Source organism: Bactrocera neohumeralis, chromosome 4 (genome assembly GCF_024586455.1).
Source record: "Bactrocera neohumeralis isolate Rockhampton chromosome 4, APGP_CSIRO_Bneo_wtdbg2-racon-allhic-juicebox.fasta_v2, whole genome shotgun sequence".
NCBI classification, from domain to species: domain Eukaryota; kingdom Metazoa; phylum Arthropoda; class Insecta; order Diptera; family Tephritidae; genus Bactrocera; species Bactrocera neohumeralis.
The window spans coordinates 71,005,703-71,149,881 of NC_065921.1; the positions used below are offsets into that span (position 1 = coordinate 71,005,703).

Below are 144,179 nucleotides of genomic sequence, written 5' to 3' on the forward strand. Positions count from 1 at the left end.
CACCTTTTGCAGCAATTGAGTCTACAATAACGCACCGAATCCACAGGTACAATTGTCTCGGACTTTTCTGCGTAGACAAACGACTTCAAATAACATCACAAGTCCAGAGATGTTAAATCGCACGATCGTGAAGATCACGGCGGGAAATAATGCATTCGCCAAAAATTTTCTTCAGTGAATTGATTGTTTTGTTGGCGGTATGGCTTGTTGTGCTGTCTTGTTGGAACTAAAAGTGGTCCACATCAACTTTTGTCCAATTCAAGCATGAAAAAGTCATTAATCATGAGTCTACAGCGTTCCCCGTTGACTGTAACATTTTAGCCGTCTTCATTTCTGCAAAAATATTGACCAATGATTCCGTCTGCCTACCAAAAATGTGACTTTTTTAAAGATGTAGCGGCGTCTCCATAATTGCTTGTGGAATATAATTCACTCCAAATGCGCCGACTTTACTTCTTAACTTATCGCATCAACCGATCGTTATCGGTGGCCATCTCGTTTTGGACCCATTTACTAAAAGTGCGACGCGCTTGATCGTCGTTGGGCTTAATTTCAAGTACGAGTTGGATTTTGTTAGCCAGCATCCTTTTGCTAAATCTTCCATATAGAGAATGGGAATAGCGTCAGCTGCTTCGCGCGATGGCGGTTGAACTTCTTTGATACCCGCCTTCGCAGCAGCAGTAACGTCTGCGGTGCCGCAGCGCTGTGGATACGTATTTCCATTAGAGTAAACGGGGTGCGAAACCGATCCATGGTTGCTTGAATTACCGACTCTGCTGTGTAATTATATCGACCGAACCGAATCATTATTTTCGTACTAAATTAGCACGATTTGCGACAACTCTTCCGGAGTAAGCCTGTTAATTATGAAATGTCAAAGCAAACTGAGTATAAGTTAAGTAACCGAAAATTCCAACTCTAAAAAGACACCCTTTATATACAATATATAGTAAATGCCGAAAATAAATTTATTGCGTGCTTAATGCAATTACTTTATGTGTGTACGAGTATGTGTGTGTGCGAGCGTGCGTGAATGAGATTGTGTGAAATTAAATTCACTAGCAGCAACAATTTCATTAGCCTGCCTAGTTGGCCTTAGGAGAGAATGAAGAATTCAGTAGATTGCAACAATGGCCGCAGTGATGCGATGCATGCATGAGCGAGCAATTGTTGCCATACCTTTGAGAATTTTGGCATTTTCCGTTGTTGCCACACTCCCGTACCATATAAAAGAGTTCAATACAAGTTAAAAAAATGTTACTCGCAGCAGTTTTTGAAGTGATTTTCTTTTAAACTACAGTCGTTAATATTAACCATGTCAGAAAACCTTCATGCAGGCTGAATGTTGAGGAGAGATATAGCCGAAACTGACATTACCTACCTGAACCAATATATGGTAGGCTCAAAGCGCTTTGTCGATTTGTGAGGGTGCTATGAGCTATACTGCACCGGCGTTCCACGCTGTCCAAATGAGATCTCTGTTTTGAGCTCTTAACCAATCACAATTTGCATTTCAATAGCTCTTGGGAATCTTCCTGTTGAACTTTGGTGAACAAATATGACAAAAATAACGACAAGTAAGTATAAACTTCGATTCTATGCGGAACCGGAAATAAAATGCTCTCGAAACATGGAAAATGTGAGTCGTATAAAACATATCAAGATTTCCCCGAATATTTCTTCAAATTTATAGTGTCTCGTTGGAATGATTTTCTTAAATATCTTCCTCATCGCATCAGTATTCACTATAATCGAAGTTTTAAGTTTGGTTAAGCAGATAGTCTTACAGCTTACTAATGTGAAAACTAGAGGATTTTCTCAACATTCGAAGACGGTTCAATATACTTATATTCAACTTCACTGTTCGGTGGCGCCACTAACGCAAGAGATATTTAAGGTCAGTCAACTCGTAGTTTTCCCTTAACGGAAAAATAACTATAGCGGTCGGTGATACGATTATCGTTTTTGGAAAAGAAATCACGCAGTGAAATTAAAGAGCTCTTGGATACCGTATAACGGGACTCTGTATTTTTTTGTCGATAGTCAAAAGTTGTTCTAACGAGTTCATAGTGATCGCAAGTCGGTTTTTGTTGAGCTACGTTCTAGTGACCTACAGTAGAATTAGAGTAATCCTTCACAGCATTGCTTGAAGTTGCTGCAGTTCGAAGCAATTTATGGATTCACTGGAACACATTAGAGTTTAAGAAGCGCTCAAAATAGTGTACTTTCCGTCGAAGAGGTAGAAAACTGTCCTATTAGCTATAAAAGTAACGGCTACCGTTTTCTGATATTCTTGAGCCGTGATTTACACCAAATTCCCAGACCAAATGGTCGCTGGGCTTTCATATCTTGAATTATACGACGCGGATTTGAAAAAGAAAAACGTCTTTATATTTCCCTCAAAATAAGCTTCAAATTTGGCGATTATCTCATATTGGTCGTTAAATATCTTCAACTTCAACCACATTCTGGAACTCTCAGTAAAAGATGCCGAACCAAGTCAAAGATATATTGTCTTATCCTTAAATATGGTGCATTCTTAAGATAGTGAGCTGATGCGGAATCTGGAATTATTCATGAACGCTTTGTATAACACATCCATTTGATCCTTTTGAAGTATCAGCTCTCATTCACTTTTATTTAGATATCCAAAATAACGTATCAAAAATAATTTTGTGTCCGGAACTCTCTTAACCCTGGACATTTCATATCACGAAGAGCTCGCATGACTCTCACCAGGCTCCTTTTGATAACAGCAGTAGTTGAAAAACACTTCAGACGTCTTTCTTGCACCACTTAAAGTCGAGAACGCGTTGCCGACGAATCAGGATGTCCATCAACATTAACTAATGATAAAAAAAAAAACAAGAAAAAACATTAACTTCGGTTGCACCGAAGCTAAATACCCTTCACAGGTGCATTTCTGTTAGTAACTATGTGTTCAGTTTGTATGGAAGCTATATGCTATAGTCAACCGATCTGATCAATTTCTTCGGAGATTACATTGTTGCTTTAGGAAATAATATATACCAAATTTCGTGAATATATGTATCTTGTCAAATGTGAAAGTTTTCCATACAAGCATTTGATTCCGACCGTTCAGTTTGTATGGCAGCTATATGTTATAGTGGTCCGATATCGGCTGTTCCGACAAATAAGCAGCTTCTTGAAGAGAAAATGACCTTTGCAAAATTTCAAAACGATATCTTAAAAACTGAGGGACTAGTTCGTATATATACAGACAGACAGACGGACGGACAGACAGACGGACGGACAGACAGACGGACATCGCTAAATCGAAGACTCTGAACACGTGTTCTTTTATTGCCATTGGTTTTCAAGTAATAGGGAAAAGTTGAAAACCACCCTGCGGAGTAGTTTCACGGTGGAAAATTTAACTGCACTTATGTGCGAGTCCTCAGTAAAGTGGAAAGCTGTTAGCGGAGCGGCAAATCTAATTATGACAAAATTGAGACATTAAGAACAGATTAGGCGTCAGTCAGTCCGTGCAATAGAGGAGACTTAAACGTCTTCTTCTCTCCCATGAAGTAATACTTTGTCCAGTGGTCCCGTGGGAGAGACATAAGGTGGGAGTAGGTAGGTTTAGCGGATTGAAGTTCCGCACTCCGGCTGTCGATGCTTCCTCCTACTATAAAAAAAAAAAAAAAAACAAAAAAAAAAACATCGTAAAAAACATAGGGTCTCCGACGATTCCTTCTGGGTGTTACAAACTTCGTGACAAACCTAATATACCCTGTTCAGGGTATAATAATTGGTGCTTCGGAATCGATGATTAACAGTCAAAGATCTTACTAACATCTTTGGATTATTGGAAGGAGCAGTGATAAAACATTTTGAAAGCAAAAAGTGAAATTACGATTGGTTGCAAAACCACTAAATTTTTGGAAAAAACACTCGCGTTAACGTCTGTGAAACAATGCTTTCCGACCACTGGCGATGAGTGCTGGATCTATGCTTACGACCCGGAGACAGGCGATCAATTGGCTGAATATTGTGTGAGTCCAAGCCGAAAAAACCACATCAAGGTTATGTTGACAGTTTTCTTCAATTATCGAGGTATGTGTACTTCCGCCTGGGCAAACTGTCAACAACTACATCAGTGTTATGCGTCGTTAATGCATCGTCGCATAATCCATATATTCTTCGTTAGTATTTCCAAAATTTTCAACTAATATTGTGCCACTACCACAGTATTCGCCTAATTTAACTCCATGTAACTTCTGGCTATTCAGCAAACTCAAACCACTGCTACGGGGAAACCGTTTTGAGTCAATTGAAGTCATTAAATGTGAATCGCTACGTGCATTGAAGGCTATTCCGTAAAATTGACTTTAACAACTGTTTCGAAGAATGGAAAAAACGTTGGCCCAAAGGTATTGGAGCCAAGGGGGATTACTTGAAGATGGACGACATAGAATTAATTTAAAATTATGAAGAAAGTCTTTTTTGCTCATGACCAGAGTGACGGGCTGAGTCGACTTAGACATGTCCGGCTATATAAACAGAACGATCAAGCTCATGGCCTTGCATGTATAACTTTTTAATTTGACAACATATCTATGTACACAATATTTGACAATTTTCCGCGATAGTATACGGAAACATTGTTCAGATCGGACAACTATAGCATTAGTTCCCATACAAACCGTATTTTCTTGTTTTATATGCATTTTGGTTGATTGTATACTCTGATCAATGTGTAGTAACCATATGTGCAAGTAAGGCTTACTCAAATTTGTTAAGGGCGCTCTTAAAACAATAAAAATGCAGAGCTAAATAAACACAAATAATAAGCATCCACTTGGAGAGAGCCTCAAATGTCCTGCTTATTACGTGCTCAACATATTTCTGCTGCATTATTTTATTTTATCAAGAATTTGTTGTTGCACTAACATATTTACATTTCGTTACTTTTGTAGTTTTCGCTCTCTGCTCAGTTAGCCAACATATTTTATTTGATATTTGTAAGCTGTATTGTAGTTTGTAATGTCTGCGTCCTTAGCTGCAACGTGCTGTGCGTTGTTATCCTCTACAAATAACTCGCTGCGACCATTTCTGTGGCTTTTGTTGTTTTTTTTTACGGGTCCCAAGTGCCGCACAAGCAGTTACAACTATCGTTTATGTTTCTTGTTGCAACTGTTGTTGCATAGTTTCTGGTATGTATTGTATCTTGAATTTGCATAACCAAAAAACGGGATCTCACAGCACAAGTGTGGAGACAACAGCAGCTTGTTAACCGCTTAAGAAACTACAAAGTCTAAGACACCAAAAATGTTTGACTTTAAAGTGTTTATTCTCAACAATTTAATAAAATATTAACTCAAGTGTTCAACGTGACAAAGAATTACGGGATTGATCTTGTTGAAATATCAAAAAAAAATGGCATTAAACGACATTTACCGAAAATTAAGTCAATAAAATGAAATGAATGTAGAGTAATAATTCTTCTTCTTCTTTACTGGCGGAGACACCGCTTACGCGATTAATGCCGAGTTAACAACAGCGCGCCAGTCGTTTCTTCTTTTCGCTATTTGGCGCCATTTGGGAGAATCCAAGAGTCCTTCTCCACCTGACATTTCGACTATAGAGTGGAAGCTTACCAACATTTGGCGCATGGTGAATATCTGGTCCAGGCCTGAAGCCACACCGATAAGGTCCAATCAGTTTGTTGACGATGGGCTTTAATCTTTCACATAATACCCCCCTTAGAACCTTATATGCGATCTTAAGGAAGCTCGTCCCACGGTAGTTGGCGCAGATGTGGCGACTTCCTTTTGAGGATGCCAATCGTTGGGCGGGCTTTTGTCCGACCATATTCTACAAAGAAGCTGATGCATGCTGCTAATTTGTTCTTCGCCGCTTTATTTGAATAACTTAGACCCGCCGCTTTGTTGTTCTTCAGACGAGTAATTACTATTCGAACTTTTTCATCAGGAAAAACTGGCTGGCACTCTTTACCAAACCAGTATAACAGAAACGAAATGGAATCACTTTGTAACCTTGCCCTTTATTACCTAGCTTTTGCCAGACTCAGATAGAAATATCTCGCTAGACATACCTTTGAAGAACCTAGCGAAGTGGCTGAGATTGTTAATAACCGCCTTAATAAATTTGTGATTGCACAAAACCCTTCCTCGATCTATGAGTTGGTACATTTGAAGTAATTTTTGGATAACACAAACGACGAATATTTGTCCAAGTGAGATTCACCGATTTTGGATCAACCCTACGGCCCAATCTAACATAACTTATCGCTGTAGTAAGGAGCAAGTTCTTCTAGCGCTGTAACAATATAGAAATTTAGAGGGAATATTTTAGTGCGCCCTTGGGTCTAAACAGGATGAAATAGCGTCAATACTTGTACTCATGTGCCTAATATAAAGATTTTCTAACTTATGGTTGACTTTACAGCATATATGTATAATGGTCATCATATGAGATTTCTTTAGAAAATTTAAAGTGGGGCTCTCCCTAACAACATTGTAACCTTGTACCAACCCAGGCTTGGACCGCAGCTTCGCAGATGATGAAATTTTTTGCGATGTGTCCAGCCCGAGTGGGGCGCAACTTTGACATCAAAATTACCGCAACGGAATCGACCATATTAAAATTTCTCGTATTTGACTATGAACAGCATAATGAGCTTAGTCGATTAAGCTAGAGCTCACACCGCTTCATCTAGTGATCAGTCAAGTAGCTAAGCACACACTGCTACAAATAACAGCAGAATGGTGTAGCAGAGATAAGGTAATCTCGTCACAGCGGATGAAAGTGTTAAGTGGTACTCTACCACTGGCTCTGCACCAAGGGACAGCGTTACCAAAAGGGTTTGCTTCACCAAGAAGTTCAAGGTTATCTTTGGCAGCAAGGCTGAATAGAATGATTCCACTAACGGGCTATTGCTTAGAAATAGTAAGATCAAGTGTACACTGACGGCTCGAAAACGTCGCAGAGAATCGGTGCAAGTCGGGTCGCTGTACCACACTCCATACCTATGGGAAGTTTTCCAAGCATTTTACAGATGGCAGAAGTCTTTGCCATAAGTCGGTACATAAAGATAAATTTCCAATCAATCGTATAAGCATATGAGATCAAATTGCTACTGGAGCATGGTGTGGAGAACGGCTGAAAACGGAACGTAACCAAGTGCAACTCATTTGAGTACCCGGTCACAAAGGTATAGCCGGGAACAAACTGGCAGATGAACCCTTCACTGGAGTGGGTACCTATACCATAAAGGAGATGCTTCGCAGGTTAAAGGCCCATAGAACCATGCTTCCAAAAAGGGATCACATCGCTTCGCTAGCACCCAGCAGAATATTGGACTTTATCAATCCCCAGCATATTGGAGGGAATAAAGTCTTTGTATGGAAACTTTTATATTTGACGATGTATCTCCACGAAATCTGGCGTACATTATTACCGCAGGCAATGCTACAGATCGGTTCACTATAGCATATAGCAGCCATATAAATTAATCGATCAAAGTTGCTGTAAAGATTATTTTGCATTTATGATGAATATTGTGGCTTCGGCGTAGCCAACCTTAACGTTTTTTCTTATTATAACCTAAAATCAAAAAAAATTGCAGCTGTGAAAAAATCCTATGCATAAAATTGAATTGCAATACAAAAACGATGTCGCACGCAAAAAACTCAACAGCAAGAGATAAATGTCATGCAGGCAAAATATGCAAGTAAAAACAGCAAAATTTTTTGAAGAACTTATTCCCCGAAATGAAGAGCTCTAGTTGTCCTTTTATATACGCTACATTCATATATACATACATTAATATTCGCGAAAGCTGACAGTTGGTGGCCCTCTAGCGGTTGCATAGGCAAATTCCCACGCGTGCGGATATGCGCTTTCTTTTCGTCACCAAATTGCCTGCCATGCCGCCGCCGCAATGCTGTGACCAAAGTTGTGCTGGCCCACTTGCCGCTGGGTAATTTCCCCAAGCGCGTACTGTGCGTGTGTGTGTGTGTGTGTCTGTGTGTGGGCGTAGTAGTTCGTCAAATGCTTCGCCTCCATCTTTTCTTGCTTGTTTGCACATTTTGGTGCGCCAGTTGGCGAGTTGCAAGCTGCAAGCTGCAAGGGTTAAGTTGCAATTTGTGTGCGCGTTGCAACACTTTGGCAGCAGCAACGCGGAATAACCGTCGGCGCTTTTGCAATTAAGGTTAACATTCCCGCTGTAAACCCTATTGCGACGCTGTGTCGCACTGTGGCTCTCTGGCATGCAACCTAAACACCAACAAAAGCGCGAGAGCAATGGCAAAAAATATGAATATGCTCGCTGCAATGGCAACTTTTGGCAGAGACAGCACATTTTGCCCGCTTTTCTTTAGCATATTTTTTGTTGCACGCGCGGCACACGGGGCACTCAGGCGCGATACGTATCGGTGGCCGGCTGCAAACACTAAATGCATTTTAATTAGTTTAGCAACAATTTTCCACTTTTTAGTGGACTTTTGTATGCGCTTTTTGCCCAAAAAAAACTATTGCAATTTTTATTGTAATCAACATTTACACCACCGGCGTACACCATTTGAAATTTTAATCGTTTTCGAGTGTTCTTTGATGGACTGCTCGGGGCGTCACAATATTTTACACACCGCCACACACAGGCGCACACATTGCATATAGAAAGTTCTTGTTTTGCCACGAATCGAGTTGGGATTTTATTGAACTGGATGTGCCCTTAATTGATTTCGTTAACAGAGAGCTTTTCACGTAGTCGCTTTGGTAGTCATAGAAATATGTATATGAAATGTGGTACTCTTTCCACATTCCTGCAACATGTTGCTACAGAGTAAGTTATTTTTGTTCAACTAACGGATGCTTGTAAAATATTAGCTAAAACGCTTAAAGTTAGATATAGCATTATGTGGGCAAAAAATAGTAAGACTTTTTAATTTGAATTTCGCGCGAAAACCAATTCATTGAAATATTTATTTTCTAGGTTGCTATGACTGTCAGTGATATATGTGTCAAATGTCACTTCAAAATACTCACTATTGTTAGTATACGTTTGTCTCTCTTTAGTACATAAAGTGGCTTCGGCGATTTTTACGATGAATGATATTATTCAAACAGAAGTTCCATTAAATTTGTGGGTGTGCAAATCAAATTTCTGGTGCCGAAACATTCAGCATGTTGCAAAAGACATTCGGTGATAATTGTTCGCAGCAAGCAAGTGTTTTTGATTGGAACAAATTATGCAAAGAGAGTCAAGAACGCGTTGACGACGAAACACGTACAGGACAATCATCAACATCAACCGATGATCAACACGTCCATAACATAAAGGAATTGGTGCTTGAGAATAGACGATTAGCAGTTGGAGATCTTAATGACATCGTTAAAATTTCGAAGGGATCAGTGAAAACTATTCTTAAGATCATTTGTGCCTAAGAAACGTGAGGGCAAGATTGCTTCCAAAATCACTCAATTTTTTTTGATTTTACTTTTTAGATAAATATCGTCGCGTTAACGTTCGTGAAACAATGCTTTCCGACTACTAGAATGTCATGAAACGTATTATTATGCGTTGAGTCTTGGATCTGTGCGAACGACCCGGAAACAGACGATCAATCGGCCGAATATCGTGGCAAAGGTGAGCCAAAATCAAACTCAAATCATCACCTTGCCTTGCTTATGTGTTCATGGTGTATAATTTACGCAGATGGCTATCGCTTGGACTTTGGAGTGCAATGTTACAGCTATGTTACATCAGCAGCCACATATCGATGCAAAAAAACTTGAGATTATTACGCCTTAACATCTCCAAAGCACGCTCCGAATCATTAACTCGTCGTTGTTTTTGGTCAAAAATAACACTCGCGCGGCACCCACTTTGCACAGTGTATTTTCATATCCACATATTCGTGAATGATATAATCTATACGTTCAGTTAATATCTTTACAGTATCTGCAATCTCGAATAACTTCACTTCTGGTCATTCAAAATTATTTTGTGGACTTTCTTGATGTGTTCTTTGGAGACGACCTCTTTTGGACGTCCAGGTTCACCGTCTTCGGTGCCCATTTCACCACGTCTAACTTAGCATACCAATCCTTGATGGCTGATTTTCCGGGGACTGTGTCTGGAAACTCGTCATCAAGCCAAGCTTTTGGTTCAACTGTATTTTTCCCCTTCAATCATCTCTATTTTATCAACATGCGAAACTCCTTTTTATCCACTTTTTTCACAATAACAAAAGTTGCTAGACTCAAAATGATATAATTCACATATTAATGATCCGACAGCTGTCAAATTTATGCACGTTGCTTTTGAGTTAACCTTTAAAAAACACATGGATTTAATTGTAGTAAAGCCATCTATAATCATCATTGACCTGTTAGTACAGTAAAGCCATCTATAATCATCATTGACCTGTTAGTAAGTTCAGTGCCAAAAATATGTAAAATTTATCTACCAAGCAGTCCTCGAAACACTTTTTTCACACAATTTTTGGGATAACCTTCAGCTCCTTTAGCGAATTTTGTTTTATCTCTTCAATTAACTGAAAACGCGTTCCATTCCGCTGATTTTTGACACGTTTGCATGTCAAACTCTTAAAAAAATCTCTCATCGGCATCTCCATGAATGTAGGATTGGGACTCGCTGATCAAGCATATCCAAAGAGACCTGTTCATGGTACTGTTTTTGAAAAAAATTCAGCTTTATTGGCACGAGTCGAGCCAGAACGCGTTTCATACTCAAAATATCCACCAAAATCATTCGAACGGACTAGCGAGAGCTGTCAAGCTCTCTTTACATCTCTAAATAATAAAAAGAGCACTAAAAGCGACCACCTATTACAAATACCGAACGCGAGATCTCCCAGCTTGTCCTGGAACAACATATGTACATATGTATTTATGTATTAGAAAACACATATACATTTGTAGGTATTATACCAGCAGGTGAATTACATGAAATCACCACATTGTGCAATGACTAGCCGTTTACATTCCACGTCAACATGATCCATGTAGTCCACTGCTCATTAGCGCTTACAAAAGTTACGCATAGTGGAATAGGATTAGTGCAACGACCGAAAGGACGATGACCAAAGCTGTGCAAACGTTTCTATGTACCCGATTATATACTGTTAACTGACTGACTAACCAAAAAGTTTGTCTGCTGACCGAATATCTTCTGAAACTCCACAACGTCCGACTATCGGACCAATTGACATTGAGGCCAAAAGAGCTACTCACACAACAGCATTAGCACAGCTTTGTATTGAAAAGCAACAAACAAAAGTAGACGCAAACGAATGAAAACACAAACAGACGAATAACTAAACAAACGTGCAGACAGATAAAAAAAAGCAAAGCAAAAAGCCGATGAGATAAGAGGAAAGTTGTTGCGTGTATACAAATCTAAATGGCGAATCCACGTGTGTAGTGATAATAGTTCAAAATCTACTTTTCAAATTTACGATTATGTTTCAGGTTTGAATGAGACACAGCTCAGATTTAATAACAACTAAAAAACTGCTCGACTCCAACCTCCAAACTTGGCTCTTCTACTTCTTCCTACTTCCAATAAAGTACCACTTTAAATCCTGAAAACTTCTTTTGATTTGCAAAACATAACTGAATTACCTGTAACGATCCCCAGGATTGAGGTAACTCGCTAATAATGTTCGAGATTGCTCCATGCTCTTCTAACTACCATAAACCGGAATAATGAAATTCCACGAATTAGATAAATAACGGTCAATATATGAGATAACAGTGATATTATTTTTGATAATGCATTTTGGAACTAAATCACGAAGTGCGATTTAATGCGGAAAATAGATGGAATCGGTCCACTGCCTACCTTAGATCTATATTTCGTATGTTATGATCTAACCTTCCGGATTCTCACAAGACACACTATATTTGATGCCAAAATAAGTTCATACGTTCCCCTGGATCCGATATAACCAAAGTAATATCTAAATGAATTTCCACATAAATGACCAATATGAAACATATTTTGAAAGAATCGAGTCGATACTACGCCTTATTCTTCTGCTCTAGCTCAAAGTCATGGACCGTTCAAGAACTTGTGCGGCTGCAAGATTCTTCTGGCTCAAAGTGAAACGAAAGAGATGCTCTGAACTAGTTGCTCTTAGCAAAAGTTCATCTCGTCGCAGGTTAGATGTTCTGACTGAACAAAAATCTTATACATGCAAATTGTACTCGCTGGAGAGCTGAAGTCATCTAAGTATTTTCATGCCAACGGTCCAGATTTTGCCAGACTGAGGTTGAAACACTTCGGTAGACACACTTTCGACGTACCTGGCGAAGTGGCTGGTATTAATATTAACCAGCTTTCGCCACGTAGCGAAAAGAAGAAACGACTGGCGCGCTGTTGTTAACTCGGCTATAATCGCGTAAGCGGTGTGTACGCCAATTAAGAAGAAGAAGCTTTAAAATTTTCTGACTGTAAAGAAATCTTATGCCTGAAAATTATTTCAACTAGAAAGCTCGAAACACTTTTTTGATCTATTAGGGTCTGTTTATCCATATCTAAGAATTTTGGGTATCACAAAGGACCAGCGTTGTACTCTGAAATGCTGAAGTACTCTACCTATAAGCCATATAACCTCACCTAACATAATTTTTCTTAGACACATTAAGATAACTTAGCATGTTTCTTAGATAGTTTTACGTTCATTTTCTAGTAGTCCCAAACTAGATACCCTGTTTATGTTACGTTTCTGTGCTATCCACGCGTAATAAAAATTTGGAATAGCAACAATTTGCAGGCAACACTAACGATTAAGCTCACTGCAATCGTAAGCCAACATAGAAGTCCGCAAATAAACAAGCTAACAAGTGGAGATGCAGTCAAAAAGTCCGACAAAAAGAGTGGAGATTTACAAATATTGTTGTGTAAATGATGACGGAAGAGTATTAAACAAACCGGTGAGCACAGTGAAGCTTTCAGAAGAGCTGGAAAAAGTAATATTTAAGCTGACATATTCATGTGAACGTCTCTTAAGTCCACGACTTTTAAGGTCAAGATAAATTCTCTATATTGCAATGGGTTTCCAAACTTACGGTTACGATTCATTAGTGTGAAGCTTAAAAGCTTTAAGCCAATATTTGCTTCCTGTTATAACTGCTTTGTTATACTACAATTTGTTATTGATTTCTATTTGCGCTGAGCTCTTTATTCGAAATGCATATAACGCTCTCTTTTAATCGCGGCGGGCAAGATATTAACTCCGCCCCGGATTCGTTCAAAGAGGCTCCTAGCTTTGCCAACTCGTATGTCTTTTCGTTTGCGTTTCTGTTCCTGTGGTCTGGAACCGAAATTATGGATAAGAGTACTTGGCCAGCCAGTGAGCTTAAGGTCTTCCTGCAATTGTTGACTATGCTGGGACTGCTTTCTGTATTGTCCCGCAGTTATTTAATAGAACATCAGAGACCTTCTATTCCTAGCACTTCTGCTTGAGAGCTGCTGGTTGCGTTTAGTAGTCTGATAGAAAGAGAGATTTCGAGATCATTAGAGCCCGTCCCTAATGCGCATTCCATTTTGAATGCGTCGGTATTGATAGAGGTAGTATCCTCCTTCTCCATTACACATTTTCTCCATTCACGTGTAAAGAGTCTGCTCACACGAGAGGGACTATTGAAATCTGACCTTGGAAGGATATAGCCTGATTTACTTAAGTATAATTGGTTCAGGATGGTGCTACGTTCATAATCTCTCCAGTTCCAACCTCCTAATTCAGTTGTTCTTAACAACTACCTGTATATTTGCTATATTACATAAGTGTATCAGTCGGTCATAACTTAATAGCCTCGATAACTCCTACACAGGCTGCTCTCTGTATTTCGTTTAATTTTCTGATATTATAGTGTTTCTCTAATGATGGCCGAACATAGTACATCCACATAACTACATTCATATATTTGGTTTAAGCTCCAGTGCCTGCTAAGTATTCGTTAATAAATCGATCCATTTATAAAGCCGATGATTTCTTATGATGAACAGTGTATCCATCACGACTATGTCAAGCAAAAACGTTCCTGATAGAGTCTTGGTAAACCGCCTCAAAGTATGGTCAAGTCAGAATTGACGGTAAAGAGGGTGTTTACTGGAATTGCTTGCAAGAGAGAACTTGTGCTCCTGAGGAAAACCTGAGGAAAACGCCAAATATCCGTAGTCACTCGGCAGAAGTTCCAAGAACTTAATTGGGAGGTGATTACTATCTGTTTCTGTTTATGGCGTATGCTTTCACTGCTGAAAACTTCGCCTCAAGAGAAAGCTTAAAATATATAATATTATATAGGTCCACAAAAAAATATCGTTGAGGGTTCCTTTTACCAAAGGTATTGTATTACATGTTTTTGGGATCGCTGAACACAAATCCGAAGTCCGTTTTGCCGCATCACCTCATTATTTTTTCTAACTTTGTGGTGAATTTTGAGTGGCCAACTTAACTTTTTAAATATTAACGAACTTGCTTGAAACTTGTTACTGTGGGGTTTTCAGGGTCGATGATGAGGAATCGGAGGGCAACGGAGTTGATCCGAGTTCCGTGATCTGATCCTCTAGGTAAGTCTTCAATGGACTCAGTGGCCCCAAAACCTGTAATAAAACACCTTTGGTTAAGTTAAAGTTACAGTTTTTCAGATCTTCTTCTTCTTTTTATCCGAGTTTACAACAGCGCCTCAGTGGTTCTTCCTTTTCGTTGTTTTGCGCCAATTGGAGTTTCCAAGTGTAGCCAGGTTCTTCTCCAACAAGTCTTTCCAACGAAGTCAAGGTCTTCCTCTTCCTTTCAGATCCGCAAACTCAAATTTAATTTCTGTCACCGACAAAAGTGCTATAAAGAGTAACCTTTCCACACTTATTGGCTGTTTGTCAGACAAGACAACTCAATTATTTGCGCTTTGGGCTTACGACAACAAACACTTATACGAACAAATGCACACCCATACACATACGCACTGCTCCACTCACATTTGCCTAATCTCGGAAGGGTACTTTTGTTTGTACACATTCATTTTCTAAGTTTTTATATCAAAAGTTTTATTATTCGAAACTATGTCGGCGCATGTCCCGGCATGATTGGCACTTATCATAGCCAACGAGCCGCACATACACTCAAATATACTCACTTGGAAAAGAGTATGCAATAAAACAATAAATTACTTTATAATCCGGCACAGAGATCTAAGCATTGGGCTTTTAAAACAAACCAAATCCGGCACTAAATGGTCGCCAGATACCCGAGCAAACAAATAGAGCAAACACCCCCAAGCGAAGAGCTGCACCCCCGAACCACAGCCGAAGAGGGCAATGAACAGTAAAACTGACCAAAGTGGCGGAGAAGAGAGCGCACAAAACACAAACCGGCCGATAGACAAACAGTCACGCACATAGCAGCGCCAGCACTTCGCCACCCCGAAACTCACATGGCGTACGTCTCACGTTTTCGCCGTGGGTCGCATAACGGACGCACAGCGGTGAACGGACGAGACCCAGACACTTAATGCGCCTCATGTGGCACGCAATCACCAGAATATCCGGCGTACACGCACATTCACAGCTGCTAAAAGAGCAGCACACCAACTGGGCAATAAATGAAAAGCATTCAATGTCAACTGTAACCCACCCCCCCCCGAGACGCATACATATATACATATAAATGCGAATATATATAGTATAGGCAGCGGGATAATCAAATCAAAAGTTATAGCAAACAATGCCGAAGTGGCGGTATTCGCAAAGATGTGTGTGTTGTCATATATACCTAGTATGTATGAAAAAGCACGCTAGATGCAGACACATATACCAAAAAACTGTATATGTACATATGTATCTACGAATATATACATATACATATGTATATATATACATATATACATCTGCCGAATTATTAAGATTTTCAGCAGCACTTTCATCATGCTCATAAAAAGCTAACGAAGCATCTAGTAATGTGAGGCCGAAATTCTCATCTACTCGTACTCACACACATACCGGCAGTCCACAAGCAGTAACGGCAGTTTTTTATTGCTAAACTAGCAAAACGGTATATGTGATAGTGGGTGCCAAAGCGTCTTTATCAGTTAAGCCAAATGATATCATCACACAGGTTGAACAAATCTAGCCGGACTATCAAATGTGGCACAACTTCATATCTGTAAGAACATTAAGTAATCCTCAGGGATTTTGTAGCCATTCTAACGGTATTTAATGTTTAGATACCATAAAATACATTTCTAGCTATACACATGCATATATGTATATCTAAATACACAAATATTTATCTTACATGTACGCTCCTAGATACCCAGCACAAAATTCTGCTAGACCAGGATGAGTTCATAATCGGAACATGTATACTTTTACGTCGGGTGCCTTTTATATTTCGTAAATTGTATGGCAATCCTTTCTCTGTAGCGGCAAAATTCTGCTGAGTTGACAGTCCTTAACCGGATAAAAAATTCTGATCCATTCCGATAACGTAGACTCCGCTATGATGGGAGTGGCAATCCTTTTCACTGGCAGTGATTTCTCCGTAGCGGGTCACAAACCCAACGCACAACCTCGCTCGTCGAGTAGTATAAAGCGTTATACACATTTATATATAGCGAGCCGCTTGCTTCAAGACAAATGCTACGAATCAGACTTCAGCGAACCATTAAACCGAATATATCGTAGGTTCCACAAGTGTTGGCTACCGCCTCTTACACAAAAGTTATTCAAGTTTTTAGGGTGCACGGAGAGGACGCAAGAGTAGGTATTGGGTATAGTCCTACTACTGTAACTGCTTATCCAGAAGCCTAACTATACATCAGTACACCCTGTCAGCCTTGAAATTCAACAACTCAAATTGTTATCAAGTGCTTTGGACTGAGTGAAAAGTAAAGTCTTCTCCCGATAAGCAAAGAACAAACTCTACAAGTCCCTCATCATTCCCGTCCTACTCTATGGTGCTAAGGCATGGACAATGACTTCATCTGATGAGTTGGCATTACGAGTATTCTAGAGAAGAGTTTTGCGGAAGATTTTTGACCCTTTGCGCGTTGGCAACGGCGAGTACTACAATCGATGGAACGATGAGTTGTACGAGATATGCCGCGAGATTGACATAGCTCAGCGAATCAAGAGGCAGCGGCTGCGCTGGCTAGGTCATGTTGTCCGGATAGAAGAAAACCGCCGGTGCAAACAGAGGAAGAGGAAGACCTCCTCTCCGTGGGAGAGAACAGGCGAGAAGGATCAGCAACGTGGCAACACAGCGAAAGCAGAAGAATGAACGAGGTATAGGCCAAAATGGTTAAGCTTGAACTCACAATGTATAGTAATGCTTAACAGCCTTTCCGCGGGAGAAAAACAAGCAATTGCGATGGAGTTAAATGTTAAGGCTTTAGTACGTAGACTTATAGGTTTCCGCAATGTCTCCGGTGACAAACTAAATGTAATTTTTGCTGCTTGTACGAATCCTCAGCCAGGGGAAAAATTATGGTATCTTTTGAAGAATCTTCCTCCAAAATAAAAAGAGCGTACGGAATGGCGTAAATAACTGTCATCCTGATATCTAAATTTAATCAGAGGAGATATTTACCTGACATATTGTGTTCGTAAAAATGTACAAAACTATGTCAATAGTGTCTCTTTCCCATACGTAAGTTAGTAAATATAAGGAATTTCATACTTCTGGTTGACTTTATATCGTATATGGTAGATCGGTCAATCTGTAAGATATCTTAGAAATATTAAGTCCACGTTTAAACTTGTATAATACAGTTTGGTGTCGTAATTATGTGAAATCGTTTCACGAATTACCTCACCCTCACACGAAGAGTGTTTTTTAAGACATGTGGCAATAGCGTCTTCGGTGCACACAGTACGGCGTCTCTAAAGATACGCATTATCCACTAGAGTAAACGTGCTGCGAAACCTATTCATGGTTGCTGGAACTAGCGACTCTGCTGGGCGATAATATTGATCTAATATTGGATTATTTGAAAAGTACAGGTCTAAAAAGCATTCTTTACTAAAGAGAGATCCATTTCGAAGTTCCCTAAGGTCTGAATCGAAGCGGAATTGTCACCCAGACTTTAGACTTTACATATCTCTACAGGAAAAAGTTTAACGTGTGATATTACACGATCTTGGTGGCCAAAACGTGAAATTACCTGCTCACCCAAGTGTTATCTCAATAAATCCATTGACTGATGCGATGTATGGGAAGTAGCACCGTCTTGTTGAAACCAAATATCGCCAAGATCACGAGCTTCAATTTCAGGTATCAAATGGTCGGTTATCAAGGCGCAATAAGGGTCGCCATTGACGGTTAAATTCTCACCGGTATTATTTTTGAAGATATGTGAACCGATTATTCCACCAGCCCACAAACCACACCAACGTTGTTTTTTAAGGAAGAAATGACAGCCTTTGAACTTTTTACATACCCATTGAGCCAGAAATGGGCCTCATCGCCGAACAAAATTTGGCTCGATAACGTCGGATCTTCTTTGAACTTGAAACTGAAGGAGCCCATAGAGCGATGTCGCTTGAGAATATCGAGCGGCTTCAGTACTTGAATTTTTGTAATAAAATTGAACGATTTGTAAACGTCGTTCATGTGTAAGTCTTTCCATGATGAAATGATAAACAATACTGAACAAAAATAACATGATAGCTTGACACGACTCACGCGTGATCAGTCAAAAAAGGCTGTTGGAAAAGTACAACTACTTGGATCGCCCTTATACTTTTGTAGAATAAATCACACCTAACACCATTTTTTCTTTCTATGCCCAAAATATTTAATTTTCGTCTCCCTTGGTTGTGAATACTTCCCGGCTTTTAGTTTTGCAAATTGCGAATTTCGAACGTTTACAAGGAATTAAAATAAATTTGATTTTCTGTTATTTATTTTAAATCAAAATCGTCGTTTTCCTATACTACTCGCCACTTTAACCCAACCTATCAATTGTTATTTGCGAAGTTAAAGGTGCTCGAGCGAAAGGTTATTAATGTCATTTTGGGTGAATAAAATTTATTGCGGCATTCACAAAAACAAAACAAGAAGCAAAAATAAAGCAATATCTACAACAAACAAACAGCCGAGCTAAATGCTGTCAGCCGAAGGGAACCACCACCCACCGCATTACTACACATACTACATATTACTATCGACTGCTTTGGCGTACAAATTGCGACACTCCAGCGTCGGCACTTAGTATAACCGTAGTAGTATACACCAACCTCTTTGCGGTTCATTCATAAAAATCATCGCAAACGCATACTTTTCACAAGCACTGTCCGCGGCGTCGGCGCACTTCCACTTGTGCGCTCGTCGGTCGCGCTCTCCAGCCGACTTGTAAGGCACGAGTAAAAAACAGAGCTTTTCCACGCAATCCTTTGCACTTCGTGTCGTTTCGGCACGCCAACAAGGCTATTACTGCTTAATGGCTGAGCGTAGCGTGGTGCTGCCGTTAGTTGGTCGACAAATGCGCTCGCTAACGGTATAAACCACACGTACAGTTGGACATTTTACGCTGTCGCGGTCGGGTGCGTCTTTTGCTGCGGTCGGCGGTGCTTTTTGCAGTCGCTTTATATGGTGTGCGCGCGAAAACGGCGGGAAAATCGTAAATTATTCAAAAAATAGCATTTCTACAGTCGCGGAAAGTGCGATTGAATAAGTGCGCGAAGGAATTGTGTTGCCGAATTGAAGTTTGTTAAGCAACAATATATAATAACATGCTTGAAAAGGTTAACTAAACGCGTGTGTGCTTTATTTTTTTTTAAGAGTTTTTGGCAATTCTTCCAATTTCCTCTCTCAGCTTGAAAAAATATAAAAAATTATTCGCTGGCGCCAGCGACACTTGCTTTGAAGATATATATACATATTTTAAATTGAAACCGATATTCGTCTACATTACTCGGTGTTTATTTAGGTACATACATATATACATTTACTTGTAGATATGTAAATATTTTCGAGGTTATATGTATCTATTAGCTTCCGGAGCGGAAGCCACGCTGCGCATCTTCTAGCTTTTCATATACCTCTCCATATATGTATATATGTATGTATACCATGTACATATATAAACAAACTGATACTAAGTATGTTGTTGCTTTCGGTTGTATTTGTAGTTATGGCAACAAGGCCAACATTGAAGAAGTAAATGTATGGAGTTCATGTACACATTCGCCTATATAAATGGGCTTGTACTTGAAGTATGTTTGGAACTTTTGGGAATGTGCCTGGCCAACGCAACAATTTTGACTTCAAGCAGTTTTTAATTAATATATAAATATACTACTATAAACAAAAATATTAATACTTTGTTCATACTTTTAAAATTCTTAATTTATTCTTCAAAAATTATGTCGTCACCACTGAAAGAAAACCTCCCTGGGCCAACGTTTTTTCCAATCCAGAAAACAGTTGTTAAAGTCAATTTCCGGAAGAGCCTTCAATCCGCGTAACGATTCACGTTTAATGTCTTCAATTGACTTAAACGGTTTCCCCGGACGGAATATCTTCATATCTTCGCGTAAATGATTCATAACACTCAAATAGCTGTTCCTTTTTGACAGCTTGGCCGGTCCAAAGGAGTTCGGAGTGCACCACACCCCGATTAGCGAAGAAAACTGTAAACATAACCTTGACCTGTTTTGACGTGGGTTTTTCGGCTTCGGCTTACCTTTGCGACGATATTCGGCGAATTGATCGTCTAAGTCCAAGACTCATAGCCAGTAATAATACGTTTCATTACATTCCGGTAATCGGAAAGCATATAGCACAGACGTTAAGGCAAAGCTCTTTTTTGAGGGCCAAATGATCTTTCAAAATGGTTTCCACTGATCCTTCCAATAGTTCAACGAAGCCAGTAAGATCTCTGTTTGATAATCGTCGAGTCTTAAGCACGAATTCTTTTATTTTATTAACGTGTTGATGAACAGTTGATGATGTTGATGGCCGTCCTGTACGTGATTCGTCGTCAACGTGTTCTCGACCCTCTTTGAATGATTTGTACCAATCAAGAACACTTGCTCGCGACAAATAATTATCACTGAAGGGCTTTTCCAATATCTGAAAGATACGACACCGTTAATTTGATTCCGCACACAAAATTTAAAGGATTTCATTTCAAATCGGTCTTCTTCCGATTGTCATCCATTTCTATCTTTGTGCCCATAATCATTTCCTCAATCAGCCAGTGGAGCATAAGGCCTCAATAAAGCATTTTCATCTGGTCCTGATTTTTTCTAGCATCTTTAGTTCATTCCACGAAATGCCGCATTCAACGTTTTCTATTTGTAGGAATCTCCTCCTTATGGTTGTAGGACGGCCTTTCCCACGTCTCCCTTAAAGATTCAAATCCAAAGCTTGACGGCAGTGTGTAACCTACTCACCTTGACTTCCGCAAATTTATATTCTGGGATCCAGTTTACATTTTATATGGGTCGTCGTTGCTGATAACGTTAGGCCATAACACATTGAGGCTACGCCGTAGGCTTCTGTTAGCAAAGCTCTGTATCTTGCCAGTAAGGTGGTTGGTTACAAGCAGAGTTTCATATCCGTAAAACAGTACCGAGACAACGTCTGCACCTATTGCTAAATTTATAATAGCCAAAATATTTGTTCCGGCACTAGTTTGGCGGATATTATACTGCTTAGGTAGGTAAAGTCTACAACAATATCAGTTTCTTTGTCTTGTAGTATAAAATTATCGTTGTTAATAGTTCTCGCGAATTAATGGCAAAGCACTACGTCAGCTGGCAGTAGAACTTTTGTTTTGAAACGGAGCCTCCTTCAGAGAGTGATTATCCACTCTAATAGCAGGGCGACAATATTAGAACTCAGGTCACTAACCCTGTGTTCAAGAAGGTTAGGAAAGCCTAACGTCGCTATCACCGGCATCTCGTCACTTTGTGATAACGTTAGTTCCATGAAACCGCTGCGGAAGCGTAGATAATTGTAGAGCCAACGATCTAACAAGAAAAGGCAGCTTGGCATCAATATCAATCGTGCGGCGCTCTCCTCGTGCGTTTTTCTACTGGATAGTTAAGCTTCGCAGGTAATTTGCCAGCGCTGAGCTATCATTAGTTCTTTTGCCGTCGCAAGATCATTTTGTCCCAAAGTGGATCGCAAGAGGTCCAGTACGATACCCCATTTTAAGCATTAGCCACAGAACATAACCAAACTAATTATGTCGACTTCTCGGTTACAAACTATAAATTTTGCCAAATTCTAGTAACCTAGGCGCAAAACAAATTTTGAACTTTCATAGAATCACGACCTCATCTTTCATTTTTCAAGCCGTATGAGTAAACGGATAAATAAAAACAAAAAGAAAATGGAATTAGTGTTTGTTATAATAACTCCAGAGAAAGCAAACAACTCCAACTCTTTCCAACAGAATGGAGGTCTTCTTCTGCTTCTACCGGTAGGTACTTAATTCGCTGAGCTATGTCAACGTCGTCGTATATCTCGAATAGCTCATTGTTCCGTCGACTGCGGTATTCGCCGTTGCCAATGCGCAAAGAACCATAAATCTTCCGCAGAACCTTTGTCTCGAAAACTGCGTTTCCTATTGTTGTGGTGTATGAAGAGTACTCAAGATTAATCTCTCCAATGAAATTAAAGATTGAGATGGCTGGTTGGTTTCATAGAGATCTATAAAGGTAGAACGGAAATGTTCGATCTTTTCATATAATTAGGTTTAAAAAATCTATTATTTCTGCATTAATTTAAAGATTTTAGTTAGAATGATTTAATTTAGGTCCAACATCCGGCATTTTATTCGATAGCTTATTGCCATTTTGTAGGTATTTTCATAATGGTCTTCTCATTGAAAGTCTATCGGCATAAAGCTGTAACAGTCGATTTCGCAATCAAGGAGAGTTTTTTGCGAGATCGAGGCTTACACAGCCCGGAGCCCAAAAATAAAACTTTTGATACCAATTTTTCACGAGCAAAATCATTTGCTATTGACAGGAGCAGGCAATAATCCTTTGTTACCAAGCCCGGACTATAAGTTGGAGGCATAGAAACCTCCGAACAAAGCTTCCGAAGCTCATGGTGAGTCACTATCGATGTATGTAGTCTGGCGTTGTCCAGATGAAATATAAATTCTCTCCTATAAGACAAAGCTGTCAGCTTTTGGGCGGCTGCTTTCTTCAGATGGACTACTTGTTGACGATACAGATCCGCATTAGAAGTTTGGCCGTAGAGGGACAGCTTATAGTATACGATTCCTTTCCTACGCCAACGAAAATACAAAAAAACTTGGCTTTTTAACTTTATCGAAGAAAATCTGTAACACGAGACATTTTCTCTTTGTTGGTATCCATCTTATCGAGTGCTCAAACAATACTTCTCTTAGAACTTATATTACCTACCAAAAAAAAAGTCCCAAAAAATAGGGAAGCAGCTCTTTTTTCTTATATATTTGTGTCCCTTGAACTAGCTTGAGACTTTTAGAGTTAATACTCCGTTTAGTGTTATGTCAAAGCTACCACTTCGTCTCATAATTATCCTCAACATTTTGTCTTAGGACTACATTACCATTTATTGCTGCTTTTATACAGATAAATCACAAGTCCATCTTAATAATACAACCACTTTAATATATCATAAGGACACTTGAATTATGGACTTCCAGTATTCGTCACTAATTAAAAAATACTTAATACTAACTGACAATTGACGACAAAAGCTTGGCACGTACATTGCAGCAACCCTTATCAGCGCCGACACATTTCCATTATAAATGACTCCCCAAAGAACTGGACCATAAAATTAAGCTTCTCTTGTTTTGCGGAAATGTCATTAAGCAAAATTTGTTAATGTCTTTTGAAGTGATTAAATTGTGGCGCAAACTGTAAACAGCTAAGAGAAAAGCCAAGGAAACACTAACAAAACAGGAAGCTGCGCAATTAAGAACTTTAGCAAAAAATAACAAAAACACACAAGAATGTCAACAAATATTTCATAATTAAGAAACTCACTGGAATGCATAATAATATTCAAATTCCGCTAACAAAAAAGTTGACAAGCTGCAAATTGAGTGATAAGTAAGCGTGAGAGCCGATGGTGGCAACCCGCAAACAAACAGGATACACACGCGCCATATAGATCAGAGTATGTTGGGCGTCTACAAAAACAACTATTTGCTCGGCAGCAAGTAGCTGCAAGGAAAACAAGTTAGACGTACGTAAATTCGGGAAGCGAGTATTAGGGGAGAGACCGACACACACCACAGCTCGGGACTTGCCACAAGTTGCTATACTTTGGCAACGACGTAGCCACCAGAATTTCAACGAAATGTGTATGTAACTGATAACAGTGTATTCCCGTTATAAACTTACGCACGTATGCTCTGACGGGTAGTGCGGCTGCAACCCGCTACGTTCGACCTCAACGCACTTGAAAGTAAGCAGCAAACAAATTCTCACTGAATTTTGGCTCCCAGAATTTAATGAACATTTAGAGACTGTGGCAAACCGGGCGACTTGCAACAACAGCAACAACCAAGTGGGGTTACAAAATCAGCAGCCACTGGGCTGTGTGTGTTTGACTGGTAGCCGCAAAGCACATATTTTTTAAAATTAAACAGCAACTTGAACGGAAAAGCAGCGCGCTCACTTAGACACTTTGTTGCAACCAGACACAGTAGAAATTCCCGTCAGCTTACCAACTGCAACCACACACACGATCGCCTTGTTCCGGGCCATGGAAATGGATGTTAATCTGCGCAAAGCCAGCGCCATTGAACTAATGACCATATCGGCGGGCTCGTACAGCAACAACAATAAATTCAACAATAACAACACCGCACCATCATTTGCCTTGCGTCCGGTCGCTCCAGGCACTCCGCCACCTCATCGCATCGGCTGTTGTGGCATACTCGGCCGGCTGCTTTGCACCGGCACAGCCAAAACAGCCAGCAGCAGCAGCGACTATAACAACTTGAATAGCCTGCTACCATCCAACGGCGGCAATCATCAAGCGTTGCATGTGAATGTGCCGGCCACGCCGAGTGCCGCGGCTGTCGTGTCGGCCGTATGCAACTCGGGTCATACGCGCCGTCCGCAGTCGCGGCGTACGCCGCAGGAAATCTACTTCGAGAGCCGTGGCAAGTCGTGCAAGAAGCTACTAAAGTTTAACGGCTACTCAAACAAGGTGAGTACCAAAACGAAAAACTGTTGTTTTTTCTATTCAGTTGCAATGATGCTTGATATTTACCGTTCAATGGCAGCAACGGCTACTCTTTTACATGTTTCTAAAATTTTAGCAAATCTTTGTCTACTTTGGTTTCCCTATTTTCGAAGTGGATTTTTAAAAGGCTTTATCCCTAAAAGTTCTTAATTACGTGGCAACACTCATCAATAATTATTTTAATTTTAAATTTATTCAATAAAACTTGTTATCTAAATGGCAACATTTATCAATAATTATTTTACTTTTTATTTTATTTACAAAAATTAAAAATTAGGTGGCAACGCTTTTAAAGAAAAATTTTCATTTTATTCAATAAAAATTGGTATCTAGGTCGCAACATTTATCAATAATTATTTTACTTTTGAATTTATTTATTAAAATTTGCTAATTAGGTGGCAACGCTTTTAAAGAAAAATTTTCATTTTCATTTTATTCAATAAAAATGATTGTAAAAGTGGCAATATTTATTAATAATTATTTTACTCTTGATTTTATTCATTAATAGTTGTTAATTAGGTGGCAACATTCATCAATATTTTTTTTAGTTTTCAATTTTTTCAATAAAAATTGTTATCTAAGTGACAATATTTATTAATATTTATTTTACTCTTGATTTTATTCATTAAAAGTTGTTAATTAGGTGACAAAGCTTATGAATAAATATTTTTATTTCATTCATTAAAAGTTGTTAATTAGGTAACATCATTTATCAATAAATATTTTTTTTTCTCATTTTAGTCAATAAAATTTATTAATTAGGTGGCAACACTCACCAATAATTATTTTACTTTTGATTTTATTCAAAAAAAAGTTGATAATTATGTGGCAACGCTCATCAATAAATATTTTATTTGTAAACTAAAAGAGTCAGATATAGGGTTATATATACCAAAGTGATCAGGGTGACGAGTAGAGTTGAAATCCGGATGTCTGTCTGTCCGTCCGTCCGTCTGTCCGTCCGTCCGTCCGTCCGTGCAAGCTGTAACTTGAGTAAAAATTGAGATATCATGATGAAACTTGGTACACGTATTCCTTGGCTCCATAAGAAGGTTAAGTTCGAAGATGGGCAAAATCGGCCAATTGCCACGCCCACAAAATGGCGGAAACCGAAAACCTATAAAGTGTCATAACTAAGCCATAAATAAAGGTATTAAAGTTAAATTTGGCGCAAAGGATCGCATCAGGGAGGGGCATATTTGGACGTAATTTTTTTGGAAAAATGGGCGTGGCCCCGCCCTCTACTAAGTTTTTTGTACATATCTCGGAAACTACTATAGCTATGTCAACCAAATTCTATAGAGTCGTTTCCTTCAGGTATTTCCATATACAGTTCAAAAATGGAAGAAATCGGATAATAACCTCGCCCACCTCCCATACAAAGGTTATGTTGAAAATCACTAAAAGTGCGTTAACCGTTAAAATTGAAAATGGGCGTGGCGTGGCGTCGCTCACTTATGGACCAAAAACCATGTCTCAGGAACTACTAGACCGATTTCAATAAAATTCGGTATATAATATTTTCTTAACACCCTGATGATATGTACAAAATATGGGTGAAATCGGTTCACAACCACGCCTTCTTCCAATATAACGCTATTTTGAATTCCATCTGATGCCTTCTCTGTATAATATATACATTAGGAACCATTGATGATAGCGGAATAAAACTTTACACAAACACGGTATTTGAAAAATATGTAAATGACTGATAATGAAATCTCGATTATCACTTTATCGTGCGAGAGTATAAAATGTTCGGTGACACCCGAACTTAGCCCTTCCTTACTTGTTTTTATCGGGATTTGGGAAGCCGAATACAAATTCTTTCAGTTCAAAGGCGGCCTTGATTTTCAAAAGGAAATGTTGAGATGATTTTATATTATCTTTTCCAAGCAGCTCATATCATCCGGTAAAATTTTCAATCTTACCGCACATAATCGCGATCCAACAGTTACCACTTAAAACTTCTAGAACTACTGAAAAGTGAACTGCGTTCGAAGAGGTCACTAGTCCCTTACGATTTACCTCGTTCCAGATGGACCTTGGGACTGCAAAATTACTATTAGCTGACCAGCATTTACCGAGCTTAGCTGAGGTTAAGCCATCCAATATAAATCCGCAAAAACTTATATTCATTTCCATTCTGCAGCTCGTAAGGCAGAAGTACCTGACCTCGCAAGCTTATCACCCTTACAGTTTCCTGAAATTTTTCTTTGGTTAGGTATCCAAATCAGTCTAATCATTAAGAAATGTTGTGAAAGCATAAAACTGTAGTTGAAAATTAGTGCCTTACAGTATACTCCTCTATCAATCCTTTCCGTAAGCCTTTAGTCCTGGAAAATTTAAAATTGAATGTATTTTCCTTGTTTTTTGCTTTAAAAAGTGCCGCTGTCTTCAAATATTTTCCCAGCAAACACTCTTTTGAGAACTGGGAACGAGAAAAGACACTGCGGTCCAATTCCAAAAAAAAACGTTGATGTGTAAGCTGTTTGAAGAGTGATTCAAGCAATTTTAACGTCGCTTTCATTCCCTTGTGACACAAAGCAATGTCTTAATGAAATTGCATTATCTTCCTAGTTCAATAGAGTAATTTTTCGTGATTCTGTTATTCCAGCGATAAAAGAGTCGCTGCTGATGCCCTTCCACTTTATTCCATGTCCATTGCGTCTTTTCACTTTTTGGATACGTTAAATGAATGTCGCTTGGACTCGGACTGCAGTTAGGTTGGGCCGGGACTGAGGTTATGAAGACAAGTTTTATTTGTTAACAAACATCTATAGTATAATGTTATCGGTCTTATGATTAAACGGAATTAAATGGCTAAAAATGCTGTTCCTATCATCAGTTCGTTGGTAGCTTAGATCCTACTTAGCAAAGAAAACACATTTCCTTGTATATCTTTAAAATGTCAGATACCTCGATTCACTTCAATTCTCGGAGATTCACTATCATTTTTTAGGGTGAACAGTGTATATTAGGTTTGCGGTTTAGTATGTAACTCCTCCCAGCAGGAAACGTCTAGGAACCGTGACGAGCTTAGTCGAGTTAGCTAAGCTCTTTTGTCAATATATACGCGAGATAATCCCTCAGTTTTTGAGATATCGTTATGAAATTTTTAACACGTTCTTTTCTTTTCAAGAAGCTGCTAATTCACCGGCTGATATCGGATCACTATAAGATATAGCTGTCATATAAACTGATCGATCGAAATCAAGTCCTTGTAAGAACAACTTTTTTATTTTATGAGATATCTTCACCAAATTTGGCCTGGGTTATTAGCTAAGACAATCGTGCAACCTCCTAAGAAATTGTGTATATCGGATAGCTATAGCATATAGCTGCCATACAAACTGAACGATCGGAATCAAGTGCTTGTATGGAAGACTTTTTCATTTCGTAAGCTATCTTCCCCAAATTTGGCATGGAAGATAACATAAGAGAATGGTGCAATCTCTTAAAATTTTTTTTAGATCGAATCACTATAGCATACAGCTCCCATACAAACTGAGCGATCAGAATGAAGTCTTTGTATGGAGAACTTTTTTATTTGACGAAATATCTTCATGAAATTCGGCACAGATTATTATTTTAACCAATGCTATAATCTTCGAACATATTGTTCAGATCGGTCTACTATAGCATATAGCTGACATACAAACTAATCGATCAAATGCGAAAAAAGTATCTTTTTATATTCTTTTATGCTATAAAAAATGCACCTTTGAAGGATATTAAAACTTCGCTGTAGCCAAAGTTAATGTTTTTACTGATTTGTTGCATAATATACGGACAACCACTTGAAATATTCAGTCAGTTCCCAAAATATAATTACGAAAGCAATTTAACTTAATTGAACTGCATAGCAGGTGCAACAAACGTTCATATGTATAGCTTAGATACATACTTACAATATATTATATTATTTTGACACAGTTGTGATACCCTAAATGCTTTTGTACATGACGTTACTATACATTTGTCGCATAATGCTAAACTAGGCTGCTCATATGGGCACATTTATTGACGTACTACATGGCGTATGAGTGATCAAAAAGCCACCAATACCGCGCACTTGCATATATAAGGGCATAAATATGCCTAACTGCAGCAGCGGCTCGTCAATATGCTTGCCGCTATTGTTATGCCAGCATATGGATGCCCATAAATCATCTTCTTAGCCATTGAGCTGCTGTACGCGCGGTTCTGCTCGACACCGTTAAAAGCATGTTCGTGCGCTGTTGTCACGTTGCCATGTTGTTGCAGTGTGGCAACAAATGTCACAATCACATACTAGGTAGATGCAGTTTGCACTCACTCTACTGCTCACACACGCTTAAAAACCCAACTTTATGTATAGCGACTCCACTACATATGCAGTTAGGTTCCTAGTTCTGGCAACCGCAGCCTAATAATGATTACTGTCTCTACTTGCCTGTAGCATACTGAAATTCGAAAGTATTTGGTTTGTGTTGAAATGGGCTAGTCTTGCCTTAGCCTCGAGACAGTCTGCCTTACAACTTCAACTACTGGGTGGTGACACTCTGCCGCCGCACATATACGCTCATAATCATATACATACTTACATGCTTGCATTTGAATACCTAAGTAGCAAGTGAGCTGCAGTGTGGTAGTTTGCCTTTGTTATTCCAGTAAGCCAAGTTGATGCACTTTCTGTGCAGTTGACTCAACTTGATTCCTTTATATTGAATATCTTTCTATTCAGGGATTTACAAGTGAGTGCGCTCCCTCGGCGACACACGCAGCGCTTCACGGTAATAAATTCTTATTTTATATTCACATTTTGCATAAAAGTAAAATTAAAATATTACAAGGTAAATATATTACACTGAATAAGAGATGAAATGGTAAAGACTTGAAAGCATTGACACCAGCAAAGAAGGAGTTGCAGAACCAACCACTCAAGGATCTAAGTAAAGCATTATGGTCATATAATTCGTACCAAATTGAAACCTTTTATAAATGCCAAGTTAATTTAATAATTTGGAACAATACTCCTTAAAAGGACAATGGGAATCCAGCTGCTACACATGTCGATGTACTTAAGAAGAGGCTATCCTCTCCAGCGAGCTCATCGGCAAAGAAAGTAGCTCAGTAGTACCCATGTACTTTACTCTAGGTCAGAAGGATCGCGCGGTGGTACAAAAGCTGGTCATCGACGAAAGCCTCTTGAATTCACGTGAGGTCCATAGTTCGAAAGAGACAATGTTCCCATTTCGATGCACTTGGGACAAGACTGTCACTGCGGGCGAGCTAATCAACTTCGTAGTTTTCTGCGATTTCGCTGAACATCGACCAAAGCCTGTTAAGTTCACGAGAGGACCATAGATCCAGTGCTAAAACGCAAAAGGACAATGGGAATCCAGCTCGTACACACGCCGATGTACTTGTGAAAAGACTATCGTCTCTAGCGAGCTCATCAGCAAAGAAAGAAGCTCAGTAGATCTCCTGTACTCTACCTGTAGGTCAAAAGAAGCTCGCAGTCACATAATAGCTGAACTCCCACCAACGCCTGTTAAGTTCACACGAGGTCCATGATCCAACGCTAGAATGGAAGAGGACAACGGGGATCCAGTTCGTACACACATCGATGTACTTGTGAAGAGGATATCGTATCCAGCGAACTCATCGGAAAAGAAAGGAGTTCAGTAAACCTTCTGAACTTTACTTTTGATCAGAAAGATCTCGCAGTAGTACAAAAGCTAGTCGTCGACCAAAGCCTGTTAAGTTCATGCAAGGTCAATAGATCTAGTGATGGGTCTAAACGCAGTCTTCGATAGGCCTTCAACTATCGAAGCTGCAAAGGCTCGCCTACATCTGCGCTTCAGAGGCAATGCGCACTTGCCCAACCGCAGTACTTAAAGTCATGCTGGAGCTCACACTGCTGCATCTAGTGATCAAACAGGTAGCGAAACATACCATGCCGCGAATGGGAGCAAGGGATTTCGGCAAAGGGAAGATAATCTCAACGTCTCAACAAATGAAGGCCCTAGGGGAAGACATACCACTGGCGCTTCTTCCAAGTTAAGAAGAGGGTTAACTTTACAAAGAAGCTCAGAGCAGTAAGCTAGAGTGGAAGTGCTCGACATAACACTGGGGGGCAGCACTAATCAGTGGAACATTGACGGCTCGAACAGACCGGAAGGCATAGAAGCTGGCATTGCGAACCGCATACCAAACTATCCATACCAATTGGACATTTTCCGAGGATATTTCAAGCAGAAGTGTAAATGAACAGAAATCTATCTACACCGCAACCAGCGTATCGCTATACTTAGCAATAGCCAAGCGGCACTAAAGGCAATCTTAGCGTATGAGGTTAAATCGCTTTTAGTGGACGAGGGTATAGGAAGGCTGAACCGCCTATCAGTGGGGAAGCGGGTATACCTAATCTTGGTGCGGGGGCTTAAAGGAGTAGCCTGCAATAAGCTGACCGCCGAACTAGCCCGTTCTACGGCAGCGTCCAGGATGATGAGGCCAGAACCGGGTAATGCAGTGAGGTCCCACACTATAAAGGAGCTGAACCGCACGGAAGAGAGAGTGGGGAGAGGACAGCATTTGCAGCAGGCGGCAAGAATGCGTCATGCCAAGCTACTTCTGGGAGGGTAGAACCGTGCACGGTTTAAGGAAATGATCAGCCTACGAGACAAAGTCGTGCTCTATACAGGTTCTGCGACATGGAACAGGAAACTTAAGAACGCCTGATTCACCTTCACAAACTCCCTGCTAGATTATTCAGTCGTTCTTAAGCTTTTCCGCTGCTGTTCTCTTATCTTGAGTTCTTGGATCGCTATTGCGGCCAAATCTTTCTTTTCGCTCATACCAGCTTTGATTGCAGCATATGGCTTATAACGTTGTCGGGCGTCATCCTTTGGTTTATTATTCGTACGATGGTAGTTCTCTCCACTACATATTTCGAGCAGGGAAAAAAGATATACTCGGCGTTTTCATCAACACTGCTGCAGAATGAGCATTTTGTGTCGTTATCGTGTCCAAATATGTGGAGGTACTCCCTGAAACAGCCATGAGACGTCAAGTATTGCGTCAGACAAAAGTCTATCTCCCCGTGTTGTCTCTCAATCCAGGCTGAATGAGCATCTGCGTCCATCTTCCTTTTTCTGCCTCATCCCATTGTCTTTGCCACTCTTCGATGCTCGCCTGTATCTCCTTTATTCGCACGTCAGCTGTTAGACGCTTATTTATAGCTTAAGACTTTTGATAGACTCTACTTAGCTCTGAGGCCATTAAAACCGGCGGCATAAGACCAGATATGATACTGGCCTTAATTTTTTAGTTTTGATCTTGCGACCAGCATTATTTCGAGGTTTGAAAACACTAAAAAAAATGACGGAGCCATATGTAAAATGTGGTTGCTGTAAAAGCAGTTCTGACCTCTATTAATCAACAGTTTTCAATGACTTGTGATTATCTGCAATGTCTCGATGACGCTATGCTTTCTCTTCTTCCACTTAAACTGATATATTCGCACAGTTTACCGCAAGTGTTGCTATTTTTCTACACACCACTGTACGTAGACATATCAAAGTATAAATGCCAGTATTTTTGCACAAATAACCTTGCGAATTGATGTGCTTAACAGTAGGACGGACAAATCAAAGTGCTGCTAATTAAACGTTCAAGCATTGGACTCGCCCCAGCAGGTGTACCGCAAAAGATGCCCGGAGACTCGCCCCGAGCGCCTGTGTCGCATGCAACATAACCACACAGAGCACAAATCACAAAATACCTGCGGAAGAAAATGCACGAGACGAAATGAGAATAAAATGCCAACTGAAATGAAAAACCAAACTGCAAATGAAGAATGTAAACAGAAAACAAGCAAAGAAAAAACAAAGAAATAAAGAAGTGTATTGAAATTTTCGTTGCATTGTGGGCGATTGAAAAATGAAAACTCCCGTTGCACATGAATGACCGGGAAGCGGAAGTACCAAGTACCTACGAGTACATACTGATAGTTCAAATAGAAATAAATGAAAAACTCATTCACCATATCAAGTGGCATCATCAATTTTAGTCCATTTTGTGTTCAGCAGAAATTTGCTGAGTGCGCGCCACAGTTAGCCATTGACTAGCTGCAGAGTTGACTAGCTCCAGCATCATGGACTAGAGTGCCAAAGTGCCGGTGTAATTCTGACTACAACGTCCTGCAGCCCATTTCTACGGCGAACAAAAGCATCAAATGGCGAAAAACAGGAAATACGAAAAATATAAAATAAACGCCGTGAATGCTTCAAAAAAAAAAAATATGAGTAAAAAGAAAGAAAAAAGAATTAAGTAAAGCGAAAAACATAGGATACTCCAGGCCAGCAGTGATGTATGCAAAAAGCCATCAATGATGCATCAGCACAAATGCCCGGCTAGTGGCCCAAAGCCATACGGCAGGCAGGCCGGCAGACTGTCAATTCAATGCAAGGATGAGCAGGGCTGATGGCAAGAGCTGCCGAGCAACAGAGAGAAACGCGGCAACATGGCAACACTGACGCGCAAGGACACATATGTACGACTGACTGGCCACACAAATAAGTGACATGCGACGTGTTGTTGCCGCCTCACTTGCTTATGGGTATGGGTATGTGTGTGGGTATTTACATCAAACTGTCTGGACGTTGCAGCTAATGCTTTTTGGCTGTTGACGGCGCGCCAAGCGACCGAGCAGTCAAATAACGGTGAAACACGAGCAAACTGGAACATTGCATTAGCCTCTTCGCTTCTCCCTCTTCGAGAAACCATTGACGTCGCGCTCTATAAATGGTACCTAAGAGGTTCTTGCAACCATTTGAGCTTGGCGCCGCCATCAGCTGCGGTTGAAATATTTTTACTGTAACAATTGCACCTTTTTTGCTGACAATACTCCTCTTATGGAAAATAAACACAATGAAGTCATCGATGTTTTTTTTTAAACAAACAAAATTTATCGATAATTTTTAAAATGATTGTCTTGCATTTCTGTTGTCAAAATATCAACGTAATGTTTGAAGTCATCGATTTATATTTTTAAGCAAACAAAATTTAACGATAATTTTTAAAATAATTGTTTTGACGTAGCAACATATCGGAAAAAATCAAATTGTTCGAAATTGAGGAAGTCATCGATATATTTATCGATAATTTCTAAACCCACTGTTTTGAATTTCTAATATGAAGTTCATTTATAAAAGCGCTGTTTTCAGTTTTTAATGTTTATATATCGATAGAAATTGAATTATTAGACCAAAACATCCAATAAAAATCTATCGAAACTATTACATATTTTAAACTACCAAATTATCGATAATTTCAAAACGATTTTTTTGCACCTTTAATGTCAAAATATCGATTTTTTGAAACTGCTGAAGATATCGATATATATTTTTAAACCATCTAGAGTTATCGATAATTTGTAATGTGAAAAATTTATGTAGAAAAAGCTAAACAAAAATTTAACGAAAATATGCAAGATATTGCTACATATTTTTAAACTATCGAAAGTTATCGATAATTTTTGAAACGATTTTTTTGTATTTTAAGTGTGATTTATCGGTATGTTTTAGCCACTGCTTTGAATTTCTGAAATTAAAATACCAAGCAAAAAAAAAAGAATCAAAACATATTTTTTGCAATCAATATCAAAATTTATCGATAATTTCGAAACGATTGCCTTACATTTTTAATGTTAAAATATCGAAATAAAGTTTTTAAAACTATTACAGACATCGATGCACATTTTTAAATAATGAAGAGTTGACGTTAATTTCTATGGCCACAACTTTGAGTTTCTAATATGAACATATCGAAAAATTTAGAATATTAGGCAAAAAGAGACTAAGTAGAAATTAATGAAAATGTGTTTTTAAACTAAAAAATAACTATCGATAATTTTTAATTTATCGAAACTGTGCAAGATATCGATTAATATTTTTAAACTATCACAAATTATCGATAGTTTTTAAAACGACTGTTGTGCATTACTAATGTGAACAAATCGAAATAAATCAAAATTTTCGAATCTGAGAAAGATCTCGTTATATATTTTTAATTAATCTAGATATATCGATAAATTTTACAGCCTTTATTTTGACTTACTAATGTGAACCTATAGAAAAAAAAATAAATTATTAGACAGCAAAATAAAATTTTTGAAACTGTGGAGAACATCGATATATGTGACCTGGTCTACGACAAGAGGGCTTAGGTGTCAAAAAAAAGGAGAACAATTAATGAGATAACGAGAAACTGACGATTTTTTTTAACAGCTTTTCCCAGAAAACTAGTTTTCGCACCTAAATATTTTCGTAGAAGGTCAATATAAAAGTTTCTGGATTAATCGAATTTCAAGACTACGATAAATTTTTAATGCGAAAATATGAAAAGCACCAAAATATTATATGGAAAAGCTAATACAAAAGTTATCGAAACAATGCAAGACAACGATAAATATTTTTTCACTAAATTTTCAAATTTTCGAAACTGTTAGACGCCGATATACTTGTATGTATACTTTTCAGCTATTAAAATTTATCGAAAATTTTGGATAGCCAATATAAAATTTCAAATCTTTGGATTTTCTAACGTCGGAATTGTTTAATCGAAACTGTGGATGTCATCGATACACACTTTTAATAATCAAGAATTATCGATAATTACCAGACTTAATTAACAATATTTTAATATTGCAACCACAACCACAGAGTTGTATTTACTTGTGATTTAATTAAAAATATAACATTTAAAGAATTTTCAAATTACTCACTGAGTCCATGACGGCTTCAAACTTTATTCAATAGTATATTGCCTTTTCAATTATTAATCTTTAATACTGAGCAACAAATATCAGACCAATTACACTGCATATGTACATAAGTGCACTAGAAAAGCAGAATATACAGGACTAAGTGATATGTGAACACCACCGCAAACCGAAACTAGCCTGAAGGATCCCATTTTAGACCGACCACCCCATTTATTGAGACACCAACACAACAGCAAATGAATATATGCAAAAAAGCAAAAACGAAAAAATGAAAAAAATGAATGAAAAATGAAATAGAACAGTCAACACAAAAAGTCGGACAACACAGACAGAAAGACTGATGATGGTGGGTATTTAGGTATTGAGGTCATAAACTGTGTGGGCGGTTGGAGTGTGTCCACATTGGACACACAAGTCCATTCAAATGGCAATATGATCCCTGATTTAAAATCGAATGCCTTGCCAGCGTTATGCGACGAGGCGAGCAGGCACACAGGTGAAAGGAGCTGAATAAATGTTGCATACTCGGATCCTGCGTGCGTCAGTGTGTGCCTCACGAAATGAGAGAGACTGGCATCAAATGTGTAATGACAAATTGTTACATGACACAGAGGGAAAGCTGTCGAGCTGTCGTCGTCGTGACATCTGGCAGTGGTTAGTATTAGTGGTGTGTTGGTAACAGAGCTCAAGACTTGTTTTGAATACATTAAAAATGGGTATTTTAAAGAAGCTTTACATAAATGTACTTACGATATAGCATAAATATTACAAAATCCACTATTTGATACACTCAAGGCAAGGTAAAGATGATGAAAAAGATATGGATATACATAGATACTTGTAGATATAGATATAGATATAGATATAGATATAGATATAGATATAGATATAGATATAGATATAGATATAGATATAGATATAGATATAGATATAGATATAGATATAGATATAGATATAGATATAGATATAGATATAGATATAGATATAGATATAGATATAGATATAGATATAGATATAGATATAGATATAGATATAGATATAGATATAGATATAGATATAGATATAGATATAGATATATATATAGATATAGATATAGATATAGATATAGATATAGATATAGATATAGATATAGATATAGATATAGATATAGATATAGATATAGATATAGATATAGATATAGATATAGATATAGATATAGATATAGATATAGATATAGATATAGATATAGATATAGATATAGATATAGATATAGATATAGATATAGATATAGATATAGATATAGATATAGATATAGATACAGGCACTAATAAAATCCAGCAGACTGCTGGGTGCTATTGAGCAGATGTTATCCCTATTTGAATATATACATTCAAGAGTCTTGATCTTGCATCCACACATGACCGTGCAGTCCCCTATCTCGGTACTCAGGAGCTTTTAACTCCATCTCGCTCAAAGAGGGTATACTAACATTAAATAGGTGATTCTTGAGCTTGTAGTACCCAGCGAAGAATGCCACATGTAACTGAGATCTGTGAGTTGTTGCCAAGTGCCAAGAGCCACTGCTGCTTCATTACTTAAGACCTTCATTTGCTGGGAAGAGATAAGCCTCCTTTTGCCATACTCTTCTGCTGTAATTTGAAGCATTCCATGGTTTGCTGTTTGATTTCCTAAGTGGAGCGGTGTGAGTTCCAGCATGACTTCTAGTGTGGGCCTGAACATTTACGCATTGCACCCGATACGCAGACCCAGGCAAGTCCTTGTAGTTACGATAGTTGAAATCCTACCAAAATTTGCAATTCTTTCGAAGCCCTTGCGACCGCTCCATATGATACAATCGATCTCACAGATTTCCCAGCCATGCAAATGCATTTCGGGCTTTGAGCACGGTCAGTTCCACATACTGCTTCCACCGAAGAGTGTAATCCAAAGTGAAATCCAATTATTTCAGCACACAAGCCATATTCAACTTTCTGTCGCCAAAGAATAAGCTCCTAATGCCCGGTAGATACCGTCTTTTGTAGACAAGACAATGGTCGTTTGCCATGAGTTCAGTTCAACCGTACTGTACCATCCCTTAGCCAGGACATCGCAGAGATCGCCAATATAATATAAAAATGGCGTCCACTTACGCTTGACAATGTACGGAGGCTGCTATGTATATATATTTCTGGCCTAGGCAACACTAAGTGTTGCCAGGTACAATCTGACATTTCCATTGGAAAGTTTGACATTTTTTAGCATAACATCACTCAAAACGTTTTGTCATTTAATCGTGAATTGTTTTATTTACAGGGAATTAAAAAATTCATCTCGGCCAAAAAATGGAATTAACTCGTGAACATTTTCGTGCGATCATTTTTCACAACTTTCGACGTGGATTAACGACAAGAGTGAATCGATGAACTAAAATCTTTGTATGGCTATGAAGCACCATCCTATAGCACTGTGAAAAACTGATACAACGAATTCAATCGTGGCCGACGCTCGCTCAAAAACGAATTCCGTGAAGGTCGTCCAAAAACAGCCGTTGTGCCAGAAAACATCAATGCCGTACGTGAACTGATAATGCAAGACCGTCATGTAACATACCTTCAGATAGAGGCATGCCTATGCATTTCTCCCACCAGCATACATTCGATATTGCATGAACACCTGGCCGTAAAAAAGGTTTGTTCTCATTGGATCCCGCACAATTTGACAATCGCTAAAAAAAAAGGCTCGTGTGGATTGGTGTAAAGAAATGCTGAAAAAATACGATCGCGGTGCTTCGGAAGACGTTTATAAGATCGTTACAGGTGACGAATCATGGATCTATGCGTATGAGTCCGAAACAAAACAGCAATCGACCGTGTGGGTCTTCCAAGACGAGCCAAATCCAACGAAAGTTGTTCGTGGAAGAAGCACTTCGAAGCAAATGGTCGCCTGTTTCTTCGGCAAAACTGGTCATGTGGCGACTGTTCCGCTTGAGCAACGTAGGACGGTCAATTCTGAGTGGTACACCACCATTTGTTTGCCTGAAGTCTTCGGAGAAATTCGAAAAACGAACAAGAGAAGACGAATCATTGTGCACCATGACAATGCGAGCTCTCACACATCGGCTCAAACCAGCGCCTTTTTGACCGGCCAAAACGTCGAATTGATGGGTCATCCGCCGCACAGCCCTGACTTGGCACCCAATGACTTCTTTTTATTCCCACACATCAAGAAAACAATGCGTGGTCAACGATTTTCGTCGCCAGAAGATGCTGTTGAAGCAGTCAAAAACCATGTTTTGGAGGTGTCTCAATCGGAGTGGAAAAAGTGCTTCGAAAATTGGTTTGAGCGCATGCAAAAGTGTATAAATCTTGATGGAGAATATTTTGAAAAACAATAAAACCATTTTCGTTGATAAATATTCCTATTTTCATTATTAGGCCAGAAATATATAGGTATAGCAGCCCTCGTATCCTATAGGGGGATAATACTCCACTCTGTAGGCATCCCCTTGTCGTGCCGAAAGGATCTTAGTATCTTAGTATAGTATAGTATGCGCTAGTGAACAAGACCTTCAATTTCAGGCGTCAAATAATCGGTTATCATAGCGCGTTAACGATCGCCACTGACGGTTTCTTGCCAGTGAGGGCATCATTTTTCAGGAAATATGGAACGATGATTCCATTCGCTCACAAACCGTACCAAACCGTTATTATTTTCTGGATAATATAACAGCTCTTGAAACTCTTCAAGTTGCTCTTGTTCCCAAAAGCGGCAATTTTGGGCCTCATTGCTAAACACAATTTGGCTCAAAAACGTCAAATCTTCTTGGAAGTTTTCAAGAAGGAATTCATAGATGGGATGTCGCTTGGGAAGATCGATCGGCTTCAGATCTTGCCCAAGCTGTATTTTGTACGCTTTAAATTTAATATCTTGACGTAAAATGCGCCAAGATGTTCCATTCGTCAGTCCGAGTTGCAGTGACGGACCGAAACGACTTTCCACGGTCTTGGTGTACATTCTCATATAAAGCTAAGGGAATATTATCCAATAATGAATGCTGCGTCTTAAGATGGGTGATGGTGTTGCGAATACGGTCAGTAGGCCGATTATTTTGACATGCATGATCTGTAAAAAAAGTCCAAAGTACCTCTACTTGAATCACCCGTTATAAATATTATTAACAAGAAAGACAAAATTATACATTTAATGATAAAAAATTGGTAAATTTAGAAATAAAGAAGAGAGATGCCATATTCAAAATAGTTAAAAAATTCTGCACAAAATAAAGTTTACTGTAAAATTGCATGAAGCTATTTTTTGTTGTTGTTTTTTTAGAATCTAATTTACTTGCAGATTGCTCAACGACTACATAAAATGTCTTCAAATTACTGCAAAACCGCCGCTTTCACTTAAATCAACTTCATTGCCAAGGCAGCCAGCGCTTTTTCCTCCGCTTCAGCGTTTTTGCTTGCAATTTCCTTCGATGAACTTCAAGCGCCAATTTAATCTCACGCACATAAATTTGCAAATCCTTTCTTCTGCGCTTTACAGCGCTTCTTCTACTGCTTATCTACGGCGACTTGCTAATGCGTGCCTCCCCATTGCTGCAACCCACTCCTGCACAGCATGTACATATGTTTGTATATGTCTATGTATGTGTGTTCATGTACATGTATGTATGTATGTTTTGCGGCGCTCATGTTGCGCCCGCTTTAAAGTAATAAATTCCAATTTTATTTAGTCAGTGAAGCAGCAAAGCACCCTTGTCATCATTGTCGGAAGTCGCCTAGCGCCGCTGCCGCCGCAACTAAGTCGACGGCAATGGAGGCGGCTGCGACTGCGGCTTATTCATCAGATAATGCCGGCGCTCCTCATCTTTAGCATCCTGCTCGTTCGACTTATTTTATTGCCATGTTCAGCGTATTTTCTTCAAACTTCGTTTATCAGCGTCAGCGTCGGCGTCTTCCTTGCGTTCCAAAATTTTCCGCACACTGATTTTATCTACGTACGTTCGTGCGCGTCAGCTTTAGCTCCAGCTTTTTTTGTGCACATAACTGTTTATGCTTTGTGGCGTTTGTGTTTGTTTGTGAGTGTGTTTGTGCACAAATGCGGTGGTCGTGCGCATTTGTTGCTGCCAGCGTTCTTGTTGTTGTTTGCTTTGAAAAATATGCTATTAAAAATAAAATCCACTTGAATTGACTTTTCGTTGCGCTCTGTTTAACTCATCGGCATCATTTTAGCTCATTTCTTTCAACAAAAATGTGCGCTTATGTACGTGTGTCGATATGGCACAGACATGTGTACCCCGTGGCGTATACGTGACATGACAATTTGATGAATAAAATTTTATTTTGTTTTCGTTTAGTGCCATATGCATTTTGGCATTTTTTCGGACTTTGCTGGCCTTAATTTTTAATAAGAAAATAATAATAAATAAATTACGCCTAAAAAAAAATTTAAAAACATTTTCAAATCTCGTTAGGTGGCGCAATAGTCGTGTTATTAATTTTAATTGAAAGCCTTAAAGGGTTAGGCTAGTCTTCAGTCCGAAAAACTGGCTTAATTTAGAAAAATTCTTGGGGCTCTGGAAATATATATTCTTTAAAGCCGGCCGGTTTACTAGTTCACGTTGAAACTCATGTTAGTAAAACTTTTTCATACAAGAATTCGATTTTGATCGGTCAGTTTGTATGGCAGCTATATGCTATAGTATTTTGATCTGAACAATTTGCTGGGAGATTGTAGCACTACCTGAAATAATAATCTATGCCGAATCTCGTGAATTTATCTTGTCAAAAAAAAAGTTTTCATACAACAACCTGATTTTGAACGGTCAGTTTGTATGGCAGCTATATGCTATATTGGTCCGATCTCAACATTTTTTTCGGATATTATTTGTGCTGTCTTGGGCAACAATCCTTCTCAAAATTCATGTATATATCTCGTCAAATAAAAAAGTTTTTCATACAAGAACTTGACTTTGAACGGTCAGTTTGTATGGCAGCTATGAGTTATAGTACTCCGACAATAATCGGTACCAAATATCAAATAAAAAAGTTTTCATACAAGAACTTGATTTTGATCGGTCAGTTTGTATGGCAGCTATATGCTATAGTATTCTGATCTAAACAATTTGCTGGGAGATTATAGCACTATCTCAAGTCATAATTTATACCAAATTTCGTGAAGTTGGCTTGTCAAATAAAAGAGTTGTTCATGCAAGAGACAGCTTTGATCGGTCAGTTTGTATGGCAGCTATATGCTATAGTATTCCGATCTGAATATTTCGTTTGGAGATTGTAGCACTACTTGAAGTAATAGTTTATACCAAATTTCGTGAAGTTGCCTTATCTAATAAAAAAGTTTTTCATACAAGAACTTGATTTTGATCGGTCAGTTTGTATGGCAGCTATATGCTATAGCAGTCCGATCTGAACCATTTGCTTGGAGATTTTAGCACAGCCTGAAGTAATAATCTGTGCCAAATTTCGTAAAGTTATCTTGTTAATTAAAAAAGTTTTTCGTATCAGAACTTGATTTTGAGAGGACAGTTTGTATGGCAACTATATCCTATAGTGGTCCGAAATTGACGTCTCCAACAAATAAGCAGCTTCTTGGGGAAAAAAGGAAATTTGCAAATTTTCAGATCGATATCTCAAAAACTGAGGAGCTTACTCGTATATATACAGACCTATGGACAGTCAGACATTTATTGTTAAATCATCTCAAATCGTCAAGCTGCTCACTTGCTTCGTCACTAGAGCTTACTAAAAAATATTTTTTTTCCAAAATACAATTTTTGAATAAAAATCCAAGTTAAAAATAATTTTCAATCTTTTAATCTTCTTGCTATTAACTTTTTAGCTTTTTCAAAACAAATTTATCAATTCGAGCCTAATTTCCGCCAACTTCATACTTCACCACCATTTCGCCTTATACTCATATATACTTCTATTACACTCACACCAAATTGAAATTTATTTTAGCTTTACAAATTCCTTGGAGCCCTCCAGCACAATAACAAAGAGAATTGCACTCAAGTCTTTTATCCATGAAAGCTTCATTGCCTTCTTCGACGCTACTTTTCGCCCAAACCCAACACAAACAAAAATCCACATCCGCCACTTGTGTGTGCGCAGACTAGCCTCGCTCGCTTCCCTTGCGTGTGTACACAGTGTACACTTGTCGACCGAGCGACGTTGAGGCACAAAGCCCTTCTTAAAAGTTTCGTATAGTGGACGCAGATAAATGAGTCAAGTTGCTGCTCAATGCTGCTTTCTTTTCTTCTTCTTCTGCTTCTTCTTCGCCTGCTTCTACTTTTACCTACTAACTTTTTAACACTCATTGTTTTCTTGCAATGGCAAATTTGTTTAGCTTCGCTTTGTCATTGCATTGTCGGAAATACCGTTAGATTTCATATTGCCACAACCCAATATTTGCTTTGTGTCCTGCTCGTGTTATTACACGTACTCGTACCGCTTGTCGGTACGACTAAAATTGCGGCTGTATTTAAGTAAAGACCCTATAAAAAAGTAAAACAAAAGGAAAAGTTTACTGCGAGCAAACGCTAAAATCACAGTCAAAGCAATCGCATAAAAAATGTGCAAACGAAAAGTGGAAAAATAAAATCATAAAACGCTTCCGAAGCTGACCCTGGCCGAACTGAAGCAGTATGACACGAAATATCTACAGCTCAGCGACACAATGACGGCAGCTTTCAGCACTCAAGGCGTATGCACAGGTTATAACGGCAGACGTCTGCTTTGTCGTGTCCTTCGTTCTTGCTACCCTTTTTTCCGTTGGAATGACGCACAGAATGTTGATGCTGCCGAAAAATGCCAAAGCTGCCTCGTTGCTCCTGTTTACAAATATACACAAAAACAACATGACAATTACAACAATAATAACAACAATGTGTAGGTATCCAAAGGCGTACGAAGTGAAGAATTTTGCAGGTTAGGTAGGATGTCAGAAAGTTTTTCGCTTTAAAGTAAAAAGAAAACTGCCAAAAGGTCTGACATTCCCAAAGTCTGCTAAAGCTGTTAAATTAAGTTCAGTTTGTTTGGACGTAGTGTAATATTTATTATTATACTAATTTACCACTTAACAAATTTAATACAAACTTACATTTATCGGAATCAGAAAATGGTTTATTCCAGCTTAACAGCCTATAAGTATATATGCCGAGTAGGCAATTGAGGAGTAAAGCCCTCTTACGACGCACAAAAACCAAATTCTAACAAGTCACTTATTATCAACGTCCTGCTTTGGTATATGGTGCAGAGACATGGACGATAACAATGATGAGTCGACGTTACGAGTTTACGAGAGAAAGGTTCTGTGAAAGATTTATGGTCCTTTGCACATTGGCAACGGCAAATAACGCAGCCGATGGAACAATGAGCTGTACGAGGCATACGATGACATTGACATAGTTCACCAAATTAAGAGACAGCGGCCACGCTGGTTAAGTTATATCGTCCGAATGAATGAAAAAAACTCGAACTCTGAAAGTATTCGACACAGTAACCGCCGGGGAAAGCAGAGGATGAGGAAAACCCCAACTTCGCTGGAAAGACTAGTTGGATAAGGAGCTGTATACACTTGAAATCTACAATTAGCGGCAAACAGCGAAAAGGAAGAAAGCCTGACGCGCTGGTGTAAACTCAGCTATAACCGTGTAAGCGGTATCTACGCCAATAAAGAAGAAGAATGCCAGTTTGGGCTATGTCTCTTAGTGCGCTGAAGTTAAGACTGCCAAAATGTTTCATCCTCAGTCCTTAAAAGCTGAACAACAGAGGAGAAAGTGTCTGGATAACCACGCTAAATATAACTTTTAAAACTTGCGTCCGATAATATTTTTAATCTAGTCGCATGGATGCCTATAGAACAATGTCCAGTACGAACTTCAACGAGGTACTTGCTAAGCGCAAGAAGCTCAATAGACCTCATGTACTCTACACTGACCAGAAAGATCTCGTAGTCGCCCAAAGCTAGTCATACATCAACACCTGTTTAGTTCACGCGAGATCCATAAATCCGGTGTTAGAAAGAAAGATGATAAAAGAGATTCAACTCGGTCCCATTGCAATATTCAAGGATGCGGATGCTCTCTCTGGCTTGCTCTAACGAGTCTGATGATGAAACAGCTTGATTCTATCTCTGGTGAGGTCAGACATTATTTAGCAAGCTTTGAGCGCACAGGTAGAGGTCCCTGGCTAGTATTGCCGCTCTGTTGTTGAACTAAATACTACCCTTCTGGGAAGAGATTGCACTTCGTTGCAATGCGTCCACAAGCCACGTTAATAGCAACCACTCCCCATTCTCACGACAGTCGGGTCTACGTAACCAGAACGGACCCGGATTTTTATTCGGCCAAGGACTGTCAAATCGGCAGAATACAACAACAACAAAATCGCAACCACTCCTGCCTGAAAAACACTAGCCTAAAACACTACTTACAGAAAGCTCCTCCAACCTTCCCTCCAAGCTTTAACCCATCCGTCAAAAAACTCATTCTTCTTCAATGGCTCCTCCCCATCCATATATCTCTCGATGATATGTGAGCAAAAAAAGTAGCAATATTTAGCCTCTGCGACACAGTGATCCAAGTTTTCAGGAATGCAGTTGAAGGAAGAGAGAATTTCAGCGTTTCTCAGTTCAAACCGCTTAATTTTTCCACATTATTGGATTGACCGCGGATTCATAGATCCAAACATCACTTGACAGTCCTCAAAATGGTAACCAGTTAAGTGCTATTGTCAGTGGATTTGATAAAATACCTGATTCTTTTCAAATTTAGCAAATATCCTTTATATTATAACATTAACGCCTTCGAAGATATCCAGCCTCAACCAGCTGTAGGCTGGGCTGCATTCTGCCAATTCTATTTTACCAAGTTTCTGAAGGTGGGATCTTAGAGATATGATACCGATACAACGTTCCTTAAATCTCTCTTTTCTAAAAGTGAAAACTCTTTGGTGTGTTCAGCATCAAATTTACCAGACAGTACTTTTAAAAGAGACTCTGTTTGAATATTACTCCAAAACTGAAGCCGTTCCTTTTGAGTCCGTTGCTTCAGTACTTTTGAAGTATACTATGTTTTGCTGGTTATCCAAAACTTGAGGCGTTCCTTTAGAGTACATTGCTTCAAGCAACTGCTGACCACTGAACCACTGCCTTCTGTAAGTACTACATATTGTGATGTTAAGTAGGCAGATCTCCTAGACGGCGATGTGATCACACCCAGAATAGTATATATAGTCTATTGTGAATACAGATAAAAGCTCGTCGTAAGGGAACTTATCCTTAGTAGAGCCTTTACAACTATGAAAACTTAAACTTTGCTGAGAGCATAATGTTCATTAGACACTGCAAGATTTACCCTGGGCTAGAAGGACCTGCATAATTACTATTAGCTGGACAGAGCTTACCGATATCAACAGGAAAATCGAAATACGAACACAGCAGAGTTCCTACTTATTCCTATTCTGCGGCTAGTAAGACGAAAATACTTGATCTATTAAGTTCATCAGACTTTCAGTTATTACAATCAACAGTCACTTCCATTGGAAGACGCTACAAGGGTCATGACTGGATGAGCGTTAACTCTATTATTACATTAACAGCCATTGCCTCAACTACAACTAAATTTGGTCGAAGTTGCATAAGAAGCTCAAGGTCAAATTAAGCCAAAACTCTTTAATTAGTGAAGAAACGAAGTCTTCAACGCCCACCCAGTGATTCAGTCAGTAAACGGTTTAACAGTAGCTTTTTCCGAGTAAAGCTGGAGCTATTGCGAACTGCTTTTGCCAGTGAATAGCTCGATCACTCACCCACCTTAACTCACATACACAGTGAGTGAAAGGAAAATCAATATGCCTTTTCAACGTTTGCAAGCATGCGAAAGGTAAAGCGATTAGGTGGCAAGCATCAAATAAACAACAATGCAGAATATAATGAAATTCCTAAGCAACAAATTAAATGTGGCAGGCGAAATGCAAAGCACTTGACAGCAATGCACATAACTTGCAACTTGCAACTTGCTACCCTTTGCGCTGACGCCGAGACTGTTGCATTGCCATTGTGGCGCACAGCTGCCACACAGCAGCAGAACTGAGAAAAGGATAAAATTGCGGTAAACGAGCTGTTGCCATATTGCGTAGTTGCATCATTGCCTGTGGCAGCTCGACGGCGCTCCGAATGTGGTGGAATAAATATTTTCGTTTCTGCTTTATAGAAATTCACTACAGCTTGTCACAACTGCCACAGGAGGCACCTGTGGTGCTCGAGCGTCGCACGCCGTACGTTAGGCAGCCGGAAACCGGAAACGAGAGGGAAAAAGCAGCTAAAAATGCAAATGCAAAATATGTTGCATGAAATTTAAGTGGCACGCACTAACTTACGTGCCAGTTATACAGTTGACGGTCGTTGCTTAAAGATGTGCCCCAAATGTGTACGAATATATATGTACATATGTACATATGTGCAGCGAAGACATGCCACATGCTGTTGCCTTCGTACGCACGCAAATCATGTGGCAATAAATTACATCAAAAAATGCAAAATTAACAAAATTTCCACATGCGTTCGGGGGGAAATTACATAACGAAAGACATTTGCCAAAGCTTGGGTACAAATATACTATGTTCGCACAAACTTCGTCACAAATATGTCTACGCGTATATGTAGGGATTTACTCCTGGCGCGTCAGCTGAAATTGACTATTGTCACATAGAAAAAACCGATTTTAAAGTTTAATGTTGGGTGGTTTTGAAGTTAGTGGTGATCGATTCTGATATATCCAAAACGGGATAAACTTAACCTAGACATTTGAAGAAAAACTGTGATCCATTTCGAGATTCCCTGCTTTTTTAAAGAAAAAACACAGAAAATTCAAATTTGATGTGGAAGGTTTATTATCATTCGATAGAACATTCTTTGGCCTTTATTTTTTGGAAATTATTTCTTTCAAATAATGGCTACGACTACGTCTCAGATGGTCCATCTGTTGAATCCAATATTCGTTGACTCGTTCAAACATTTCCACTGGTAACTGCCGAATGACACACGTGATGTCTTGCAGCAAGACCTGAATCGAAGCAAAATTATCCGCATAGACTTTAGACTTATATATCCTCACAGAAAAGAGTCTAACGACGTGCTATCACACAATTTGGGTTTCCAATCGACCAGCCCAAAACGAAGTAATCTCCCAATAAATCCATTGGTTGATGCGATGTGCGGAAAGTGGTGCCGCCTTGTTGAAAGCAAATGTCGCCGAGATCACGGGCTTCAATTTTATGCATCAAATAGTCGATTATCATGGCACGATAACGGTCTCCACTGACGGTTACGTTCTCACCGCCTCCATTTTTGAAGAAATATATGATTCCACCGGCTCACAAAAAAACACCAAACCGTTGTTTTTCCTGGATGAAATGGCAACTCCTGAATCTCTTTAGGTCGCACTTCGTCTCAAATGCGGCAATTTTGCTAGTTGAGCCAGAAAAGGGCCTCATCGCTGAACAAAATTTGGCTCAAAAACGTCGAATCTGTTTGGAACTTTTTAAGAGCTCATAGAGCGGAGCGATGTCGCTTGCTTCAGTTCTTGCCGAATTGCCTATCCGCGGCCTTCGGCTGCTATATTTTCTTCACTGTGTGCTGGACGTGGTCTATTCGGTCAAATATTATCCAATAATGTTTGCTGGGTCTCAAGATGGGAGTGTTGCGAATAGTACGTTCAATAGGCCGATTATGTTAGCAATATGTGAACCGAAGCGAACGTGGGATCCATGTCAAATGCAAAAAGAGGTTGTTTCAATACCAAGAATCACCCGCCAAGCCATTTCAAAGCGACTACATAACCTGGGAAAGATTCAGAAACAAAGAAACATGGGTTCCTTATGACCTCAATACCAGGAGAGACAGGAAAAAGTTATTCTGCTGCATGACAACACTGGGTTTCACGTAGCCAAACACGTTGAAAGCTTCCTGAAAACGATTTAACGGGAAGTCTTACTCCATCCGCCATATTCCCCAGAGAGAGAACCGTCCGATTATAATTGGTTCCGTTCGATGGCACATATTATGACTCAGAAGCAGTTCCACTCACAAGGCGACAGCGACAGCTTTTTGGCTTGGTTCTTGCTTGGCATCATAAGATGAGTAGTTTTACCGTAATGATGTTCAAGCTTTGCCAGAAAGATGTGACTAACGTTGGGAAACACATCGAATACTTTAAGCATTTCTTAACAATAAAAGTGCGTTTTCATTAAAAAAAGAAAACTTAGTTGCGCACCTAACACAAGTAGATTGCAGGTCTAATAAAATTAAAGGTCTCATTTCAATAATTTCTAGTTTCATAATGTCACTCTCATAGAAACCCTTATCCCTATGGGCAACAAACAGTCGGTTTTCAAAAGCTTCTCTTGAGTTGAACTTCATCCACAAAATTATTCGACATGTAGACAAACAGCAAGTAATCACTTATTGCTACGGCACGACTAGTAGTTGAAAACAAAAAAAAAACATCCCAACCAAGCTCCCAGAGCTTCTGGCGAGTCATTCTCGAGATGTGTTGCCTGGCGTTGTCTGATGACGCAAAATTCATCACTATTGGGTCAAAGTTGTCCGTTTCTGGGCGTTTACTTCCTTCGAAAGGCATTTCAAGGAAACTTGGACGGGGACGCAGGGAAAAGCATCTATACGGATGTGTCCAAACTAGATAATCGAGTGGAAGGTGGTGTCTCTTCAACAAAGTTAGATACCAAAATCGCCTTCCGTATACCAGAGCACTGTTTCCAAACGAAGCCACGAAAATTAAAGAAAACCATCTTGCTCTGACAAAAAAGAAAATAGTTATAAATGCAGATAACCCCTTAGGGTCGTCAAAGATAATGAAATCATGCTTTAATCGCATGCTTTAACCATGATCTAACATCATATTTCACGATAAACCTGCATTGGGCTCTCGAATATAGTGACATGTCTGGTAACTGTGAAGCAGAGGAACTAGCCAGAGCAAGCGCGTTCGAATGGACGAAAACGCTCTGAAAGTATTTGACGCAGTACCCGCCGGGGGAAACAGAGTAAGAGGAAGACCTACACTCGAGGTCGAGAAATGTTTGGCTTCACAAATAACCGGCGTTCCACCTGCCTAAGTTTGGTTCTCACAATCTCCACCGCTTGAATCAACTATGAAACTAACGGACATTTAGAATTATTTCTTTAATTTTCGGGATTACCATACTTTTCAGTTCAATACACTCTCCATTTTATTTTATAAAAAAATATATTTAGGACGTTTCCTTTTTAATTACAACGTAAAATTTACATTTAACACAAAAGACGAGACATTACCGAATAATATACACATCAACACCCACAAGATTACTAACATTGCTGACAACCCTTACTTTAGCTTTCGTAAAGACTCTTCAGCGTCGACACATTTCATCCAGCGTTCTACGTTTCCACAACTGCATCTGCTTGACGGCCAATGAGAGTTCCATCAAATTGACGCGATGTTCATTATCTGTCAGCGACTTACGCAGATGACGCATCACGCGATTCATGCGACGATCACGTGCCGTATACACATAGCCAGCGTTGCGTGCGGCCTCAATATAACAGTACTTATCATTAAGTGGCATACGCGACCATACCTCGCCGGCTTCCGTGGCGGTCAACCACGCCGGCGATCGGCGATTGCAGACGCGCCGATATTCGCTTAGAAAATGCATAAATGCATTTCGGCTGTACGAAGCTTTGGCGGCAGTCGACGACGTCGCTGTCTGTTTGGGCGCATTTACGCAACAGGTCTTAACCATTTCACACTTCGGTTGTTGACAAGAAGCTGACGGTCGTTACTTGATACAAAAATACTGATTGTATCGCTAAGAATTTTTAATTTAACTGGTAAACTGTAAACACAAATATTTTTTGTTTGATTAATATTTTCATTTCTCTTATATAGAAAATATTTATTGACAAGTGACTGAAGTTGAAAGCCAAACAATTTGCGTTTTCAACTCTAAGATGTTCCCTAAGTTTTAGTTAAGTAGGGATTTTTGAAAGATTTTCGTTATATAAGGACTTGAAGAACTTAGCAAACTTAAAATGAAATATGCACCGTTATATTCGAAAACTCTTGCCATTTTACATAATGTGACTCTCATAAATACCCTCTCCTTATTAGCTGAGTAAGTCGATTTTCATAAGCTTTTCTTGAAGAGAACTTTTAACCAGCCAAATTTTTCGCCATAGTAAAGATATAGGAACAGTTCTTAAAACCTTGGTGCCAGTTCCGGACTACACGTATACATACGGTGGATCCATTAGGTCATCCCAACCAAGCTACCGGAACTTCTGTCGATTCAATATCGATGTGTGTAGCGTCGTTCTTATAGAACACAGTCCCTCTCCTATTTACCAAAGATCACCATTTCGAAATGTTTGTTTCCTTCAGGCGTTACAATTGTTGAAAGTCAAGGTCCAAATTAACAGTTTGGCCGTAAGAGAGCAGTTCATAGTAGCAGATTCCCTGTCAAACCCACAAAACAAATAGAAAAAACTTCCAGACCATAAATTCTGGTTTGACCACCGTTTGCGCTGACTAGACGAGATCCGATCACGACTGTTTTCGCTTGGAGTTGTCTTAGGTGACCCACATTTCATGACCAGTAGGCATCCGCTTCATAAATGTATCGATTTTTATACCCTGAACAGGGTATATTAAGTTTGTCACGAAGTTTGTAACACCCAGAAGGAATCGTCGGAGACCCTATAAAGTATATATATAAATGATCAGTATGTCGAGCTGAGTCGATTTAGCCATGTCCGTCTGTCTGTCCGTCTGTCTGTCTGTCTGTCTGTCTATATATACGAACTAGTCACTCAGCTGCCATACAAACTGAACACATAGTTACAAACAGAAATGCACCTGTGAAGGGTATTTAGCTTCGGTGCAACCGAAGTTAACGTTTTTTCTTGTTTCATTATTCAGTAGTGATTCGCAGATGGAAATTCGGTCCATAAGTTTTTTTTTTTTGGGCATCAGTATGCCCTGCATGGCGCCATAACCGGGCTTCGTCCCTCTTATAAACGGAAAGCAGAAAAAAACTTGCATTCAAATTATTCCTCTTGCTATAGGATTAATGGTCGAGAAGGCTAGGTGAGCTCTACATACCGTTTCATTTTTGTTCTGAAACCAGACTCGTATGACACGTGTCAATAGAACAGTAATCTCCAGCAACTGCTCTTTCATGAGCGCCTCAGGTCACGGATTAGCATTATAGCGGGTTCTGCAAGTAAGAAAAGTAATGGTTAGCTTAGTTATGCTAAAAGATTGAAGAGAGAAGTGATTTAGAGGATTTCTGCGATGGAAACATATGTAATGTTATGTTGCCTACAACCTACTTATGTAGATATACAGAAGACATTTGGACTTGCCTAGAACATGGTTTGAGTCATACCGATACTATAACTTGAGATAATTGATTTTTGAATAGACGCATCGGTAAAGTGGGTTTTCGAGAGCCCCGGTTTTTAAGTCAATTTACAGTAAACCTAATATTGTAAACGATTTTGAACAGAACTCCTAGTTTAATATTGTCATATTACTTTATAAATACATAAATAGATTATAGAAGTTTCTTCCCAGCTCGTCTTTTTTAAGAAGAAAGAAGTAGATGTGGCTTGAACTAAGCTTTCTGACGTATGTGAAGCGATCAAAATATTGTTAGGTATAGGAAAAGGTCTTCAAAAGAGGTTTTCATTGCAATTCCAAGATATCTTGCAAGATATCATCGTCGAGAAAATTGCTAAGCCGAAGAGTTAAATACAAAAGAAGGATGAGTCTGTCAATAAATAAAGCCAAGTTAATAATTTTCTGGAAGAAACTTGGTTTAACTTACAACGACTGAGGACTAATGACGCAATTCGATCGTACTTATAGAACGCGAGTTACAGAATACTAAAGCCATATATTGGAGAAACAATGGATTTATCCTTTATTTTTCTCCCTTTATTGGGACTTTATATCTTTAGAGTGTTTTAAATGTAATATCTATATATAGGGATTTTTCACAGGAACGCTACAAAAAGTAGACCAATAGGGACAGCAAGCGACGCTATATTTTTTCCGCTCTTTTGACATATCTCCTCCGTAAGGTTTGCCATTTCATCATGGAAAGACATACGATCTAACAGTGAGTCAAAATTATATAAGTTTACTACCGAAATTCGGAGTCAGTGACCTTAATTTTAAGAGTACTACGTCCAAGTGCTACGTCCAATTTATGGTCGTCATAATCATCCTGTCAGATCAACAATTGTGCGTCCAGTGGAAAAATTTGAATCCACAGGCACAGTAAAAAATGTTCCCGTGCCAGTGAGACAAAGAAGTGCCCGTAGTGTCGAGAATATTGCTGCCGCTAGCGCATCAATTGAGGAAGACCCAAATCAGTCTCTCACATGTCGTTCTCAAGCGTTGGGCATCTCTGTGACGTCGTTGTGGCAAATTTTGCGAAAAGATCTTGGCCTACATCCTTACAAGATCAAATTGACGCAAGAACTGAAGCAGCTTGAGCACCAGAATCGTCGTATGTTCGTGAATTGGGCTGAGCAATAACTTGAAAATGATGCGAATTTTCATCGAAAAATCATCTTCAGCGATGGGGCTCATTTCGCGCTGAATGGCTTCGTCAGTACGCAAAATATACGTTATTGGTCAGGCAGTAATCCACAAGTACAATATTGTATTACGAAAAAATACGGTTTGGTGCGGTTTATCGGCCGGCGGCGTCATTGGATCGTACTTCTTCCGTGATGATCAAGACCTGCACGTTACTGTGAATGAAAATCGATACCGCTCAATGATAACCGAATATTTTTGGCCCGAATTGGATGATATGGACTTGGACAATATGTGGTTCCAACAGGACGGCGCCACAAGCCACACAACGAATGTCACAATCGATTTATTGAAAACCAAGTTTGGTGAACGTGTTAACTCACGAAAAAGCCCAGGCAATTGGCCGCCTCGGTCATACGATTTGACGCCGTTAGACTATTTACTGTGGGGGAACGTCAAGTCTATGGTCTATGGTCTATGCCACCAAGCCAGATTGATGAACTTCGTACGAATATCGAACTTGAAATTGCAGTAGTCAATCGGCCGATTTATGCTTGAGAACCGTCGAAAATTGGTTTCAGCATCTGGACTTCTGCAAGCGTGCCAGTGCTGGCCATACAAAAGAAATCGAGCTCCACACATAATGGCATCGAGTGTAGCGTCAAACATTTCTGCGCAGATATTTGCAATTTTATTAGATGTTCAAATTCAAATTCCGGGCATATCCACTCAGCCGGTTCTCTAAACCTTACGCCCTTTTATGCATTCCTATCATGAGTCTTACGAGTGTTGCATATGCGATTGAAAAATGCCAACGTTTAAGTGTAAAATAATTATATTGTTATAATGCTGTGAGAAAAAAAATCAATTTCACTTAAGGCAAATGTGTTAAAAGGCATACCGTTATGCGTGTGTGGGTATTAGGAACGAAGACATGAGACGCATACAAATTATAAAATTACAATACATTACATGTAATAACGGGACGCGACGCCACATGGTCGCTTATATACATATGTAACTGTTGGTACGTGTTGTTGTTGTCCTTGTTGTTGCGTTGGATGGGTGGAAAATTGGGTGGTTGTTGATGGACACATTCGATGTCATAAATTCCGCCGTCGCTGTCTTTTGACTTTGATGGCGCCGCACAAGATGCTTACAAATGACTATAACTATAACGGTACTTGTACATGCAACGTGTGCATGCGTGTGTGTGTGTACTTCAAAGGAAAAGCGTAAAAAATGTACACGTAACTAGAAGGAAATTCCATATTTTATATACACGTACGCGCGCGCTCACAACCACACACAGCTACACACACACATTTAGCTATGTAACAACAAATATGGGGCAAATTCAATATTACAAGGAGCGCATATAGCACACACATCGCTAAATTTCACTTACATCTGACACACTGGTCGAGACGTGCAGCATCGCGAAGAAAATAGCAACAGTGGCAGCGCTGGCTAACGGCAAACGGCAAAGCGACAACGCGGTGGCATCGTTATGACGACACGTACACGCATCCATCAAACAACCGTCAATGTGTGTCAGTCTCGGTTAGTCCAAAGAAGGCTGTGTGAACGACGCTACTCACTGTAATCAGCTGCTGTTGCCTGATGGACGCCCCTGAGCGCGTAGACGCAGCGTCATGTACCGTTGTTGGCCGCCTGGCTGACGTCGAATGTCAACGTGTCAATTGCGCACATTAGGCGATGCCAACGGATCATAAACTTGCAACAAATATATGTAAGGTACATACTTATGTATGTATGAATATTGAACTCAACTAGGTAGTCATGTGATCACCTTGCAGATGGAAAATTTATCGGACTGGTTCAATTCATTGCTTAAATTTCACGTAAGAAACTCGAAGAAGAAACGCTGGATATGTATATAATGTTACCTTTCAGACCTACTTCAGGAGTTTATGGCTGACACAGTGGGCTAATGTCCAAATTGAGTTCATAAATTTTGGATCAACTCTATGACTTAACCTAACCTAAGCTAGTCGTTAGACAATATTTGATTGGAGACTAGACTTTATGGCACGAAGGTTCAGAGTACGCAGATCAGTTGTACAATTACGCTATCCATTTTTTTTTTAACTTAACACCCAGTTTGATATGCTCTCAAAAACTATAATTTTATCCAGCTGTTAGGTTTTCGTTTCTTATATGGCAAAAACGCCAGACCATAGGCAGCCGCACTTAGCTCATCATTAGCCACATTGTTCTCCTGAAAGTTAACCAAATTAACCTTTTACAACCAGCAACTCAGTGGATTTCGTAAAACCCTGATTCTCAACCCAGCTGCCCAAGGTCGCATAAGCCCGAACAATGAGAGCTGTGAAAAACATCTCACCACCGCATGCAGCTGTAGGCTGGGCATTCGAATAGGTAAAGTCCTAGCGTCTCATCATCCTCCGCACATGCTCTGCATTCCTCGCAGTCTACTTTTTCCATTTTCGATTGGTGGGATCTTAAAGATAGGTACCCTGTGATGATCCCTACATTGTTACGCAGTTTCCTTTGGTGTAATAGTAGCAGCTTTTTGGTTTGTCCGCTATCATCAACACCCCAGGTTGCTAGTGTTCCAGGATCTGAGATGTTCATCTAGGGTCTATTGCTACAATCAAACTGTGAAGGAGCTGAATGACTTGGGGCATCTTAGAGGAATTGTGTCTGCAGCTGTCCCCGAGCGGTTCAACTTGACTGCCCCTTCATTTTCATTTCATTAACAAAGCTGGCCAAAGCATTGACTTATAACTTATATCGCTGAATTTTTTTTTAAAAAAAACGCATAAAATTTGCAAAATCTCATCGGTTCTTTATTTGAAAAGTTAGATTGGTTCATGACATTTACTTTTTGAATTTAAATGTTGACCGCGGCTGCGTCTTCATGGTCCATTCGGAAAGTCAAAGTAAAGCATTTCGGCCGGAATAGCCCGAATTTCTTCGGAAATGTTGTCTTCCAAAGCTGGAATAGTTGCTGCTTATTTCTGAGACTTTAGCTTGACGTAGCCCCACAAAAAAAAAGTCTAAAGGCGTTAAATCGCATGATCTTGGTGGCCAACTTACGGGTCCATTTCTTGAGATGAATTGTTCGTTTTTCCCTCAAAATGGCCATAGAACTCAGCTGTCTCACAAACCACATGTCAACCAAGTTCAGTTCTTCCATTTTTGGCAACAAAAAGTTTGTTAGCATCGAACGATAGCGATCGCCATTCACCGTAACGTTGCGTCCAACAGCATCTTTGAAAAAATACGGTCCAATGATTCCACCAGCGTACAAACCACACCAAACAGTGCATTTTTCGGGATGCATGGGCAGTTCTTGAACGGCTTCTGGTTGCTCTTCACCCCAAATGCGGCAATTTTGCTTATTTACGTAGCCATTCAACCAGAAATGAGCCTCATCGCTGAACAAAATTTGTCGATAAAAAAGCGGATTTTCTGCCAACTTTTCTAGGGCCCATTCATTGAAAATTCGACGTTGTGGCAAAGTTCTTGCACGAGCTGTATTTTATACGGTTTTAAACCAAGATCTTTGCGTAAAATCTTCCATGTGGTCGAATAACACAAACCCAATTGCTGCGAACGGCGACGAATCGGGTCTTCAGCCACACTCTCGAAACAACGCAATATTCTCTTCTGTACGCACTGTACGCATTCGTGTGGTTGGTTTAATGTCCAATAAAGTAAACTGAGTGCGAAACTTGGTCACAATCGCATTAATTGTGTGCTCACTTGGTCGATTAGGTAGACCATAAATCGGACGTAAAGCGCGGTCACATTTCGAACAAACACTGATTTTGGTAATAAAATTCAATGATTTGAAATTGCTCGTTAGTAAGTCTATTCATGATGAAATGTCAAATAAAAATAATTTTCCAAACCGAATTTAAATCCCACGTTTTTTAATTGGTTCCTAACCTCAAAAAAATCCCCGATATATGTGTATTGCCAGATTTCGACGATAACCTGAAGAGTCTTATTCAGGCAGATTTCATTGCGAACGTAATCCCTAGCAAGCAGACCTATTGAACTGTTCTAGGAGTTTAATAAGACTCTTTTACGATAATACCATCCACCATACCGGCAGATGACTCTTGTGTGGAGCCTATAGGCCGCGCGGGTTCCTCAAACCCCACTTTGGAGCAAAAGCTTTTCTTTCGGAGTTCGAGTATTCAAGAAACCCTGCTCTCAATGTAATGAGACAATACGCCGAAAATACAAACATAGTGTTATTTTGGTTTCGCTGATTGGGTAAGAGTAATTTTGATTAACAATGGAAATCGTCCAGTCCGACGCTCATGTAAGCACCGTCTCAACTGCTAAACATTGGACAAAAAACCGTTTGGAACCATTTAAAAGCACGTTGAAATAAAAACACCTCGGTATACGGGTACTTTCACTTTCTTATTTTCATTTGCAAACCGATCGCTGGATATATAACATTTATAAAGAGCACCGCCACTGTTGATGCCAAGCCTTCAAGTATGGGAGCCAAACGAGTTTACGCAAAAAGTTGTGACTAACAGTACATTTCATAAGCGAAAACGGACATGATCGCACGGCGATGACCCGATACAATGTGGGTAAACCAGGATTGACGCTCACGAAGTCTAAGACTATATTATTAAATGGGAAAGATACCTACTTGGTATTCTTAAGCCTTTACTCAAATTAATGTCTCAATTCGGTATGAAGTCAATAATACGCATGTTTTGTCTCTTCGATCGACTAACAAGGGGTTCCACAGAGCAGCAATTTTAGTTTGGGGAACAAGTCAAAAGCATACAGAGCCAAATCTGGCGAATACGGTTGTTGATCGATGGTATTCATTGCGTTTTGGCTTTAATCGTAGCTCGATGTGTATTGTTCTTCCACACATCCGGCCGTTTTCGATGTGTGTTCTCCCGCAAACGCCTTAAGACGGCCTAATGAAAGTCCTTATTGACCAACTGTCCCTCCGGAACAAATTCATGATGCACCAAACCAAGAATATCGAAAAAAACAATGAGCATCGCACTGACTTTTCAGCGACTTAGGCGTGTTTTTTTTTTTGGTTTCAGCTCGTTTTTATCCACCATTCCGAAGACTCGTTTGCATGTCAAACTCAAAAACACATGTCTCATCGGCAGTTATAATACGGAATCGGAATTCGCACGATCAAGTACTTTTTTTGAAAAAAGTTCAGCTTTTTCGGGACGAGTTGAGCAAGAACGCGTGTCATACCCAAAAAATATCCACCAAAATCGTTCGAAGGGGCTCGCGAGAGATGTCGAGCTCTCTTGCCGTCTCTCTAACACCTGCCTGACGATTTTCAAGCACCATATCCTTCACTTTTTTAATAACTCACACCGGCGAGGTAGTACGGGGCTCTAAGCCCGATTACTGCGCATTTTTTTGTACATATATATCTCTTAAATGACAGGAGCTATAGAAAAAATGCCCATGACAAACTTGTAGGAAATTTTATTTGCTGAAAAAGAGGTTCGAGGTCAAAATCGCTGTCATTAATACTTATCGAGAAATTCGGCTTTTAAAGTAAGTAAAGTAATTTTTATAGATGGTATGTAGCCTTACTTAAAAAGCTGAATATCTCGAGATGTATTAATGACAGCGATTTTGACCTCGAACCTGTTTTATAGCAAATAAAATTTCCTACAAGTTTGTCATGAACATTTTTTCTATAGCTCCTGTCATTTACAAGATACATACAAAAAAATGCGAAATTCTTGGAAAAATCGGGTTTAGAGCCTCGTACTACCTCGCCGGTGTGAGTTACGACTTTGTTGCACTGGGCACTTGTTTCGAGTGAACAATTCTAAGAAATATGTGTCTAAAGTCAAAGCGATGCCATAAGATACCTCTGATCTGTAGGAATTTAAAGATAAAAACTCACGATTTTAGTGCATTTTCTATGGAAAATTTTTACAGGCCTTGGTCCAGTTCTGAATGTTAATATTAAGGGCTAAAATTTTCAGGCAATTTTTTTTAGAGTATTTTCAAGGAAATTTCGTGACGGGACTGAAAAAAATTAATAGTTCAAAAAAAAAAAACACCCTAGTGTACTGACTTAAGCAGCTGCTGTAAAAGAATTTGTTGACAGATTGCACTCATATTTGGCATATTAATTAAGAAAAGTCCTACCAACTTAGCCAAATTCATTTTTTTCAAACATCATTTACCCGTGATACTACTACATTTGTGGTAAAATAGGTTAAAATAGGTTTAGTAATTGCAGAAATATGGCATTTTAATTTAAGCTGGAAGCTGAAACACCTACGTTCCATTGACACATTTAGTTCCGCTTAGACCACAAAAACTTCTTAACCACAAACGGCTTTCTGTACGCGATTACTATGATAAAAGTTAATTTTCAAAGTTCTCTAAAAACCGAAAAAATTTTAAATTTTTACAAGTCTGTTCAAAACAACACTCTCGCCACACCCAAGTAATTACGCCGTCGCTATTCTTCTCGTGGCACACAATGGGTGGCAAATGCGGCAGTCATTTCGATGCAAATCTCATATTCATGGCGTCATAAAAATTCTAATATGGCACACGCTAGCGCCAAGGCACTACGACTTGCGTACTTCGGCAAATTCAATTAAATGCTTCGAGTAATCTTAGCATAAGGCATTTTGTTGCCTATTACTTGCAGGCGCCTAAATGTAGGCTACATATATACATAGAACAAGCGCATTAAGTGAAGAAAGCACAGCAAAGTCCTTTTGTGACTTTCATATTTTGATAGCTGCTAAATGAAGCTTTCTCCAACGTACGAGTTTCCCTAAGTGCGTGCATATGTCTGTAAACAAAGTACTTGTGCATAGCCAGGCTCTTAGAGTGCGTTCTTTATGTGCGCCTAGACTTTAATTTGCCTCTTCTGTGTTTTATAACTAAATCTTGTGTGCAACATGCTTACCAGGCCTTATCAGCTATGTAAACAAAGTACTTGTGCAAGTAACCCGCTAAGGCACATAAAAAGCAGCTGAAAAGAAAATTTTTGTTAAATTCGCTGGCGGATTTTCGTTTTTATGTGCGTTCTTTATGTGCGCCTAGACTTTAATTTGCCTCTTCTGTGTTTTATAACTAAATCTTGTGTGCAACATGCTTACCAGGCCTTATCAGTAACTTTCTCGTAAAAGCTTCGTATATACCTACATATGTACATAAAAAGCCATATATTTCTATAAAAGTTTTATTCCCGCCATTTTCATTATCAATTTCCTTGCATTCGTCAATATTAAATTCGGTTTTCGTACGCCACATTTTCATTTTCCTCAACTTCCTTTGCATTTCATTCGTCTCGACTGAATTAACTTGGTTTTGATTTGTCTAAATCTTCGCTTCAAGTAAAAATCTCGCAGCATTCACGTCTTAAGCCGCAGCTGCCACTATTTCTAGACCATTTTTAGACCTCTATATAAACAACACGCCGTCAAAGCCACGCCACGCCACTACCGCTTCCGTACTTCCGCTCATTCGTTTCGACAATTTCTTCTGCTCTTGCTTTCCACCTCCGCCGCTTCCGTTAGCATCTGCTTTGATTCCGTCAGCCGCCCACACGCTTGCCATATTTCCATTTCGGACCCATCTTTTCCTATTTCGCTGTTAACATTCCGCAGGCATTTCGCACATAAAAACTCATTCGCCGAATGCGAAACGAACGACAACAAGACGTCCGCCTCCGGCAGCAGCAGCATCAATAGCCGCAACACAAATACGAATCAATGACAATTGGTATGTGCGCACACATGAGTCGCACATGCCGCCCGCTCGCCAACGAGTAGCACCATTTTTTCGCCGAACAAACATTCAATAGATGCCGTTAGCGGTGGAAAATTACAAAAAGAAGCAACAAAAATTGGCGCAGTTGGAAAAATTGGCAGCTCGTGAAATTGGCGCGAAAAATTCGAAACATGTAGAAAGGCATTAAAAATAATTGCAACGCTGGGATTGCCGCAATGCGAATTAGAGTTGTGGCACTATCGTCCCAGAGATGTGAATGGCAAACGGAATCGGGTACGCACGAACTTGGCAAAACTATTGAACTATTTGAAGCTGTGGGTGCGTTGGCAGCGAGAGTGGGAAGGGTGTCGTTTTGATGCACGGATCCAAAGTTCGTTTGTATACACCAAGGTACTTGTTAAGGGTGAACCATTTCGAGGTTCCCTACTTTTTTAACGAAAAAACACAGAAACTTCAAATTTAATGGGGAATGTTTATTGTCATTCCAGAGAACATTCTTTGACATTTATTTCTTCAAGATTATCTTTTTCAAATGTTGGCAGCGGTTATGTGTCAGATGGTACAACCGTTCAGTATTATTTTCGATAACCCGTTCGAATATTTCGACTGGTAACTGGTGAATGACAAACGTGATATTTTGCTCCAAGACTTGAATCGATGCGAGATTGTCCGTAAAGTCTAACGGTTTGATCTCACACGAACTTGGTGGCCAATCGACCGACCCAAAACGTGAAATTATCTGATGGTACATCCGTTCAGTAAATTTTCGATGACCCATTCGAATATTTCGACTGGTAACAGGCGATTGACAAACGTGATATTTTGCTTCAAGACTTGAATCGATGCTCCACCAGTACACAAATCACACCAAACCGTTTTTTTTCTGGATGAAATGGCAGCTTTTGAATCTATTTAGGTTGTTCATCATCGCAAATCCGGAAATTTTGTTTGTTTACATACCCATTGAGACAGAAATAGGCCTCATTGCTGAACAAAATTTAGCTCGAAAACTTCAGATCTTCTTGGAACTTTTCTAGAACATTAAATTCTGTATGATACGTATACCTTCAAAACTGACCAATATTTTTGGAAGAAAGTAAGCAATATATTCCGTATCTTGGGAATGGAACACTTCTAGCCTCATTATTCGATGAGGATTGGCCCAAGTTAAGAACACTATAGAATAATTTATTCTTATACAACGGACTGACATTCTACGCAGTCCAAGTGCGATCCCAGTTAAGATCGGCCTCCTAATCTAATCTAACCATATCTTCATGCTGTTTGGTTTTCATGACAATTGGGACGACATGATCTAGCCAGCGTAGCCGCTATCTCTTAATTCGCTGAACTATGTCAATGCCGTCGTATAACTCGTACGTTCATCGTTCCATCGACTACGGTATTGCCAACACGCAAAGGACCATAAGTCTTTCGCAGAACCTTTCTCTCAAAAACTTGTAAAGGCGTCTCATCACATATTTTCATTGTCCATGAATCTGCATCATACAGCAGGTTGGTCTTTGTTCCTCGAGAGGACTTTACTTCTCAATTATCCGAAATAACACCTGTTAGAAAGAGTTATTCTGCTTTGGTTATTTACGACTTCCAACTTATGACTACTAAGAGAGCACGAAAGTCGACAAAACCAGTTACTAATGGAGTGATCTTAAATTGACGAATCCACGTGGGCCTTGGGTGTCTAAACTCTCCCCAAAATCGAAGATTTCTATTGAAACTCAAAACAATTTACGAAATAGCATATAAAAAATATGTTTGAAAGAAAATTCTCCTCCCCACAAAAATAAATTCTGAATCCGCTACTGGTGTATCTATACTATAGGTAGTATATTAGTACAAATACATATATATATATATTTTATATATTAAATGTATATAGGGTATGTATTTCGAAATGAGTTAAAAATCCGCACTTGACTGCGTTCCGACTGCATTGCGATGCGCTGGAATGTGTTGCCAATATTGCATTTCTACATTCCATTGGGATTGCATTGCTCGCATTTGATTGAGTGGAAGTGTATAAATCGGAATCGCAGTTAATTTCAGTAGAAAATATCCGTTTTTTCATTATTGCGCTCATTCGTTTGGCATTTGCTTTTTCATTCGCTTTTTTCTTTCATTTATGTGAGTATTGGCAAATTCAAAAAATGGGGTTTCTCTAGAAAATAAAGACGTTACTGTATGTACTTGAATGATGGGGAAAAATAGAACTAGTGATTCCTACATACATACATATCTACGTATTGCCTTTAGCAGTCCGGTTTCTTAGAATTATAATCGAAGAAATCATAGGTGGATCCTACTTCCTGAAACAGCGTTTAATATGTCTTCATAAAAATTGGTATAAATTTAGCAGGTAGTCGAAAAACTTCGACATTTTCAATACTACAGTCGATTAACTGTTCTTTGTATACCAAAGTGAAAAGATAGAGGACTTAAAAAGTAAAATTTGGTGTAATTATATAATTGCAACAACTTCTCAGAATTATAAAGTCGTTGTTGTCTTATATACAGGGTTTGTCCGGAAAGTAATAAAATTTAAAAAAATCGATGCAGCGCTGCCAGCGCGATTTCCAAGCATTAAAGGCGTCACGGAAGGCATTCTGCAGAGGCGCATGCTGCTTGGATTCCTTCTGTCGTTTCAATATATCTGCCTTTCATCAGCCTTTTCCGGCAAGCAAACAAAACAATGTCCGGGGGCCACATCTGGGCTGTAGGGCGGCTGCGGAAGCGTTGGGATGCCGGCCTTGGTTAAGTAGCTGTTCACAAGAAAGGCGTTCCACTAACTTCAATTTCTGGTCGTCAGTGAGCACTTTTGGGACCGTCTTGGTGCACACCTTGCGTATGTTTCACATTGCCGGTGTTTGTCGAAGTCGCAGGTCTCCCAGCACGATCTTCATCAGCGACCTCTTCCCGGCCGTCCAAAAAGGCCTAGTGCCACCGAAACACACCACTTCTTACAGGTAAGCCTGCTTGATCATATCAAACGTCTCTGTCGCAGATTGACGGAATTTCACTAAGAACTTAATCGCGTACCTCTATTCTAACTAACGCTGCACTTTGGGCTTGCACCACTCACAGAAACACGTCGCGCGAAAATATTTATCCTGACTCTCCAGCCGCTCGTTCGTTAGCTAGTAATGCCCACTACCGAATCCAGTCAGTGCGCGCATGCTCTGAAGTACAGTCGCGGCGAAAGCAAATCAGTCCTATTACATTCCGGACAAACCCTGTACGAGAGAGAGAGTTCCGAGTCATGTTAAAAGTGGGTAGGTGGCACGGGTACACGCGACCCACCAGCGGAAAAATATCACTACATACCATATATCTACAGCCAAGCGGTCAAAACCATATAGAACGGAGTTTCCGAAAGTACTGACAGACAGATCAAAGTTAGATGGAATGCCTTTGCGTTTTTCAGAATAGCCAAGATCATGTGCAGGAATGCGGAAAGAAAACTCGGAAGCTCTCTACTCACACGATCTCGAAAAGACTGCAGGACTGTTTTTGGCCTAGTCACAGCTAGCAACTTACTAGTATCAATACGAGTACGAGCTGTATGAGCTTTATTATCGACGACACATGTAGAAAGTACAGGAAAGTAGGTATGAACGGAAACATGGAATAACTTCTCTGCTTATGCCTAGCCTTATCTGGAACTTAGCTTAAATATGTAGGACTACTTCGCAGTTCAAGTGACTGGATATGTATCAGAATTAGATATGAAGTCTCTGTTAAACTTCGCCAAAAGAACTGACGTCCTGAACAACGAAAACTTCAGCTCGTATTAATAATATACCTCTATCTGGCATAGCAAAAGACCTTTAGGTTCATGTATATCGTGTCAGCAAGCCATTGTAACTTAACCTAATAAAATATTTTCGATGTTTCAGAGCATAATAGCCTTTGCTAGACGTCGGTTTATTATTTTCAGGGTTCTTATGCCCTTTCCAGAGATTGGCAAACCACTGCAGGTTTAATTTTTCTGACACAGAACTCAGATATTACTCATCTACTTTGGTAACATTTTGATATGTACTCAATCAGTCGTGAAAATATTCTTTCTATCCATCCAGTCAATGTTAAAAGTACACGCATCGTTGAAATGCGAAACTAAACCAACCGTCAAAAAGAAGATAAAGATCTAAACACACATTTCACAAGAGGCAGTCTCTCGAGAAATTTATAACGTATACAGTAGTAGTGTATACTAGATTGTGCTACAGTACCTAAGTGCAACCAAAAACAAATTCTGCAACCAAACATAACTACATTCTTTTGAATATCCTACTGGGTCTTACTTTGAGCATTGCGGCGTCGGTCTCTCCGCTCACTTTAATATGCTAATTTGTAGTCACTATTCCGTCTCACCGCGCGGCATGGCTAGAATCAATACTTCCAACTGCGTGAAGAGCCAAATAAGCCACATCTTACATACACAATAGCGCCGAGTTTTTCTTAACCCACATATGCCCTCCTCCTTACCGAGCTAGCCTCTGGCAGGGTTATGTTATCTTAAAACGCTGCTTTGGAATATGTGCTATGAATCCCATATGTTTACAAGTATGTAGTTTGTGGGCTCGATACCGTTATACTGACTGTTGCTATTTTGTTGTGTTTTTTATGAATATTGTGTTGGTCTCCTTCGCTCGGCTTGGTATTCATATTTGGGATTCATTTCGTGCGCTTCGCCTATACGTTGTTGTTATCGAGTAAATTGGGCGCGTAGAAACTTTGCCAAATATTTCTTTTTTGTTCGTTAAACGCAACAAATGCATTGAACGTGCAGCGCATACGAAGAGTTCGACTTCATTCACCCACGAAGGTTCACTTAGGTACTTTACATAAACATATTGATATGTGGAAGGAGCTGTCTCTGCTGCTCTCATTCACGTTCTTTACACTTTACTGAAATTTCTTCGAATTTTCTGATTTGATATGTACATAACTGTAATGTCAACATATGTGAGAATTCCCTAATCATTTATGCTAATAGTTGTCTTAAATTGCAGTAGAAAGTAGAATTTTAAAAGGTGTTTAAAACCAGAAGTAAGCCATGACTTGCATAGGCTAAGTGTTAACCCACATAAACTCCGGACCAGAAAACTTTATTTTTCGAACTATTCTCTATAAATAATATTAGTTTAGTATTCCTCTTCTTTAATGTTCGGAAGAAAGCTCTAGCAGTTTGAATCTATTTTTAAGTTTTCAAAACTTCCAGTTATACCTGCACGGGAAGTAAATGTGGGGCAAAACTATTGGATGAGCAGTGAACAGAGAATATATCGCCGAAAACTTTCCCACAACTCTAATTTCATGCTACAAGACCATTAGGTTTTCAAGCAGAAAGGGCTGCGCTGAAGTGCCAGCTAAATAATGGCTCCAAAACTAAGGCAGTTGCTAAGGAAAGACACAATTATCTCAATATATGTATGTACTTAGGTTGTTAACGGAGTTTAATTTCCGCTGTATTATCGCGACCTATGAACATTCATGCGGAGAGGTTGAAAAACTTGTCGAAATCATCGATTTTTTTAAAGCAAGTGAGGTAGAAACATCTCGACACTCCCACTGACCTTTCCCATAATTAAGAGGTTTTTTTTACAAACCATGAAGACATCTTGAACCGTTTAGCTTGCCAGAGGAAGTAACTATAGACAGAATCAGTCGCACTTTGTCGACTCACAGGGGTTCCCAGCTATCATCAGAAATTTCTGTTATTACAAAATGATTTCTGTCTCGAGAACCAGCCCCAATATCAGTCCAACTTACAGATGATTGAGCCAATTCAATGGACTTTCGCGTATATAAGGTCTCGAAAAAAGAAACACATTTTCTTCGGATAGACCAATTTTGTAATATGTACCTTGCGTTCTCTAAGTGCGATCGGATAACGCTCGCAAACTTTGGAATTTATACCTTGTTTTCTCTAAGTTCCGTCGGATAACGCTAACAAACTTTAGAAAGATAATAATTCAAACTAAACAAACTTCTCAGACAGTTTTGTGATTGCCTAGTCCAGTATTATTTGATCGTCGAAGACGGCTACCAGCAACAAGAAAATGCCTTTCATTTTGCCATTTTTTGGGTTAAGTTAGAAGCTAAGCATAACACAAACAAACTCGTTACGAAACACTCAAATAAGGTTGAACTTGATTTATGGATGTCACACGAGTTAGCGCAAAAAAAATCCGAAGGATCGGATTTCCAACTGCGGACTAATGCTAAATTGCAGCAGAATCGATCAATTTTTATAGCGTATGGAACCTGATGATGAAAAGTTAATAACTTAATGCGAAAGGAACGTGGTTAAATCGCAGTGAGTCGGTACAAATGGTAACCAAGCCAGAACTGACGGTAAGAGAGTTGTTTCTCTGTGTTTGGTGAGATTTGCAAGGAATTATCTACGGTGATATGCGTTTTTATGGTCAAACTCTTAACTTGGACCTGTACTATCAACCATTGGACCGTCTGACAGAACCAAATGCACATAAGCGCCAAATTTTAGCCACTCAAGTTCCGTCAGGACAACGTCGCTTCATACGCATCGATAGAGACTCGCTAAACGAACCGGAAGTTTGGTTGAGAGGCTGCTTATGCATCCATCCAATAGTCCGGTCCTGACACCAAGTGAATACTACCTGTGCATGTCTATGGCATATGTTTTCACTGATGAAAACGTCGACTCAAGCAAAGTTTGAGGAAATCGACTGTCCCAGTTTTTTGCCAATTGGTACAAGGAGTGTTAACCATTCTCACGGACCCGCGTTTTTTATCCGGTCAAGGACTATGAAGTCGGCAAAATTCTGCCAATACAACAACAAAGAGTGTTACTCTTTCAATTATCCTTGTTCTCCCCTTCAAGAAACGTTCACAACCAAGCAGCCTTATCAAAATTGCACTCAAGTCAAATACAGTTGTCGCCTAAAGTGCTTGTACAGAGTTTGCACCATCACTTGTGATCAAGTTCAAATTATCAACTCTCCACGCATAACTAATCAAGTCCACTTAAATATAACATACATATATGGCACATGGAGAGGGAAAGTGTCACATTCCCACATGCCAACAAGCACCTGCATACAAGCGTGCCTACATCTCACAACCTACATGAGTAGCATAATGTATGGGAGACCACACGTGTGCACAGCAGTCGTCGATACAAGTTTTCAGTAGAAATGGCCCTTCGCCTTTTTACCACATCTCGGTATTTAAACAGCCCAGGGAATTGCCGCTGCTGTGGCCTGGCGTGGATTGGCTGGCTGACTCAATGGTCTAAATACAGTCAACTTGCCGCAAGTGCTCGACTCGGCACAGTTTACATGTCACCAGCATTGCGCATAAATCAAGCCGATGAAACTGAAATTGAAACGAGCATCGCCTACACCGTCTCCGTAGTTTTTCCACATTGGTCTTATGTAAACACACAGTTGCACCTACAATATATATGTACATATGTACGAGTACAAACCGAACATCAATCAGGCGGAAAATGGTGGGGAAGTGCGGATGAGTTGCATGTATTTAAAATGGTTATTTAATACGACGCCGTTGTTTATGTGTTCACTGTTGCATGCCACAACATGAACTCAGCAGTTGAATAAACAACGAAATTTCGTTCGCCAAGGGGAAGTCAAGGAAATGTACTCAGCCTCCGTTGGGATTTCATGCTAATGTGCGCTTATTGAACGCATACTCCTTTCTCACACCGCCAATACGAGAGTTTCATGTTTTTTTGGAGTCGAAAATTCAAGCAATGTAAAAAAGTATTTTCTAAAGCTTTATTAACTGTATTTTGTTTTTACATGGTTTCATGCGTCATATGAGGGAGTCGCTCTCAAATTACAAAATGATTGAACGTTGCTTAGTTATAGTACAGACATAGGAAGAACAATCTAATCGGTGTTCTGGGTGATACTTCTTAGCATACGCCCAAATGTATACTTCACGTGGAAAGAAAGAAACAATAGATTTAAGTCCTAGGCTTGGTACGCAGAATAAGTGTTGTGCTACTTGGCTATATCGTTCCGGCATACTAAGCTGTCCACGTGAGATCCGTGTTACGATCGGCCTCTTAACCTAACCTAACCTACAAGCTCGTAAGACACTACTAGCCGTTTGCCCCATTTATTCGCAGTCTTTGCATTGTGGAGCAAAATAAACAATATTCAATAACTCGTTTGGAAAGTTTTCACTTTCTTCCACGGACCGCCCCATCCTTTTTCTTAGCATATTGGAATATGGAAGAGCGTAGATCGAGAAGTTGGATTTTCGATAAATTCGCTCTAATGACCTATAAGAATATTGACTCTGTTGAACGCAACAGAGCCTTAATTGCCACTTAGCTGTCTACAAGAAAGCTAATGAAGTACCTGTCTAAAGCCATTAGGCTTAAGGAATTCGCTATTATGACCTTCCTTGATATAAAGGGTGCTTTCAATAACATCCTGTCAGAAGCAATCGTATCTGCTCTTGACGGTCTTGAGGTTGAATCAAACCTCAAAAAACTCTTTTTTAGTCTTCTGTGCGACAGAGTGATTGAAATGGAATGGGGATATGCACGTGCTCGATAAAATGTGGGTAGAGGAATCCCACAAGGTGGAGTTCTCTCTCCACTTCTATATAGCCTGTTAACGACCTGCCTATGCAGACGATGTAGCGCTTTTGGTCAAGAAAAATTCCTGACTACCATTTACGAATTGAATCAGATGTAACTCAGCGTCGTAACAAATTGGACAGTCGTAAAAAGTCTCGCCATCAACCCAAATAAAATCGAGATGGTTTTATTCACTAGAAAAAACAAGATCCAAATGAGAGAAATCCGTCTGCAACCAGCAGATACAGCGAAATATCTAGGGCTCATCTCGGATAGGAAGCTTTCATGGAAGCCGAATATCGAAGAGAAAACAAAAAAGGGATCAATTGCCTTGTACTGCTATAGAGGCGCCATTGGCAAAAGGTGTGGTCTCACACCGTAAGTGGTCCTCTAGCTCTACGACACCTTAGTCAAATCCATTATGTTTTATGGAGTCTTTATGTGGTGGAGGACTCTAGAAAAGATCACATTTGTAAAGAAACTCGAGAGCGTACAACGAGCGGCGCTCATAAGCATGTGTAAAGTCCACTCCAACTATGGCTCTTAACGCCATCCTGCACATATTGCCCATGGACATCGCCGGAAGGTGTATGGCTGCGAAGTTACCATCAGATTCAGAGAAGCTGAGTTCCTGAAAGAACAGGTCTGAACATTTGGAAATCCTCGCTCACTCTGATTTCATACCAGATCAGTTGGATTATTAGTCGCTAACCGAACTCTTGCGGCTCCTTCTCTACCCATATACCGGCAAGGGAGTTGTGGGTGGGAAGAAGGTAGCTTCACGAATTGTTCAAAACTTGGAGGAAGGTTGGTGAAGGGGTCTACTGTTAGGAGCCCTCTGTCAACTCCAGTTTCAAGCTCCCTGACTATTGAAGTATCTTCCAGACCGAGGTTGCAAAATTGGACATCGTAGTGTCCGGTGTGTAGCCTTCTTCAGAGAAGTGACCGTCAACTCAGATAGCTGAAAGGCGATACAAGCCTTGAACAGTGCATTCAGGACTGGTGCGAACACAGGATTTCTACTTTTTTATAGCCTGCACGTGCGATCTTTGACGAACCGTCTAACCTAACCTAACCTGTCTAAAGCCTTCTATTATACAAACTAGGAAAGCAACACAAAACTGGATGACTTTTAGAGTTGTTTTTTAGATGTTTTGACACATTTTTATACACTAAACACTATGTATTAAGTTTGCAACGATGTTTATAACAATCATAAGGAAACGTCGGAGATCCTATAAAGTAAATATCATGATCAGCGCGATGAGCTGAATCAATTTTCCCAAGTCCGTCCGCCTATCTGTATATGTATGCGACTGAGTCACTCAATTTTTGAGATTTCGTTTTGAAATTTTGCTGAAATTTGTTGGAATGGCCGATATCGAACCACTATAGCATATAGCTGTCATACAAACTGAACGATCAGAATACGGTTCTTGTATAGAAAAAAATTTGTATTTGACAAGATATCTTCAAGAAATTTGGCACAGATTATTATCAAAGACAATGATGCACTCTTCAATGAAATTGTTCAGATCGGACCACTATAGCATATAGTTGTCATACAAACTGAACGATAATATTCAAGTTTTTGTATTAAAACTTTTTATTTGACAAGATATCTTCAAGAAATTTAGCAAGAATTTCTAAGACAATGTTGCACTCTTCGATTGTTCAGATCGAACCAAGAACGATAAGAATGAAGTTGCTGTACGGAAAACTTGTTTATTTGACAAGATATCTTCATAAAATTTAGCACAGTTTATTGTGCACGCCAGCGCTATAATCTCTAAAGAAACTGTTCAGATCAGACTGCTATAGCATATAGCTGCCATACAAACTGAACGATCGGAAAAAACGTTCTTGTATGGAAAACTTTTTTAAATGACAAGATATCTTCAAGAAATTTAGCACAGATTATTATCTAAGACAATGATGCACTCTTCGAAGAAATTGTTCAGATCGGACCACTATAGCATATAGCTGTCATATAAACTGAACGATAAGAATAAAGTTCCTGTATGGAAAACTTGTTTATTTGACAAGATATCTTCACGAAATTTGGCATGCACTATTGTCCAAGGAAATACTATAAATCTCCAGAAAAATTATTTAGATCGGAATACTATAGCATATAGCTGTCATACAAACTTAACGATCAGAATACGGTTCTTGTATGGAAAACTTTTTTATTTGACAAGATATCTTCAAGAAATTTAGCACAGATTATTATCTAAGACAATGATGCACTCTTCGAAGAAATTGTTTAGATCGGACCGCTATAGCATATAGCTGCCATACAAACTGAACGATAAGAATAAAGTTCCTGTATGGAAAACTTGTTTATTTGACAAGATATCTTCACAAAATTTGGCATGCACTATTGTCCAAGGAAATACTAAATATCCACATACAAATTGTTTAGATCGGAATACTATAGCATATAGCTGCCATACAAACTGACTAATCAAAATCCAGATAAAGCTCTGTTTGTAACATGTTATGCTATAAGAAAAGCACTTTTGAAGATTATTATAGCTACCGAGCAGTAGAAGTTACCGTCTTTCATGTTTTCAGACTCAAAAGTTTATTAAATCCTTCTAGCAGAAGCTAAATAATTTTCAAAACAACTCTAAAGCTGTCAAATTAAAATGTTACTGCTTCTGCATTCGTTATGTAACTCGCATTTGTAACACAATAGCTATTTATATGACACTACAAATTCTAACAAAACGAAAAAAAGTTGTTCTCTTTTGAGGGGCATTAATGATTTGTTGAGTGCTAAAGCTTAAACTCAAACCCTGTCCTAGAACTAATGTCAAACTGTGCATGTCTCCAGTTAGCAGAATGCCGTTATTCAACTTTTACGCTTTCGAAATGCAATTTTAAATTAAAAACGTCGTTTACACACACACAGACATACACACAATCGCACATGCCTACGTTCGGGCGCAGAGTGCAAGCGCAAGGCCCAAAGTTTCGCTGCCGTAGCCTACACTTTTAACACTTTCTGTCAATTTAACAGCAAACACCAAAGCAATTGCACGCCGTCGTGGACGACTATTTACAGCACCGCCGCTCTCCGTCTCCATCGTCTCGCCCGCCGACGCGATTGCGTTGCTCTCGTATTTAGCAACAGTTTCTCGCTTGACATTTCCAACTTTTTGCCAGCCACTTGTGCATTTCCTCAGTTACCGTGTTTTATGTTGCTGTGTGCTGTTATTTTTGCTGTTGTTGTTGTGTTGTGTTGTGTTGTTGTTGTGTTGTGTTGTTGCTGCCTTTGGCTCGACAACTAGCGCTGTCAAAAGTTTAGTGCGTTTGTCGTACTTTTCACGACTTTTCTATTTGTTGTTATTGCTGTTGCTGTTGCTCTAACCTTAATTGTTGTTGTTGTTATTATTGTTGCTGTCAGTGTTAGAGCAACATATCGCAATCTGCTGTTGCTTGTCTAACATGTCAAATTTGTACGCGCTACGCATATCTTTTACATGTCAAACTAAACTTTTCAAACAACAACAGCAACAACAACAACACCAACAGTAAAAGTAACAACGTAAATACGGCAAAGGATCAGCGACAGCAGCATATTATACTTAGTTTGTTGGAAAAGCTTATTTATACTGCCGTAAGTGTGTGTGTATATATGTATGAATGTGTGTGAGTATATATGTGTATATGGGCGTTTGTAATTGCGTGCGTGTGTGTGGCAGGGAAACGCGTAATTTTGTTCCCACCCGCAGACTTTCTCGTTTCCCGCTCGCTTTATGAAAGAGTTAAGTTGATACTTCCCTCTCCCCCTACTCGTGAGCGAGCAAACGTTTCGGCAAGCGGTGGAGTAACGGTCTGAATAAGCAATGTTGCCGTTATATTCTAACCAAATAAAATATATAATGAACTAAAAATATTAATTAGTGGTTAAGAGTCTTCAATAGGGACCTCCAATTCAATGTGACAAAGGTGGTTAAAGAGGTGATTTTTCCCTCCTTTAAAAAAAAAATTCTTAAAATAAGTATATGAAAATAAGTTTATATGAAATTTGGTTGCAGTATTCGTAGAATTGTTAATGCTCGAAAACTACGAAAAGATGCGCTAACTAATAAAGGGTTTCAAACCCGGAACCTACTCCTGTAGAAACCCCAGACGTGATCTAGTGACTGATGCCCAGAGCATACTGAAATTATGGAGGGAACACTTCTCCAGCCTGCTGAATGGCAGTGAAAACATAACACCAGGAGAAGGCGAACCCGATTCCCCAATCGATGACGATGAGCAGACGTTCCATTGCCCGATCATGAAGAAGTTCGAATAGCAATTACCCGTCTGAAGAAAAACAAAGCGACGGGGGCCGGATTGCCGGCCGAGCTAGTCAAATACGGCGACGAAGAACTTAAAAGGAAAATGCATCAACTTCTTAATAGAATATGAACGATTGGAATTGAAGCATGCTCTGCCCAACTCCCAAAAAGGGAGACCTCCAATCTACGCCAACTACCAACTAACATCGCACATAAGGTTCTATCGAGCGTATTGTGTGAAAGATCAAAGCCCACAGTCAACAAACTGATTGGACTTTATCAGTGTGGCCTTAGGCCTAGAAAATTAATACCTGACCAGATATTCGCCATGTCTTGGAAAAGACCCGTGAAAATAGGATCGACACAAACCATCTCTTAAATGTATGTTAGGATACCAAATGAAGTTTCAGACAAGTCGACTCCTTATCGTGCGACTTCTTCAATAGACTTCTGAACAAAATAATTCGAGCTGCAGATCTGAATAGATAAGGCACAATATTCTACAAGAGTCTACAACTGCTGGAGTACGCCGATGATATTGATATCATTGTTCTGCTTTCTCCAGACTGTATAAGGTGGCGAAGCAAAGGGTCTGGTAGTGAACGAACTATTTCCTGTCATCAAACAAACAGCCGTCACACTCGCAAACTGGCTCACACGTCACTGTTGACATTCATAACTTCGAAGTCGTAGATAGTTTTGTCTAAGTTTTGTCAACAAGTGCCATTTTGGATAGAGTAGGCAATTGAGAAGTAAAGTCCTCTCTTGACGAAAAAATACCAAATTCTACAAGTCGCTTATCATCCCCGTCCTGCTATATCGTGCAGAGGCATGGACAATGACAAAATCTCATGAGTCGCCGTTACGAATTTTCGAGAGTTCGTGTAAGAACATATTAACCGCATCATTTGAACATGACTTAAACGCCTCCATGAATTCCATTTAATTTTCTGATGCTACGTTACTTCTTTAATGCCACCAAACTATTGCTCCATATGTAAGAATTGACTTTATGACAGGTGAATACGTCGATATGACCATATTCGGTTTTGGGCCCCAATTTCCGCTGAGTATCTCTTCGGGCCTTGTGATGATATAATAATTCTGTTCATAACCATTCATCGATTGTATCTATCTGTACACCATGTTATCTATTCCGCCATATGTCAGAGGCTCAATGGTCGTACTTATCTTTATGTTGCCAAAAGCTCCTTCTACTCGTATGTCAAGAAATGCAGCCATTATATATGACTTAAGCTGTAATGACTTTTCTATTACATTTACTAACTCGTGTAGGATAGTTTCTGTTGATCGACTTTTTATGTAAGCGTTTATTCAATCAAAAAGTTATCCGCAATAACTGGTCTGATATGTATGTATAGTATATCAACTAGCCTTTCTAAGTTCTTCATCATGTATGAGAGGAGGCTTATTGGTGTAAAGTGTTCAGCATTATCGTGTGCTCTTCTGTCTGGTTTTGGTTGGAACACAACCTTGACTCTTTTCCAACTTCTTCGGATATCATCTTTATAGAACCTGTCAAGCCTTACAACCATTGGTTCTTTAGCTTCTACAGCATTATGAGAGTAATCACAGCTGAAACCGTCGCTTGAAATAATAAGAGTAAGTAAGTTCCTATTTAAGTGTGTAATATTTCAAAAACCAATAAAAGTTAGATTTCGTTTTCTTACAAAGTCTTCGCAATATATCTCTCTATTGTCTCCTAACTGCGGTTGAGCATCTACGCTCCTCAAAAACTACCTAATTTCTCACAACGTCTTCGAGATTTGTCTCTATAGTCTGTACTCACTTAGCTGCGGTTGAACTGATCTTCTCTTCAGTCAAAAATCATATTCCTATGGAATTCATTAATGACGTATTAAGCTTAATTCCGAAATACCAATTAAATACGCTTAGAGAAAATTTCTTTCGCGTAAAGCTTTCACCTCTGACTAATGAATAAATATTAGCCGACAAGTTATCCCTGCGACGGTAAGTATGTAGGTAGAGTGGCTGTTTGACGACGCACATAGGCCTTAGGAAGGTCCATTGGGAAACCACCGTGAGTAAAATCCCCTCATTTTATTATCTCCTCTCTGAACCACCCCAAGCTTCTGTAGAAGTTCATTAATACTAAAAGTTTTATCAGTGCAATTTCCGAAACCTTGTCTAGAAACCCTCGACAGATAGTTGCGATTATTTTCCTTTACAAAACTCTACATATTCGCATTGAAGATGTTTCATAGTATCCTCTTCTTCTACCTTCTAAAAACCTCTATAACAGTCAATATATGGCGTTCCTGATCTACTGGCATGTCTGGAGCATGTTAACACTCCTAATAGAGTTCTTATGTCATTCCTTTCGAATTTTAGTATTCGGCATGTGGGGCATATACTCCATTCATGCCACGTTTGCCTGCTTGTTGAGCAAGTCAGATATTGACTCCATCGAAACTCAGCTATTTATAACATGTTCGTCGATTAAATATCTACAAGTACCAAGAGGCATATAAAGTTCCTCTTTTCCGTGATCTAATTGTAGGGCGGTGCCTGTTTTGGCTAATTCATCTCCAGGAATATTACTATGTGCTGGAAACCTTTGAAACTTTGTTGTGAAATAGGACATTAGATCCACTAAGAGCTCTAGGCCTTCCTTCACTATCGTTTTATTATCGAGTTAGGGTCATAAGATAGAAATCATGACGATAAGGAAGCAACCTTTTACAAGTATCGGGTAGTTCGTCGCCATCGTTGTTCGTGTAGTCGTCGCTGTCGCCGCTACAGCTGAGATACAAATTAAGATTGAGATCAGTATTGAGCGGCCGAGATCATCGCAAAAGTCATTTATGAAAATTAGTCAAGTTGGAAAAGAATATAATTCTCATTCCTTCAAGTGGCAACACTGTGTACAACATATGTTATGTTGCAACAGCAAGTTGACATAATGCTTTTAGTATGTACATAGTTCTACGCGGCATTGCATGACTGTCAGTTCTTGCAATTTTTTGTTTTTCGCTGACTTTTCTTTATTTTACTTTTCTCATTAAATTTTAACGAAATGCAACCCGCCGCTAAGCATTCCATTACAGAAGTTGTGCGCAAGTTTTCCGCTGCGAAAGTTAGTAGTTGTTCCTTTTGAACGACATTGTCATCTTCATCATGAACAGCAGGCGAGTTAGTTGCGCTTGAGGAGTACGAGAGACGACGACGACGAGAATGTGTGCCTATCTAACTACCAACTTCTTTGTTTATCATCCACTTACCGTGGTGATGTCGTATGTCAGACATACTCATGTTAATGTACGCGTATACTTCCAAGAATTAGTTTTAGGATTTCTTTTGTTGGCTCTAGAATGCGGCTCAAAATAAAACATTTGAAACTGCCCTGTCGCCATATTTGAAGGCAATTTACTTTTGAGAGAACTTCTCTCATATATATACAAGTATATGTACATATATACAGAGTGTGTGAAGTCTGAAGGAGTGTCCGCATCAATATTGTCAACAAGAAGTACAGAAGGGAAGCTCTCTTTATTAACTACTAACCTCGGAGGTGGGTTATACATATAGTTAAATATTTAAACCGTCCGGTTCGAAATATTCTTCCTAGGGCATATCAGTGAAAAAAACTTTTCACAAGCTTTTCTTGAGCCGTGTTTTCACCAGCAAAATCATTGTCATAGTCAAGGAACAGGTAGTGACCTACTGGTGCCAGGATGGGACTATTCGATGGTATCTCAGCAACAAGCTCTCAGAACTTCTGACATCTCCATATCGATGTGTGTGGCCTGGCGTTGTTCTGGTGAGCATAATTCCTCTTCTATTATTCAAAGCTGGTTTCTCTCATATATATACAAGTATATGTACATATATACAGATGTGTGAAGTCTTCGCGCATCAATATTGATCAGAAGGTTCATTAACTACTAACCTCGGCAGAACATAGTTCAATATTAAGAGTTTGGTTCGAAATATTCTTCCTAGGAAGCAGATTAAACCCAGTCGATTCCAGCAAAATCGCATAGAAAAATATTTTGGGGCCAGACTGTCAATCATGGTATAGCCGCTCTCAGTTCTGACATCTCCATATCGATGTGTGTGGCCTGGCGTTGTTCTGGTGAGCATAATTCCTCTTCTATTAGTCAAAGCTTGGCGCTTCTGGGCGTTTGCTTCCTTCAGATCGTTCAATTGTTGGCAGAACGAGTTCAAATTAAGAGTTTGGCCGTAAGGAAACAGATGAGTTCCTGCCGATTCCACCAAACGTATAGAAAAATATTTTAGACTGTCAATCCTGAATAGCCGGTGACTCGAAGCGATGCGGCCACGTCTGTTCTTGCTTGACGTTGTCTTAAGTGTCTCACATTTCATCACCAGTAACCATTCACTTCATAAATGGATCGATTTTGTCACGATTCAGCAGTGGCTCGCAGACAAAAATTTGGTACATGATGTTTATTTGGGTTAAATCAATAGCATCGAGCTTCTTTTCGTATCCAGCCTCGTTTAAATAATTAGGAACGGGCCATTGAGAAATACCAGGTTCATGATATTTTATTAATGATTTGATTCAAAAAAGATACACCATTTACTGCAATTTACATTTACGTAATCATAATCAGAAAAAAATAAAATTGAAAACTGCATCGTGTCCTTGTTTCTTTGGTTCAAACGACCAACTCAAGTAACGAAGTAAAATCTACTCTAAACAAAAAGGAACACACATACAATGCAACGGAGTCAAGCCAAATTGCAGCTTAAGGGAAGTGCAACTGAATCGGAAGTTCTTTACAGAAGTACGTGATGTCGAATAGCTAAAAGAAAATGGATAATGCAATGTGCAAAATATTTAAAACAATAAAGAGGATAAAATGATAAAATTCCTCCTTTTGCTTCACACACAATACAAATACTCGGAAGTATTAAATTATCAGATTACATGCAAAAAACGAAGGGGTAAAAGAGCTCAGATAAACTCGCAAGGATAAGCATGATTGAGATGTGATTTCACAGCTTAGGTGGTTACTTAATGCGCTATTTAACGCCTAGGCACGTTCGCAAAATTGCTGCACATATTTCTATTAACACATTTTATGGAAAATATGATGAAAACGTTGAGTAAATGAAGAAAATTATTTACGATATGAAAAAGTGAAGTTTCTCAAGTGGCACAAGACAAAGAAATTATGTTCAGAAGCAAGATATAAAATTTTTTGTGTTGTGCAAAGCATGGTTTGAAGAAAATTCGCTCCCTGATGCGGCTGAAAATTGCTTGTTATTAATAGACTTACTATTTGTCGATTTTATCTCTCTATGTCTCTCTTTCGCTCTCTTTGTTTCTCTCTCTCTCTTTTTCCCTTCGTAAACAACACACCATTTCGTTGGTCTAGCTCTGTTCGTGCGTCTTGTATCCCTTCCTGCCTCTAACCAGTTTCAACCGATAATGTCGAAAAGCTCATCTAACAAAGATACCCTATTTTTACTTCGGTACTTATGTTTTTCTGCCTTAGCGTTGCTAGCTACATATTTTTGAGGTTAGCGCGACCAATAAAGAGCGTCTCATCTTCTTCTACTTTCATTTTCAGTTTGAATTCTCACCTTGGAGAGTGATGTTCATTTCACCAGCTTTGGTCGGTAGCCAGAATCCGATTGTCTGTTTGTCTGATTTAGGCACAGCGAAAGCGGTTTCTTGGATTGGACCATCTTTTCTCTGCTTCTTATTGTAAGCGTCCCGCTTATCTCCGCTCTTTCTTACAGTAGAATTTTCAGTACCTGTGGTTATCTATGCAGTGCAGGGAAGCCACATGAATTTTGACATGAAGCCTTATATGAATTCAGGGCACCAGTCAGAATTTAAATCAGCTTAGCCTGTGCCATCAACCTTATGTCGACGTAGCATCGAACGTACTTGAGAACCTGCCAAGGTTTTAACGGGACGGAGGACGGTCGGACGGAGAGACGGTCATTACCCTGAAAGCAATTTTTTCAAAATGACACCCTGGCATACTGAGGTAAATGAATACCACAGCCATCAGACATCAGCCATCAGCCCAGGTTCAACTTCTGTAATTTGTTTGTCTACTTCGTTGCTTGATCGGGGGTTCTTAATTTTTTATCACCGGCTAACATACGTCTTACAGGACGTTTACTATCTACTATTCGTGGTCACGGCTGAGCTTATGGATTGAAAATAGTTTGTCTAACGGCTTCTGTTGAAACACGCTCATCGCATGTTTGTCTTCCTCTCGAGACAGCTCCATACGAGTTGTGGATGTTTATTTATGTAAAAGACAGCGGCTATGCTGGCTAGGTCATGTTGTTAGGATGGATGAAAACACTCCAGCTCAGAAAGTATTCGACGCAGTACCTGCCGGGGGAAGCAGAGGAAGAGGAAGACCTCCACTCCGTTGGAAGGACCAAGTGGAGAAGGACCTGGCTACGCTTGTAATATCCAATTGGCGCCACGTAGCGAAAAGAAGAAACGACTGGCGCGCTCTTGTTAACTCGGCTATAATCGCGTAAGCGGTGTCTACGCCAATAAAGAAAGAAGAGATCTAGTCACCTCGTCACCGGAAATTCAAAGGATGTTTTAAGGTTTTTAATCCGAACGCTCCCCTGCTGTCTTGGTCAGGGACTGCTTATTGAGTATTCGCTGTTAATCTAATAACTTCGGCCATCACTAGTTTGTCAAGCTGTAGTCCTTTGTGGACTGAGCTTAACCAAGAAAAGCTGATAATATGAAGCTATTAGTTCCTTCACATGTGTATTTCTTATAGCATTAAAGGGATGAAGAAGTCCATACAAGGGCTTGAGTTTGATCACTCAGTGCGCATGGCGCTACTTAGTTCGATATAGTTCAGATCGATATCTCGAAAACGGCGGGATTAGTTCGGAATATACAAGCAGACAGATTTTATAGGTTCTCCGACGTTTCCTTTTGAGCTTCACAAATTTAGTGAACATTTTAATATACAACTCTAATATACACTCAGGCTTCAAAAAGCTAATTTAATCATCGGGTTTCGGTGGACACTTGACATTTTATTGCCACTAAATTTGTTTGCCTACAACGTCATTTTAGTACTATTCTCTTCCGAACCCTTGATTAAAAATAAAACATAGCAAATCTTTATTATAGTTCGCATACTTGATGTGGCACCAACAATTCCGACCATTGCCACCTACGAGCACATATACACTTGGTCTTACACATCAGCACGGTCTTGAATTATTCAAAATCTCTGTCGTTGAAAAGTTTCGGTGCAAAATGGCTGCCGTGGGTAAACTTTAGCGCGCGGCATGCGCGCCCGCAATCGATTCATTCGCGTAGCCTCAAGTTGCAACACGCCAATCGAGTAGTAAAATTGGTTGTGGTGCACCGAATGTGGTAGGAAGCTGTTGGCATTTTGAACGTTTACACTCTTTTGTGACTTTTCCCGGTGGTGACAAGTGCGTGGCATCGCGAATTGAAAAGTCGTGCACCCTGAATTTCAATGAACCGCCTACGAAAAATTAAACTGTCATGGGGAGTGAAAAAGTATAAAATCTCACCTGCATGCTGCGAACATTTCTTTTCGTAATTGTGCTAAATAAGTGAATGTATCGGTATGTATTCGTATACGAAACCCATGATATTCTGAACATGCAAGTAGATCGCGTCGACCAATGCTATCGACAATAATTCGGACTACAGAGCTGAATAGAGAAGGTTTAATCTTCTGATATTGATATCGTTGGCCTCAACAATAGCGCCGTTAGTTCTTTCTAACTTTTCTCCTAACTGGATAAGGAAGTGAAGCAAATGGGTCTAGTATTAAACTAGGGTATGACGAAATATCTCCTGTCATCAAACAAACAGTCGTCGCACTCTCGACTTGGCTCCCACGTCACTGTTGACAATCATAACTTCGAAGTCACAGAAAATTTTGTCTATCTTAGAATCAGTATTAACACCAACAAAAACGTCAGCCTCGAACAGGTGCTACTTCGAATTGAGAAGTAAAGTCTTCTCTCGACGAACACAGACCAAATTCTACAAGTCACTCATCATCCCCGTTCTGTAAAGAGGCATGGAGGATGACAACATCTGATGAGTCGGCGTTATGAGTTTTTGAGAGAAAGATTCTGCTGAAGATTTATGGTTCATTACGCTTAGGAAAAGACGAATACTGCAGTCGATGGAACGTTGAGCTGTATGAGATATGCGACGACATTGACGTAGTTTAGCGAATTAAAAGACAGCGGCTTTACAGCTCTGAAAGTTTCCCCGCTGGGGGAAGCAGAGGAAGAGGAAGATCTCCACTCCGTTGGAAAGACCAGGTGGAGAAGGACCTGCCTTCGCTTGGAATATCCAATTGGCGTCACATAGCGTAAACGACTGGCGCGCTGTTGTTAACTCGGCCATAACCGCGTCAGCGGTGTCTACGCCAGTAAAGAAGAAGAAGAAAGGGTCTTCGAATACTGAAATGGGTTCCTTAGTATAATTGGGTGGACATATTCTCTTAACCATACTTTCTGTTCAGATAACCAATTCATTTAATGTCATCTGTCTTGCTTCCTTTCCTCTGATCCTGGCGAATTGCGAACGTATAAAATCTTAGACCGCACCCAATTTAGCTTTTCCAAACGGTAAATTTCTTTGTCTCCTTTGTGTTTAAGCCTTGAAAATATGAAAGCAAAAAACTGAGGAATATAAAATATATTTATTCTCTTTCACATCTTCGTCTTTGTTTAGAATTATTCACTAGAAATTTGGTGCTGAAATAATGAATGAGAATGTAAAAAATTGTTGAGAGTATACCACTCCCCGCTTCGTTAGCGTTTCATGAAATATTTGCCACTTCTGGGCAAATGGTCCAGCGCGCTCTTCATTTCTAGGCAATTTAGTTAATTAAGCAGCCAACATTCAAAAGAAATTTGCCGAGATTGCTGACAATCGTCACTCGCCACTCGCCACTTCACTGTACCCTTGCCACGAGCACTTGATTTGTAAATAATCAAACGAAAAATTAACACAATTAACAAAAAGACAAACTTAATGAATAATTTGAAACTCAAGTAGTCTCCCCTTTCAACAGACATATTGCCTTTCCGAAAATATTTCACATTTATTTCGCCCATTAGTAACAGTGCACACCGCTTTCCAAGCTTCCATGAGGGTGTGTTCTTTCAACATTAATTAATTAAGTATGTTTCGTGCCAAAGTTACTGGCAACATGCTCACTATCTGAACCTGTATTTATTTTCGTCTGACCCCAACCCTTTCAACGCTTATACATATTAGTATAGCATATAGTACAGTAATGTACACAAACGCACCTTTTCCGATTCGCTCATTTGAACTCTTGTTTACAAGTGGAAAACTTTTCAAGCCAAGAAGACAAATGAGCACGAACGCGAACTCTACCTTCGTAAGCAAACGCGCACGCGACTTTTCATGGTTCACGTCCAACGTGTTCCGGCGCCACAGCTTCACGTTGCCATGCATTTGGAGGGGTGGTGGGTGCGATCAAAGTGAAAGACCGTCTCAACACTGCTACTCCGTTGTCAATTAAAGTGATTTTTCTTAGCTTCCACCTTCAGTGAGTCAGTGAGATAAAGTGAAATTAAAACCCGCGAATATGCGCTCATCGGCGCGAAACCTGAGTTCCTCTATACTTACTGTGCTGGAGCTTTAATTTACTTTCCTTCGAGATTTAAATTTCATCATGCGCAACTGAAGGAGATAAGTGGTAGTTGAAGTGGAAATTCTCAGGTGTTGAAATGTTAACAGCTGGAGAATGTAATGATTCTACTTTTTCACTGTTTCAAACTAAGTATATACACCAATATATATACAATTAGATAGCAAATTCTTCTCTAATTGTAAGAAAGTAGTTTATAGGAGAGTGCTAGTCGGTCGGTGTCGGTACTTCTTTAGACATATTGTAACATGCACTCGCATGATTGCTGATGAAACTCTCGAAATCGAACAATAGTTGTCAGAATTTTCTTTAAGCTAGAGTGGATTCAAAAACGGACTCCAATTTCGGAGCAAAAGTCCCAACTTAGCTAAGGGATTTTTTTTTAAATTCTAATCAAGAAAGAACTGTTGATATGTTTCTACCTCGCCTTCTTCCATACAGCTTCTGCAGCTGGCGTCCGGTGAGATTCTCTACCTTACGCCATGGACGCTGATAAGGAAAGGGCCTGTTGGAACTCCCACAACTCCAAGGAGAGGCTAGCTTTACTGAAGCCATGGATGTCACTGAATCTTTAACGATCGATCTTGAGCCATGTATCCAGTAATAGAATTTACGAAAAGAGGCAAGTACCGATCCGTTCCCTTTCAATTGATAGCAGGGCTGGGGTACTTTTCCTTGGCAGCTCATCAGCTTTACAGTAACTTGCAATGCCGTTATGGCACTTCGTTGCACTAAATCTACCGCACTGCATTAGCCTGAAGATCTAAAACTGAAACAATATACCCCTCCACCAACCTTTCACCCAAACATTGGCCCATAACTCCCTCGTAGGTATGTGGGCAGAGAAAAAATCACCAGAGTTTGGTTTGGCGACTCTATGATTTAATAGATCCAGCATAAAGACAAAGCATATGCTGATTTCCGAATGTTCATACACATTCCGCCCTGAGGGTAGGGGGACCCCTGCGTGGAGTGGAAGAATATACCCGGGGTAAGGCATGCCTGTCGTAAGAGGCGACTGAAATCCACATGCACTGTGTCTAACATAACAGCTCTTGTTTTAAATGCAGCATGGTCTAAGTCAGAATAGTGCTATAATATTTAGCTTGAAGTCACATTCTAAGCTTCATATTATTCACATAATATAAAGCATTTGCGACAGCGACAAATGCAACCAGTTATTGAGTTTTTGGGGACTCAACTGGTAGTAGCAAAAGCTACAATGTCTCACCAGAGACTTTAGCCTGGTACCACGGGGAGCAGTTAGTCATTGGAGGTAACTCCAATCTGCTCATTGGGTTTGGCCCTTTGTGGAGAATCGTGGTGGCCGTGGTTTGAACCTAAATGCAGGCAGGGCATTTTGTCTAATGTGGAGTCACAGTGCGGCCGGGTGCCGGACTCAGAGTACGGCAGAGGTCTTAGGTCGTCCTCGTACCCGACCAAGGCGGCTAGGGTGTCCCTATCCACCCGAACCAATTGGAACCAAGGTATAAGTGCAGAATGCATTCATACTTTGGTTCTCCAAGGTATGAGTGCTGAATGCATTTATGCTTTGGAGCGCTGATCAACGCATTGTATTGATCTACGTACTTCTAGAAATAGAAAGCACCGTGAGGTTAGGCCTTCGCAGGCAGGTACTCACGTAAATCACAACGGACTCTGTTCATACATGTGTTCATATAGAAATCCAGATTCTCCGAATCTGATTGCTACTTTCGCAGCTATACACGGCTATACATACGGCCTTTTGGCGATATCTACAGGCATTGTATTCAAAATGACATTAAGTGCCATAATTGGAATGGACCTTAGTACAGCAGATGAGCGTCGCTCGTTGAACGCTCTCTAGGTTTCTTGCAAGTGATGTGTCTTCCAGATAACTCCACCACACAAAGGCTACACAGAACATAACGGTCTTGACTATAGTGTGGTAGAGCCAGAAAACTACTTTCGATAAGAGACCCCACCTTTTGCCAATAGCTCCTCTGCTCAGTGTAAAGCAATTAATAGCTTCTGTTTTCTCTCCTTCATATTAGCTTTCCATAAAAGGTTTCTATCTACGACAAGCCCTTACTTCACTGCATCCGCAACTTGAAAGACGATGATTTTCATCCGCAACAGCGATCATGTATCTTCTAGTAAATAAACCAGCACTGGTTACTTATAACTTAAATAATTAAAGACACCAACCAACCATTAAATTATTATGGATTCTATAAAATTTAATGAGCATACACACTAAAAGTTCGAGTGGCCATACTAAAGATTTAGAGGGTGATTCATTTCTAAGTTCCTTACTTATCATTCGAATGAAAATTCTTTGGCATTTATTTTTTGAAAATGTTTTGCTCGAAGACCTGAATCAAATCGGGATGTCCGTATAGATTTTAGACTTTACATATCCCCACAGGAAAGAGTCACACGATCTTGGTAGCCAATTGACCGGCACAAAACGTGAAATTATCTGCTCACCGAAGTGTTCTCTCAATAAATCATTTGAGAACAGTTGAATTTCACAAACTTTTCTTGTAGCAAAGTTTTCAACAGCAAACTCCTTCGCCTTAGACAGACAAAAGTAGTAACCACTTAGTAACAAGTCCAGACTATAAGGTGGATGTCGAAGTACCTCGCAAAACCCGGAATTTCTATCGAGTCGTTGCCGATGGGGAACACAATTCCACTCCTATTAGCCAAAACTGACTGCTCGTGGAAGATTGCTTTCTTAAAACGGTCCAATTGCTGACCGTATAGATCCAAAGATCCAGAAGTATTTTTTTTTTTTTTGCTTTAACTCGCGACCTTTCTGCAGTTGAAATAGTGTTTACATGATGCTCGGACTCGACTCAAAAAATTGCCGGAACTAAAATTGCTCTTACAGTAGACAAACAATGCCGTGCCAAGCAATTAGAAAACTAACTGAGAAGTTTCATTAGCATAAAATCTTATCTCTCAAATGCCATAGATCGCAACACGAGATCAACAAGTCATAAAGAGAAAATTCGAAAAGCTCAGGAAAAGCACTGAACCGGCTTTATTAATTTTTATTACCAGATTATATTATTATCAGGAATAAGCCACCACTTTCTCACAAGTAAACCGATATTTTTGGTATATACATTGTGAAGTGGGGACCACCATATCTACTCATTTTCGGTATGTGAAGCCTTAAGGAGGTATAGTCCTATTTCGAAACCTGTCATTGGAATTCAACTTGTCTTTGTCATCATATTTCGCCACATATCACACTATATCTATAGCAATTAGTACTAGCAATTACAAACAACCGTTAGAAGCGCAAAGCAACTGTGCAAGATGTTGCGAGATCACAAAAATATTTAGCGCTTATTTACTTACATACATATCTACATCTACACTTTACTTTAGCTCCAACCAAAGTTGCATGTGGGACAGTTTGGTTGCAGCATTTGTGGCAAGTGCTTTAATACTTTAAGGTAGAATATTGCCATTTTTATGTAATAAAGCTTACGCCACGTCAGAAAGCTGCAGCAAAAACAAAAAAATTCGAAAAGAGCACAAATTTTAATTTGCCGCCATTCGCGCGCTGCACTTCCGGACAGCAAGGCAGCGTATTTTAAAAACAATTTTTTCTGCAAACGGGAATTTATTTTTCTGTGTTGTATACTTTCGTGCGCTCATCTATGTAAGCTACCAAGTCAAAAAAAAAAATAAATAATAACAACAATAAAAGCGTGGCACACGAGCTGGTGGCGCAGTGGCACAAAGAGGGAAGCGCATAAAAAACCCAAATTGCACTGGCACTCGAAGTGTTTTCCGACTGAAACGAATTAAATTTGCAGCAGCGGGTCATTATGGCGGAAATGTTGATCCAAGCAAAAGAACTCCTCAGGCAAACACGCGGCCAAAAGGAAGTATGAACAGCGAAATCAGCAGCCATGAAATATATATTATTACTCTGACTGCCTGCATATGTTAACCTATACCCTGAACAGGGTATATGAAGATTGCTGGGAAGAACTAGTTGCTCATTTTTTGAGATATCGAGCTGAAATTTTGCACACGTTCTTTTCTCTTCAAGAATTTGACTTGTCAAAACCGCCGCTATAGCATATATAGCATATAGCTGCCATACAAACTGAACGATCGGAACCTAGTGCTTGTACGGAAAACTTTTTCATTTAAAGAGATATCCTCATGAAATTTTGCATAAAAATTTCTCCAATGCGAGGTTATATTCTCCGAAGAAATTATTCAGATTCGACAACTATAGCATATAGTTGCCATACAAACTGAACGATCGAAATCCAATGCTTGTATGGAAAACTTTTTCATTTGAGGAGATATCGGCATGAAATTTTGCATACGATTTTTTCCAAGACGAAGATACAATCTCCGAACAAATTATTTAGATCCGACGACTATAGCGTATAGCTGCCATACAAACTGAACGATCGGAATCAAATGCTTGTATGGAAAACTTTTTCATTTGACGAGGTATTTTCACGAAATTTTGCACAACACTTTTTCCAATACGAAGATACAATCCCCGAAGAAATTGTTCGGATCTGCTAACTACAGCATATAGCTGCCATACAAACTGAACGATCGAAATCTAATGCTTGTATGGAAAACTTTTTCATTTAAAGAGATATCCTCATGAAATTTTGCATAAAAATTTCTCCAATGCGAGGTTATATTCTCAGAAGAAATTATTTAGATTCGGCAACTATGAAATTTTGCATGAGCTTATTTTTACATTTGAAATCACGAAATTTGATATAATATCCGAAAATTTTTTCAGATCGGTCAACTATAACACATAGCTGCCATACGAACTAACCAATTGAAAGCAAGTACTCGTAAGAAATATTGTATATCTGTAAAGGGTATTATAGCGTCAGTGCAGCCGAAGTTAACTGTTTTTCTTGTTCTTCTTCCTTGTTGCTTGTTGTGTTTTGTATTGGTGTACAATAAATATGTGCTTGCGAACGTGGAACGTGCCACAGCGGCCACTTTCAGCACGCGAAATTGTTGTAAATACGAGTGTGGCGGCAATAAGTTGTTGTTTGGCTGCAAAAGTTCCGGCAACGGTAAAATAAACGTTTGTCGCTGTTTTCGTTGCAACAGTTGCATTGCACAAACACACACACGCACAAACGTGATATATGTGTATGTGTGTATATTTTCCTTTTTTCGGTTGCAACTCGAATGTCACCATCATTTTTTAATCGACATTAAAAATATTGCAACAGCATTTACATATTTTCAGCGCGCAGGACATGTGCTCCCTTGATTCTCTCACCACACACACACACACATACCTCGCATTTTCACCGTCAGCGCGAATGGCGCTGCCACCGCACACCGCACTCGCTATAGCGGCTTGAATGGGTGGAGCGTACACTGCAATTATTATGCAATTGTACTTTTTGTTGTCAATTGTTGTTGCTATTATTGTTGTTGTTTTTGCGACATTCCAAATGAGCGCCCGGTTAGTAGGGCAGAAATTAAGCAAAGCATCCGAGTACAGTCTATTAAATGGATTAAAGCCGGATCATTCGTTCATTCATTCGCTGCAAGGGAGCGCGGGAAGAGCGTGCAGAGGAAAATGGCGCAAAAGAGTTTAAAAATAATAAATGGAAAACAGTCAGCGCTGTTATCCACTTATAATCTTTGTTTATTCCGTGATTTAATGCAGTCAGCTGAAATTAAATGACCAAAGAGGTTTATTTAAAAGCCCGCAAAACCGGCGGCCACAGCACTTCGTTTAATGGTTATACTTTGAAAATGGAAAGTGATAGTAAACTAGGATTTACTGGCTTATGAAAGAGGTTGGCATTATTGCAGGCGAACTGTCGGGTATTCTATTTTATTATCATCATAAGAAGGCAAAAAATATGTGATCAACAGTCGGTTCGTCAGGAAATGTTGCTCTAAACTTAGTTTTTAGTATCATCGAGTTATTTTTATGATTAGACTGGTTTGAGTGTCTGGCTACAACGGTATTGCAGGGAATCGTCAGGCTGATGAACTTGATAAGATCAGCGCTTCAATCTCAATAACCGCGGAATGGGTACGGGTTGGAGAACCTTTTGCTTTTTGTAGTTCACTGCTGGACTGTTGGACCTCAGACCACGTCAGCAATCGCTGGTCGACTACCAGCAGCTGTGCAGTATCCAAGTCCTCCTGGCCAGTGGTTAATCGTACTTTTTTCTCTCAGAATCTTTGAACGTTTTAGCCCGGAAATGGAACCATGTTTCAGTCTTATCTCCATCGTCGAGTTAGTTTTATGATTAGACTGGTTTGGATGTCTGGCTACAATGGTATTGCAGGGAACCGTCAGGCTGATAAGCGCTTCAGACTCAATAACCGCGGAATGGTAACGGGTTAGAGCTCCTTTGACTTCTTGTGGTTCATTACGGGACTGTTGGAGCTCAGATCAAATCAGCAAGCGCTGGTCGACTACCAGCAGCTGTAGCTGTGCAATAACAAGGTCATTCTGGCCCGGAGTACATTTTAAGAGATTTTTTTTTTTGCTCTCAGCATCTTTAAGTATTTTTTAACCCAGAGATGGAACTAAAGGAAGCTCCCAGAGCTGGGTTATGAGGTTCTTAAGCAACCACTTTATGGTCCGTCAGCAAGTGAATACTACGAGTTTTTGTCCACGCCGAATGGTTTCGATGATCTAAACTTCGTTTAGAAGGAAGCTTATGAAATCAACCTGGTTTTTTGCCAATACGGATGAGAGTTTCTATGCCAGTGACATAAGGAAATGACCTAAAAATGGCAAGGTCTACAGAATACTAGTAAGAACAATCCATTCCATTTCATAATAGAATGTGCAAATAGTTGAAGAAGTATTGTTATAGAAATATTCTTATACAAAGTCTTCCGAAACCAGACCAATTGTTCTAGGTCAGATCAATTACATCGCGTATAAGGTTCTATGGAGCGTACTGTCTGAGCGATTCAAGCTCACCGACAAGAAACTGATTAGACTTTATCAGTGTGAGTTCAGGCCTGGAAAATCAACAACTGACCATATTTCACTATGGGCCAATCTTAGAAAAGACCCGCCGTCGATTTTGAAGCTTCTTTTTACAGCACGAAAATGAGCTGCCTCTATACCGCTATGTCTGAATTTGGTATCCCCGCAAAACTAATACGAATGTGTAATCTGATGCTGAGCAATACCAAAAGCTGGATCAGGTTAGTCATAACTTCGAGTCGTAGATAATATCGTCTATATTTGAACCAGCATTAATACCAACAACAACACCAGTCTCGAAATCTAACGAAGAATAACCCTTACCAACAGATGGTACTTTGGATTGAGTAGGCAATTGATAAGTATAGTCCCCTCTCGACGAACAAAGATCAAATTCTACAAGTCACTCACCATCCCCGTCCTGCTATATGGTGCAGATGCATGGACGATGACAACATCTGATGAGTTGGCGCTACGTAATTACGAAAGAATGGTTCGGCGGAAGATTTATGGTCCTTTGCGATAACGGCGAATACCGTAGTCGATGGAACGATAAGCTGTAGCCAGCAGCACACGAGGAAAGAACAAAGAAACACTGTTGGCAACTTACAAGGCAATCGGCTGGACGGTCCTAAACTACGCCGCACCAATATGGTCGCCTGGATGCAGTGAAACACAGACGAGGAAGCTCCAGAGCTGTCAGAATACTGCACTCCGGACCACGACAGGATGCCTCTTCATGTCTCCTATTAAGCACCTGCATAGTGAAGCCTTTATGCTCCCAAGGAGAATAAGGAACTCCTCTCCAGTTCCTGCTGGGGTGCTTTCGCAGAAATCATCCTTGCAGTCAGGTGCTTGGAGCGGAACTGCCTCAAAAATATCAAAAGGTCATTCCTCAACTACGTCGACAACATCAGATAATATGCCGAGCAGACTTTGGACGCAACTCACTTCTGACAAGCACTGACTGCCATTCGCAATAGAGCCATCAACATCTTCACCGACTCCCTTTCAGTGAATGGCGTACTTAGAGTCAAACCATCACCTATTGCAGACGAAGAGCTCTAGATGCCGCGAGAAACGAGAGTAATCCTTGCGTTCTTCTGGATATTGTAGCAGGTTAAACTCCTACCCATCCAGAATAGACTCCGACATATCCAATATATGTCCTGCGTGCAATGAGTCTCCACCAGATACTGGCCACCTCTTTGCATGCCTTATCAACCCGACCCATCTGACACCCCTCTCCCCTTGGTCCAAACCCTGTTTCTTGGGACTTCCGTTGGATGACGTCGACGACAACTTAGCTAATCCTTACCATCCAAACGGGGATTAGGCATCCGTTAAAATAACAATGACAAGCGTTGAGCTGTACGAGATATACGACGACAATGACATAGCTCAGCAAATTAAGAGACAGTGGCTACGATGGCTAGGTCATTTCGTTCGAATGAATGAAAACACTCCAGTAGAGTTAGAGTATTCGGCGCGGCACCCGCCGGGGGAAGCAGAGAAAGAAGGACATCTCCACTCCGTTGGAAATACCAGTTGGAGAAGCACCTGGCTTCGCTTGGAATCTCGAATTGACGCTAAACAGCGAAAAGAAGTAACGACTGTCGCGCTGTTGTAAACTCGGCAATAACCGCTTAAGCGGTGTCTTCGTCAATAAGGAAGAAGACAAATGTCGGGTCAATAAAGGTCGGTTGCGTAAAGTGTTCTACCACTAATCCAATACAAGACGGTATACTGCCTTGTTTTACGAGCTTTTTCAGAAAATTTATCAATACTCTATCTCATCTCTCATCATTTACACAGTCTCATAGTCACCAGACCTTCACTAAATAACAAAAGCATTTGTACTAATATTTTTTTCAACTAAGTATGCCTGATAAATACTCTTTTATAAGCAACAGATACAAGTAGATAATATCATTTTTGTTATCAATTCCATAAGTATGCTTTTCATTAACAACCTTCGAATATAGGAGCACAGCTTCTATAACACAGGTGTATATCACTTCCCCGCTTAAAAGCAAACTGCAAAAGATCGCATAAATATTAATGTTTTCCAGTGCGCTGTGGTGCAAGCGGGGGAAATTCATACTTGCACAGCTCATTAACGCACAAAACACATCGTTTACAACGCAACAACAAACACAACAAAGCCACAAAAATATGAATCACGATTACACAAGCAACCAGGCGAGGTGTTAAGTGCCGCCGACTGCCACACACGCACCCACCCCGTACAGCGATGCGCCGCCGACAATTTGCTATAATGATGATCACTCATACGCCCCGTCAGCCGTGGGCGATTGTAATTGAAAGCACAACACATGAGGTGTGTACAAACAGACCAGCACGGGGGATTTCATATTTTTCCGCTTGCCCACACAATTACTTAAATGCGCCAGTAAGCAAACGAGTAAACACAGGGCGGCATTAAATATTTACAGAGGTGGCTATACGTATATATAAAATGCAAGGTATTTTCATATATATTTATATACAAGTATATATACATATACGTTCAGTTGTGTGAAAAATATGCGCCGATATTTATAGATTGTTGTTGCCAGCACGCGCAAGTAATTTCTATATTTATGAATATTTCAAATCCCAAGTGTGAAAAAGCAACAATCGGAAGCCAACCACACGACAACAACAATAATCGCCCCTATAGGCTACGTAAGGTTTTACGAACGTGTAGGTAGCGTAGCATTGAAAAAGAAATGCTGAAAAGCAGCAACGTACGCGCATCACTGAACCACCTGTTGCACACTTGATAAAGCCGTTGCTGGTGCCACATAGAGGCAATACAAAAACAAACCGGTTACTGTGGGAATTGAGAAATTTTCAATATGCATACTTTAAATCAGCAGCTCGTCGGCGTCACACCAATAAGCGCACAGACACAAATACACTAAAATATTAATAAAAAAAAAACCCAGCAATTCCTTGCCACCTTAAGCCTACACAGAAACCCTGCGCTTTATGCGAACGTGTAAATTACATGCGATTAAATGCCAGCACAAGAACACTCGAAGTAGAAAGTTTTCTCTAAAATAAAAAATAAAAAAATACGCCACCATAACCCTCTGTAGGCCTGGCTGATGACAGCAAACCAGCCAACTCGACCTCTTCACATGCCACAAACAGGCATTTCTTACCCACAACCCAGCTGGCAGCCTCACTTGCTGCCCTCGTTCGCCAACAAATCACAATCATTGCTCATTTCTTTTGTGTGTGTGTCTAACGCACACGTTCATTTTGCCTGAATTACCAATTCATTGGTCACACAGGTGAGCTTGAGCTTGGGCGGACGCATGACCCTTTGTTTGCACACATGTATGCGACGATTTATTATCCGCACCGTGCTTGCCATTTCATACATTTTATGACCGACAATGAGTGGCAATTGTAGCAACGACCCTCGTCAAAAAGCTGACCAACTAAGATATCTGACGCTCCACACACCACACACAGCACTCTTTAGTGAAGCACTTTTCCAAGGTCTCGCCATACCTTCAAGTATAAACTCTAAGCGTGCGTAATGCACACACCTCAATACTCGTTTATAGAAATAATTTTCTATCTTTTTTCACGCACCCTTCTTATCCTCATGCAATCCAACTGGATCCCAGTGGGCAGTTTTGCGTTTGTTTGTCAGTTTGTAAGACTTGTGAGTGACCTTTGCTAACGATATGCTTGAAACGATTGCTTTTATTATATTTTGGCGAGAGTTAGTTGGCCCAGTGACTATCATAAGCATACATTAAATAGGCGTGTGAATTCTTGAAATTTTATGCGTGACAAAGCCTATCAATTTAAGCAGATTTAGTTTGAGTATAATACCAATTTGCTTTGAAGCTCTTAGATTTTGTCCACAAGTGGATTACAGACTTTTTATGCCTCAAATTCCATTATATCACATTCGCACAGTTTCATAATTCCCTCATTCACTCGAAATATCGGAAAAGCTTAACTAGGAACCCTGTTATATAGATCAAGCTTCTCTGGAGACATGTTTTTCACCAGCAAATTCAATCTCTATAGATATCCGGACTATATGATGGATGCATAAAAACCTCCCAACTATGTTCCCGGAGCTTTTAGTCCTTTCTCGTTGACGGAGGCAGAATCTTGAAAAGGTAGCGTTCTATTACAGATGCCATGCACAATTCATCCTATTCGCTAAGGAAAAACTTCATCCGGGATCATGCCCTTGTCGGTTTTAAAGTTTGTGGAAGTTGCGAATCTTACTTACTAAACCCTTAACTCCGTCCCTATAGCTCTTTATTTTCCATGCGGAACCGCCGCCAGGCATTTTTTCGCAAGGATGAGCTTTAGCCGGATGGCTCTGCGTCTAATTTACCTACTCCGCATTCATCATTCGTCTCTTGCTTGTTCTTTGCCACACTGTCCTTCTAAATTCTATCAGGGCTATCGCGCAACATTCTCAAAACCGGTTCTACACCTACTGGGATCGGATCATGTGTTTTCAGAGGTCACCCGCCCTAGGAGTTTCCCAAGTTCTCCTCTTTCCTCTTTATAACGTGCACACAGAAAGAAAATGTTCCGCGCCCATTTCCACAGCAAGAGCAGTACATCACCATGCCCATATTTGTGTAAGTACTTTCTAAAGCAGCTGTGTTTAGCCAGGAACTGGATCTTCTAGTGAGTCGTTATCGACGTGATGTTGTCCTCAGGACCACAATTCCGCTCCTATTGGCCAGTTCTGGGCGAATTCTTCCTTCATACAGTCCAATTATTGACAGCACAGGTTTAAATTGAGGGCTGACCGTAGGGCATTAGATCTCAGTAGGTAATTTCCTGCCGTTCTTACCAAAGACATAGCAAAAGTCAGCTGTCAACCTTGGTTTTGCCATCATTTGTCCCAGCTCATTGCAATTAGACCACGACCGTTTTTGTTTGACGCGGTCGTTAGTGACTCATTAGATATCACCAGTAACCATTTGCTTCCGAAATGCATCGGACTTCATGGGAGTCGCAGGTGGAAATTCAGTCCTTGAGATTGGTGTGCGTTAACTCATGTGGCACCCATATGTCGAGCTTGACCGATGACGTACAAGAGTGCAATGTTTATCACCTGGGCAATCGTCTGTCATGTGACCAACAGCCGGACTAGAAGATTTCCACTATTTTATCGATTCTTTTGGCAATCGAGCTTCCAGAACTTGGTATCAAAATCACCGGAACGGGATCGATGAAACTAAGCTTTCGCGAATTGGTTGTTACAGCATCACGACCATAAATGCTTCACATTTCCAGTCGCCTGACTTGCGTTGTCGGCTTTATAGAAGAAAATATAAACTATGGCGTATTTCCTCTTTGTTTGTATCTATCTTTGCAACAAAAAAGATGTCTTATTAAGAGTCTTATCTTTCTAATTTTATACAATAAATATAACCTGATTTTTTTTTTATCATCTCATCAAAAATAAAGCTGGAAATGTGACAAATATGACACATTTTTTTAGAAAAAGTTACTCCTAAAATAATAGAAACTGACTCAGATGATAGCCATTAAGGTAGCAGCAGAAGTATTTCCACGAAGCGTAGCTACTTTTCGGGAGGTAAGCGTTCATTCCGAGCTCTGCTGCTATACAGACCTTGAGCTCGATGACAGTGAACTCAATGCTGCTTTCATATTATATTTGCCTGAGTACCTGACCACAGTGGAATGGTCGCAAACGGGTAAATCGGATGAGCTCGTAAAAAGGAGCACTCATACCCAAATCCCATCATAAGCTCGGTAGTTGGTGAGCGTAGAACATAAGAAGTCTATTGTTACCAGCCCTTAGCAAGGTTCATATGGTTCCAATGACAGGAGTTCTAACTGGAACTGTTTCATTGGCACTTACGCTGTACAGCTAAAGATTTTGGAGGACGCAACGTATAAAAATTTCGGAGACAAAAATTAGGTAAACATATCTAGACACTTTCTCCTCCACTGTCCAGCTCCCGCTCGGTTGAAGCATTTCAGTTGCCATTCTTTCTACGAAACCGGTGAAATGACTGGAGTAAATATTAACCGGCTCAATAACTTTGTGACTGGCTCTGTGACGGTCTTTTTGATCCATATCTATAAGTTCTGAAGATCATAACGGACTGACGTCTTTAGCTCTCCAAGTGAGATTATTCGTGGCCTCACGAAAAATCAGCCTATTTACATAACCCAAACTGACTCAGATGGCATTTGCGTCTTTATTAGACAGCAGATCTACTATTACATTCCCTATAAAGGAAGTTTTACCACAAAAAAATAGTCCACACTTCTAACTAGCTTTTGGTTAAAGTTTTGTGCTTAGCTCACAAGAAACACACACATTCGCATATAAGTTAAAACTTTATATTTGCAAACACTTACTTTTGTTTTTAGTTCTTAGCATATTCGTATGTATTTACGTCCAGGCACAAGTATGTACTTGGGAATATTTGCCTACATTCATTATTTGCGGCCACACATCCAATTTCTTTCATCATGCCATTGTTGCTTTTGCATCCATTTAGAGAATGTGTGCTCTTTTTTGTTGGTCCATCCCTTGTGTTTATCCACATCAGTTGGCCACTTTAGTTACTCGTAACTTTCTGGCAACTGCCAACTTACATTTCTTTTACCTGCAAAAGGCTCGTAATTCTTCGAAGTGTGCTCAAACACATTTCACCTCTCGAAATTCCTCTCTCTCGGTTACTGCCTATTTGTTGCTGCGAATTCCGTTGTGGCTATGCTTACGATCCTTTGTTTAACAAATAGTATGTGAGCTCATCCATACGTCCATGCATATCCATATGCTCATAGTCATACATATGTATGTATGTATGTCCATGGCTATGACCGTAGCAGCTTAGGAGCCTGTTGGATAGCATAGACGAAACTTGCAGGAAAAAATTAAGCGCTACAGCAACAATATTTCATAAGTGATAACGGTAAAAGCTCTCTTATATACACACCTTGACAACGCTTTCTCTCCACCGCAGAAACCTGAACCCAAGTCATTCACTGCAAGGAGTACGCCAAGCAAAGCTTCAAGGAAATGCTTGACTAATAGGATTTAAAATGGATTAGTTAGGAGACAAGGCAAGCAGTAGTACAAAGTCTCGATGTCCTAAGGGGTCATAATTGCGAGTAAATATGTGTACGAGCTTGTCGAAGCAGATGTGTGAATATCTACTATTGTAGACTACTTCTTTCTCTACTACTAAGTCAGTGCGCTTAGCCTTCGTGCACAACAAGTACCTGATAACGCTAGGAATTTAAGAAGTAAACAGCGGAGCAAGTCTAGTTCAACTTCTTTCTGAAATTGGATTAAGAAACTAAGTTTGATATAAGTATGTTTTTGGTCCTGTTACTGCAACAACACAATTTTGGGTTTGTTGATTCCGTTCCGGTAATGTAAAATAATAACAAAAGCCAGCTGACGAAATTTCGATCAAATAAAAGAAACGTCGAGTCCGACCATCCTCTAGAGATTGCTTAGGTGCTTAACATCGCTTAACTAACCAGTTGGAGTCATTTGTCATCTGCGAATCGCAAAAAAAACCATATATTTCTGAAGCGGCTGGTTACTGACGTTGAAAAGTAGGTCACTTACGAAAACGTCAGGTGAAAATAGTGGTAGACGAATCTTAGTGAACTGATGCAAACGTTAGACCGTCTGAAAAAAACCATTGCTCAGATAACACCTAGCTTTGGCCAATAGAAGAGAAAGTGTATTCCATCAAGAGAACACCAGGCCACACACAACGCTAGTTTCACACCAGAAGCTCCGGTTTGGTGATTCTTATGTGTTACATAAAGATATTCTATAAGAACATATAGAAATAAACCACAAGTCTATATTTCAATAAAATTATATCAATTCCGCAAAAATTAACAAAAAACACTCCAAAATATCTAACATCAAACTAGGTTTCAAATAAGGTGGTTTAAGGAAAAGAGCTCAAGAAAAAAATGAGAGCTGCACTGTTAAGCAAGGCAACGACTCCATTGAGGATCTCATCAGCAGTTGAAAGTACAGCAAAAAAATATACAAAACCCAAAACCCAAAAAAGTTATAGATATAATATCTCTAATTTACTAAATAGATAGATGGAGAAATATTTGAAGAATGCCCTGCGAACAGAGGTCTATTGTGCCCCCTCATTTCTTCTTCTTTGTTGGCGTACACAGCGCTTAAGCGGTTATAGCCGAGTTAGCGTCATTTGGAGATTCGGAGGAAGTGTCCCTCCTTCTCCGCCTGGTCTTTCCAACGGAGTGTAGGTCTTTCTCTTCCTCTGCTTCCCCCGGTGGGTACTGCGTCGAAAACTCTCAGAACAGAAGTGTTTTCGTCCATTCGGACGACATGATCTACCTATCTTAGCCGCTGTCTCTTAATTCGCTAAACTATGTCAATGTCATCGTAGCCTAACTATGTCAATGTCATCGCATATGTCAAACAGCTCATTATTCCATCGACTGCAGTATAAATCTTCCGCAGAACCTTCTCTCGAAAACTCGTAACGCCGACCCGTCAGATGTTGTCATTGTCCATGCCTCTGCACCATGTAGCAGGATGGGAACGAAGGTTGACTAGTCTTTTTTCGTCGAGTGAGGACTTTAATTCTCAATTGCCTTCTCAGTCCGAAGTAGCACGAGTGCGACAACTGTTTATGTGATGACAGAAGATATTGCGTCTTGACCTCATTCACTACCAGATCCATTTACTTCGCTTTATCAAAAGGTGGCTCACATCCGGAGCTGTTTGCTATGTTCATTGGAGATGTTTTTTTACGTGGCGGGTCCCAAACCCAGCGCACAACCATGGAGAGGGATACTTATTCCAATACCGGAAGTCTTGAGCTGCTTGAGCCATATGTAAAAGAATCTTTCTGATCACTCTTAAATGAATGGCGCTCAAAGAACTTTTCTCACTTGCGTAAACTTCTACACAAGGCTCCATCCTCTACCAACACTTCGTTTAACCTAATTAAAATATGCTTAGTAAAGCTTCTGGTTTAATGGTTGTAAGGTGTTCTCACACCGGATTTAATTGCCCGATAGCCTGACTCCTTCTTCTTGCGATTGCGGGGCAATCCAGGAGTTTGTGTTCTGGTGTAACTGCTCTTTGGTCACAGACGCAACAGAGATCCGTGGAGCAGTATCCTAATCTGTGCAAATGGCATCGCAGCCTGCAGTGGCCTATATAAAATCCCACAAGTTGCCTTCATTTGTTTCCCGGAAGAACGATTAGTTCTTTGAATCGTTTTGTATCGAACTCTCCAAGAAACATCTACGACTATCGAAGGCCAGGCACTTGTTGTCAGTGGCGTTTTCTAAAAGCCTTTTCCACTTTCCGTAGCTCCTCTCTTAAAGTGTGGAGGAACTATTCTGGCCCTATCGGACTGGTTGCCGAGCTTCTTTCGCCAGGAGATCGACTAGCTAATTTCCATTGATGTCTATATGTCCAATAGTAGAATATTGTTTTCAGTGGCAGCCCTGTTAAAGATTTGCATGCACTGTAGTACTGTAGTTGATTTCAAAAAACGAGATTGCCTGAAATGCTCCTTGACCATAACTGAGAATAACAATTCGTTCAAAGATGGAGTCCTCCATTCATTTTTGCTTCCCAGTGAGACTTTGAATCTTTTTTTAAAATAAATTCTCTTGGTAATGTGGTCTTCAGGAGAATGTTCCAACGGTAGATTCTCGTCAACGGCACTCTGTTTCTGAGCTATTACCCTGTTCTTACCCTAACCTGCTGACAGCTGGGTAAAAATAAACCTTTTTGCTGTCCATTACTGTGACCATTGCTACAACAAAATGGAGCGGAATGAGGCCCAGAATCACCTCCAGTGCGGCCATGCTCAATAGTTTTGCGTGAGACTCTTGAGATCCACATACCTTTTAGACTTCAATTTTTAATCTAGCACCAAGCCTGGATATTTTATTTCATCAACCCTAGCAATTTCCAACCCATTGAATATGAGGGCTCTCAAGGATTGAAAAATTTTCCTTCTTATGAAAAGAATGATAGCCGTTTTTAATGGGTTTACGTAAAGTCCTACGTTTACGCACCATATTTTTGACTAGGTGTACTTGGAAGAATCAATGACACTCCATCATCCTAATTTGTTGGAAAAAATGTTTAACCAATAAATTTTATGTTAATTATTTCTACCACATGAATACACTAATTCATATACACAATACAAATATAACAACAATAGCCTGAAAATGCTCACATGCATTCCAATTATAACAAAAGCAACAATTAAATGGCATTCTTTACCGCAAAACCCGCAAAAGCGTGGAAACCCAATTGTGCTCGGATGGATTGTTGTTATTGCCTTTATTTTAATTGTATGGCGTAATTATTGTTATTGGTTTTATAATTGTCTGTATGTATGTAATGAAAAGAACCCAGTCAGAAATTGGGGAATGTGTGATATAATTGGCAAAAAAGTTTGTATGATAAATAAGCTGTATTCGATTCGCCAAACGTTGGAGAGTAGCGAATTGAACAAACTATATTCATTATAACAAAATACGAACAATTAATTTGCGTTTAATTTGAACTCTACAAAACAATCAACAATTGATTTTTATTTAAAGGTTAAGACTTCTGAAACTTCGTCAAAGTTTTAGTCTTGATTTAAACCACTTTTTTACCCTGAACAAGGCATATTAAGTTTGCACCGAAGTTTGTAATGCCCACGTGGAAATGTCCCAAACTCTATAGAATTTGTATTATATATAGGGTGATCCAAGTCGATGTACCTTTTTTAATAGACCTGTTTTGACGATTACACCTGAGTCGTGCCAAGGTGTCATGTTACTTTTGTTTGGTATTTCATCATGGTAAGTCTTACGCCTGAATAACGTTTAAAAATCTTTCAACTTTATTACGAAAACTCACATTCTGTCAAGATGGTCAACATAATCGGCCTACTGAGTGTACCATTCGCAACACCATCACACATCTTGAGACCCAGCAAGAGAGACGATTCGGTACCGTTCACAGCAACTCGGACTGACATATGGAAGAATTTGGCGCATTTTACGTCGAGATCTTAATTTGAAAGCATACAAAAAACATTTTGTACTAGAACTAAAGCCGGTTAGAACGTAACCGTCAATGGCGACCGTTATCGCGCCATGATAACCGGCTATTTGATAACTGAAATTGAATTTACTTTCAACAAGATGGCGCCACTTCTCACACATCGAATCAATCAATGGATTTATTGACAGAACACTTCGATGTGCAGATAATTTCACGTTTTGAGCCGGTCGATTGGCCACCAAGATCGTGTACTCGTAATACCACACCGTTTGACTTTTTCCTGTGGTGATATGTAAGGTCTAAAGTCTATACAGACAATCTCGCTTCGATTTAGGTCTTAACAACAGATGGACCATCTGGAAATGTTCTTTCGAATGATAATAAACATTCCCCATTAAATTTGAAGTTTCTGTGTGTTTTTTTTTTCTTTAAAAAATTAGGAAATCTCGAAATGGATCACCCGTTATATATAAATGGAAATGTCCGCCTGCATATATGGTACAAACTGGTCTCTCTGTTTCCGAGAAACCAATCTAATTTTTTTCGGAACCACCAATATCGGATGACTATAGCATATAGTTGGCATATAAACGATCCAACGATCGGATTCAAGTATTTTTTTCATTTGACGATTTCGTTCATTTTCAAGAAATTTGGTACGGATTATTATCTAAGACTTGCAGCTTGGCCGATCACCTTCCTTGAAAGGAAGCTTTATCCCATGTTTTCGGTGCAACCGAAGTGAAAGTTTACTCAACAATTCATCAATTGATTTTGAACATTTAGTCTATAAAAATGTTCCAAACTGGCCGCCTAATTTAACTTGCAACCTGAAAAACTTAATTTTCGCACAGTTGTGCACACAATCAATTTTAAAATAGCCACTACAACAACTGTGGCAGGCTTGCAAGATTTACTCTGAAATCCGAATGGAAAGTAAATTATCGCCTACAAATAGGCACAAACACATACTCACATACAAAACATAATTCTGTTGCATTAAGCACTGGTTTAAATATATAGACATATATACTCGTACGGTTACTCACAAAATTGATCACGCTTCAGTTGAATAGCCATTTCTTTTTTCATTCTTTTTTACATATGCAGTCAAATACAAATCGGAGTACATTCTAGCAGCAAAACTGCAGATTTGTCCAAAAAAATAAAGCAGGCCGTTAAAGAAATCTTAGCTCGGTTCAGGAACGGGATGTTTGAGAGCATAAGAAGTGGCAAATGCGAAAATGTGCTATAGCCTGGAAAAAAATAATTATTTAAAAGTTTCTGCATAGACAATTCGTAGAAAATTACGAAATGCTGGTCTGAAAGGCTCTGCAAAAGTCAAGAAACCTTTACTTCCCGGAAGACACAGGAAGTTGCGGTCAACTTTTGCCAAAAAATGCAAGACCTAATATGAAAGTGATGAAAATAAATCGTTTAAGATCGAATGGGTGCGAAAAGACTTGGAGAAGCAAAGAGATACATTACAAGCACACCACTTAATGGCTACGCTGAAGTTTGTAGGAGGCTCCATTATAGTGTGGGGATGCCTGAGGACCAATGCTGGTTGTAGGTTAGCGTGAATCGAGGAACGGCTGAAAATGTGTCGGAGATTGTCTTCCAACAGTATAATTATCTGAGACACTCAGCAAGGGTAACTCGCAAATGGCTCAAAGATAAGAACATTAGAACACTAAAGTGGTTACCGCAAACCCCGGACCCGCAAACACCGGTGGAATATAATTATTAAAAAAAATCAGTCGCAGGCGAAATCACCTCATTGAGCGAACTATTTCCCATGGTGGGTTTATATTTCGTCAGAAACATGGGCAAATTTATGTTTAAGAAAAATCAATGCAATTATAGACGCTATACCGTGATTAATTTTGCGAGTCACTGTACATATACACATGTTGATTAAAAATGCTTTTTTTTTAATAGTGAGGTAAAGAATGTTATCGAAACATCCATATATTTGGAAGGGAAATTGTTTGATTGTGTTGTTTCCATACTGAGGTGGTAAGGAAAGTCAGAGTAATATTCCACATATACCCAAAGCGGGTAAAAGCCCTCATTCATATTCGAGAGATTTCAGACCAATTAATTTTTTCTCATTCCGTTCTAAAACAGTGAAAAGAGAAATACACATAAGAGCATATTAATTCCAGAAAAACTGCCGGTTCGCAACATGAATATTAAAAAAAAAAATCCACGGGAACAGTACCAAGCTCAGTGGTATCAGAGATTAGAAAAATATCGGGAGGTAATAGAATAAACCCTTGTAGCTCTCCTAGACGTAGAAGACGCTTTCAATAATATTGAGCTATGTCTGAAATCTATCGTGGAAACCAAATTTAGACGTTATGGTAAAGAAAGCAGTACAGCACTGTACTCCTGTAAAAGGATGGTGGACCCAAATGGCGATTAACGCATCGGCCAACACATTGGCTCCAACATACGGTATATTTTATTGTAGTGGTCAATAATTGAAAAAATACTCGGTAAGGCGCATGAAAACTATACAAAAAGCAGTTAGTATATTTATCAGTGTAGCTCTTAGAACAACATATGCAACTGGCAGCAAAGTCAGCTCTTACATCGACTGAATGAGTTCCCCCTTTTAGTCTCTTGTAATAAGGGCTTCCTTTCATTGGGGGTGTTTTTTTAGTGGCGGGTCCCAAACTCAGCGCACAACCCTATGTAGCGGATGCTTCGCCTTCTCACTTTAGCTCGCCTTCGAACGGATGTTCTTAGGCTACCCAGAGGATACTTGGTCAAAGACCGGAAGTAGTGAGCTGCTTGAGCCATGTGTAAAAGAATCGTTTCTGGCCACTCCCAAATGAATGGCGATCAGAGAACTTTCCTCACTTGCGTGAACTTCTACACATGACTCCATCCTCCAATAGTAAATTCTCGTTTCTACCTTAGACCATGGATTTTCGATTCGCAGACTGGGAAATTAGTAAAAGCATCTAAAAAGGCAAGTCCAAACTAGATCAAGTGGTGTACGAGGTGATGCCTTTTTAGCAAAATTATATACCTTTTTTAAAGAAAACTTCAAACTTACTGAGAATTGTCTATTATTATTCGAAAGAACATTATTTGGCATTTATTTATTGAAGATTATCTCTTAAAAATGTTAACCGCGGCTATGTCTCTGATGGTTCATTCATTGAGTCCAATTTTCGATGACTCCTTCGGGCATTTCGACTGGTATCTGACGAATGACACGCTTGACGTTTTGCTCCAAGGCCAGAATCGAAGCCGTATTGTCGGCATAGACTTTAGATTTTACATATCTCCAACCGTGCGATATTACATGATCTCGGTGGTCTATCGACCGGCCCAAAACGTGAAATTATATGCTCAACAAAGTGTTCTTTCAATAAATTCACTGACTGATGGGATGTGTGGGAAGTGGCACCGTCTTGTTGAATGTCACGAGCTCCCATTTCAGGCATCAAATAGTCGGTTGTCATTGCACATTAACATTCGCCATTGACATTAAGTTCTCACCGGTATCTTTTTTGAAGAAATATGAACTGATGATTCCACCAGCCCACAAATCACACCAAACCGTTGTTTGAGTTGGATAAAATGGCAGCTCTTGAATCTCTTCAGGTTGCTCTTCGCCCCAAATGCGGCAATTTTGCTTGTTTACATACCCATTGTGACAGAAATGGGTCTCCTCACTGAACAAAATTTGGCTCGAAAACGTCGGATCTTCTTCAACTTTTCAAGAGCCCATAGAGCGAAGCGATGCCGGCTGGGAAGGTCGAACACCTTCAGTTCTTGCACAAGCTTTATTTTATACGCTTTTAATTTAAGATCTCGACGTAAAATTCACCAAGTCGTTCCATACCTCAGTCCGAGTTGCTGCGAAAAACACAATTCAACCACAATTCAACCTTTAGAAAGAGTACAAGGCTCATAAAAAAAACGTTTGGCTCTGGTTTCATTATTTCTGTAGACTACGGCCAAAGCACGAACGCAGTTCATAGTAGAAGCCAATATTGGTTCAAAATTATTTTGCCGTTGTATGATAATAATTGAGATGAGCGATCCGGCAAACCAAAACCATTACTATCATCACAACAGACGTGCCGAAATCTATAGCACTATTTTTTTTTGAGCTTTCACTTGTTTTGAAGAGCTTTTATATTTTTAAACGAACAAGGTAGACCAAGTCGTACTATTTCGGATTGCAACCGTTGATTAGACTTCGTACAAACACTAACTCTCAGTCAATCGCAAACAAGAAAATATTCTTCGGAATTTTTCGACGATTTTCACTGACGAAAACTTTACGAAAATATGTGATCGAATACAGTTACTATTGCTATTAGTATTTTCTGAGAAATTTATTTTAGGGCGACAAGAAAAAATTTAATGGAAACTAGATTACAAAAGTAGGGTCTCACTTTTTACGATTCTTTAAGAATTTTCCATTATTTCTAAAGGATGCTAAAGTCGATTTGAATTTGTTAGTCACATTCTACTTAATTTCTTCACATTCTTCTCACTTTTTTACATTGTTCTCAAATGCGTAAGAATTTCCATCAAAAATTTACATTTTATTAAATGCCAGCGTTGCTGACAGCGAAAAGGGCGGACAATTATGCACAAAAACGATTGCAAAATCAGGACGAAACCAAAGCAGAAGAAAACTGAAGAACGTGACATTTGCCTTTTATACGAAAATTTTAATTTCGATTTTCAATTAAACACCAATGGCAATTTCCTCAAAATAAACTTTTGCCACCGCCTTTGTTCCCCAACAACAGAGTATGGCTGGCGAGGCAGCAGGAGGCGAAGGCATGCTGCTTTATGCGATCCCACTAAGAAATCGATAAAACTTGGCGTTTGCGGGAACCGTAAAGTTTGCAATTGTGACAGCGTTACCAATTACGTGCGCGCTTGAAGTGCAGCATAGCGTCGGTGGGCAACACGCCGAACTATTTGGCTTCGCATTTTAAGCCCTTTTCCTTTTATATGTATGTCTACCACGCCTTTGACTTTAGCGCTAGGCTGCATTTTGTACTTACAATACTCATTTGTTTTTCATTCGTTTACTTGCAGATACTGCTCTATCCGGAAGAGGGTTGGGCGCGCACGGCCTCCTCCAGTTACTGGACCATCACACCTTGTTGGTGGCAGCCGAATCGCTGCCGCATCGAAGAGTTTACCGGCACACAACGGCAATCGACCAAAGCCAAAATGATGCCGCTCGAACAGAAGGGTTCACTACTCATCGCCGGACACTTTCGCAGCAAAAAGGCGTTGACTGGCGTCAGTCCGTTGGGCGGTCGCACTTGTATGGACTGTGTAGATGATGGTGATGGCGGTCGTGGTGATGGCGCAGCTAACGGCAAGGAGCAGGAAATTGACGAATTCAAACTGTATCTGACTTCGAATATCTCGATGGAGGACTACAATATGGGCTACTGTTTGACGGGTTTTGTGGAGCGACGCTGCCAACAAACCAACACATACCAAATGACCCACTTCGCCGTCATCAAACGGCAATGGCCGTCCATTAGCAGTGCAGTTGCAAAGTCAACGTAATTAAATCAAAACTTTTACATTATTTATTTATACATAGTGCGAGGTACTTACAAAGTTTTGGACGACAAAAGTGTGCGCAAGTGTAGTATGTTTGTATGTGTTTTTCTAGCTTTGTAAGCCATGTAGAGATAATTGAGATTAAGCTAAGTGTTGGCATAGCTTTAGTGTATTAAATAGGCGAGTTGCTAAGTACGATTCGTTTGGTAAATGCTAGTTTTAGGCAAATGCAGTCTACTTTTAGGCGCTTAAATGCAGTAAGCGACAGTCGTCCTTAAATCTGCACCAACATTGTTATTCGTTGCTGCTATGCGGGAATGCAAATAATTTGAAATTTATGTAAAGCCCTTTTTTCTTGCTTTATTAAACACGACTTGACAGGTATTTTGTGATAAAACAATCGAAAATTCACACAAAATTGAACAATGCATTTGCAGCAACACACGGACGCTTGCCAATATCGTATATTGAATATTAAAAATCTGCCTGCAAGCGCGTAAAATCAGAATTTTTCATTTCATTTTACAATGTAATCGTATTGAAAAATCAACAAAATCAAAATTTTGAACGAAAAATAAGAACGCCAAATGTCATTGCATATCCGCAGGCGCTGCAATTTTAAATTCATAATAATGACGCATTTAAATATGAAAATATTGCAATAACATTGATACAAAATATACATATATCGAAATAACAGTGTGAATAGTAGTGTTGAGTTGCCACGCCCACTCTGTGGCACCCAGCCTTTGCCAGTGTAGTTAACGCATTTATTTGATATTCGTTGGCAGCGCTAAAATATTATTTCTGCTACTGTTTCGAAATGTATCACGCAGTGTTTATTTATTTATGTTAAAAATTGGAAAAAAATTGCAATTTATGTGAAATCGCTTTAAGTGGACTCACGTGAAATTTATGCCAATATATTATATAATTATTTAAAAATTTAAGTGCAACATCAAAGGCCATGGAAAAGACAAGGATTTTTTTTAAAATACCCAATTACATATCGCCAACTAAAATGCAGGTGAAGGAAACACGATATAACATGAATCACTCAACTTGAAACAAAATTTGAGTTTCAGTTATAAAATGGTTATATATTGGTTATCATACACTCATATTTTGGTTATATATCGGTTATCACACACTCACATTGAATCAAAATTTAAGTTTTGGTTATAAAATGGTTATATATTGGTTATCATACACTCATATTAAAAACAAAATTGAGTTTTGATTATAAAATGGTTATATATTGGTTATATATTGGTTATCATACACTCATATTTTGGTTATATATCGGTTATCATACACTCATATTTAATCAAAATTTTAGTTTTGGTTATAAAATGGTTATATATTAGTTATCATACGCTCATATTTGGTTATATATCGGTTATCATACACCCATATCGAATCACAAATTTGAGTTTTGGTTATAAAATGGTTATATATTGGTTATCATACACTCATATTTTGGTTATATATCGGTTATCATACACTCATATTGAATCAAAATTTAAGTTTTGGTTATAAAATGGTTATATATTGGTTATCATACACTCATATTTTGGTTATATATCGGTTATCATACACTCATATTGAATCAAAATTTAAGTTTTGGTTATAAAATGGTTATATATTGGTTATCATACACTCATGGTTATAAAATGGTTATATATTGGTTATCATACACTCATATTTTGGTTATATATCGGTTATCATACACTCATATTGAATCAAAATTAGAGTTGTAGTTATAATAACATTATATGTTCGTTATTATATTTGACAACTTTATTCGATATTTTTTTGATGATGCGTTGTTTTGCATTTTGGGTTACCGATATTTTGAAGATGTTGCTAAATATGTTCATGATCTAAACATAGCTTGAGTCAGATTGTTGTTGTTGTATGTGAATGCTGCCGAGTTAACAGTTTTTGGCTTGGTAAAAATCCAGATCCGCTCTTAGACCTGACTGTCATGAGAGTGAATTAGGTTAGCTTATACTGGGCGACTGCTGATACTTAGTATCATGACAGTTGAAGGTTCAGTTTAATTTAATTAGAAGTATTCGTCATACAGAACGTCATCATTTTTTGCGAACTTTAAGAGCGACTTGATATCTACTTTTGATACTTCTGGTAGCCCTTTGCACTGGAGATATTTAAAACAAGCTCTAGATAAAGCTGAACAGAAACACAGCAGATGTTCCAGCGCCTCTCTCATGCCTTTCTTTTGAATAATTCTGCTTGTATTGTCGTTACTAATACCCATCCCGCTCGCATGTGATGTCCTTAACTTGAGATCTGTCATTACACCAATAACTCTCCTGCAGTCCATTCGAGATCGTGTGAGAAAAATTAATTCGTTTATTTCTTCGAGGCTTTTGCCCATGATCTTGGCGATCCTGAATGTTCTTAAGACGCTCCATCTCGCCCTGATCCATGTGTCAGTCCTATCGGAAATTTCGGGTTTATGTCAGTTTTACTGTCTACCGGTTTTCCTTTATTGGTTGGGCAGTCAGTCAAATAATACTTTTAACAATCTCATAAATTTTTCTCTTTCCGGAACTTTTCTGTGGCCTAAAACCTGGTATATATACAACCGCTTAATCATCTCCGTGCTTCTAAGGGCATTCTCTCACGGGAAGCGATGTGAGATTATTGCCTAAATTGTCGCCTGGCTACCGACGTATACATTGATCCTTTTAATGTTGCTTCCTGCGTTGTAAACTCTCCCAGTCGCTTTCGTGGCAAAGACTTCCACCTGGAAGATACTGCAGTATTCCGAAAGCTTAACTAGTCGCCTTAGATGCAGCTCCAAGAAATAGATTCCGGCTCCCGCTCTATTAGCCATATTTGATCCGTCTGGGTAGATGTTTTAAGTTCCGCTAGCGAGGCGCATGCTCCTGTGCAAACCACCTTCTTTTAGTGTGTCTTCCACCTTTTCTCGGTATATATTGATCTTCTTTATATTGTTTCCTGTGTTGTAAGTTATCTCAGCCGTTTAGAAGATGCTGCAGTATTCCGGAAGCTTGAATAAACTGAAATCCACCTACGAGCAATGCATTCCAGCCCCACACTATTAGTCTTTTTTGACCCGCCTGGAAGATGTTGTAAGTTCCGCTAACCAGTGAAATGCTCTTGCGCCATCCACCAACTTCCGGTGTGACTTGAAACCTTCTCTCCTAAATAAAGCGTGAAGGTATGTGATCAATTTTCTTCAGCAACCCCCTGCTTATTGAGTCATTGTGGATAATTCACTTATCTGCCGACCCTTTCCATTGGAATGCGGATTTTCTACTTTAGCCGTTGGAGTGGTTCTTAGCGCTCCCCTTATGCAAACAGTCAATCTATCTTCTTCAATGGTTTTCTGATTCTGATTTTGGTGACAGCGGTCCATCACACCAAATCACCGCAAAGCAAGACTATCACTGTGTAACACCAATCTCTGAATCAGGTGATAGGCCCAAGTAGACTCTAGCATCGGCTCACATGCGAAGGGTACCCCGCCGGCATTTTCATTGTATCCTCCACATTGAGTTTCCAAATAAGTTTGCTATACAAAACTACTACCAGGTATTTCGTATGCTCCTTAATTATTAACTCAACCCCATTGAGCCTCGAATGTTTCCATGTCGGAATTTTATATCTCTTTGTAAAAAGTACAATATCGTCAAAACCTGTTCATCACGTTACTGATTATGTCTAAAAGTTAGATTAGGTTTTGTTAGTAGACTGATTTCTCGTGAGGCCACGAATAATCTCACTTGAACAGCTATAGACACTTGTCCTTTGTGATGTCCAGAACTCTTAGGTATGGATCAAAAAAACCGTCGCATATCGAGCTTGCCACAAAATTTTTTTTAGGTGGCTAATATCAGTTCCAGGTAATTTGACGGATTCGTAATAAGTATGGCAACCGAGATGCTTCAACCTTCTTCTTCTTCATAATTGGCGTAGACAACGCTTACGCGATTATAGCCGAGTTAACAACAGCGCGCCAGTCGTTTCTTCTTTTCGCTACGTGGCGCCAATTGGATATTCCAAGCGAAGCCAGGTCCTTCTCCACTTGGTCCTTTCAACGGAGTGGAGGTCTTTCTCTTCCTCTGCTTCCCCGGCAGGTATTGTGTCGAATACTTTCAGAGCTGGAGTGTTTTCGTCCATCCGAACAACATGACCTAGCCAGCGTAGCCGCTGTCTTTTAATTCGCTGAACTATGTCGATGTCGTCGTATATCTCGTACAGCTCATCGTTCCATCGAATGCGGTATTCGCCGTGGCTAACGCGCAAAGGACCATAAATCTTTCGCAGAAGCACCATAAATTTCTCGCAACGTCGACTCATCCGTTGTTGACATCGTCCAAGACTCTGCACCATATAGCAAGACGGGAATTATGAGTGACTTATAGAGTTTGCTTCAACCTTAGTGAGACAAAAATTGGACAGTACATAGATGAGAAAGTGTATAGCAGTAGTTAGCAGTTTTATGCACCTTTTACGTGCCATTCTGGACCAAGTAGTGGTTGCTGACCAACGCTTGCTGAGCTAACGCGAAGCCTATAGATCCTGTGCCCAAGGTATGCAGACCGGGAAAACCCTGCTCGTTCCCATTCTGAAGAAATTTGGGTATGGGTGTCTCTTCTTGCAAGTTCATCGTATTTTTGGCGATTCTGCTTTCGCCAGGCTACCAGACGAGTTTAATATGGAAGCAGCTTGATGCTACTGCTAATTAGGTCACACATTTCTTGACTAGATTTGAGCTCATTGTCAGCGAAAAGTGGGTTTTCAGCCTGAACACTAAATAATAAGCATATTTACGGAGCAAAAAATCCGCCTACATAAGCCTTACTCTGCATTAAGAGCGATGTGCGTTGATGCATTCGAAATTCACGTTTCATCGGTGTCGTAATAAAACACGTCGTAGAACTTCAAGGATTCCTTCGTATATAAAATCGAACTCTGATTGCACCGAAATTCGATTTTTAAGTGTTCAAATATTACATGTCAGTATGTAAACCCAGCTATGAGGGCCATTTGTGTTATTACAGCTTTCCTTCTATGAAAAAAAGGAATCTCTATCACTGCTGCAAAGAACTTGTAAATTGCTAACATTTTTTCTAACTCTCATTAATTTTTTGCTTAGCTTGCAGGCTAGCAATGAAGCCAAAATGCAGCGCCTCGCCTGCAAGAGATGTTGATTTGAGCGCACTTTTGCACAGAGCCATAATCAAATGCGAAGATTATCTGACAAGTGAAGTGTGATATTGAAATTTGCCAATAACCGATTGAATCTCACTAGAAACTGTAAATGAAAGGAATACAAATGAAATAGTTTGCGACATGTAGGAAGTAGGCAAAAGTGGATACGTAGATAATTTTCTAGAAAGCGCAAAAAATTCTGTTTGTAATGAGAATGCAGGATTGCTTGTCTTAAATTTTTTGGTTTATTACTAGGTTAATTTTTTTTTGGGCGGAAAGTGAGTACTAGGTTTATGAGATATCGAGCTGAAATTTTGCATACTTTCTTTTCACCTCAAAGAGCTGTTTATATGTTGGAGCCGCCGATATCCGACAACTATAGCATATAGCTGCCATGCACGCTGAACAATCAAAACCAAACTTTGTATGAAAATTTTTTCATTTGACAAGATATCTTCATGAAATTTGGTGTGAAGTATTTTATAAAACAACGCTACAATTTCAAAATATGTTACTCGGATCAAACCACTATAGCATATACATAGCTGCCATACAAATTGCTCGAACAAATTCAAAATTGTTTATACCCTTTCATGCTATAAGCAGGAGCGGATCTAGAAATCGTTTTTTGGGGGTTAAATAAACATTTACTTGATTATTATATAAAATATCAATGTTCAAATCGACCTTCTCATATCAAATTCTACTAAATTGAAATAATACATTATAAATGGAAGACATACTTTATTGCAATGTATGTATAGTCCTGTAGTCAGTCCGTGTACTGAATATAAAAATTTCACAAAACAAAACGTTGTGGTCTAAGTTTTAAGAATTTTTCGAGAACTTCCTCTGCAGTGACTTCAATGTCATGATGCGTGGATGCCAGGCCGATCAATCTATCTTGAAGCATGTTCGTCCTCAGCCACGCTCGCATTCTTCACAGGAAGTGTGCATAATATACGAAGAAAAGTATGTATCTTGATGTAAAGGTCTATATCGCAGTTCTTCAACGTTTCCAATGCAGTTGTCGGTAACTTGTTATCTTTAGCTTCGGCCCCCAATGGCACTGCCAGTGTTCAAGTACAACTTTGAGCTTCAAACAACGCACGACGTTGTCATTATACAAAAAGCCTTTGAATCTATATATTTCTTTGGTTTTCAAAGCACAATCTTTTTCAGGAAGCAGCAAACTCAGTTCAAATACATCCAATACTTCTCTAGAAAAGCGCGTCTTCAAATCTTCGCCGATTGTAGCCAACAGAGAAATGTACACTGAGACCCTGTAGTATTCTTCACAAGTTCTCAAGCAAAAATTTTCGCTTTTTTTGTCGGCCGCAGATTCTTGGTCTTTCTTCGTCAACTTTCAGTCCCGCTGCTATTTTTTTCGTGTTTGAATAAATGGATCGAAAATGTTTCTCAGGTTTTTGTCTTCGATTTCGAAACGTTACAAGCAGCGTATCTATCATATTTGATGCCTCTACCAGATCGTTCGATTCTTTCTGTATCTCGCTGTGTGAATGAGTTAGAGCTAGAATATCACATAAGCATAAAATCTTAATTATAAATTCAATTTTGGACACGGCAGCGATGAGCGCTTTTCCCGCTTTCAAATTAAGATTCATTTTCTCATTTCCTCAAGCACGATTCGTCCCATGGGCAACTCCTGTGAGAGATAACTCCTCGTCAGTTTGAGTGTGTTCGCTAACAGTCATAGAAGGCTTAATTTCTTCTACAGCATAATTTTTTGACAGCTCAGCAAAGATAACCAAAAACGTCGTAAAATCTGCCCTTATGCAAGTCCAGCAGAAGTGAAATCGACTCAACGAAGTATGAGGCTAAACTGAAACAATCAAACTTTGGGGAAAAGGGGTGTGCTGTGTCCCGCATTACCCCATTTCCTCCCTCTGAATGCGCCACTGCTATAAGAGATGTACCTGTTAAGGGTATTATAGATTCGGGTCAACCGGAGTTAACGTTTTTCGTTTCTTTTTTTTTTTTTTTTTGAAATCTCATCTACCATCAAGAGTATCTAGAGTAATACAAATATGTCGTTTACCAAAAAATTCCCGCATAGCAAGCAAATAATACAAATTTGTGCCCAGATTTGCTTAAGAATCCAGCAATTTAAAACAAAAAAACTCCACAAAACGCATTGCAGCAAGCATTTTCTAGTATTTACACATACATATGTACATCCAAAGGCTAACTTTATATCTTAATGTACTCGTAGTAAACCGTAGACGCTATAAAACAAACTAAAACAAACTAAAACATACATAGTATATTATATAATATATGCAAATCAAGACTTTATTAGAAACCAAAGAGAATACTGTCCAACTGTGCTAGTGCAACGCGAGAAGTTCAAGCAGAAGAATATATCAAAATTTCGTCCATTAAATTGGAGCGCGAACACAATGGCAACACTGCTAACGCACCAAACAAAACACACAACTAACGCTACTACAACAACAACAACAACAACAAAAACAAGCATCACGCACAACTCCCTCCAAACACCACGCTTCACTACCTCACCGCCCGCCACAACACGCTACGCGCTGCCACACTCACCAACAACCACAACAACAACATGCGTTCGACACCTAAAAGCACAGCGTTGCATTGTGCCAGACAAATCCGCTCCAATTAAATACCTTAATAAGCGTAAAATTAAAACTTTAATCAAAATGAAGAGAAAAAAAAACAAAAACAAATAAGAAAAAAACACACATGCAAAAACAAAACAAATGCGTATGCAAAAACAAAAACAAAACCAAAGCTACTCGTAACTAACTATGACTAACGATTAATCAAAATCTTTATAATTATTTGGCGCCAAAAAAAGTGCAATATAAATGATGCCAGCAAATAAGCAGATAATTAAAAAGTAAAAATGTCAACTTTTGATATAAAAATATAAAATTAATTTTTTTTATGTGCGCATATGTACGTTTCGTAGAAAAAATTTTGCTTATATAAATGTCAGTGTGTGTGTGAGGCGTGTTCGCACAGACACCATACACCGCAGTCTGCTTAAACAGTTAAGCGCACACAAACACATTTAACTGTTTACACACACATTTTCATATACAATTTATATATTTATTTACGGTATACATGTATGTAGTACGTGCTTTCGTATGAATTTATGTGTTTTTAGGCTTATGCGCCTGTTTGTATGTTGTTGCAATTTGCCAATTTGTATTCGTGTTCATTATATGCATATGTAGGTGTGTGTGTGTGTGTGTGTGTGTGTGTATACATGTAAGCGCTTTGTGTAATTTTATAGCAAACATAAAATCAATTTAAAAATAGTAAATAGCAAAGAAGTTGCGATAAAAACCAGCATTCAGTGTCAGTACCTGCAAATATTCAGAATATTATGTAAAGTAAAATGAAAATGATTGAGTCAAATTTGACGCGCTGTTAAATTAAGATATTTATGTAATTAGCCCATGTAAACAGTTGTATTTCCGCTATGGAAGTAAACGTTTCGCACAGCTTGCAACACGCAACCAAAATCATTTTCGAAATCAAAGCCGGAAAAGCCAGGAAAAAAGTTGTTGTAATTTCAGCAAAAATATATGTTTTCAAATTTTTATAGCGTAATCAGTAATATTTATTTCAAAAATTAATTATGTAAGATTAATGAAATTAAATTAGTAATTGAAATAAATTAATTAAGCACTTTAATTAATTTTTTATTTAATTATTTAATTAAATGCAAAATGAATTTAATTTTAATATCGAAATCAATAATATTTATTTCAAATATTAGTTTAGTAAAATTAATTATTTTAAATTAGTAATTGAAATAAATTAATTAAGCACTTTAATTAATTTTTTATTTAATTATTTAATTAAATGCAGAATGAATTTAATTTTAATATCGAAATCAATAATATTCATTTCAAATATTAGTTTAGTAAAATTAATTATTTTAAATTAGTAATTGAAATATATTAATTAAGCACTTTATTTAATTTTTTTATTTAATTATTTAGTTAAATGCAAAATGAATTTAATTTTAATATCGAAATCAATAATATTCATTTCAAATATTAGTTTAGTAAAATTAATTATTTTAAATTAGTAATTGAAATCAATTAATTAAGTACTTTAATTAATTTTTTTATTTAATTATTTAGCCAAATTCAGAATGACTTTAATTTTAATATTTCATTTAATTAATTAATTCAGTTTATTTACTTAATTAGTAGTTGAATTAATTTTCTTATTATATATACTAAATACAATTAATTGCTTTAATTTCATAATAATAAATTATTTTAATAAATAATTAATAAAATATGTGATTAATAAACTATTTAATTAAGTAAGAATTTAATTAAATTTACTCTTTATTTAATTAAGTAGTTAAATTAATTATATCAATTGAACTAATCGAATTGATGAATTTATTAAGTAATTGAAGTAATTAATTATGTTAAGTAAATAAATTAGTTAATCTGCTAATTGAATAATTAAATTAAATACTTAAATTAATAATTACTTCTATTTAACTATAATACTTAATTTAATTAAATACTTATCTCATCGCATTGTAAGATAATTATTTTTTAATTTAATTAATTAATATAAATTAAATACTTAATTAAATAAATAATTACTTTAACTTAACTACTTCATTTAATTAAATAATTAAATTAAATTATTTATTAATTAATTTATTAATTTAATTATTTAATAATTTTCATTAGTAGTTTAATTAATTTGCCCACCTAACATAATTAATTACTTTAATTTTATTACTTACTCATTAATTGTATTACTTTAATTAATTTATGTAATGTAACTACCTAATTAAATAAAGAATAACTTTAATCAAATTCATAATTAATTAAATTGTTTATTAATTTCCTTATTTTAACTACTTAATATAATAGTTTATTAATATTATTATTTATTAGATACATTTCCAATAAAATATTATATTTAACAAAGTATGGAGTGCTAGCTTCAGCGACCTTGGTCGCCAATAATAGTTTAATTAATTACCTCAATTCAAACTATATACTATTTTAATTTCTTTACTTAATTAATTCATTAATTTAATTTAATTAATTACTTCAATTTAACTACCTAATTATGTATAATTAATTACTTATATCATTGTAGTATAAAGTAACTTTTCGATTACTTAAAATAAATTAAATATTTAATTAAATAAATAATAACTCTAACTTAACTACCTTATTTAATTAAATAATTAAATTATTATTTTTTAAATTATTTAAATTAGTAGTTTAATTAATAATAATTATTTGCTAAAATTTTGAAATCACTAATTTAATTAATTATTGAAATTAGATTAATTAATTAAATTATTAATGTCAATTTAACTAATTACTTACATTATTGTATTGTAAAAAAACTTTTTTAATTTAATCTTTTAAAGCAAATGAAATTGCAACTAAATTCAGAAAATATATTGGTGGAATCCCACTCCTTGGTCATTTCTTAATTAATTTAGTTACTAATTGTTGATTCATCTCTGAATTCTCACTTTTTATATAATCATTTCAGTTTCAAGTGTTTTTCTATGCCGTCATTTTTCCTTAACCAGGATCGGCCCATATATCGCTGCCATACAATAATACTGACTGTATCATGTCCATGAGAAATTTTCTTCAACCTGCATGTAGTCCTCCGGTATTTGCCATAAACCTTGATAGCGACATAATTACCTTGACTTTTTAGTAGCATGCTGAGTTTGAGTTCAGTACGTCAGTTTTTATCCATTCTCTTACCGCGGTTCATCTCCAGCTTAATGTGTTTCCTAGAAAGCAGAATCAGTTCAGGCTAGGCAAGGCCGTGTAAGTCCAACCATCTACATGAAGTTATGACTTTGGCGATGTCTTCCGCATAACCAACAAGTTAGCAGTCGCTTAGCATTGCGACGTTTAAAATTCCGTTGTAGCTGGCGTCCCAAAGATCTGTTCCAAGTATGGATCCCTTCGCTGTTCCTGAAATGAATTCTTTTCTTTGACGGCCGTCACTTATAACGTGTAGCAGTTCCATGTCTTTTAGTTCCGAGAGATAATGCCAAACCATCTCTAATATTAAACACCTACCTACTTAAAAGGATTATATAGATGATGGCAATTTACCATAAGGACTATACTACAGTAGAAATTATAACTCAAACAATCCGAGAAATATGCAAATAGACTCTTTTAAAATTTGAAAAACTCATCAAGAAGTTTGTAAGACTTAACTTTAAAGTTATTTTTAGGCGCTTTAGCGCTTTTAAAATGTATTGTTTAATTTTAATTTAAACTAATTTGGTGCTAACTGCCTTGCCGGAACTCAGATTACTCTTTCCTAAACCCAAACGATTTCGAGGAAAATGGTTGACGGCTTGCAAGCATACTACTATGAGCAAAAAGTAGTAAGACTCTGTTCATAACGTTAAAATTCTTAATTTACTCTTCAAATCTATGTCAACAAACTTTTGCTAAGGCTTTTTAATCACCGAAACAGTTGTTAAGTCAATTTCCGGAATAGCCTTCAATGCGCGTAGCGATTCTCGTTTAATATACTCAATTACTCAAAACGGTATCCCCGGAGCGGTCGTGTAAGTTTTCTGAATAGCTAGGAGTCACACGGGGCTAAATCAAGTGATTGCGGCACGATATTGGTTGAAAATTCGGCGAAAAACTCACGAAGAATTAATGCAGTTTGCGACGTTGCATTAACGTGGTGCAAAAACGATGACTTGTCGGCATTTAATTCCGGCCTTTTTTAACTAGCAGCTTCGCGCAAACGATTCATAACACTCAAACAGTGTTCCTTGTTGACAGTTTGGCCGGTCGGAAGGAATTCGTGGTGCACCACACCTCGATAATCGAAGAAAACTGTCAACATAAACTTGATTTTTGCCCTGCTTTGGCGTGGATTTTCCGGTTTCGGCTAACCTTTGTCACGATATTTGGCCGATTGATCGTCTGTTTCCGGGACGTGTTGATCATCAGTTGAATAATAATATACTTCATGACATGCTAGTAGTCGGAAAGCATTGTTTCACGGACATTAACGCGACGCTGTTTTTCGAAACAATTTTGTGCTTTTGGAACCAATCATGCTTTCACTTTTCTTAGTCCCAAATGTTTGACGAAATTAAAATTGAAAAGTCTTACTATTTTTTGCCCACAGTAGTAGTATTTCAATGAATTCAAATCAAAATAGTTTATTTGCCTCTTGTCATTATCAAATTTATTGTGATTAAATAACCAAAACTTTATTAAATTTGGTAGTAAATTTAGGAGCAAGTATTTTTCTGCAACGCATAAGTATCTGAATAGAATTTACATAAATATTTTCGTATGCATGGCGAATGTGCAAAAAATGTGCATCTAGAGTATTTTGTAAAATATTTTCAATGGCTTAGTAAATGTACCGTTAAATGTCAAAATTTCTACTTAATTGTGCTAGAACTTTATGAAAGCATTTCAGCTATTTATACAAATAAACGCAAACAAACAAAAGAGCTTCTTATATATAATAAAAAAAATAATTTATTGTACTATAAAAAAAAATATTATATGAAAAACCAAAAATACAACAAAAAATATTTATCTTTACACGCAGCTTCAAGCTGATTAGCATATAAGTGCAGCTAAATATAAAATCTTGAACAAATATTTTAGTGTATACAAACAAAAACAACAACTGTAATAGTTTGTGAGCATCAATTTATTGAAAGCCAAGTATTTGACGTAATTAAGCCGAACAAAAACAAAATCAAATAATCAAATGTTATTTGCAGCAAAGGCGGAAACTGTGTAGATATGTAAGCTAAATTTCCAAAATGCTCATAAAAATGCTCAACCGCAATTAATTAGGACGCTTCTACTTATAAGACAATTTAGAAATTTGCAATCAACAAAATTGCTTACGATAAAGAAAACATAAAGAATTAGTAACAGATACGCAAAGACCGATTTATGTCAATAAAGTTTGAGAACTAAAGAATTCACGAGTTTCATTTTGAAAAACTAGCTACTTAAAAATTCTTCTGTTAGAACCTTCAATAAGGAGTTTCGATTGATGACTGTAGCTGAGCTTCTTGAACTTCACACTTAACCGCTTTCTTCTTCTTCTTCTTCTTTATTGGCGCAGACACCGCTTACGCGGTTATAGCCGAGTTTACAACAGCGCAGTCGTCCTTCCTTTTCACCGTTCGGAGAATCCAAGTGTAGCCAAGTCCCTCTCACCTGGTCTTTCCAACGGAGTGGAGGTTTTCCTCTTCCTCTGCTTTCCCCGGCGGGTACTGCGTCGAATACTTTCAGAGCTGGAGTGTTTTCGTTTTCATTCGGACGACATGACCTAGCCAGCGCAGCCGCTGTCTTTTAATTCGTTGAGCTATGTCAATGTCATCGTATATCTCATACAACTCATCGTTCCAACGCGCAAAGGGCCATAAATCTTCTCTCGAACACTCGTAACATCGACTGAGCAGATATTGTCATCGTGCATGCTTCAGCATCATAGAGAAGAACGGGGGCGATAAATGACTTGTAGAGTTTGGTCTTCGGTCGTCAAGAGCGAACTTGACTTCTCAATTGTCAACTCAGTCCGAAGTAGCACCTGTTGGCAAGAGGCTGATGATGTTATTGGCGTAAATGCTGGTTCCAAGATAAACAAAATTGTCTACGACTTCGAAGTTATGAGTGTCAACAGCGACATGGGAGCCAAGGCGCGAGTGCGACGACTGTTTATTTGATGACATGAGAGAGATATTTTGTCTTGACCTCGTTCATTACCAAACCCATTTGCTTCGCTTTTTTATGCAGTCTAGAGAAAGCAGAACTAACGGCGCGGTTCTTATTGCCAATTATATCGACGTCACCGGCGTACGGCAGCAGCTGTATACACTTATAGAAGATTGTGCCTTCTCTATTTAGCTCTGCGGTTCATATTATTTTCTCCAGCAATAGATTGAAGAAGTCACACGATAGGTAGTCTGCTTGTCTGAAACCTCGCTTGGTATCGAACGGCTCGGAGAGGTCCTTCTCGATCCTGACGGAGCTTTTGATGTTGCTCAACGTCAGCTTACACTGCCGTATTAGCTTTGCGGGAATACCAAGTTCAAGAAGCATAACAGCATAAAGGTAGCTCCTTTTCGTTCTCTCAAAATCGGATTTAATATCGACGAAAAGTTAGTGTGTGTCGATCTTCTTTTCATGAATCTTTTCAAAGATTTTGCGTTTGGTAAAATCTAATTGATTGTAGATTTTCCAGGTCTGAAGCCACACTCATAAGGTCCAATCAGTTTGCACTCGATAGAACCTTCTAAGCGATGTTGAGGAGCCTTATCCCATGGTAGTTGGCACAGATTGTGGGGTCTCCTTTTTTGTGGATTGGGCACAGCACACTTAAATTCCAATTGTCGGACATGCTTTCGTCCGACCATATTCTACAAAGAAGCTGAAGCATGCTCCTTATCCCTTCTTCGCCGGCGTATTTGAATAGCTCGATTGGCAATCTATCGGTCCGCCGCTTTGTTATTTACTTAACCGCTTTACCGCTATATACGTATATTTGATCAGGTGATGAGTGAAGTTAATCTGGTTTCGAAAAAGTTGTCTTAACTTTTTGGAATAGTTTTAGTTTGGCGACCCATTGAAGATGGAAAAGCGAAAGCAGCATTTTCGAGATATTTTACTGTTTTACTATCAAACATGCAGTTCAAACAAGCCGTGATGTGTACGAAAAAGATGTGTTGTTAATGCCAAAATTAGTTTGCGAAATTTAGTTCCAATAATTTCGATCATGAGGATCCTATAAGAGCTCTTGACCCCGATGTGAATAAAATAAAGTCGTTAATCGATGCAAATCGTCGAATAACAACTCGAGACTGCGGAAAGATTAAATATGTCTAATGCGACTGTTCACAGCGATTAATTTCCACGTTTGACATATTGCTACTGACGATGAAAAGTGGATTGTTTACAAGAATGTAAAGCGCAAGAGATCATGGTCTAAAAATGATGAACACGCTTAAACCACTTCGAAAGCCGATAGTTATAATAAGGTTTATGTTGTCTGTTTGGTGGGATTTCAAAGACATCGTTTATTTGGAGCTTTTGCCGGACAATATCACGTTTAATACTGAAGTGTATTGTGATCAGCTAGACAGATCGAGTGATGCACTCAAACAAAAAAGGCCAGAATTAAACAATAGAAAAGGTCTTGTGTTTCACAAGTTCATATTCTCCGGATTTTAAACCTTCGGACTATTACTTGATCCGGGATCTGTGAAACTTTTGGAAGTTTCACCTCCAATCAGGACGTCAAACACACTTAAGTTAGTTTTTTGCCTACAAGAATCCAAAATTTTATTAGCGTGGAATCATTCTCTTGCCCGAAAATGGCAGAAGATATTGGATCAAAACCCGCGCTTGATACAAATTTCAACCTCCAAAGCCTCTTCCAGGGTCTCATAGCGTAGGGCTCCCAAATGCTTGAAGCCTAGCCTTACCAATTCAGGACTAGTATGTATATAAGAGATGCTCCATTATTTGCCTGGTGCTTTGCTCTTGACATTTCCTGCAGTCTTCTCGTTTTATCAGCTCTATTCTGCAGGTGTTTGTCACCACCAGACTTTAATCAAATCTGCTTTCTTCAGATGCTCTAATTATTCTTAGTTCAGGTACAAATTAAGACTTTGGCCATAACGAAGCAGCTCAGTACGTTTGCCTACCCCACAAACGCAAAGCAAAAACCTCCTAACCGTGTCTTGAGTAGCGCTTGAGCCGACTCACCGCGGTTCGAACACGACACACTTTTCATCACCAGCAACCAACCGCTTCAGAAATGGATCGATTTGGTTGCGATTCTACAACAGTACGCAGAACAAAGTTCGTGGTCTATGATATTTTTATCGTTAGCTTGAGTAGTATCCATACATCGAACTTCTTTTTGTATCCATCCGTATTCAAATGCTTCCAATGTTAAGCTCCTGGGCAATCCAAACAGTGCTCTCCGTCTGTCAGACTCTACAATTGCCGGAATATAATCGACAAAACCGTGGCTGACTGTTACAATATCAGGATCAAAAGCCTATCTTGTGTTTTCGCCTTTATCGAAGAAAAACTGTAAATAATCGTATTTTCTCTTTATTGTTGGCTGTTTTTGATCCGTTCTTAAGCAATACTGAGACTATTATGAGTCTTGTACCATCTGCATTCTTCAGTGATATAAACACGGAATTTCACTTTTCCCAAAGCAGTTGGAGTTCATTTTAAAATGCGATATGCTTCCATCGTAATCACAGTGGTATGGGAATCATGCGTTGCTTCAAAGGAAATAACATTTTCGAGCGAAACCTTAATATTGTTAAAAGAATATTAATAATTTTTGCCAATCTGTTGCCATTTACTCCCTGTTCAGTTTTCGTCCATTATCGCTGTCCTTCCTTCACCGAACGCAATAAATTCAGCTCATTTGCATTTTTATTGATTCCAGACTCACAATCAAAGGCAAACAATAGGCATGGAAAAATCATTTAATGATATGAAAAACTGGAAATAAAGCAATAATGAGAAATGCAAGTATGGAGTTAATAAAAGTGGATTGTTTGTTATGGAAATACCGAGCGAAATGCGAACAAAGTAGAACAAAGAATATTATTCCAAGTGTTTTTTATCTTATGAGTTGATATTTTTTCTTAAAACGAAACATTCGAGCAAGTTACAATAACGAAAATAAAGCAAAAGTATGTGAGGATGCCAAAAGTTTTCGGTCGGGAAACATCGGGCTAATGAGTGGTCGAACGAATATTAATTGCATCATATTGTCACGGGATAAGGGACTCAGTGAGCACTTTCACAAATGGTGCGAAGCTATGATAGAAGGTTGGAGGGGGAGTTTTCTGTAAGCAGCTCATGGTCAACCTTAGCTTGAGGCTACCGGACCACCATAGTGTTTTTCAGGCAGAAGTTCCTGCCAAGAAGATGGCGGTAGATTTACTGCTACGAAAAACAGCCTCCTTCAGGGAGGTGAGCATTTACTCCGACGGCAATACAAGCGCAGAGCTCGCTAACCGTGCGCTAAAAGCTAGAAATATAAGCTAGAAATAGTCCCAAGCTACTTCATTATCAGACTCGTTTGGCAGTCTGGTAGTAGCATTGCAGAATCACTGGCAACTGCTCAAGCGATGAGCTAGTCAGAGGTGCATCCGCTCACATTCGAAAGCAACCGAGTTGGATCTCTATAGTCATCTTTGCGCTCTAGCACTGGACCAATGAACATCGCTTGTACTTAGTTACTTCTGTAAGACTGCAGCATCGTTTTGGCTTAGAGTAGAACACGGGAGAGCTTCTGAAATACCACTCCCTTAAAAATGATCATCTTGCCCCAAAGGTAAAAGTTCTTACTGGCAGAGAGGTAGAACATATAGACACTTGCTCCTCCACTACCGTGACTTTGCAAGAGTAAGGATGAAATTTCGCTTCTGTCTTACCTTCGGCGAATCAGGAGACATAGTCGAAACTGACGTTGGCCTTTTTGACGAATTTGTGATAGGCTCAAAGTGATTTATCGGTTTTTAAAGATCTTATATAGGAGTTTTAGGTAATCGGATCGACTTCATAACCTAACCTAACTTAACCTCGCTTTGGGTGGGTGGGTTCTTCAACAAAAAGACGGCGCTTTCAACTGGACGCCTCTGACAATGAAGGTGAAGTCGGAATTGAGTCGGTTCCTACATATTGCATAGCACTAGGACGTTCTCTCTTCTTTTGAGTAGAACTGGAAAATTTCGGCGTAGCGCTTAGGAGCTTTGTTGCGATATTCATCTGGTAAGTTATAAGTGGCACATGTTTTCCGTTTGGATTAACTATATTGAGATGACTCCGATACAGGAGCCAGGAATTGGTAGCTGCTGTGCCTAAACTTCAGTAAAATATTTTCATGTATCACTTATTAGAGGGACTTTCCACACTTGCTTGAACTTCTACACATGGCTCCATCCCCAGGGCAATGTAGCAGTGAACGAGGCAAGACGAAACATCTTCTGTCATTAAACAAACAGTCGTCGCATTCGCGACTTGGCTCCCACGTTACTGTTGACAGTCATAACTTCGAAGCCGTAAATAATTTCGTCGATTTTGGAACCAGCACTAACACCAACAACAACATCAGCCTAGAAGTCCAACTCAGAATAACTTGCCAACAGGTGCTACTTCGGACTGAGTAGGCAATTGAGAAGTAAAGTCCTCTCTCGACGAAAAAGGATCAAACTCTACAAGTCCCTCATCATCCCCGTCCTGATATATGGCATGGACGATGACTACATCTCATGAGTCGGCGGTACAAGTTTTCGACAGAAAGGTTCTGCGGAAGATATATGGTCCTTTGCGAATTGGCAACGAAGAATACCGCAGTCGATGGAACAATAAATACGACGACATTAACATAGTTCAGCGAATTAAGAGACAGCGGCTAGGTCATCTCATTCGGATGGATGAAAACACTCCAGCTCTGAAAGTGTTCGACACATTACTCGCCGGGGTAAGCAGAGAAAGAGGAAGACCTCAGCACAGATGGTGAAGGACCTTGCTGCACTTGGTATCTCTAACTGACACCAAACAGTGAAAAGGAAGAACGATTGGCTTCTAAAAACTTCAAGTCAAAAATTCTAATTTACAGAGTTTTCAAAAATCGGGTCCAAGACCTCATCGGACAGATATGATGAATTCTTCAGTTAAAATCTCATTGAGGATTATTACAATTAAATGCTTTAAAAGAAAATACCTCGGAAAAATCCAAAACTCTAATAGTAGGCAATCTTCAACTCAGTATTCTGTTGACAAGCATCCTGCATCGCTTCATCTTCATAAATATTGTGCAATAAAATGCGCGCATTCTCGACAACTAGGAAAACTTGCTTAGCACCGCCACAATTCATTTCTTGTGCCTACATTACCGGTATGTATGTGTGTAGCTAAATGAAAGAACCTAACCGGTTATCAAAGGAGTGCGAAACTGTGCCGGAAAGTGTGCTGTAGCGAAAGTGGAGGCGGGAAATTGCGCGTGCGACACTAATAAGAAATTCTGTGAACTTTGCAAATTTTCTATCATTAATTTTCCGCCAACTTCGGCATTATCCAGTAGGTTGTTTGGGTAGTCTAACATTATTGCCTTACTGTGCAATTGCCAAACTCCTTGCGCCTAAAAGCGCACGCACACACGCACAGACAATGCAATGGCAGCTACACCCACAGAAGCCAAAGGATAAATTTTTCATTGCCTGTCAGCAACTGGAGCAGGCAATAATTGTCAAGCTTTTTGAATCACACGCGTACATACCGACACTCCCAACCGCCGCGGCCACATCCACATCCGCTTACGTCTACTAAACGCTGATGGCTGGTGGTCCGTGGGGTAGGGCTCGTCGCATAATAAATCACATCGCCAATGAGCTGCGCCGAATACACAAAACTTGTGTCTTTGCTGCGAAGTTCAACGAGATTTGCATTGGAAATATGACGGTAAAAATATCATTCCGTTTGGCAAGCGGTACTGGGCTTGGCCAATTTATTACAATTTATAACGCTTGCCGCGCGATAAATGGCTAATACATACAGACGTACTTGAACGTAGGGCTCCAAATGTATCTGAAATTGGCAAGAAAAAACACAGCAAAGCAAGGAAGCGGAAATTACCAGCAAAAGTGTTCGAGCGCCGCAAAACAGAAAATTAACAGTGGATGCTCACTTGAAATCTCGGTGCAAGAAAAGCGTTCCAATTTTCTTAAGTTCAAGTTTTCAGCTGTTCCTTGTTGCTATGAGGTGTTGAAAGAAAGAGAACCCATAAATTCTCCTTCAATTTCATATAGGCTGATTGTGTCTGTCCATACTAGCAACTTTTGCTCGATGGCCTATTCGAAAATTTAGGCTCCCAGAGGATACTTGGTCTCTAATACCGAAAGTCGTGAGCTGCTTCAATCATGTGTAAAAGAATCGTTTCTGGCGACTCCCAAAGGAAATGCGCTGAGAAAACTTTCTTCACTTGCGTTAACATGGCTCCATCCTCTAGTATGAGTTTTCGAGAGAAAGGTTCTACGGAAGACAACGCAATCGTTGGAACGATGAACTGTACAAGATATACAACGACATAAACTATGTCAGCGTTGATGCCAGATGGATTTGAAGAGTTCTATATCGGGTTTAGGATATAACTGGGCACTCGCAGAGGAAGTATAGAAACGTTTTATTGTTGAGAAGCATTCCTATTCTAACGTAATCAATGCCAAATGGGCAATTCCCCCGTTAAGGTAGGTGTAAATCTATATATAGTATACTTTGCCTGGAGTTCTTCAATAAGTCCTTTATTCTTTTCTTGTCATATTTTGGCCAATTCTATTTCGCTAAATTGCATTTGATTGTAGATTTCCATATGCTTTGAGTTATTTATTCCAATTGCGTATTCAGCTCTCTCTAAAGCGGTCCTAGCGAGCACGGTACTGTCTCCGCTTCAGGCTCGTCTCAAGGAGCTCCTGACTTGGCCAACTCGTCTACTTTTTCGTATTCAAAAATGTTACTGTGACCGGGAGCCCAAATTATGGACAAGAGGATTTTACCGTGAGTGAGCTTAAAGCCCTTCTACATTTATTGACTACGTTGGAGTTTATCTTTAGCAACGACAATACTAGCAATGCCACCTGGCTATATGTGTATGTCTCCGTATCCTACCGGCCAAGGAGATTTACATCGTTTACTTGGAGAAAGATAAAATGGTCACAGAGCTCTACTACGCCGAAATATTCGTCCAATTCGATGCAATACCACAACGATCACAAACGAGGGAAGAAAAATGTGTCACTTTGGCCTGCAAGTTATAATACAGAACTGAAATCAAGTGATTACTACCTGTACCTGTCTATGTAGAGTAAATTTGTTGATGAAAATCATGAATATCCTTTCAAATGGAGGGCGTTTACTCGGACAAAGCGATGCATCTTCTTTCTTTTCAAAGCGGTCCATATTTAACCTAAAAAGGATCATTCGAGCTGTTCGAAACCAAGCAAGGTTTCATAAAGGGAGACTCCTTATAGTGTGACTTTTTCAACCTATTGCTAGAGAAAGTAATACGAACCACAGAGCTAAATAGTTAAAGTACAATCTTCTAACAGGTAATCCTTTGGAGATACTTTTTTCAATAGTATTTTTTTGACAGATCACGCGTGAGTCGTGTCAAGCTGGCATGTCACTTTTGTTCAGTATTTTTTGGCATTTCATCATGGAAAGACTTACTTACTTACTTACTCATCGTACTATTCACAACACCATCTCCCATTTTGAGACCCAGTTTTCATTATTGGATAATATTCGACCGAATAGACCACGTCCACCACGCAGTGAAGGAAATATAGCAGTCGTCGCTGAAAGTGTGAACGAAGACCGTGGAGAATCGATTCGGCGCCGTTCGCAGTAACTCGGACTGACATATGGAACGACTTGGCGCATTTTACATCGAGATCTTAAGTTGAAAGCGTACAAAATACAGCTTGTGCAAGAACTGAAGCCGCTCGACCTTCCCAAGTGACTTCGCTTCGGTGTATGTGCTCTTGATCCAGAAGATCCGATCTGAAATTTTGTTGATAATGCCCATTTCTGGCTGAATGGGAGTGTATACAACTAAAATTGCCGCATTTGGGACAAAAAGCAACCTAAAGAGAATCAAGAGCTGCCATTTCATCCATAAAAAACAACAGTTTGGTGAATCCTCGATCCATATTTCTCAAAAATGATGCGACCATAATCACGACATGATAACCGACTATCTATTTGATGTCTTAAAGTGAAGCTCGTGATCTCAGCGACATTAGGTATCACCAAGACAATGGATTTATTGAAGGAACACTTCGGTGATCAGATAATTTCACGTTTTGGGACAGTCGATTGGCCACCAAGCTCGTGTGATAGCACACCGTTAGCCTTTTTCCTGTAAAGATATGAAAGGTCTAAAGTTTATGCGTACAATTCCGCTTTGATTCAGGCCTTGGAATAAGACATGACGCGTGTCATTCGCCAGTTACCAGTTAAAATGCTCAAACGAATCATTGAAAATTGGAACCAACGGATGGACCATCCAAATATAATATTTCTACTAGATCTTCTATTTAGATGAATATCCCGGTACTTACCGAGAAATTTACATATGTATTTCATTGGATGCCAAGCAGTGTCTGTACATATATGAGAGGCCAATAAATTTTAAATTTATTCCAAAGATTTACAATACCTGCCTAAAGCTGGGCATTTTAAATTTTATTTTTTTATTTTATCGAATTCAAGTTGCATAGTCCGCCCTCGTTGTTCTTATGCACATCAATTTTCGATGTAAGAATATGCCAAATACACAATAAACAGATTAAAAAGTCAGTCTCTTGCATTTTCCCAGTTACTCACTCAATTCTTAAACAGCTGTGGACGTGTTGACGGCAGAAACTTCAAGACCACTGGCTCCATAAGACTATTTACGGTTTTGCATATATTTTCCAATTATACACACCTTCCTACATACACATACACTGCATTGTATATACCTATATATGTATACATACATATATTTGAGAATACATTGTCTGGTTAATGAAGCGGCACTGATCGCTCCCGACAATGCAATTCGGCAACTTAATGGGCCACATGAAGCGAAATTAATTTGCACCAGCTAACTAAAAACAACACGTCTAACAGCAACAACAAACAGTCTAGTGAAAACTAACATGTCTTTAACGAATTACCGCTGCATCTATGCGTGTATGTATGTGTGTGTGCATCACATTGACTCGTGAACGTCGCAGACTTACCGGCGGCGTTGTCGAAGAATGTTTCTATTCAATTTTTAATTTGGTTTTTGTTTTTTATTTGTTTCGTTGTCTGATTTTTTTTTGGTCCAAATAAAAAGCCACAACAGCATTACGCGTGAAATGAATAAATTTAGAAACGAATTAGAATTATAAGAGCCAAAAAGACAGCCAAGATGACAGTAGCGTCACTGCTGCTGCCTTACGTGGCGACGCGGCTGAGAGGACGCCAGTCCGTTGGAGTACACGGGCGGACGTCGACGGTGGCGCATAAGTCAATGCGAAGGCATGAAACTCCGGCAACGCCAAACAAAGCGCGGCAACCGCAACCGCAGTTGCCAACCGCGTCCGCATCCGAAACCGCGTCCGCGTTGAATGTCAGCGCCGCGCTTGTAATTGCATCTGCTGCAAATGTGGCTGCAGCTGGCATGGTTGTCTTTGCGGTGCTGCTGTGCGGCGGACAGATGGCAGCTGGCATCGTGGCTGCGGTTTCGTTCGAAAATAGAGACATTCATTTGGCACCGACAGTCGCGCTCCCGCCCTCCCAGCGACATGGTTGCCTATTTATGTACATCGATATGGACGTGTGTGTGTACTTATTGAGCGCTTGCTGCAACGAATATGTCTGCTTGTCTGTCTGTCTGCTGTTTTGGCTGCAAGTCGATCAACCATTCACACATCACACGGACGCGCTCATCTCTACTTTTTTTGCATATGCTACTTGCCTACTCTCTCAGCCATCCGATCCGCAAAACGTGGCAAAATGCTTCAGTGTTGTATGACTCCGTGAGACTATTTAATAACAGAAGATTTCGGCAGCTTACAGCTTTTTGTCACATCATCAGAAACTAATTTGATTTGGCTTGAAATGTGATAGAAGCTCAACATATTTCGGTTTGCGGGACCATCGTCAGCTGTGATAAATGTCAATGACATTGAAATATCATCTCTAGCCAATGTCCAAGTATTCAAATATTCTGTGGGATTTTAAAAGTTTCATGAGTTGCAGTGCTGCATTTTCTGACTCAGTAATACTATATACTTGTACAAAAAATGTATAGAAATGTGTAAGTTGTTGAAGAAATCTGAGTAGAGTTTATTAATCTTAGCGTTAAAAATTATCGAGCAGGAGGAGGGGGAACAAGAACTAGTGGTGTTGAGTTTTTAACTACGAAGAAGTGGAATGCGAAGTCTACTTGCCTAAGACGACAGCACAATGATTGACGCCAACAAAGAGAAATGACGATCTACTTCACAGTTTCGCTTCGGTAGAGGCAAAAATTAAATCAAACGGCTGAAAATGTGAATAAAGTTTTATTTTATAGAGTCCTACTCCTTTCCGATAATTTTGATCTCAAAGATACTCTGAAAGACATTCTGAAGCCGATATTTTCGATTGCACAGAGTCTAAAACATTCCACAAATAACCGTTTGAATTAAATTAAATAAAACTGGATACAAAAACAGCTCGATACACGAGTGCCATACGAGTTAACGCAAACAAACCTCATTGGCCGAATTTCCAACTGTGAATCACTGCTGGTTCTGCTACTTCCTTATTGGCGTAGACACCACTTACGCTGTTAAAGCCGAGTTTACAACAGCGCGACAGTCGTTCTACCTTTTCGTTGTTTGGCGCCAATCTTTCCCTACCTGGTCTTTCCAACGTTGTAGAAGTCATCGTTTGCTTCTCCCGGCGGTTACTGCAACAAATATTCTGAGAGCTGGAGTGTTTCAATCCATTTGGACGACATTACTTAGCCACCGTATCCGCTGATATATTAATTCACTGAAATGTGTCAATATCGTCGTAAATCTCGTACAGCTCATCGTTCTATCGACTGCGGTATTCGCCGTTGGCAATGTGCATAAAACCACAAATCTTCCGCAGAACCTTTTTATCCATCCATCCCTCTGCACCATATAGCAGGACAGGGATGATGAATGACTTGTAGAATTTGGTCTTTATTTGTCGAGAGAGGAGTTTACTTCTCAATTGCCTACTCAGTTCGACATACATAGCACCTTTTACCAAGAGTTATTCTGCCTCGGATTTCGAGTTAGTGGTATTAACGCTGGTTGAAAGAGAGACGGAATTATTTACGATTTCGAAGTAACGACTGTCAACAGTGACGTAGGAGCCATGTCGTTATGATGTGTCTCTATTGATATGTTGAAGAACTTCGCTTTAATGCGGATCGTGGCTGGACGTTCATCCACCGGGGTGAATGCCAAAACTCGGCGACGGAGTCTCTCTCCGAATTTGCGGTCATTTATATGGCCACTGTATTAAATACCACAAGGACCTACTCATCTCAACCTTGTCCCGTTCATCGCACTTTTTGGATGGCGGTGATGTCAGCCTTTTTCTTTCACTCGAAGCTGTGCTCTTTTCATTGGGGTGTTTTTTTATGTGATGAGTCACAAGCCCAGCGCACAACCCTATGGAGGGAGACGGATGGACAACGGATGATTACTGGTGATGAAAAATGGGCCACTTAAGACAACTTCAAGCGAAAACGGTCGTAGTCGAATCATGTTAAATCGACGAGAATAGCGGCCAAGCCTGAATTGACGGCCAGAAAGATCGTGATTAGCGAAATTGTCTGGGAACCATCTAGTATGAGGTGGTACCTTACGCCTAATCTCTTAAGCCAGATCTGTACAATCAACAATTGGACAGTCTGAAGGAAGCAAAACCCCAGAAACTGCCAGATTTGGACAAGAGAAGAAGAATTGTGTGGCATCAGGTCAACGCAAGGTTACATGAGTCGATAGTGACTCGCCAGAAGTTCCAAGTTCCAATGCACCAAGTAATTACTACCTGTTCCTGTCTATGGACTGCGTCAATTTTAGCAGGAGAGACGGGAATTTCTATGAGTATGACATTATGAAATTACATTCAATTGCCAATAAGTTATCGAAGAAGACGACGGTGCATATTTGATCTAAGTTAGATCATTCTATCTATGCTAAATATAACTTTCATTTTAATATAAAACAAATATGTTTCTTCTGTCTTGAGCTTAAGCATGTACACATTTCGACAGGCAAACCTTTCGCAGTAAAACATATTGTCCTTAGGCCAAGCAGATCATAGTTTCAACTCTGAATCAAATAGAAACTTAATAAGAAAATCTGAATTCTAAAACAGGATTTTATTTAATTGCAACTCGGTTGTGTTTGTTATTTGTTTACATCTTAAAGCCTTGCTCTTCTACTTAAAATCGCTTCACGAAGCTTACTCCATCCCGTCGCGTTCGTCAAGAATTTGATGTATTTACCAAGCCCAACTCTTCACTTTCAACGCCTACTTATGCGCTGCCCTTTTCTACTCGATTGGCTTTTTCCGTTTGTGACCCACTCGAAGCCACGGCAAAGCGACAACAAATCTGTTTCCTGCCGTTAACGAATGTAGCATCACGCTGACACTGCAGCAACGTAAGCGACCCCTAACGATGTTGGCTTCCACCTGCAGCCCGGTTGTCCTTCGGCGTTGGGTCGAGTGGCACTTGTTGTGTCAGACAAAGCCAAAGCGAATACAACCTGACAGTGCAAACAAGCAAAAGCAACAACTCCCACAAGTGGCAGCCAGCTGGCAGTTAGCACAGCAAGAAATGCAGCGAGACAACGAGACAACAACGGCAAGACAAAAGCGCAAACGCTGTTACTATTATTACCAACAATAATAAATTGCTAAGCGTACATAGTCTTTCAAGGAGAATGAAAACACCCACAGCTGCCAAACGAACGCATCACCTTCTCAGCCGTAAACTCGCTGCCTGCGCTGTAGTAGCTCATTCGTTGTTCAGCTCGTCGTCTGTTTTACTTCCGCTTAAATATTTAAAATGTCACCTCACTGCCCTGACATCATCCTGGAAATCTTGCAGTTTCTGTTTTGCAGTTGCTTCGTGTGCTACGAAATGCCGATTAATACACACCAAGGAAGTCTGTTTTCTCCACTTTACAGTAACCCAGCAGTGCAAACGAGTGACGTGGACCTTAACGGTTTAATATTACGACATTTTTGGCAAATGATTCACAGGAACTTCTATGGAAATGTTCTACGAATCACTCGGAACAACTTTGCCTAAGGGAACTAAAACCGATATCGACCCAGCATTTTTAAGGCGAAGTTTTCAGGGGTTATAAAAATTTTCAGTTTTTGAGATATCCCAATGAAATTTAATACGAAGGTGCACTTTGATATTCTATAAATTTGTCGGAATCGGCCAGATCGGGCAACTATATCACATATCTTTCATACAGCTGTTCATTCAAATTTTTTGAACTTTAAAATCGCTGGCTCGGGTTTAGATCCATAGTCTCTTAGGAAATTTGGTCAGTACGAACAGTAGAACATTTCCCGCTTACGCGATTTTTTAAATCAAATCGACCGGATCTACTGTACATTCATTCCTAACTAAGACCTCAACAACATAAATAAATCGACCATGATAAATCAAAGTTATTACCTCTGATAATTTATGTAATTTTTGAAAAAGTAAGGTTTTGGCTTTCGTTAACCAACCATCCTTTACTGTAATGGGAGAAAAAATTGATATTTTTGTGAAACTATGGAATGAATTACATATTTTAATATCTAAGGAAGCCGGAATTCATATTCGGACTCGGATTTTCTGCGCCAGTTTTCGCGCAAGTAATCTGAAGCACATTTAAGAAATAATGATATACCTTTACGACGTAAGCTGAAAACTATGTCACCTTGCCGAAAGTTCGTGCCACAAACAAAAACTCTCTACTCCTGTCTTTGACTACCAAAACATCGCTAGAATGATGACAGAGTTTCATGACTTTTCATCCAATCATTTTCAAGTTATTGGTCGCGAAGTGGCACTATCTCCGCTAATTGACCGAAAAATTAAATTGAGTGAGTTACATCATTGAGATCTCAAAGCAACGCAGAGATCAAACAAAAAGAGAAACAAGTTCATCTTTGAAACGATAGTTACCTTGAACGATTTGTGCAATGTACCAGTCTCGCATCCCCCAGTACTCGCCGGATTTGGCACCCAACGAGAGTTTCTTCTTCCCAGACTCAAAAAGCTCCACGTAACGATGAAAATAAGCGTAAATTTTTAAGATCACTATGGAACCGGTATATAAATTTTACAGGACCGTTACAACAAATGCCTTACCTTAGATCTCGAGATAGATTAAGTCCACTCGAAATAACGTATTTTTATTTCTTAAGGCGTAAGAGCTATATCAAAAAAAAATTCTCTCGGGATTAGCTAATGATGTGATGAAACCAATCGTTCAACCAATTGTTCAACTTTATTACGAAAATTCACTCAACATATGGTAATCGGCCCACTGAGCGTACTATTGGCAAAACCATCTCCCATTTTGAGACCCTGCATTCATTATTGGATATGATTCGAGAATAGACAACGTCCAGCACGCAGTGCAGAAAATATAGCAGCCGTGTCTGAGAGTGTAAACGAAGACCGTGGAGAATCGATTCGGCGCCGTTCGCAGTAACTCAGACTGACATATGGAACGACTTGACATTGCTTACGTCAAGATCTTAAAAATGGAAAGCGTACAAAATAGTACAGCTTGTGCGCGAATTGAAGGCGCTCGACCTTCTCAAGGGCTTCGCTTCGGTCTATGGGCTCTTGAAAAGTCCCAAGAATTTCCGATGTGGCCCATTTCTATCTCAATGGGTATATAAAAATGCAAAATTGTCGCATTTGGGACAAAGAGCAACCTGAAGAGATTCAAGAGCTGTCATTTCATCAAGAAAAAAACATGGTTTGGTGTGGTTTGTGGACCGGTGAAAATCATCGGCACATATTTCTTCAAAAATGATGTCGTTGACAACGTAAACGTCAATGGTGACCGTTATCGCGCGATGATAACTGACTATAAGCTATTGATGCTTGAAATTGAGGCTCGTGATCTCGGCGACATTTGGTTTCAACAAAACGGCGCCACGGCAGATAATTTCACGTTTTGAGCCGGTCGATTGGTCACCAACATTGTGTGATAGCAAGCCGTTATATTTTTTCCAGTGGGGATATGTAAAGTCTAAAGTCTATGCGGACAATTCCGTTTCGATTCAGGCCTTGGAACAAAACACCACGCGTGTCATTCGCCAGTTACCAGTCGAAATGCTTCAACGAGTCAGAAGAGATGAGAAAATTGGACTTAACGCTAACGAATTAAAGTAAATAGTTCCACCAATTTCTTTCAGATCTCATTTCGCCTTCGTGCCAAAATCTTTTGACACGGTAATGACTTCAACCCACAAAGAACTTTTTCTATTGCACCAACAATCACACCACTACACACACCAGAAATTAATGCATTTCATTCCATTATCCTTTTCAGACGGGACCGCAATTCTCTGCGGCCGCATACAAACACAAATTTCACCAAAGCAACTTGACAACTCAACTCAATTTTAAACTTTCTCTGCTGTTGTAATACTCCCGACCCCAGGCACATAGCACAGCTGAGGGGAAAAGTTATTTCAGCCATTCTTGGATTTAATGATTGTTTGCATTTGCTGCAATGGCATCGGGAAGTTAAAAGAAATGAACTAAATAGCTTTTTAAACACCTAACTGAACCCCCGCATTTAAAGGCGCCATTGGAGAGTGCTGACCGCGTATACGGAAACAAAACCGAAATGTGTGTGTGTGTGGTTGAGTGTGTGTCTCTAGAATATAAAATGTTTGTGAAAGCAACTGACCTACGGTCATGTTTGAAATTCATTAAACTTGAAAAATAAATCAGCAGCGCAACGAGGTAAATAAGGAAACTCAGAGAGAATATGGAGAAGGCACAGTGACCTCTCATACTTACACACGTATCTTATAATTCTTGAAGTCTGCAAATAAACTTTCATATTGCTGTATATGTTAATTTGTAGGAAAACTGTTCTTTGTTACTTTCTTCACCAAGAAAGGTTGCAAAATGGCGACGCGACGAGATATATTTAAACTAACAAAAATGTTTCGCACTAAAAACGAAATCTTCCACTTCTTTAGGTCTCGTTAACTTATTACCATTTTTAAAGTAATTTCTTAATGTCACTCACATAGAAACTTTCGTCCCCATTGGTAAAAAACTGCCAGCTTCTCTTGAGACTAATATTTCACCAGAAAAATCAATCGCAATAGACAGGTACAAGTAGTAATCTTTTAATGCCAGATCCGAACTATACTGTGACTGCATTAGAACGTCCCAACCAAGCTCCAGGTGCTTCTGATGATTCGCTATCGATATGTATGGCCAAACGTTGTACCGATGGAAACACAATTCCTCTCCTGTTGACCTGTGCTTCTGAACAATTGCTACCTTTTGAAAAAGAAGAAATTGTTTTATATGCCTTTTAACAAAACCCGTAGACGAATCTCGGAATGTAGATCGGCAACACCATATGCATATACTTGTATATATAAGCGTTAGAAACTCTCTTCAATCTACTCTTGGAAAATATAAATCGAACTGCAGAACCAAGGAGTTAGGCAATTGATAAATAAAGTCCTCTCTTGGCGAGCAAAGAACAAACTCTATAAGTCACTCCTTATTCTCGCCCTGCTATATGGTGCAGAAGCACGAACGATGACAACTTCTGATGAGTCGACGTTACGAGTTTTAGAAAGAAAGGTTCTGCGGAAGATTTATGATCCTTTGCGCATTGTTCACAGCGAATATCGCATTCGATGGAACGATGAGCTGTATAGATATACGACGGCATTGACATAGTTCAGCAAATTAAAATACAGCGGCTACGCTGTCTAAAGTATGTCGTCCGAATAGACGAAAACACTACAGCTCTGAAAGTATTCGACGCAGTACCCGCCGAGGAAGTGGAGGAAGAGGAAAACCTCCACTCCGTAGGAGAGATCAGGAGAAGAAGGACCTGCACTTGGTACCTCGAATTGACGACAAACAGCGAAAAGAAGAAACGACTGGCGCGCTGTTGTAAACTCGACTATAACCGCGTAAGCGGTGTCTGCGCCAATAAAGAAGAAGATAAGCGTTAGTGTCAACCAATTAGCATACTCATTAGTATGTTGTTAATAATTAGAAAGGCCAATAAACTGCATACTTTGCAAACCTTTTACGGCATTTTTCATTATGTCATGTCAGTATTAATGTAATTTGTGTTCGTAACTAAAATTACCAATGTCTGTATGTATGACTTATGCAATCTGGTTAGCAAAGATATATTTAAATTGTGTTAGTTCCAAAATATGGCATTCAAAATAAATCGACAATGTTTAACTATTTCTATGCGAGTTTCTCGAAGTATAGTAAAACATAGTGCCTTCAACAAGGTTAGGTTTTACTGGCCGGCTATCATGCCATACCTAGACCTACTGGTCTTTTGTAATGCCAGATGGAGATACCGTTTAGTTTGAAGTGAAGTATACATCAACGCTTTTTGCAAACATTAAGAGCGACTTGATATCTAAGTTAGCTACTTGGTTTAGTACCTTGAACTACGTATGTAGCGCTTAGATACTTAAGACAAGTTCTAGATAGTGCAGGACACAGGTATAGGAGATGTTCTTTCTCTCTTATGTCAACTTCTCTGCACTTTCTGCATGTATCGTCAATATTTATGCCCATCCGGCTTGTATGTGATGCCAGTAGGTTGTGACCTGTCGAGAGGCCAACAGCCGTCCGGCAGTCCTTTTGAGATTGTGGGAGTTAAAAGCAAGCGAGTTTTTAGAAGGAGCTCGTATATATGATCTTGGCGATTCTACATGTACTTAAGGCATTCCACCTCGCCCTGATCCGCTTGTCAGCCCTTTCGGATACTTCGTTGTATATCGTTTTTAGTGACTTTCGTAATTCCTTTATTTGTGCGGTAGCCAGATGGATAGAACTTTCTTCATAGATCCCCACTTATACTCCCACTTTCAACAAAACTTGAACCACAAGTACTCTGTAACCTCGATTTGAGTAAACATATGAGACCGCGCCGGTAAGTACTTTGCTTCCCAGACTACAAAACTTCATTCCGAAATGAACTCGTAGGTTTGTTTTGACTGGGTGTGGAAGCGACGTGTTCGTAATTTTAGAAAAATTAAAAACGAGCAATAGTAATGGGTAAGAAGAAAGGCGCTTGGTTGTTTTATAAGGTGATATACATATATGATTGATATATACACCCTCATACAATTCTCTCCGAGAATTTTCGTACGTTTACGCGATGACCCTTCAATTGGTACTTTTCTTGAAATATTATTGGCTGCTGTAAAATATGGACAGTTAGAACTCCGAGCTTTCACTAAAAATCCCACAGATATATATATGAAAAATTCAGCTCGTTATCGTTATTTGATAGATCAGACTTTTTGGTGAATTTTATGTGGAACTCAATTATTCACATATTGTTTGTCTATTCAAGTAGTTTGTAAGGTTAATTTGTGTGACCCAAAACAGCCCTTAAAATCTCTTTTTCGCTGAAAACTGCCAAATCTTAGAGAAAATATTTGTGCTAAGTTAACAACATTTAGCAAAGTCAACAACCTTTCACGGAGACAGTGAACCTTTTGTTTACATTTAGCGAAGTCAAGAACCAATCTTAAATTCAATGATCTCTTTGTTTACATATAACGAGGTCAAAAACTCCGCTTAGAGTCAATAACCGCCTTGTTTACCTTTCCTGTGGTAATTGTCCTTTTTGTTTACTTTTACCGATGTAAAGAATCCATGCTGGGGTTACTGACTTTTTTGTTTACATTTGGTGAGGTCAACAACCCTTACTAAGGTAAATGATCTTTGGTGCGTTTAATGACCCTATTAATCGCTTTTAGCGAGGTCAACGACCAATCTTAACATTAATGACACTTTTGTTTACCTTTAGCGAGGTCAACTTCCATTCTGAGAATTATCTATTATTTTACCTTCAGCGATGTCAAGAACCTAACCTAAGGTCAAAGACTTTAAGGAAGTCAATGACCCTTTTGTTTACAATTTAGTGTGGTCAACAACTTATCCTGCGAGCAATGACTTTGCTGAGATCAGTGACCCTGTTGTTTACGTTTAGCAGTTTAGTCCTCTTCCATAGTGGTGATGAGCCTTGAAGTTGTTGATCTAACCTAAGGGTCATTGACGATTACGGTAAAGTTGCTAACGTTTTTAATAACTCTTTTTTAAGCTTGTTAATTTGGTGCAGATGTTTTCAAAGGTAATCAAATGTGAAGTTAATTTTGAAAAACTTCGTTATTTAATTCAACTAATTCAATACTGACTGAGAGCTTAACAGAAGTCAAAATTTTAACTTAATGGAGATTACTGCTGATATGATCTATCCGAACTCTCAAACAGCAAAAGAGCAATTTTCGCTTATCCTCATTCTTCCTAAACTCCCAATCTCACAGGATCCAGCTTTCGGATATGGGTTTTAAAACTTTTTGTAAAAATTATCTTCATAAAAATATATATTTTTTTAAAATTCAATATATATTATCAAATTATCAGACAACAAATCCACATAAATCGATCAAATTGAGAGTCACTAAATTGTGTGAAAAGATTGCGACTTGTACCACTTATCAACATTTATACACTGTACAATAAGGTGACCATCGAGAGGAAAAGATATATTTTTTCATCTTACCTCTAATTTCTCATTTCGCTCGCTGAACGTTTGTTTGCTCTCTACTATGCCCTTCATTGGTTTCCCATTACATAAGTAGTACCATATATGCAAATATATGTGTATGCATTCGTAAATTAACAAGTTATTATATTAACCGGCCGGCAACTTTCCTGCATTACAACTGGTAAAGCAACTCAACGGCAGGGAGATAAAATTATGAAGGTCAAATGACTTCATTTGGATACCATAACAGTTAAATTTAATGGTCCAAAAGTAAAAATATTAAAATAAAAGTCGATATTATACTGGTAACTGCTATAAAAAATAATGAAGTATGGCAAGCCTTACGTTATTTTGACAGTGGGCCTTAAAAATTGTTGACATTAGTAATGTGGGAGGTGATTTTACTTTCCAGCATGTAAATTAGATCTTAATATTTTTTATACAAAACTGAAGAGTAATAAATAATTTAAATTAATTGTTCGTAATGCTCACATAACTTTAATAATAGTTTATTTATTGCATAGAAATTAGGCTTCCGCTTTGATAAATTACGATTCTTATAAAAATATAAAGAATTTACGATATTATAAGTTTCTTAAGATTTTCGTCATAAACAGCTGCTTCTTGCATTAAATGAACAAGTAAGGGAGGTATAAGTTCGGACGGAAAGCGAGAGAGTAATATTTAAAGCGATATGCATTGAATAAACATGAGAGCCAGCATTCATTATTGGATAATATTCGACCAAATAGACCACGTCCATCCCGCAGTGAAGAAAATATATCACGCGAAGACTGTGAAGAGTCAATTCGGTACCGTTCGCAGCAACTCGGACTAACGTATTAAACGACTTGGCGCATTTTACGTCGAGATCTTAAATTAAAATACAGCTTCTGCAAGAACTGAAGCCGCTCGACCTTCTCAAGTAGTAGGGCTTTGCTCTATGGTCTCTTGAAAACTTCCAAGAAGTTCCGATGTTTTCGAGCCAAATTTAATTCAGGGATAAGGCCAATGAGAAACGTCAATGTTGATCATTACTGCGCCATGCTTTCAATACACACACAACGCATCAATCAATAGATTTATTGAGAAAACACTTCGATGAGCAGATGGCCGATTGGCTACCAAGATCGAGTGATATCAAAACGTTAGACTTTTTCCTATGTTAATATGTAAAATCTAAAGTCTATGCGGACAATCCCACTTCTATTCAAACCTTGAAGCAAAACATCACGCGTGTCATTCACCAGTTAACAGTCGAAATGCTCGAACGAGTCATCGAAAATTGGACTCAACGAATGGACCATCTGAGACGTAGCCGCGAACAACATTTGAAAGCGATAATCTTCTAAAAGTAAATAACGTTCTCTCTCAAGAACTTCTCATGTAACGAAACCGCCGATATCAGGTCACTATAGCATATACAAGTACTACCTGTCAAACAAACTGATTGTTCAAACTGAAGTTCTTAAGTATGGGACCACCTTTCTCAAAATTTCTAGATACCATGCCAATAGAAATGTTCGTCCTTTGAAAGCTTGAGGTCAAGTACTTTGATATTAGCTTGAATCAATTTTGCATGGTAGTCTAACAAAAATTCTTTGTCGTGTCTTCTGACCGATTCTCGTCACTTGCGATCAATGCATGGTTCAAATTGATAATTTGTTGTCTGTAGCAATTAGTATTAACAGTTATACCAGGTTTTAGAAGCTCATGATTTATCACATCCTTCTGATCCCACCAAACAGAAAGTATTGCCTCCTTACCGAATCGTTCTGTTTTCGCAGTCGATGATAATGGTTTTCCCGGATTAATCCATGATTTTTTCCGGTTAGAATTCTTAAAATAAATCCATTTTTCATCGCCAGTGAAAATTCGATGCAAATCCGATTTCTATCACAAATTTCACAAGTGTTTTTTTGATTTTTCATTTGTCTTTCACTCAACTAATGTGGCACCCATTTTCTACACTTTTGGATCTTTCCCATAGCTTTCAAACTGTCTGAAATTGTTTGCTGGGCAACATGGCTGCAATTTGCTTTTGGCTCAAAGTATCATCTTCATTCAATATTGCTTGCAATTCGGTAATCAAACGTTCTTCCCAACAAGCTGCAATACAAACTGGACGGTCGAAATCAAGTTCTTGTGGGAAAAACTTTTTTATCTTACAAGATTTGTTCAAAAAATGTGTTATGAATTAATAACCAAAGCATTACCATAAAATAAATTATAAATCTTCGGATTTGATCCTTGTTAGGGAAAACCTTTTTATTTGACAAGATTTCTTCACGAAATTTGCCATAGATAAAAATCCAAGGCAATGCTATAATCCCCGAACAAATTGTGCAGTTCGGACGACAATAATATATAGCTGTCATACAAACTGACCCATCAAAATTAGTAGTAAGATCTTTCATAGAAAGGTGTATGCTATAATAAAAGCACGTTGACAGCCGAAGTTAACTTTTTTCTTGATCTCTATCTAAAATTGCTCAACGCGTGGCGCTTGGGTTTAATTTTATGTCACAACGTAATAACAAACTACACACATACCATACATACTCTACAACCTATACATAATAATTAAACCATGTGCGCACTTTAGAAATTCAAATGAAATTTATTATTTAATTTTTGTGCACATAGCACGTCCGATTTTGATTGAGGCATTTGAAGCTAATAAATTTTTCCACTGTTTATGTTAATTTAACATACAACAAACTGCTGGCAGTCAGGTAAACATGACACACAACAAAAAGCCGGTAAGCAAGCAGCTCAGCAACGAGCGTCATAAGTAATAATTAAACATGAGCAAAATAGTAAACAATTAAGGAAGCAAACAGCAGACGGCTATGCAAAAGTCTGACTTGACGCTTGCTTGGCGGATTGATGCTCAAGCTCAGCGCATAATTAAAAGCTATCAATTACTGATGCCATGCAAAGAGACATTAAGTTCTAGTAAAACAATTTGATACTTTTATTTA

At 39.1% G+C, this 144,179-nt stretch overlaps 2 protein-coding genes across 3 annotated transcripts; one reads left to right on the top strand and one right to left on the bottom strand.

Annotated features, from left to right (window-relative positions):
- The first annotated feature begins 19,507 nt into the window (after positions 1–19,507).
- On the top strand, positions 19,508–108,812 carry LOC126757560 (uncharacterized). 2 transcript variants are annotated; one of them, XM_050471561.1, is made up of 3 exons: positions 19,508–19,756; positions 23,859–25,181; positions 107,070–108,812. In XM_050471561.1, the coding sequence occupies exons 2-3, from the start codon at positions 24,732–24,734 to the stop codon at positions 107,553–107,555; spliced, it is 936 nt and encodes a 311-aa protein (XP_050327518.1). In that variant the 5' UTR covers positions 19,508–19,756; positions 23,859–24,731; the 3' UTR covers positions 107,556–108,812. The 2 variants fall into 2 exon arrangements, with proteins under 2 accessions (XP_050327518.1, XP_050327517.1); XM_050471560.1 differs by lacking the exon at positions 19,508–19,756 and having other exon boundaries at positions 23,600–25,181.
- On the bottom strand, positions 50,232–50,944 carry LOC126757566 (uncharacterized). Its single transcript, XM_050471566.1, has one exon. The coding sequence runs from the start codon at positions 50,793–50,795 to the stop codon at positions 50,403–50,405; it is 393 nt and encodes a 130-aa protein (XP_050327523.1). The 5' UTR covers positions 50,796–50,944; the 3' UTR covers positions 50,232–50,402.
- Positions 108,813–144,179: the final 35,367 nt, after the last annotated feature.

Excerpts from the sequence above, each read along its gene's own strand:
- LOC126757560 (XM_050471561.1), top strand. The coding sequence starts at position 24,732 with ATGGAAATGGATGTTAATCTGCGCAAAGCCAGCGCCATTGAACTAATG. Across the intron at positions 25,182-107,069 it reads TTAACGGCTACTCAAACAAG|ATACTGCTCTATCCGGAAGA; the intron begins GTGAGTACCAAA and ends GTTTACTTGCAG.
- LOC126757566 (XM_050471566.1), bottom strand. The coding sequence starts at position 50,795 with ATGGTTAAGACCTGTTGCGTAAATGCGCCCAAACAGACAGCGACGTCG.